Here is a 121,896-nt window from a genome sequence, read left to right on the forward strand (position 1 = left end):
GTGCCTCCAGAAATTATGAATGCTCCAACGGTGGAAGTTTTTAAGAAGAGATTGGCCAACCGTTTGTCTGGAATGAAACAGAGTACCCTGCCTGAGCCAGGAGGTTGGATTACAAGACACCCAACAGGTCCCCTTCCAACTCTTTATTATTCTAGGTTGTAACTTCAGCCACCAAGACAAAGGCAGCTGCTCTTCCTTTGCTGCGATAACGTTTGTGCCAGTTGAGGAAGCCTTGGCAAACATTGCCTTTAATCCAAATTGTCTTTCTGCTCACAGCCTAGTCTAAATATTCTAATCACTGTCATTTCCTTCGGGGGAGGAAAAAATCTCGAGAGGGGAGACACCTCAAATCTTAACAACTTCATCTCGGGAGCATCGCCTGTTTGTCATTCAGTTATTCTACATCTCATTTCTCGTGGGCTGCAGCGTCCCATCTCTGCAAAATGTTAATCATCAAACAAATAAATAGAGAGCACCAGCAAGTGAGCTACATCAGGAACATTGATTTCATATAATGCACCATTTATTTTCAATTATCGTGGCGCTTTCTGCTCCTTCTCCTGTGCTTTCTCTCTGCCTTTCCTCGCCTTTCCTTCCCAATGTCCTTGCCAGCTTGGTGCCAGAAACTTTGCACAATTATACAACCAACTTCGGCTGCAGAAGCTCTCTAGGGATAACGGGCATCTTCTGTGATGACCCAAAGGGGCATGGTACAAAGAAAGACAGTCAGATAAACAATTAGAGTCCCTTTATTATCTCCAACTTTGCCCCCAATGTCCAGGTTACCTTCGGGCTGGAGAAAAAACTCTCCCAGGAACAGCCTTTGACTGCAGAAAATTCAGTCCAAAACAGGGTAAACACAAACTGTAACTTAAAGTCCAAACAAGCCAAACCGAAGTAATTAGTTTGGCAAGGCAGGAGCAAGAATTTCAGACTTGAAAGCACAGCAAAACTCACACAGTTGGGAAGACACCAGGAACACAGATAAGCCACGACAACACAAGATAAAGTCACGTTTGCTCCCAATAGCCTGCTGCACGCAGCTTGCCTTTTTTATAAATGGTTCCCAGCTGTGGTTAATGAAGGGAATCAGGGCCCTTTCCTCCCCCGTAAGCCATGCAACCCACATTTTCAGGTTCCCTGAAAATAAGACCTAATGCATTTTTGGAGAAAAAAATTAATATAAGACCCGGTGTTATTTTCAGGGAAACATGTTAGGTAGACAGACAGACAGGCGGGCGGGCAGGCAGGCAGGCAGGCAGGCAGATAGTGCAACCATTGTAAATACAAGCCAGTTTGCCAAGCACTCAAATTTTGATCATGTCACTGCGAGCACACTGCAAAACAGACCTAAGTGCAATGACCAAGCCCTAAGTCATTTTTCTCGGTGCTGCTGTAATTTTGAACAGTCACTAAACAAATGGCTGTAAGTCGAGGACTCGATGTACACGATAAGGGCATTTCCAATATTTCTAGAATGAAGAAGCCAACTTGAAAAGAGAGCCAGGCAGGGAACCACTGCTGGCGTTTATCAGTTCTTTTGCAAACCTCCGGGTTGTGAGTCTCTGGCACTTAATTGTGTCCTTGCAGATCTCATTTTGCACACGGGTGCAACACCCTGGATTTTGGGGGCAGTAAAGCTCTTTTTGTGCCTACCGTGATAAGGCCAGAAATTATGATTTGCTGGGCTTTGTCAGCATCTTTAAGGCTCTCTGTGTCCCTGCCTTCATCCATCTTCCATGCCTGTGATTGTCCTGCAATACGTTAGTCAATGTCATGGGCAGGAATTCTTTTTTCACTTTGCAAGGTGGAATTGGCTAAAAAAACAACAACAACCAGCTGCTTTCCTGTTGGCTTTTGCCTAGCAGTTTGCTTATCTATCCATCATCTGTCTGTCTGTCTGTCTGTCTGTCTATCTATCTATCTATCTATCTATCTATCTATCTATCTATCTATCTATCTTGTCTGTCTAGCATTTCTCTACCTCTCTCGGCTTCTATCTATCTATCTATCTATCTATCTATCTATCTATCTATCTATCTATCTATCTATCTATCTATCTATCTATCTATCTTGTCTGTCTAGCATTTCTCTACCTCTCTCGGCTTCTATCTATCTATCTATCTATCTATCTATCTATCTATCTATCTATCTATCTATCTATCTATCTATCTTGTCTGTCTAGCATTTCTCTACCTCTCTCGGCTTCTATCTATCTATCTATCTATCTATCTATCTATCTATCTATCTATCTATCTATCTATCTATCTATCTTGTCTGTCTAGCATTTCTCTACCTCTCTCGGCTTCTATCTATCTATCTATCTATCTATCTATCTATCTATCTATCTATCTATCTATCTATCTATCTATCTATCTATCTATCTTGTCTGTCTAGCATTTCTCTACCTCTCTCGGCTTCTATCTATCTATCTATCTATCTATCTATCTATCTATCTATCTATCTATCTATCTATCTATCTATCTTGTCTGTCTAGCATTTCTCTACCTCTCTCGGCTTCTATCTATCTATCTATCTACCTATCTATCTATCTTAGTTTTTAAAATTATTGTTTTGTATTCCATGCCTCTTACGATGGTCTATAACTGTAACAATAAAGATTGAACTGACAGACGTTTTGTTGTTTCTAAAGAACTGGTATGAAGAGCTTTTGTGCTGTTGTTTTTTGAAATCACCTGTGTCATTATCTTGAGTTTACAAGACCTGAAAAACGGGCACAGATGGCAAACGGTTTGGGGCAGCCCCAGCAGAAGAAGTTCACAAGCCTCTCAGAAGCAAGTAGGTTTTGTCATAACTAATTATTTCTTCTTAATTGTCAGGGAAAACCTGGACTAATGAAACACAGCTGCACAGTAACGTTTAGTTTTGCAAAGAAAAAAAAAAACTTCAGAACTGAATGTATCGCCCTTTTCTTTCATAAACCACAGGCCATTAATTATCTAAATACAGGCCCCTCCAAGCTGGCTGAATGAAGATTAATTAGTTTTTGAAATAATCATTATGTTGATGCTGGGGGTAAAAATGTGGGCTGGACTTTGGAATAATGGCTAAAAATTAGCCCCCTTGTTATTATTATTATTATTTGCAGAAGTCCGGATGAAATTTGTCTCTGTTGCATTGGCAGAGAAAGGCCATTAATCAGCCAGGCAGATGGTCCTTCCTGAAGTCAGAAACGTAGGGGAGAGCATGACAAAATTTTACTCTTGAAAAAAAGCAGTGGATTCTTCAACTTGGACACGGTCCAGATTTGGTGCCTGAAAGTCTGTACAGCGTATTTATTAAGCCTGAGATGCAGACGTCAAATTTTAGAAGGGACACAGGAAGTCTCTGAACTTAAGAGTGGAACTGAAGGAGGGATGATAGAATTGAAGGGCTAGAAGGGACCTTGGAGGTCTTCTAGTCCAACCCCCCAACCAGTGGTTGCCAACCAGCCGGGGACCACTGTTGGTCTGAGAGAAAATTTTGGTGGTCCGCAGAGAAATGTCACCCCCCCAAAAAACAATTAATCCAGGCTGCGCGGGACCGCAAGGCTGCGCCATCCACATGGCCCGTGGGAACACAAGGCTTGCATTGAGAATAACACAAGGGGAGGGGGAAAAGGGAGGGGGGGACTTGTCCTACTCGTCCCACGCGCCTGGCCTGGCCATCGGGCTGCTTCTTTCCGCTTCTTTCTTCTTCTGCTTTTGGCTGCACGCAAGGAAAGCAGCAAAAGTCTTTCTTTCTCTTCCCCAAACTCCGCCAGAAATGAGTCTTTGGGACCCTGCATGGCCTCCTGCTCCATTCACAGTCTCTTGGTGATTGGCCTAAGGTCACCCAGATGGCTTTCACATCTAAGGCGGGACTAGAACTCACAGTCTCCTAGTGACTGGCCCAAAGTCACCCAGCTGGCTTTCATGGATAAGGTGGGACTAGAACTCACCGTCTCCTGGTGGTTGACCCAAAGTCTCCCAGTTGGCTTTCACGCCTGAGGTGGAACTAGAATTCACCATCTCCTGGTGATTGACCCATTAACACCCCATTGGCTTTCATGCTTTAAGATGGGACTAGAACTCTTGGGTTTTAGGCCAGCCCTTTAACCACTGCACAAAACTGGCTCTGTGTTGGAACAGTCCAGAAGATAAAAACAGGGCAACTGTTGCCTTTAGGAAACAAGCTAGAATATTAATCGTGTAATGTTCCGCTCTCAAAGAGATCCTGCTAAGCTCTTTTATCCCTATTTCCGTTCCTGCAAAGTATCACGTTGCCTTTTGGTAACTCTGAATTTTTGGTTTAATGATCTTATAAGCATTGCAGGTCAGCCTCCTTCCTGCTTCAAATTCTAGTAAATCAGCTGTGTGATTCCTGAAAAAAAAAAAGTTTTTGATGGCTCCATTGCCATTTTTGTCTTTTCTCATTCAGATTAGCAGAGAGCCTTCGGGGTGGGGGTGGGGAATTGCATTCTGCTTTTATTAAACACAAAACTCCTCAACAGAGCCCAGCTGGGTGTAAAACGGTGATAAGGGAATCAAGTCTTCCAGTATATCTATATCTTATTAAACTCAGCTCGATAGGGAGATCCTATCTCGGTGTGAGATATCAGCCAACTTGGTTTCTGTAAACCGTAACTTGAATCAAAGTCAGTTTAGCAGGAAAGGAAATAATGAGATCTTCTTGCAGTTAACTACACTGCCTACAGAAAGAGAGATCTAAAAAGTTGCTATAGCGTAGAATTTTTGCCTGGTTTGACCAAAATTTTGTTTACTATCTGAATTGAGTCCCAGAAAATGTCAAGGTAGACCATTTGACAAAAAAAGTTTTAAAACTCCATTGTCAATCAAAGTCGCAGACCACAGGTTAAAATGTGTTTCAACCAGTGTTACATGCCAACCCAACGGGTATTGTTAGCTTAGTTGCACTGCATGATTCCCAAGTAAATTAGTTGAGGTGAAATTAACTTGCCCCGATTAACGTATTGTGCAAAAGACCAGGACTTGGGACTCAGTTGCTTCTCGGGCATCCCTCTGCAATTCTTTAAAGCATCTGTATCTTATTTTTACGGAGTCGGGAAACTGCTCACCATAGCAACCGGATAATCCTGGGCCAAGAAAATGGCTGCTTTAAAGAGTTGCATCCTTGTGTCTCAAATTACCTTTAGACGAACGGAATCCAAACGACAGCCCGCAATCACAAAATAACTAAATAATAAATAAAAATTTATTACTATTCTTCTAATCTTTCCTATTTCCTAATCTTCTTATGACTATAACCTTGTTGCTTATATCTTACGATGTATATCGTTTTGTTTAGCATCTTAGTACGGTTGACGTCGATTGCTTATTTAGTATCCTATGACTATCACTAAATGTGGTATCTTGTGATTTATGACGAATGTATTTTTACCATGTGTTTATGATCATGATTTTTCACTGGTTATCTTGTAGGCACAGTGAGAGCTTATGCAACCAGAGACAAATTCCTTGCGTGTCCAATAAACACTTGGCCGATAAAAAGAATTCTATTCTGCACGAAAAGCCTCAAAAATGATGATGGAACAGAAATAGAAGAAGAATCCAGAATAAAGTACATGGCATAAACATTATTCCTGGGTAGGGAAATTTTGCTGTTAATTTCCTCATGTATCCAATAAACTGTAAATCGCTGTAAATATTACATATACGTACAGGTAGTTTTTGATGTACCACCTTTCACTGAACAAGTGTTCAATGTTACAGTGGCATGGAAAAATGTGACGTATGACCAGTCCTCACCCTTATGACTATGGCAGCATCCCCACAGTTACATGATCAAAATTCAGGTGCTTGATATTTATGACAATTGCAGACCACGTGAGCCACCATTTGCAACCCTACCAGCTGGTTTCCAAACTAGCAAAATCAACAGGGAATCTGGCTCCATTGACCGACTGTGTGATTTCCTTAACAATTGCAGTGATTTGCTTAATAACCATAGGTCAAAAAAAAGTCCAAAAAGAAAAAAAAATCTGGCACAATTCACGTAACGATCGCCCTGCTTTGCAACTGCAGGCGTAAAGTGGAGGGCGGCTTGTTAACGGAGGTGCCAAATCTCCTTTATTAAAAGTTATTCAATGTAAATGTATTAAATCTTTATTAAAATTTTGATTTTAATCAGGAAGAATTTGCTTCAGAAACGCCTTCCAAAGAGGGAGGGATTTCAATGGAAACAGCCAAAAAACAGTGCCTCTAATTTCATTTACAGGCTGCCTCGATCAAAGTTCTGCCTTTCAGATCAACTGGCTTCCCTTCAGCGGCTGCATCCTTGTTGGAAGCTAATTGAATTCCATTCGGTTACATGAAATCAACTTTTCATTTTTCCCCTCGGTTTGACCCACTTCTTCCTTTTAATCCAATCTGCCTCCTGGCGTGCCCCTGCAAGTAAAAAACAAGCGGGAATCGTACCTATCCCCTCGCCGCTAACCAGCCTCTTAAACAAGCTAGCATTTATCCTAATGGTAGGATGCGCTAGCACGCCTTCCTTTTAAGTTGCAGGGGATGAAAATCGACAGGCGTGCCCTGTTGGTTTTAATTCTTTCTTCCTGCCATCCCATTTGCTACAAGGTGAGATGGACTGGACACGCCCTCTCCTTTTAAGCTTTCTGAAATTTACGGCCTTTGCTGAGCTCACCCAGCATTTACAGAGGTCAGCCATCAACTGAGGTGCAGGTTTTGTTTGAATAAAGTTTAATTTTCATGCACTGGATTTCAGGAAGCTTAAAAAGAAGGTTGCTAGTCAATCCCAAGTTGTACAGTAATAAAATGGGAGCAAGAAAAGAATTGAAATAATGGTGGAATTGCCATACTGTACATGCTGGATTTCATCCACTGAAATAGATACTTAGATAGATAGATAGATAGATAGATAGATAGATAGATAGATAGATAGATAGATAGAGTGAGTGAGTGAGTGAGTGAGTGAGTGAGTGAGTGAGTGAGTGAGAGAGAGAGAGAGAGAGAGAGAGAGAGAGAGAGAGAGAGAGGAGGGAGAGATAATTGGAGATATGGAGAGATGTAAGGAGGTATGTATGTGTGTATGGATGGATGGATGGATGGATGGATGGATGGATGGATAGATGGATGGATGGATGGGTGGATGGATGGATGGATGGATGGAAGAGATAGAGATAGATAGATAGATAGATAGATAGATAGATAGATAGATAGACAGACAGACAGATGGATGAAAGATATAGACAGATGGATAGATAGATGGATAGATGGATGGATAGATAGATAGATGGATGGATGGATGGTAGGTAGATATAGATAGATGGATAGATAATAGAGAAATGGAGAGAGATGAACAGAGATAGAAGATAGATATGAGAGAGACAGACAGATGGAGATATAGATGTACATAAAGATATGTGGGTAATATTATATGGGAGTAATATATTAAGATAAAACCATAATAAAACCACCATAAAACGGAGCCATAGAATTGCAATGGATAGATGATACAATCTGATATAATTCGGTGGATGAAATTCAGCATCTATGACAATCCCACTATTATTTTAACTCTTCCCTCCATTTCATTATGCTAGTTTGGGATGGACAAGCCACCAACCTTTTAAGCTCCCTGAAATTCAGCGTATGACGACTCCACCATTATTTTTATCATTTTCCTTCTGCCTTCCCATTAAATTAGATCTCAGGTGTATCTTTTAGGAGCCCTGTAGCAAGGTTATGATTGAAAGGTTAAGACAATGTTGGCCTTCCCCATCATCCTGATGTTCACTTCAAGGGTAGGAAGAGACTCATGCTGGACCCGTGGTGCTAAGTGTTCCTTACCCAATTTGTACTCAATTCCAAGCCACGGTTTCTGGGGGGGGCGTAACCATCAATCAATGACAATTAAATTAACGGCAAAAAACCATCCTCTTTTAGCAATGGCACCTTCGTCCTTGACAGACTGAAGCTCCCCCAGAAAATAATACCTGGTATCAGTAAAGGGTAAATGTGCAATTAATCCTGTAATTGCTGTCACTATGATCAAACATTTATTCTGCAAATAAGGAGATAATTAAGACATGACATGGAGTGCCAGGGAGCTCAAGATTTCAGTCTTGGAGACTTTCTCTTTTTAGAGAATAAATATTTGCTGAATCCAGGGCTCCATTTGCCAACACACGATCGATCTATCTATCTATCTATCTATCTATCTATCTATCTATCTATCTATCTATCTATCTATCATTATCTATCATAACTATCAATCAATCAATACATCTATCATCCAGCTATCTACATTATATCTATTTATCTAATCTAGCTATCTACAATCTATCATCTAGCTATCAACATTATATCTACTTATCTATCCTCTAGCTATCTACACTATATCTATATCTATCCTCTAGCTATCTACATTATATCTATTTATCTATCATCTAGTTATCTACATTATATCTATTTATCTAATCTAGCTATCTACAATCTATCACCTAGCTATCTACATTATATCTACTTATCTATCATCTAGCTATCTACAATCTATCACCTAGCTATCTACATTATATCTATTTATCTAATCTAGCTATCTACAATCTATCACCTAGCTATCTACAATCTATCATCTAGCTATCTACATTATATCTATTTATCATCTAGCTATCTACGCTATATCTAGCTATCATCTAGCTATCTATAATCTATTTCTCTATCTCTATCATCTCTCCATCCATCCATCTTCTATCATTAACTAATAATTAAATATCATTAAAATTGGCTTGTTGCAGTTTTCCAAGTGTGAAACCACATTTGGAATACAGGAGGTCCTTAACTTATCACCACAATTGAGTCCACCATTTGTGTTGTTAAGCGAGAGGTTTAAGTGAGTTTCACCTCATTTTATGACCTTTCTTGCCAGTCGTTAAGTGAATCACAGCAGTTGACAAGTGAGCAAGCCGGTTGCGAAGTGAATCCAGCTTCCCCATGGACTTGGCTGGCCAGGTCGCAAACGGGGATTGTGTGACCTTGGGACCCAGCAACAGTCGTATGAACCAGCTGCCAATCGTCTGAATTTCAATCACACAAATACCGGGATTCTGAGCTGCACTCATCATGTGACTGTTGTGGTTCACGGGCAGCCTGCGGAGATGGCAGAAGTGGATAGTGGGGAAGAACAAGGACCAGTCTGGGAGTCTGGGAAGGATTCGGACGAGGGTCCTGTGTTGGGGCCAGAGCCATCTGGGAGTTATGTGCTGACTCCGGAGCCTCCAGACTCTGACATCAGTGAGGAAGAGGAATAACGGGAGCCTGTTCCCAGTGTGCACCTGCTCAGAGCTGCCAGAAGGCAAGAACAGTTAAGACAAAAGGGGACAGTCGGGAATAAGGCTTGGAGGTGATTGGCCCTCCCATAAGACATAAAGTAAGTGCAAAGCTAGGAAAACCTTTGCAGGAAGCAAGGTCATTCATTCTGATCAGTTTGGATTCTGAAAGCTCCGTGGTGAATTTGCTCTGTTTGGTTTTAAAAGACTCATTGGGACTTTAGTCGTTGGCAGCACTTCAGATAAAGGTGCGTTCTTATCAGCATTCTTCCCAAGAACTTTGGCAGGCGTTCCTGGGACTATTTATAACTGGTTGAAACTCATTCTGGGCTGTGAATGACAATAATTCACAGCCATAGAACTAAAAGAAAAGGGCTTTGGATTTTACGTGTTTGTTGGTGTCTTAGGAAGCCTTGGTCATAACAGCAATGACGACACCTGCTAGGTTATCTCTTTACCTGACTCAGCATATTGTGTGAACACACACGACCTCCATTTCTCCTTCATGCACCTCTGGAAGCAAAGGCCCTCCGAGTAAATTTGCACAAAATGGAGGCCTTTCCCATTACGTATGTAAAGCATGATTCTTTCCCCTGCGTGCATCTACCCCGTTATACTGATGAGGTTACGCTAAAGCAACCTTTTAATTAGAGATTAACTTGAACAGATTAACCTCTGATTAGATCTAATGAGCCAGGTTGGCTTGTAAGACTTAACTCTTGGGGGTGGGGGAGGATCAGCCAGGGGATGGGAAAGGAGGGAAAAAAGGATCCCAAAACATTTTTTTACAAGGGTGAGCAACCCTGCCTTGAGTTTATGGTCTTTAAAAAAAAAAAGAACTTGAAGCAAAAGGGGAGGAGCAGGAGGCAGAAAAAGGAAACACAGGCATTTTATCGATAACTGCTTGGGCGAAATCGCTTTGTTCATTGCTTTTCAAAGGCGGCAACTCCAGGTGTGTGGAATTTACAGGCAGCGTAAGCAATGAGACGCATGAGTGACACGTGGTGGCCCTAGTGGTGGAACACTCGCTTCACAATCAGGAGGCTGTGGGTTCGATCCTGGGGAAAGGCAGATATTTCTCTCCGGGCACAATGAGAATATATCTAACTGGGGAAAACCCTGCCTTGGTGACAGGAAGGGCATCTGGCCAGTAAAGACTCTGCTCTATTGAGTTACCCGACTCCATCCTGCAAGGGATTACAGGGTCATTAGATGACAACGGAGGCAAGGAGAAGCGTGAGTTGAAACCCAGAGATCTTTAAAAGCTGCCAGATCTGGAGTTTAGTTGCTCTCTCAGAAAAGGTGATAGAATCAACCTGGTTCTCTTCATCCTGATTTTGCAGCCCAGCTGCAAAGGGAGGTGGGGTGTGGGAAGAGGTCTATTGGCTGGTTGCTTTTCAGATGTGTTGAGCTCAGTGCCTACTATCCTCCATCAAGGTCTACTCTGCTGGTGAATTCACACACCTGGAAGACAACAGTTGGGGAAAGGAGGGCAAGGAATGGCTTATATATACATCCTCGGAAATGTGGACAATAGCGTCTTGAGACTTCCCAACAAGTCAACTGGGCTACACCGTGGAGTGCATCCAGGCTGGAAAAAGCCAGCTTGGGATGCTCTTTTAAGAAGCCAATCCTTGGAAAAACAATTCTTGATGCTGAGTAGGGCACGCAGTATTTTTGCACAAGGCTCACTATAGGTTTACTTGAGAGCCAGTAAGATGCTGCTTTAGAAACCAGGAGATGGTGAGTTCTAGTCCTTGGGTGTGAAAGCTGGCTGGGTGACTTTGGAGCAATCACCACGAGATGGTGAGTTCTAGTCCTGTCCTGGGCGTGAAAGCTGTCTTGGGAACTGTGGGCCAATCACCAGATGACTTCTAGTCTAGCTGACTGGGTGACTTTGGACCAATCCCTAGGAGACTGTGAGTTCTATCTTAGGCATGAAAGCCAGCTGGGCAACTGGGCCAATCAACAAGAGACCGTGAGTTCTAGTCCTACCTAAGGCAAGAAAGCCACTGGTTGACTTTGGCCAATCGCCAGGAGACTGTGAGTTCTATCTTAGGCATGAAAGCCAGCTGGGCAACTGGGCCAATCAACAAGAGACCGTCAGTTCTAGACCTGCCTGAGGCATGAAAACCAACTGGGTGACTTTGGCCTATCACCAGGAGACTGGGAGTTCTAGTCCTGAGTTCTTAGGCATGAAAATCAGCCGATGGACTTTGGGCCCATTGCCAGGATCTCTGCGAAGAGTCAGATAATCCACCCAACCCTGAGGATACAGCCTGCTACGGCTATGACCCTTTCTCACTGCATTTCTGGAATGTGTAATCTTGGCGTATACGCCCATGGGGTGCATAATCTTGGTTTAACTGTGATGGATGACTCCGTATTTTATTTTTGAACCCAATTTCTCGATTCGTTCCACCCTTCACCATCTGTGGAGCGATCTGGAATAAGTAAGAGACCTTCGCTCTTCAGAGAAGGTCGATGGCGGGAGCCAGAAAGTGAAGCCACACAACCTGGGCAGCGTTGGTGAAGCCAGGAGAAAGAAAGCCAACGCGACACACACAACACCGGAGAGATTAAAAAATATTTGGGGAGCAACATGTCATAAAAATGGTACAATGCTGGGAAACGCAGCCTGGGCTTTCAGTCTGGATCCGAGCTCTACTCTCTTAGTATTTACATTTGGGGAAGGTGTGGGGGGAGAAAGGGAGAAAGTCAAAGAAGGAATCAACTTGCATGCACAAAGCCAACGATGCGACCGAAGTTTTTTTTTCCTGGCTTTGGAGAAGGCCAGACTGAAGGAGGTGAAGGTACTCCCACAAACGTGGTACCTTTGCTGACACGGTCAGCTTCACAAACACCCTCCTCAGCCTTCCTGGTGGTCTCAGTGCTGCTTTGAGCAGGGAAGGGGGATCAGCGGAGGGGGAACCCCGAAAGAAGAGAAATCCGCCCCCCCCCCCGTGTGTCCATTTTTGCCTGCAAAACCAAGAATGGAAAAAAATAAAATCACACCAAGCTCTGAACCTAGCTTGGGCCGCAAATCAAGAAAAACCGCGAAAACTCCTTTCCGTATAAATAACGCGAAATCCAGGGCGGGTTCTGAGAGTTTCCAAACCACTTCCTGGGCATGTTCAAACGCCGTCCCTTTTTATTAACGCGTCCCAACGCTGTCGCTTTCTCCTCCGGTGAACGTTTGGCCTCGCTGGAGGAGGGTTTGGCGGAGCTTCCTCCAGGCCGCCCGGGTCGTCGGCCTTCCGCCACCGAAACACCATTTAAAACAGGTTGAAATAACGGGAAGACGAAAAAAAAAAAACCTGGCAGTCTCCCGCTTGAGAAAGCGGAACCGTCGGTCCGGGTGGCGGGGCGTTCCGCGAGAGAAACACGGGTGGGTGGGGGGGGGAAACGCAGCTGGTTGTAGACAACACTTCCAAAGGAAGGGAAGGGTGATGGTTTTTTGTTTCTGGCCTGATCACACCTACGGGGCACAAGCACACATCTCGCAGACGGCCGGTTGTCCTTAATACGAGGGTTTGCCGGGGTGGGGTGAGAGGAAGACGACAGTCAAGCCGCGGATCGCCGTCGGATGACAAAAGCGCCCCGCTGGAGCTGCCCAAGGTAGATCCTCATTTTTGTGCTGTCGCTGGTTTTCCTCACCCAGATCTGTCAAGGGTTGGGACACACAGAGAGAGAAATGGTGACGCTGGAGAGAATTGTTTCTGTTATGGAGCAGTTTTAGAACTGGTGTTGGATACCACGTTATAGAACCTGGAAGGCCACGTGGATTCTACCTGCAATTCCACCCACCTTGGTTAAACTACAACAGTAGGATTGGAAGGGACCTCGAAGGTCTTTTAGTCCAACCCCCCTGCTCAGGTAGGAGACCCTATAGCAGCCGTGGTGGCGCCGTGGTTAGAGGCTACTTCTGCTGCCTGCAATTTGGCAGTTCGATTCTCACCAGGCTCAAGATTAACCCAGCCTTCCGCCCTTCCGAGGATGGTAAAATGAGGACCCAGATCGTTGGGGGCAACAGGCTGACTCTGTAAACCACTTAAGAGAGGGCTGCAAAGGAGTATGTAAGTCTAAATGCTAGTGCAACTGCAGGCTAACTCTGCCCACTGCCAGCAGTTCGATTTTCATTGGCTCAAGGTTGGCTCATCCTTCCATCCTTCCAAGGTGGTTAAAATGAGGACCCAGATTGTTGGGGGCAAGAGGCTGAATATGTAAACTGCTTAGAGAGGGCTATAAAGCACTGAGAAGTGGTATATAAGTCTACTCTGGACAAAGGGCAGTCCAGTCTCTTCTTGAAAATCTCTGCTGATGAGGCAAGCTGTCCCACTGTTTGTTCTCACTGTCAGAAAATTTCTCCCTAGTTCCAGGTTGGATCTTTCTTTAATGATCTTTCACCTATTACTTCTTGACCTGCCCTCAGGTAGTTTGGAGAAGAAGTCAATCCCCTCTTGTCTATGACAGCCCCCCGAGTACCGGAAGACTGCTGTCACTCATTAAGTTGCAGTTCAGAAGATGTGTTGTTCAACACAAGAATCTAGTCAACTAAAGTTCAGCACTAAACTGGCGCTAGATAAGAATCAGCAGAATTCAAGAGTAATTTAGACTTGGACCATTTGTGGCAACAAAAGGATTCCAAGCTAATGACATGCTTAACTCCGCCCTCCATCTCTGCCTGCTCTTCTACAGAAGCAGGAAAGATGATAGCTTTCAACTGAAAAGCCCATCCATTATCCAGCTAGAAACCAACCATGCTCCACTTTAGCAACCCATCTAAGGGCAAGAAAGAGTCAAAGGAGCGCACGGATTTAAAAGCATTGGAGCAGTAAGGGTCTCTGTTTCTGAGCCACCGCCAGAAAAGCTAGACGAGAGTTCTGATTAAGTTTCAAAAGGAGCGTGGTGGTTAAGATCAGAAGTGTTAATCCGAAGAAATAATTGCTCAATGAAAATCTCCCTTCCTGCTCTGAAGGATCCTTCCCTGATGCTCTTCAGCGGATGGTTGCCATGCAACGGAAGCAAGAACAAGACAGTTTATCACACGCCAAAGTTATGGGGAAGGCTGCAACTCTGGAGCCCCTGGACCAAAAGGAGACATTGTCTTACCTCGTTGGCTCCCACCGAGCTGATCACGCAGCTGATTTTAGTGTTCTCTTTCGACTCCAGATAAATAGCCTGGCTCTTGTGATACCTGGAAAAAAGAAAATGTGTACTGATTTATCGTAGGGCACGTTCATATCAGATTTCAGTTTTTAAAAAAGGGGGGGACATGGGGGTACAATACAAAACATAGAATACAAAACCTAAAATCTTAACAGGAGGATTGGTTTTTGAACTACACACTTATACATACACTGAATCAAATTTAATTCGAACTGAGTTGCGCTCGCTGTGTGAATACATCTGCTAGGTACCTCTTGACCTGACTCGGCATATTGTGTGAACACGTGGCCTCCGTTTCTCCTTCAATTGCATATCTGTGTCCCCTTTTTTCCCCAGCGCCTTTGTAACTTTGAATGGTCACTAAACTGTTGTAAATCAAGGACTACCTGAACTCCAGCCATGCACATTTAGAAGAAATTCGACCGGAAATAAAGCGACAATTGCTTGGCGGTTATCCTTAGCATGCAACCCAGAACTCTCAATGGGAATTCTAAATTCCTGTAACCTTTCTTTATGATCAGTTTCTTACTTCGATGCGAAAGCCTCTTCTCGTTTCCCTTGTTTTATTCACAGCCATCTTGGCTTTTGGAAAAGGAGAAATCTACCTCTCTACTTCCTTCCTTCATGTTCTACGACCCGTGGATCTCCATTGTGGCCCGCCAGTGGCCAGCCGAGTTGGCAGCAGGCTCAGGCAATGAGGAGCTTGGGGAGGAACATGTGCCAGTCCTGGAGTCTGGAGTCTGGGGAAGGCACTGGCGAGGGCTCTGCGTCGGAGGCAGAGATGGGGCCGACAGTTATCAGCTGCCTTCAGAGTTGGAGATCAGTGGGGCAGAAGAACAGCTGGAGCCTGTTCCCAGTGTGCGCATGCACAGAGCTGCCAGGAGAAGGGAACAATTAAGGAACAAGGGTCGACTTGGGAGTAAGGGCACAGGTGGACGGTGAATGGCCCCTCCCATAGGGAATAAAGAGGAGCGAAAGGGGAGTGCGGTTTTGCAGGAGACAATAAGTTCAATTCATGAGGATGAAGATGTGTTCCTGACACCTTGCCAAGTAATTTCTGCTACAGCGTGGTGTTTGGAAGCTATCGGCCTGGCAACTCTCCAAGCCTGATAAAGGTCTATAGTTGTGAAAGACTGTTGGCTGGGACTTTGCTGGAGAGGAATTCACTTTAACCTAAATATAAGGCGTTTTCTCGGGACAAGGAGTCGGCTTCATGATTTTGAGAACCCTGGGTCATAACACTCCCTCCCTGCTGTTCCACTCTTTTTGCTATGTACAGTGTGAGTGTGTGTGTGTGTGTGTGTGTGTGGTGCAGATATATAGTTATGTATGTATTTAGCATGTGTGTTATATATGTGTTTGGGTAGTTATACACTTCTCTCGAGAGCAGGCAACAGAACTTCATTTCTAATGCAGGCCGGTGTGCTCGCAGTAAAATGACAATAAAATTATCTTCTTCCAAGGCATCATTTTTGAACCAGATCTTCTTTTCCCCAGTGGGGAAGAGAGATTAAGCGTTTCAGGTAGAGATTAAGCATCCCCTAATCACAAGCCTAAATTGTTTGACATGCGCTTCCTGTTTACGCTGCTCCACTTGGGTATCTAGGTAAAGCACAGAGAATCTCTCCCCGTTCCTGATTGCTCTTAATAGCTCAGCCTCCTGCCCAACCACGTTCAAAAGGCTGCTTCCATTGTGGTTTGTGTAAATTTCCTCTCCGCTGCTTGTATTACTGTATTGATTGGAAACTTCACCTGCCTGCAAGAAACATAGAACAACCTGCAACCGTACGCCCGAGGGAAGAGGGGAGGTAATGAGAGAGAGAGAGAGAGAGAGAGAGAGAGAGAGAGAGAGAGGAGAGGGGGGAGAGAGAGGAGGGGTGGGGCTGTTTTACACTTCTCCCAATTTCTGGCATTTAAAGTGAAGTATCATTGCTTTTTACCCTGCCTGTCAATTATAATGGAAATGACCATGGGATTTATTAGAGCAAGGGAAAACCTTTTATGCTTTCTGATATGATCTAAAATGTTAGGCACGGGTTTTGAATGTATGAGTGTGTCAAATCCAACAGCTTTGATTTCTGGGATAACTTCTGGGATTTCTCTTATTTACGATAACAACCAACTGTGCTTAGCAATGGAAATTCTCTTCCCAATTATGGCTTAACGCAGTTGAGGACTCCCTACGTAGATAGTAGTGTTGTCTTTTCGCTGCCGCACGCAATTGTCCTAAGCAAGCACTGTCTATCACACCTGACTCCATAAATGAGGGTTTATTTCCACTAAAAACCAGGTTTCACTCAACTCTTTACACAGATTCTCGGTTCCACCCTGAAAACCATTATTTTTATAAGTATAAACACCATTAAGGCACTTTAAATATTCCACTCCTAGCCACGATTGTTTGTTCTTTTGAGATAATGATCCTTTTACATGTTGCCTATCAAGAAAAGTAGGGGAAAGAAATGCATTTTTGCAGCAGCCGGCAGATTCATGTTTAAAAGACATATGATAGCTGGGGAATTTTAATTTGCATGTCAAAATTGTCCACCTACACATGGGAGCTATTTTAAAAGTATCGACTTTTTTGCCGAACTATTGCAATTAATTTAAAAAAAAAATACAATACACATTTATCACAGTAAAAGGCGATGGCTACCTTGAGCATAGCAAAAGCTGTAAAAGGAGAACGAAAACAACCAGAAACGTTCTGAAATTAAACAAAACGTTTAGCCTAAATATAACAAATATTCTATTACATGCAGAAAAGCCCGAGCCAGTGAATACCAATGCCAGAAGGGAGTGGAATTTGTGGAGAAGAGAAGAAAGAAGGAGGGAGAGAAGGAAGGAAGGAAAGTAGGTAGATAGGTAGTTAGGGAAGACACCTTAGTGTTCAATGAGGTTGGTGGCTTTCTTGCAGATGTTTCATTACCCAAACTAGGTAACATCATCAATGCTAGAAGGGAGTGGGGTTTGTGGCGGGGAGGAAGAGGAGGAGGAGAATGACTGTGGGGTCCTTGGTGCTCTCTGAGCTTGGTTGTTTTTTTGCAGACTAGATACCATCAATGGTGCCAGCCCAGTAGCACTAATGAGGTTACCTACTTTGGGTAACCGGTCATTAAACAAGGGCTGTAGAGAGGATCTTTTTAAAGATATGGCAGATATGGAAAAGGAGAAAAAGGCATTTTTTTTTCCAGAGACAATTTCTGATGGTCTCCTGCCACCTAGTGGTATAAAACGTTCATAACACGACCTTGATTTCCATTTCCTCCCGAGTTTGGCTCTATGGGGAGACTTTGGAACTACGATTCCCAGAATCCCCTTGCCAGGCCGACCTAGACAGTATAGTCCCCCTGAGCGCGAACAGCCATTACTTCCCTCCAAACTTAGCTTCTGACCAGAGCAAAAACGTTGTTCTTAAACCTTGCTCTTAAAAAAAGCCCCTCATTCCACACACGCCCCTTACCATCGTTTATCGTAATAAAGCTTTCCGTCTTCTATCCGTGCCTCGAATCGTTGAGCGGGGGATTCTGCTGGCGTCGTCGGAAGATGCTCGGGCGAGGAAGGAGATGCTGGGAGAGAAAAGAGGAACAGGCGATAAGCATCGGTTTAAAAGCCTATGGAGGTTGTCGGTCATCCACGACATGGTTGTGCCAAAGATGTTTTCAGGAGGCAGCTGGACTTTGTTTTTTTTTTTTTCTTTGAAAGACGTTTCGCTTCTCCTCCAAGGAGCTTCTTCGGCTCTGGCTGGACGGTGAGGAACGGAAGGATTTATGCTCCTTGCAGACCGCTGGTCATTTGCATCCTTTGAGAGGGTCGTTGAGGCCACTTGGGGGGGTGTTATCTCTGTCCTCAGGATCACCTGAGTAGTGCAAAGGGTTCCCGTAGTCTGCAATTTTCCCCCCTGGAAATCCATTCCTACTCCCACACTGTTCAAAGGGTGTTCATCCCAAATTGTATAGCTATAGATGTGGACGCAGATAAACCCCCAAGTGCTTCAACAGCCCTCCAAAAGGATGCAAACGACCAGTTGTCCGCAAGGAGTATAAATCCTTTCTTTCCCCACCATAACAGTCTGAGCTGAAGAAGCTTCTTGGATGAGAATTCCATCTGTCTGGTAAACTCACAAGACTAGTTTTTCTCGCTATGTACATTTATACCCGCAAACTAGACTGTGTTGTTTCTCTGTGTCATCTATGTGGGTATGGGCCTATTTTTACTTACTTATTTATTGATATTTTTGTCACGCTTTTGTACTGTATATTGGAGGGGGTGACCCTTTGAGAGCTGGCATGCAGTGAAATTTCATTTTAAAGTACGCCAATTGGTATACATTTAAAGAGACAATAAAGTTATTCTAATATACCAAAGGGGCAGCGGACGGATGTAGAATCTGGGATTTTCCGTATGGCAAGAAGGACACGAAGCGTCTTCCCTCTGTTCCAAGTCGTAATAAATTAAATTAAAGCAATGCCCATGGTCATATTACTCACCTGGTCTTTTGGGCGATTTAAGCTGGAAAAGAAAAGGAAAACTGTTGAAGCTATAGTCGCAAAAATACAACCAAGAAATCTGAGAAATTCATTTTTAGCTGTTTTCAGTTGTACGAAGAGGGACCAGCTGAGGTTGCAATCTAGATGTGCTGGATTCCAAACCCCATCATTTCCTTGGGTGGCGTGGCTACCGGCCACATCACCTGGGAAGGGAAAATATTCCTAGAACCCCACTTTCTAGAGATCCCCAAAACTATTAAATATTTGCAGCTGAGGTGGTTAGACAGAAAACTAAGGGGTTGTTGTTTTTTTTCTCCTGCTTATTCTCCTAGCCGCACTTACCTTATTGAGAGTCCTCAAATCTTCCATGATCTGCTCATCCGTTAGGAGATAATTGAGCTGAGGTAATCCACATTAAGGGTCATCCAAAACAGTCATGGAACTGCTTAGGGCAGGGGTCGGCCACCTTAAACACTCAAAGAGCCACAAAGGTCCTAACCAGAAGCCCCTCCCCCAATTCAATTCTGGAGCCAAACAGACCCCATGGCAGTTTCCCCCACCATAGAGTCTCCTCCTAGCGCGGCGTCTTTTTTCCTCTACCTGTCCAGAACCTAAAGCCAATTGTGGAGCCGACCAGCAACAGGGAGCCCAGAAGAGGGATGGAAAGAGCCACATGCGGCTCCAGAGCCGCAGGTTGCCAACCGCTGCCTTAAACTATTACCCAGCCTGCTTCAATTCCTTTTGCAACCTCTGGGATTTTGACAGCCACCAGCCTCCACAGAGCTCTTCCTACAGAACCCAACTGTACCCCCAGAGCTGGGGTGGGCCTTCGCTAGCAGCGGTGGCTCTTCCATCCCAAGGACCGGCCCATAGATTTCCACTGCTCTCCTCTCCTCTCCCTTCTGCCTTCCAGAAACGCAGGTTGCTGATCCCTGGCTTAGGGCCTTGCCAAAACAACCCAATGGTGCCCTCTCATTTTCCCATGTCATACTGAGAGGTGGGCTGGAGTTTGGTTTTAGCCAATGTTGATTGAATATGAATGAACATCCCGATTTTTGGGAAAAGAGGGGAAGGAGGTGGGATCTTTAACACTAGGAGGTCAGTTTCCCTGATATCGAGGCCATCTAAAAAAAATCAGTTGGTGCTGGAAAAATAGCTTGGAAAGTACTTAAACGGGTGATCAGGTAATAAATAAAGCAGGGGCGATCAATCTTGGCAACTTTTAAGACTGGTTTCCCTTTCAGTTGCGACTTTGAACCGCTGCTAAATGAATCGTCGTTAAGTCAAGGACTACCTATGCCGGCCAGCCTTGGCTTTCAGGGCAAGGTTTCATGGTAGAAAGGATATCTGGAGCCGGTTTCCTCCTTTTGTCAGGAATGGGCACTGGATCGTTTGGCCTCCTCCGCAACTTCCTGGTCATAATCGGTTTCACTTCCATGGAATCTGAAGAGAGCAACAAACCAATTGAATTATGAGATCCACAAATTTCTTTAAAGGCTCAGGGGGGAAAAAACAAACCCACCTGAGTACTGAGGCATCATCATCATCTGATTTTACAAAAAACCACCCTACTTGGAACAGCTTATGTCCTCCGACACTACCTGAACAGCTCCTAGATCCTTGGTTAGGACTCGAGCTGTTGAGCTACCAACCAGCCCCAAAGGCTGTGAATCTCACTAAAGATTTACTACTACTACTACTAATAATAATAATAATTATAATAATGCAAAACTACTGTGGGACTTCCGAATACAGACTGACAAAGTTTTGAAACACAACACCCCGGATATCACAATTGTGGGAAAGAAAAAAGTGTGGATCGTCGACATTGCCATACCTGGTGACGGCAGAATCGACGAGAAACAACTTGAAAAAGTCACCAGATATCAGGACTTGAGAATCGAACTGTAGAGACTCTGGCATAAACCAGTGCATGTGGTTCCAGTGGTACTGGGCACACTGGGTGCTCTGCCTAAAGACTTAGGCAAGCACTTAAAAACAATTGGCACTGACAAGATCACCATTGCTCAGCTGCAGAAGGCCACCTTACTGGGATCTGTGTGCATAATCCGCCAATACATCACACAGTCCTAAACGCTTGGGAAGTGTTTGGCTAGTGATTTGTGATACGAAACCCACCATAGTTATCTTGTTCGCTGTGTACACTATCGTTTTTTGTGTGTCAAACAACAACAAAAACTATTTCTTTACTCCCCACTCCACCCCCCCACCGATATATTTTTCACATCTATAGAATGTAGAGTCCAACTCTGTTATTCAATTTCACTCAATCTCCAAACCAGGCGGACTTTCTGTTGTGGCCTGTCAACTGCCGGCCTCTCCTTCAGCCGAATAAGAGGCGGCGGCGGCAGCGTGAGAGTCAAGGACAGCATCAGGGCAACCTGAGAGCTCTGAGGGGAAGAAGAGGGAAGGGAGCTGGCAGAGAGAGAGAGAGAGAGAGAGACCGAGTCTGGGCCGTCCATCAGCTCTCAGATGGAGAGTCAACAGCCCCCAGGTCTGGAGGTGGCTGATGAGGAAGAGGGGGAGCTGGGATCAGTGCCTGATGCGCAGAAGGCAGAGGAGAGGAGAGCAGTGGAAATCTATAGGCCGGTCCTTGGGACAGAAGAGCCACTGCTGCTAGAGAAGCCCCACCCTAGCTCTGGGGATAAAAGGCAGGGGGCAGGGATTAATAGTTGTGGCAGACAACTATTCCTCTCCCTGATGGACAGATTTATTAGCCTGCGTGATAAACATTTTACCGGGGCTGCCAAAATTCCTAATAAAGGAAACTTTTGAGTTCACGTCAGAGGTTTTGTCATGTTTGGGTCAGAACACATTCGTAAACATTGCATTGAATCTACGTATTGAGCCAAATGCATCCAAAGCGATTTGTCTCAACGGTTTGGAAAAGGTTCTGGTCTCTGCTTCACCTCCTGTCAGTTCCATGGTGAGCTTCTCACTCTCAATCATCTTCTTCTTCTCTTCCAATTCAGCAATCAAGCTCTCCTTCAGCTCGATTTTTTTATCTTCAAACTCCTTCACTGCTGCTTTTTTCTCTTTGATGTAGTTTCGTTCCACCTGCTCTGTCTAATCCACACCCAAAAGAAAAGGAGAGCACTTTTAAGGTTAAGGTGAAACGTAGGTTGCTGTTGCGTGAGTGAATTCATTAAGCGGCTGCCTGACTCCCATCTTGGGTGGGGTTCTAATAAATTGGGTCCAAAATAATGATCGCAGAGTCCCAGGGGTGCAGCAAAAGGAAGGTGAATGTGGATTGATGGATGGAAGAGAATGGCCAGTCTAAAGGGAAATATATAAACATGGTCTGTTATTCGTTTGCCAAATAAAAACGCAGAAGGAATGGAGTTAACTGGGGCAACCTGAAGTGTCAGGTTTTCAGTAAGCTTTTATAAAATTTCTATGGCAATGTAACTGGTGGATTTCTTAAGACAACGATTATTTCTTGGAGACAGTAACAGTAGCAAGAAACTAACCTGAGGCTTGCTAATTACAAGTACCTCTGCTTATATCACCTAGATGTTATGTATGACTTGAATCATTTCCCCCTCCGCTTTCTGAAATGCACCACTGCAATTTTTTTGTATGTAGGATGGGAAAATAATGTCCCATTATTTTCTGGAAGGAATTCCTCCAGTGCCTACTGTTAAATAAATGCAGCAAGCAAGCCTCAATTATTGGTTTTAGGGATTAGATTTTACAGGTCCCGCCACTTGGTACAAAAAGGGAGTCCTTGCAGATTTTACTCTGCTGGCCGTTGGCGACGATAGTGAGCAGTGCAATGGGACAACTTGCCGCGGCCGAGGTGGGACTAGAACTCTCAGTCTCCAGGTGATTGGCCCAAAGTCACCCACCCAGCTTTCATGCCTAATGTGGGGACTAGAATTCATGGTCTCCTGGTGATTGGGCCAAAGTCACCAGCTGTCTTTCGTGGCTAAGTCAGGACTAGAACTCATCATCTCCTGGTGATTGGCCTGGTGCCTTAATCACTAGACAAATTGGTCTATTTTTATGTGTACCTGATGGACAAAACTACCAGCCACTCACCCCACCGAAAGTACTTGAGTGTATACTAAATCATATTTTTTTTGTACAAGATTCATTAAAATCAGTTAACAGCAACTCTGTTTAAATTTCAGTGAATTTATTCCAAATCTGTCTAGCCTGGAATCCAATGCAGCAAACATAAATAATCCTGAAGTCCTAACGTAAAATAGTTTTTGTGAGATATACTTACTTCCAACTGAAGAAAAAGCTCTGGAAGGAAACAGACATGACAATTATTAGAAGGAAAATACAACCGTGTTTAATTTTAGTAGAATACTGGAGTTGTTCTGGGATAGGTTTGTGGATGACAAAAGAGGATATTGTCTTTAACGCTAATATGGCAAGTGGGCTTTGAATATACTTCTTTCTGAACAAAATCCCTCAAAAGTACACAATTCACCCACACACAAATGCATGCACGCACGTTTATTCATCATTTATATTGCATTTATACAATTTTGATTTATATTTATGTAGCTTGTCCATCTCAACAAAAGTCCCTTGGGGCAGCGCACAACAAAGCAGGTAAAATGTAAAACACCATAGATTGATATAAATGCATTAAAAACAGACATATAAAATCACATTAAAAACTAAAGATTAAAAAAAAATTGAATATGTTGTTACAGCAATCCAAGCATTATGGCGTCTGTCTGGTAAAGCATTATTTATTAAATTTATATACTGCCCACCTTGCCGCTTGAGGAGATTCAAAACAAGAATGATGGAAGTTACATGGAATTTCGGGCATTTATTTTCCAGTATATAGATAGGACCTAATTGTGAGAGCGAATTGTGAGAACTAACACGGCGCTCACAACAGGCTGTTTCTTGATTTTATAAATGAACCTGACGATTAGTGATAGCTCCAGCTAATTCCAAAAGGAAACACTGAATAACTAGCTCTAATAGCATAGCGATGGAAATGTTGGGCTCAATTGTAGTGTCAGAGCGGATACCTCACTTTGTAAGGTAAGAATTCTGCCCAGGTAATTTTACACATTAGGACGAATTTGTCACCTCAGTGCAACCGGCTCACCTGCATTGCGAATCCTCTCTTTGTATTGCTGATCCAGCTTCTTCATTCTTTTCTGATATTCTTGTAAGGTACCTATGGAATAAGAAGTCAAAGTTAAATCGTTGCAGAATCAACTGTTTGGGACCAACAAACCTTCTTGTTAGCATAGTTTCTTTTCCCCTGCAGGTTTTGCAAGAGACCAGATCCAACAACTCAACATTCCAGTGTAGGCAAACTCACAAAACTGAATGGTATCGTAGTTGGCAATTTAGAAGCTTTACCTTCCTGTAGTTGCTGCAGCTGCCTTTTTAGTGATGCCAATTTATCCTGGTACATCCTGCAAAGAGAACAGGTTTTAATGTCGTAAGCTGCCCAGAGTTACTTGGCAGTGGGATAGGGGACATTTTTTTTTAATAATAATAATAATAGATGAGAAAGAACTGGAGAAGATAACAAAATATAAAGAATAGCAAATAGAAATAGAATGACTGTGGCAAAAGAAAAGGCAAAAAGGTGGTACCCATAGTGCAATCCCAAAGCAACTGAAACATTGTTATTATCACTTTTTTTCTGTGAACACACTGGCACACATTAAAAAATGAAATTCTGATGCTCTCGAAAGAAAAATAGATACATAACCACACACACATATATGTACATCTATATCTACATACCTATCTATCCATCTACCAGTCTGTCTATCCATCTATCCATCTTGTATAATTATTGTACTTTATTCCAATCTCAGTTTAAATTGTACATTTATTCCAGTTTCATTTTAATTGTATTTTATTCCATTTTAAACGGTTTTTATCGGATTTTAGTAATAATTTGTGTTTGGAAATCTGCACTTTGATATGGCCCATGTAGTCAATAAAGTAATATATGTACCTTGAATATGTGTGTGCATGTGCATGGTTATATATTTATACATATATTTATACATACACACACACACACACATATACATAAGTATATTAAAGTCTATTTTGAATATAGAGTAGAAAATGAGTCTTGAGAGCTAAGAAGGCCGATACTAGACAGTACCAAGGTGTCACAATACTCACTGTTCCTTCATTTCTACGTAATCTTCCTCATCGTGTTTTGCCAGATCAGTTTCACTGGCATCTTCCGTATCTAAGCAAAAGGATCAGCATCATGTCAGAAAAAAAGTCAAATAAAAATATTTTTTTGTTCAAGCCAGTTTCTCCAGGGTGACCCTGCAGGGCAAAAGCTGCTTAAAACTGGCCTTTTAAAACCCGGTGGCTCTAGAGATGCTGGGCCTCTGCAGGGGTGACTTTTAAAAGTGGCAGGGATGGGTATTGTGGTCCACCACCCAGAGTCTCCATGGTAGGGAGAGAGTAATGGGCATTGTGGTCCAGAAGCAGCAACTGCCGCGTTTGGTGCTGTGGTTGGATACCAGAAATCCACGGCAGGAAAAAGGAGGGTATTGTAGCCCAGCCACTTTAGACAACGTATATGGGAAGAGTAATAGGTGTAGATCAGAGGTCTTCAAACTTGACAGCTTTTAAGACTTGTGGACTTCAACTCCCAGAATCCCCACTCCTCCAGTCATGTTAGCTCAGGAATTCTGGGAGTTGAAGCTCACAAGTCTTAAACTTGCCAAGTTTGGAGATCCTTGATCTATTCTATCTATCTATTCTATTTCTCTATTTCTCTCTATCTATTCTACCTCTCTTTATCTATTCCCTTTACCTATTCTATCTTTTTCTCTCTCCCCCTCTATTCTTTAGTCTCTTGATTCTACCTATCTATTCTTTCTTTCTATCTATCTATCTATCTATCCTATCTTTCTCTCTCTCTCTCTCTCTCTCTCTCTCTCTCTCCCTCTTATCTATTCTATCTATCTCTTTCTCTCTCTCTATTCTACCTCTCTTTCTCAATCTATTTATTCCAGGAGTCTTCAAACTTGACAGCTTTAAGACTTGTGGACTTCAGCTCCCAGAATTCCTCCTCCAGTCATGTCAGCCCAGGAATTCTGGGAGTTGAAGCCCACAAGTCTTAAACTTGCCAAGTTTGAAGACCCCTGGTATAGATAGTCCTCAACTTACAACAGTTCATTTAATAACCATTTGACGTTATAATGGCACTGAAAAAAGGGACTTATGAACTTTTTTCACGCTTATGCCCGTTGCAGCATCTCCACGTTCGCATGATTTACATCCCTATGCTTCGTAACTGACTCGTATTTATGATGGTTGCAGCGTCACACGACTCTCCTTTTGCGACCTGCCGACAAGCCACGTCCATGGGGAAGCCAGATGATGGGTGTTGTAGTCCAGCACCTGCACTCCCTTGAGCTAGGGGGCACAGCGATGGGTGCTGTGGTTGGGCCCCTGTAAACATACTACAGCCAGCAATGGGTGCTGTAGTCCAGCCACCAGAGATGGGAAGTGATGGGAGTTGCAGTTCATCCCATGCTTTTTCCACTGATGGCGGAGCATGATGGGCCCTGGGGTCCAGCACTTGCCTCCTCCCTCCAAAGCGATGGTTAGTGTGGTTCAACGACCCCCCAGAGAGAGAATTATGGGTGCTGGAGTTCACTCCATATATTCTCCGTTGTCGGCACAGCATGATGGGCGTTGGGGTCAGGCCCCAGCCAAAGGGATGGGTATGGTAATCCAGCCCCCTCCCCACCCCTCCATAGGAAGCGACGGTCTAGCTAGCTCCTCCCGTCCCCCATAGTGGGCGGGGAGTGATGGGTGTTGGAGTCCGGCCCTCCATCTGCCCCCCCCCCGCCTCCGCCCCCCAGACAAGACCGGCCGGGCTCACCCTCGTCGGAGTCCCGAGCGCGTCCGCTGCGCTCGCCGTCCTCCTCCTCGGCGGGGCTCTCCAGCTCCTCCTCCTCATAGCTCTCGGCGGCGGCGGCGGCGGCGGCTGCAGCGACAGCAGCGGCGGCGGCCCCCGGGGGCAGCGTGGAAGCCGGCGGCGGAGGCGGCGGCGGCGGCAGCGGAGGCCCCGGGGGCAGCGCGGGGGAAACCAGCGCGGCGGCGCTCATGGCCCGCGAAGCCGGACGAGGGTCGTCCTCCCGCCCCTCAGCGCCGCTCCCTCCTCAGGCGGGCGGCCAGAGAAGCGCGCTCCTTCCTCCGCGCAGGCGCGCCAGCTGCTTCCGGGACCGCGGGGCGTTCCTCCACCTTGTCTGGCCCGTCGCTCTTTCTGTAGACGCCTGGGCGGGGCCTCGCCTTCCTCCGGGTCCCTCCCTCCCCCCTCCCTCCCCCCCTCTTTCTTTCTTTCTTTCTTTTAATTATGGAATAGAATTAAAAGAATAGGACATCATTAAAGTAGAATTAAAATAGAATAGAATTAAAGTAGAATGGAATAGAATAATAGAATAGAATTAAAGTAGAATGCAATGCAATGCAATAGAATAGAATATAGAGTAAATATAGAATAGAATATAGAATAGAACTAAAAGAATAAAATAGAATTGAAGTAGAATAAAATTAAAGTAGAATGGAATAGAATAGAATATAGAGTAGAGTAAATAGAGAATAGAATAGAATTAAAGTAGAATAGAATTAAAGTAGAATGCAATTGAAGTAGAATAAAATCAAAGTAGAATGGAATGGAATAGAATTAAAAGAATAGAATAGAATCAAAGTAGAATTAAAATAGAATAGAATTAAAGTAGAATGGAATGCAATGCATTGCACTAGAATATAGAGTAAATATAGAATAGAATATAGAATAGAACTAAAAGAATAAAATAGAATTGAAGTAGAATAAAATTAAAGTAGAATGGAATAGAATAGAATATAGAGTAGAGTAAATAGAGAATAGAATAGAATTAAAGTAGAATAGAATTAAAGTAGAATAAAATTGAAGTAGAATAAAATTAAAGTAGAATGGAATGGAATAGAATTAAAAGAATAGAATAGAATTAAAGTAGAATTAAAATAGAATAGAATTAAAGTAGAATGGAATGCAATGCATTGCACTAGAATATAGAGTAAATATAGAATAGAATGTAGAATAGAATTAAAAGAATAGAATAGAATTAAAGTAGAATAAAACTAAAGTAGAATGGAATGGAATGGAATTGAATAGAATAGAATTAAAATAGAATAAAATTAAAGTAGAATAGAATTAAAGTAGAATTAAAGTAGAATGCAACACAATGCAATAGAATAGAATATAGAATAGAATTAAAAGAATAGAATTAAAGTAAAATAGAATTAAGATAGGATAGGATTAGAATACAATAGAATACAATTAAAATAGAACTAAAGTAGAATAGAATAAAATTAAAATAGAATAGAATAGGGATAAAATAGAAATAGAGTAGAAATGATAGAAATAAAAGAGAAATAAAATAATAGAAATATAATTCTTTATTGGCCAAGCGGGATGGGGCACACACCAGAAGTTTGTCTTTAGCAGTAGCTGCACCCTGGTAGGTGGCGTTTTCCAGCCCCCAACCGGTAGAATTCGAACTCAGGGCTTTTGGCCCCAGGCAACCTTTCCTGGATCCTTTTTATTTTATTTTTTTTTGCCCCGCAGCAATCGCGCGGCACCTTCGCGCAAGGTGTATAAACCACCCTCCCACAAGGCCCCCCTCCCGACGCGTGGGCGGAGCCGGCCCCCCCTCTCTTTCCAAAGCGCCTCTGATTGGCTCGCTCTTCGTGGAGGGTGGGGAAAGCCCGAGAGAGGGAGGAGCTGCTTAACTAGAATGACGGGGGGGAACAGGCTGAAAGAATCGAGCGCCGATCTGTCGCTTCGGCCAAGGCTTTCCCCTTCGGAGGAGGTTCGGCCAGACCCGGGGAGTCGAGAGCCACGCTCATCGATCGCCATCGGCCGCGCCTGACGGAGCGAGCGAGCAAGCGAGCAAGCGGCGGCTGCTGCCTCTCAGGCGGAGCGGAGGTCGCTCGGAGTGCGGACACCGCGGGCTTATCCTACCCGGGTCTGACCGGCCGCCGGCTAGGAACTTTTCCAAGCCCCGGACGGGTAAGGAAGCACTTTTGAAGCGGGGGGCGGGAAAAGGAGGGGGTCGCCTCGCAAGGAGGAGCGGGGGGAAAGCACCCGCCAATTGTGGAGAGGGGGCTTTTATTTGCTTATTTTTTCCCTCTTCCCCACCCCTTAAGAAAGGAAGTGAAAAGGTGGCGCTGGGGAGGAGGGAGGGGGAAAAAGAGAGGGGGAACGCCAGAGGTCATCTAGTCGGCCTCCCTGCTCGAGGGCGGCGGGGGGCGCGGAGGAGTGGGCGCCGCCGTCGCCGAGCAGAGCCTGGCTGTTCAAAGAGTTCCAGTGCGGGGAGGGAGGGGAAGAAAGAGAAGAGTGGGGGGAGGGGAGAGAGGGAGGGGCATCTTGGGAAGGAGAAGGGGGTCTGGGGAGGAGGAGGAGGGGCGGTCTGGGGTGGGCAAGAGAGCGGTGGGGGAGCATTATTGGGAGGAGGTGGGGAGGGTCTGGAGAGGGCAAGAGGGGGGAGAGAGGATTGGGGAGGGGGCTATATTGGGAGGGTGGGGGAGGGCAAGAGGTCGGATGAGTGGCGGAGGTTGGGGTTATATTGGGAGGGGGCGGAGGAGGACAGGTGGGGAGAGGGGTGGGTGGGGGTCTGTATTGGGAGGATGGGGAAAGCAAGAGAGGGAGGGGGGCTATATTGGGAGGGGAAGTGGGGGAAAGAAGGATTTGGAGGCTGCAAAGAGCCCTCCATGGTTTGGAGGGGGGACCTGGAGTGGATGGTTGGGGTGGGGGGTTGCTTTAAGGAAGACAAAAGACTGGTGGACCTTAACCCCTGAAATGCTGGGGAAGGCAGCCAAGGGGGGGGGAACTGTAAGTAGAATTTGGGGGGCAGAGAAGGGGAGGGCTGGGAGGAGCAACCTTTGCAGCTGCTGGTTTGGCCCCCCACCCAAACTCTTCTGAAATAACAACTCTCCCTTTTTATGTCCTTGTCTTTGTGATTGATGTGAGTCACTGGAGGCTGGGAGTTCTAGTCTCTAAGTTTAGGCATGCAAGCCTGCTAGGTGAGTTTGGGCCGATCCCCAGGAGATTGGGAGTTCTAGACATAAGAGTCAACCGGGGGGCTTTGGGCCAGCCCCTGTCTCTCAACCTAGCCAGGGTTGTGGTTGCACGAGAAAAAGAGGAGGAAGAAGGAACATTATGTCTGTTCTCCACCTTGGGTTATTTATAAAAATAATAAAGGCAGGATAAAAAAATTATAATTGGTAAATCAAATGTAAAAAAAATGGACTCCTGCTGTAATGAACTGTGTTGACCATGAGATCAAGGATATCGTGTGTGTGTAGAGAAAAAGATTATAGAGAAAAGTTGAAGGACTATCCTGAGATGGACAGAGTTGGTCTTGAGATAAGGACAAATTGTACTTCCCAGCGCCGTGTAGTCTCCCAGTATAAAATAGCAGAGTTGGAAGGGACCTTGAAGGTCTTCTAGTCCAACCCCCTGCTTAGGCGGGAAACCCTATATCATTTCAGACAAAATGGCTGTCCAATCTCTCCTTAAAAACTTCCAGTGTTGGAGAAGCCACAACTCACTGGTTAATTTTTCTCACAATTTCCAAATCCTTTTTTCTCACAATTTCCAAATCCTTTTTTCTCACAATTTCCAAATCCTTTTTTTCCTCCCTAAATTCCACCTTGAACTAGAGATTAACTTTAAGCCAGAGGCTAAGCCTGAGAACTCCTTACTTTGAAAGCAATTTGTCTATGGAGATTCTCCGTCATCCAGATCATGGTTGTCCCAAATGTGTTTTTTTTTTCCTCCCAAGAAGCGACTGGACTTTCTTGGTTTTTCTTTGAAGACATTTCGCTTCTCATCCAAGAAGCTTCTTCAGCTCTGACTGGATGATCATTCCCCACCATCCAGTCAGAGCCGAAGAAGCTTCTTGGATGAGAAGTGAAAGGTCTTCAGAGAAAAAAACAGAAAGTCCAGTTGCCTCTTGAAAAAGAAAGTACCTTTGGCTTTGAAAACAATTCCACTTAAAGTCAACCTAGGCCCGTGATGGCAAACCTATGGCTGGCTGAGCAGTCAGAAGAGGACCCAGGCCCATCCCCTATCCATCCTAGGGCACACAGAGTGGAAAGGATAAGGGAGAGATGTGGTCTCCTCGGGAGGAGAGGGCCTTGATCCTCTTCATGGGCTGCAGCTGTGACAGCTGAATAAGAGTTTGGACCTGTGTACTGGCAAACGCTGGAAACAAAGCTTGTTTTATTTGGGCCTGAAGTTATCTTGGTTGGCGTCCTTCCAACAGACTGCGCCTTGTTATCTCCTTGAATTTGGCAAATACTTATCTTTTTCCATTGTGGAAATTTCATCATTGTAGTTTGTTTGGTTTTTTTATTTCACCTCTATCTGCTCATTAAATTCGGACTGTATTGCTTTCTTTTGAAGACTATTTTTGAGTACGTTTTATCCCCAACTGAGTATTGTTGAACAGTGGGGCCAAGTTGGAGGCATTGAAGGACATTTATTTACGTTTTGGATTTTGTTACGTTTGTGTTACACCCTGGGTCATCACAGACTGCTTCTAAAATCTACAACATCTGGAAGAAGGAATACTCCTTTGTGTGTGTGTGTGTGTGTGAGAGAGAGAGACACCGATTTAATTATAAGGTGCCTAGTCAAGGAGAGGTTTCCTTATGATGACTATTAATTAATTTTGCAAGTGCAGCCAAAGGAAAAAGAAAGGAAAAGATAAAAGGAGATGTAATAAGCATTGTAGCCTTAGCTGTGACTTTTCAAAATAACCCCGAGATAAATCCGCCTTCTAAAATGTCTTCAAAACGATTGTGAAGTTTTTCGTCAACATGAAAACTGCCTTCATGTATAGCCATTTATTTGTCTTTACATTTCGCCATGGAATATACTGGTGAGCAAGATGTAATATGGCTAGTGAGTCCCCAAAATGCCCTTGAGTTTTCTAAAAAAAACTGTATACAGATAGTCCTCGACTTACAACGGTTCCTTTAGTGACCATTTGAAGTTAGAACAGTGTTGAAAAATCAATGACCATTTTTTTCACATTTATGACCATTGCAGCACCCACCGCGATCACATGACTAAAATTCAGACGTTCAGCAAACTGATTAATAGTTATGACCGTTGCATGATTCCCTTTTGCGACCTTAAGCAACGTCAATCGGAAAGCCGGGTTCACTCAACAACCCTGTGCCCAAATTAACAATTGCAGGGATTCCCTTAACAACTGTAGTTAACGTGGAACAAAATTCACCTAGCAAACGTTGCGCTTAACACCGGGAAATTTTGGGCACTCGGTCACCGTCATAAGTCCAGGGACTTTCTGCACTCTCGGTGCAACCATTCCTATTTGGAATCTTGAGGGGAGATTTTTTTCTTCTTTCTTTCAGATAATCCTAGTTTGTGTTCAATTTTCCCCTAAATCTCCATGTCGGCCAGCAGCTAGCTAGGAGTTTGGTTGATGCTAGGCGACATGCCCTAAAATAGCATGGCAGAGAAATCTTGAGCTGGAATTGCAAAATGGGTGAATTTAGCATCCTTTGGAAAGCGGGGAGGGAAAAAAAAATAAAATCAGACTTGATAGAACAGGATTGGATTGAGAATTTTGGACCAAGTCAAAGATATTTCTTAAAAGCTCTGGTCTGTGTTACCGGATTACTTAAATGCTTTCAGATCTTTAAATAAGCCTTTGACTAATAGTGCAAAATTGCTAAGTTATATAACTGGAAACAAAACCTGAGTCTTGAATCATTAATTTTTTTTCAGAGTTGTGTAACACGTCAATCTTGAATATGTTCTCCTATCTATCCCCACCTTCACCAAGCTTTACATATCTATCACCTTTCTAATCTTCCCATCAGGGACTTTTGCAATAAAAAACAAACACACTTTCATATCACTTTAAATTGCCTGGAGTCTCCCTGGAATGTTTTGTTGGCTATTTATTCAGAAAACTGGTCGAAGATGTGATATGTGTGTGTGTGTGTATGTATGTATGTATGTAATGTGATGTAATGTAATATATATATATATATACATATACTTATATATTTGCATTGCATTGGATTATGCATTGAATTGCATTATGCATTGAACTGCATTATGCATGGCCTTATATATATTATATTATTATATATGTGTATATACATATATATATATATATATATGTAAAGAGGGGGTGAATATTTATAGCATTGTTCATTTTGAAATGTGCTACAGAAAGGCTAGAAACAAAATTAGCATCCAAAATTAGTCTTCTTGCATTGCAAAGGGAAAGCACAGATGGCCGTCAACATACAACCACAGTGGGAGACAAACTTTATGTCACTAAGGGAGAAATTTGTTGAGGGAGTTTTGCTCTGTTTTTCAACTTTTTTCGCTGCGTTTGTTAAAACGGAATCACTGCAAGTTGTTAAATTAGTCCCCCAGTTGTTAAGGAAATTTGGTTTCCAGGTTGACTTGCTTGTCGGAATGTCGCAAACCTTCTGTGACTCTGTGATCATCATAACTGTGAGTCAGTTGTCACGCAGCTGGATGTAACTCATGCGACCGTGGCGGATGCTGCCACGGTCATAAGTGTGAAAAATGGACATAAATCACTATTTTTCAGTACAGTTGTAACTTCGAACTGTTGTAAGTCCAGGACCACCTGTCTGATTTGATAACTGTTTATATATTGGGTTAAAAAAAAACACCTATAATTCAATATTTGTAATTTTTTCTGCCCTAGATTTAAAGCGGGGGTCTTCAGCTTTAAGACTTGTGGACTTCAACTCCCAGAATTCCTCCTCCAGTCATGTTAGTTCAGGAATTCTGGGAGTTGAAGTCCACAAGTCTTAAACTTGCCAAGTTTGAAGACAATGGATTTAACGGCTCCTGAAATCACGTTCTGTCTTCCTACTCCATTCCAGGAAGTGGTTCCAATACTTTTCATTTAAAACATTTATTTTTTCTTCTCCGAAAGCTTTGTCCCCCAAAGCATTTCTGCATTCTGTTATCTCCAGCAAGGGAAACATACCAGATGGTTATGTTACAAACCAAATCCTTGAGATTTTAAAGGAGACTTACCCGTAGGTCACTGGAGTAATAAATTCACATTTTTTTTTCCTCTCCTGCCTGATTTCCTCAGTGGTCGTTGTTGTTTTCCTTTGAATGAAACCCAAAAATAATAATGAGGAAGCTGCAATAATGTTGAATTGGAATAGGGAACCAACCAATGCTTGATATTCTCTGCACCAGCTACTTCCTGATGGTGAAGGAGAAGGAGGTGCATTATGCATTTGTGCATGGTAAAAAAAATATGCGTGGGGGCTTATTCATTTTTGTCCATGTCAGAGAAAAGGTTGCAGTGGTTCAAGAAATATTGGGAGGCTTCTTCCTCCTTCCACAGAAGGAAGCATTATTATTAGCATTTGAGTGAGTTGACGATGCTCACCCTAACTTAATTTTGGTTGCTGCTGAATCTCGCCTGGTGTGGAGGAAGTAGCAGAACTAGGATGACTGGCAAATAACCCCTGAGGGCACTGATGATGATGATGATGATGATGATGATGATGATGATGTCCAGATAGTGGACGTGGCAGTACAGTGCATAGTCCTTGATTTTCGACCATGGTTGAGCCCAAAATTTCTGTCGCTAAGTGAGACCTTTGTGAATGGAGTAGGAATAGGAAAGGGAATAGAAAAGAATTTTAAAAAATAGAAATAGAAATTAGAATAGAAATAGAGTAGAAGAATAGAATAGAATTTTATAATAGAATAGAAGTAGAAGATAGACTAGAGCAGAATAGAGAATAGAATAGAATTAAAAAAATAGAAATAAAAATTAGACTAGAAATGGGGTAGAATAGAATTGAATTGAAAAATAGAATAGAAATTGGAATAGAATAGAGGGCAGAATAAAGTAGAGAATAGAACAGAATTAAAATAGAAATTAGAATTGAAAGAGAGTAGAAGAATAGAAACGAAATAAAAAAATAGAAATAAAAGTTAGAATAGAAATAGAATAGAATTAAAAAATTAAATAGAAATTAGAATAGAAATAGAGTAGAAGAATAGAATAGAATTAAAAAATGGAATAGAAATAGAAGTTAGAATAGAACTTAGAATAGAATAGAATAGAAATATGAAAGAACGGAATGGAGAGGAGAGGAAAGAAGAGAGAAGAGAAGAAAAGAGAATAGAACAGAATAGAATAGAATACCGTGAAATCAGGTGCAACCTGCTTAACAATCCTCTGGCTTAGCAGTGGAAATTCCGACGCCAATTGTCGTAAATCAAGGACTGCCTATGCTCCACTTATAATGGTACGAAAATGTCAGATGCAATCTAAAAAGCTTACAAAACCCCTTTCGGCAAAGCTAGAACAAAATGCTTTCAACCTGGGAATATTTATTTTTACGCAAGCTGTTTGTTTTAAGGACATACTTTGTGGCTGAAAAACTTCAGAAACTATTTGAAAGGTGGCGCCTCTGTATTCTTTCCTGCAGTTTGTTTTCTTTCTAGGGTTACATTGTCCTCTTCTGGTTTTTCCTCTTCTTTTAAACTCCTCTCCCCAGACATGGTCTTGTAATTAACTGGGCATCTTCAGAGTGAAGATTTAGATTGGTGGTTGACAGCCAGAAGCTGGATGGGGATGATGGGCCCTTGAACCAGGGACACTGCAAAGGGATCCTAAATGCACGCTACTTCCGCAGTGCCCCAAATTTTCATCGCATGACCCATGGGGGAACGCTGGCGACCGTCATAACTGTGAAAAGCCACCCATATCCTGGGGCCCCTTTTGTGTTACTTTTGTGGACTCGTTAGCTCCCGCGTTGACAGGCAAAGCTCATTTTGTTCCTTTGGATTGTGTGACAAGCACTCTGAACCACCTTGTCTTACATAGTTTCTCCTCTCCTGCCTAGGTCGGTCCTCTTAAAACCCGTTTAGTCGAATTAGGGAAATCTCCAGATCGGCTTTTCCAATTTCTCACCAAGTAAATAATCAGATTTAATGAGAGAGAACAAGGGAGCCTTGATCTGCTTTGCTTCGAGTGAAGCCATGAAGTTTTTCTTTGTCCATTCGATGAACAGTTGAGGGAGGTCCTCCACTTACGACCATAAATGAGCCCAAACCATCCGAGGTGGGTAAAATGAGGACCCAGATTGTTGGGGGCAAGAGGTTGACTCTGTAAACTGCTCAGAGAGGGCTGTAAAAGCCCTGTGAAGTGGTATATAAGTCTAAGGGCTATTGCTATTGCTTTGCCCTTCTTCCTTCCTTCCTTCCTTCCTTCCTTCCTTCCTTCCTTCCTTCCTTCCTTCCTTCCTTCCTTCCTGTGCAGTAGTTAGAAAGCAGTATTGACCAGCTCAAGATTGACTCAACCTTCTGACCCTCCGCAGTCGGTAAAACGAGGAGAGGATTGTTTGGGGCAAAGAGGCTGACTCTGTAGACCGCTTAGAGAAGGACGTAAAACACCCTGAAGCGGCATATAAGTCTAAGGGCTATTGCTCTTGCTAAGCCGGACAGTTGCTAAATGGGTTTTGCTGCATTTTACAACCTAGCTTGCCACAATCCTTAAAGTGAACCCCTGCAGTTCTTAAGTCATGCAATCAAAATTCAGAGGCCTGGCAACGGACCCGTATTTACGACGGTCACTGGGTCACGTGACTCCCTTTTGTGACCACCGGAGAAGCGAAGGCAACGGGGAAAACCAAATTAACCTAACCACCATGTGACTGAGTTAACAACGACAAGAGAAGATCCTACGGCAAGGAGGGCGATAAAAACAGGGGAAAAATTCACTTCACAGCTGTCTCACTTAGCCGCAGAAACGTTGGGCCCAGCTCTGGCCGTAAATGGAGGACTCCCTGCCCCAAATGTAATTTTGTGAATTCATTTCATCCTGGCTCATTTTTTCACAAGCCCCCTTTTTCTTTTGACCGAAAAAAAAATCAGAGATAAAAATCTCGGCTCGTGCATGTATCTTGAATCCATCTCCCTTTTTAAATAAGCAATGTCTTCACACGGGGATCAAACGATTACACACCCAGGTCTGCACCCCCCGCTAGGAGAGCTGTGTCATGACTTTCATTTCCCGGAGGAAGGGTGGGATAGAAGTTTGACTTAAAAAACATAACCACTTCCTCCAGCTGATTCTGAAAGCGGAAATAAAATTAAGATACAGTCCTGTGGGCTGGCAATCGTACCTCTCCAATTGCCTAGTTTTTTTTTTTTTTCTTCCTTCCAAGAATGTTCCACGCTCTAATATTTCTCTTTATTCCCCGTATAATCCTGCCGCCTTTCATAATTGCTGCTTTTGTTCTTTGTTCTTTGCTAGAAAAGTTGGTTCATCCCTGCAGTCATTCCTGGGTTGACGATGACGTAATCAACCTAAATTTTATCCCAAAGGGGCTTTTTTTTTGTTTTTTTCTCCTGTGGAAGGCGTTTCGCTTCTCATCCAAGGAGCATTTTTCAGCTCAGATAGGATGGTGGGGAATAGAAGGCTTTGTATTCCTTGTAGACATCTGGTTATTTGCATCCTTTTTAGAGAGCCGTTGAGTTTTTATCTGTGTCCTCAGAGTCACCTGAGTGGTGCAAACGGTTTCTGGAGTCTGCAATTTTTTTTCCCTCTGGAAATCCAGAGGAATGTCCATATAAGGCTTTATAGAGTGGTATTAGTACCTCCCTTGATCTCGATTGTATCCCTCTGTTAATGCAATTTAGGATTGCATTGGCTTTTTTGGCTGCTGCTGCACATTGCTGGCTCCTGTTTAGCTGGTTGTCCACTAAGACTCCAAGATCCCTCTCCCAGTTCCTGCTATTGAGCCTGGTTTCACCCAGTCTATATGTGTCCTTTTGGTTTTTCTTGCCTAAGTGTAGGACTTTCCTTTCCTCTGCATTGAATTTCACTTTGTCCTCGATTTGCAAGCCCCTGTTTAGCGACAGCTCAAAGTTCAGAAGGGACTTGCAACTAGTCTTCATGCTTACGACCGCCGCAGCATCCCCACGGGATCAACATTCAGAAAACCTGACACATATTTATGACGGTCAAAGTGTCCCGGGGGAGGGGGGGAGGTGTCAAACAATCCCCTTTTGCGGCCTTCGGACCGGCCGAGTCCGATGAGTCACTTAAGAACCGGTTTACTCATTAAGCAACCGCAGTGGCTGGCTGAACAAACCCGGCGAGAAAAGTCGTAACTGTGGTCGGTCCTAAGTTGAGTACTCCTCCTCCCCTTCTTCTTCCTCCTCCTATTCTTCTTCTTCCTCTTCTCCTTCTGCCTCTCCTCCTCACTTCCCCCTCCTCCTCTTCTTCATATTCTTCCTCTTCCTCCTCTTTTTCTTCCTCTTCTTCCTCCTCCTCTTTCTCTCCTCCTCCTCCTCCTCTTCATCTTCTTCTTCCTCCTATTCTTCCTCTTCCTCCTGTTTTTCCTTTTCTTCTTCTTCTTCTTCCTCTCCTCCTCCTCCTCTTCATATTCTTCCTCCTCCTCCTTTTCTTCCTCCGCCTCCTCTTCCTCTCCTCCTCCTCCTCCTCTTCTTCATCTTCTTCTTCCTCCTCCTTTTTCCTCTTCCTCCTGTTCTTCCTCTTCCTCTCTTTCTTCAACCTCTCCTCCTCCTCTTCATCTTCCTCCTCTTCTTCCTCCTCCTCCTCCTCTTCCTCTTTTTCTTCTTCCTCTCCTCCTCCTCTTCATATTCTTCCTCCTCCTCCTTTTCTTCCTCCGCCTCCTCTTCCTCTCCTCCTCCTCTTCATCTTCCTCCTCTTCTTCCTCTCCTCCTCCTCCTGTTGTTATTGTTATCATTATATTATTGCTCCCATAAATGTTTCTTTGGGGAGGGGGCTTAATCAATGGAGAACCTGAAACTTCTCGGGCAGCTTCGGCGGGGCGAAGACCCACCTGTCCACTCTTCGCGGGGGCGGGTGGGTGGGTGGGTGGGAGAGCTAGATTTTGGAAGCTGTCCTATATTAGCAGAAGGGGAGTGCGGGGGGTTTGCATCCCTGCAGAAAGCAAAGCAGGCCGGAAGGTAAAAACGAATGCATGAGTCACATTCTGAGCAATCCATTCTCTCCCTCTCTCTCCCCCCACTCCTCCTTTTAAATTTAGCTTTTGGATGGAAAGCCAGCGGCTTGGGGGGACAAAGGCGGTCTGGGAGGGGGAAAAAAAGGGTGTGGGGGGGGCGGTTTGGAAAGAGAGAAAAAAGGAAGCGTTTCTGCCCAGCTACATACAGGGGGAATTGCCACCGGCTGGTTATTTTTAGCATCTGAAGTTATCTCACTGCAAGCTTGAGACACTCCTGTGGTTGCAGATGCTGGTGCATAAGGCTTGTGTGTGTGTTGTGGGGAGGGTTGTGTGTTTTTTTTGTGTTGTTTTTTTTTTTTGCTTTTTGGGTGGGGAGGGGGGGTGCTCGTCCCCCTCCTCTCTTGCCGGTTCTTCGAGCAGAGGCATCGCCAGCAGACTGACGGGTACGTTACTTTAGTTTTTTTTTAATTTTTGGGTGGCGGGTCGGGGGTGAGGGGGAGATTTGGGGAAGGGGCTTGAACTCTTGAATTCTCCTTCTTGGAGACCTCTCTTCTCTCCCCCACCACCCTCCTCTTTCCTTTCCCCCCCTTTCCCCCAGCAGCTTGTGCAGGATTTGAGGAAGGGGCTTGGCCTATTTCGTTGGTTTCTGACTGGCTGAGTCAATAAATATGTGGTGAGCGTAACTATTGGTTACTTCACGGGGTAAAACGAACATGCTTGTTGTTTACATTTTGCACCAGTAACACGTCGGATTTTATCCTTTCTTTTTTTTTCTTTCTTTCTTCCCCCTTTTCTTTTTCTCCCCCTTCCTCCTCCTTTTCCTCTTAACCTGCCACGATCCAGAATTTAGGTCGTGCTGGAGAATCTCGGATTTGAGAAATAGCCCAACCGAGCAAGTTTCGAACCCACCTCTTCCCACCCATCCAATTTTTTTTCTTTTCTTTTCTTTTCTTTTTTTTAAAGGGAGGCTTTCCAAGCATCGCCATTAATACTTGAAAACTTAGCATTTTAAGGGCGACTGCAGTTATTATTATTATTTTTAATCCCGGGATGACGGCTCGTCCTCTGTTTTGCTGGGGCTTTCTTATTTGGCGGGGGGGGGGGAAGAGGAGAACCTGCTAAAAGGCTCAGCTCTCCCCACCCTTTTCAATTTCTGCAAGTTATTTTATTATTAATTTTTTTTAAGAAAAAGCCAGGCCAGGAAGTCAAAAATTGTATCCTGGAAAATAAAAATAATAAAAAAAGCAGTGGCAACAAAAACCTTATTTTTTTAAAAAAAATATATATATTATTATTGTTGTCAGGAAAACTGCAGGGATGTGTCATTGTAGGCAGCAGGGGCTTGGTTTCATTTGAGAGAGATTGTTTTTTTTTTAACCTTCGCTTCTAAAAAATCTGCAAAGAGGCGTCTCTTTGGCCAAGCTCATTTAAGGAGTTGAAGATTGTAACCTTTTGGTGAGTGTGTTTGTGTGTGTGTGTGTGTGTGTGTGTGTGTGTGTGTGTGTGTGTTTTAACCGCTTACCTTCCTTGAGTTCTCTCCCTTGTGTAGAAGAAAACTTGGATATAATTCGCCTAAGTAAATAAGAGAGGAGGAGAATGCATCTAGAAAAGTTTGCATCGTTCTGAATTCTTGCATTAGGGTTTCTTTCATTCCCCACCCCTGCTACCACAAGAAGATATTACGGGTATCGAACAGATTTTACATACTTCCTAAGCGAGATGTTCAGCTTCTCTTTAGATAAAGTTTGTGTTTAGGCTAATTGGGAGACTGGAGATAGACATAATACGGAGTAACAGACTTGGAAGGGACCTTGGAGGTCTTCTAGTCCAACCCCCTGCTCATGCAGCAGGCCTTAAACCATCCCAGACAAATGGTTGTCAAGTCTCCTCTTAAAAACTACCAATGTTGGAGCATTCACAACTTCTGGTTGCAAGCCGTTCCCCTGGTTCATTGTTCTCACAGTCCGGAAATTCCTCCTTAGTTCTAGGTTGCTTCTCTCCTTGATTAGTTGCCACCCATTGCTTCTTGTGCTTCAGAGAATATAGACTCTCCTCCTCCTCCTCAAGTGTTGCTCTTGGCATTAAGTAGAACTTTTCAAAGTTTTTCAGCCTATTTGTCCTTGTTTTTATTATTATCCTGTACCGTCTGCCAGATGGTAATAGTTCAAAAAAAAAAAAAGGGTGCCCAAGATGAGATATATCTTTGAGGATGTTTTGAACTTTCTTAAGGCAACAGGAGCTCTAAAGCTCTTCCAGAGAGGGGAGAGGGCAACCAGTGATCCTCTGGACAATGACCTTAACCTTCTGGAGTGACATCCTATCTGCCCCTGTGCAATTGGCAAACCATACAGAGGTGCAGTAAGTTAAGATACTCTCTCTGGTGCAGCGGTAGAAGGACACCAGCAGTCTTCCATTCAGTTGTTGTTTCCTGAGAAGCCTCAGGTAGTCTAATCTCTGCTGGGCCCTTTTAACCAGGGCTGCAATGTGAGCACCCCAGGTCAGGTCCTCTTTCAGGGTAACACCCAGAAACTTTAAAAATAAAAAAAAGCACTTGGATGCCTGAGAATCTCCATAGACAACAAGGCCAAAGGGAGCCCAGGAGGGGTTGCATCTCAGAGTCCCTGCAGAGGAAGCTGTAAAAAGATGTTTGTAAGATTGCCAAGGAGATGCCTTGTAAGCAGGATATGTGTGGGCCACAATACATCCCACCCATCCACGCAAAGTGAAAACCAGTGAAATGAAGAGGATGAATGGATTGTTTGTCCTCCGGAAGCATTGGAGAGGCTAATTATGACAATGATCTGAAACAGATTGTTCCACTTTTTTTTTCCAGTGGAACAATCCACTGGGTAGTTGGATAACAGTGATTATTTTATCTGTTGTTATATTTTATTCATACATACCCTGCTGGAAGCCAGTCAGAGAAGGCTGCAACCTAGAACGAAGGAGACGTTTCCTGACAGCGAGAACCATTGCCTTCAGAAGTTGTAGGTCCTCCATCACTGGAGGTTTTTAAGAAGAGACTGGACAGCCCCTTGTCTGGAATGGTGTAGTGTCTCCTGGGTGAGCAGGGGGCTGGACTAGAGGACTTCCAAGGTCCCTTCCAGCTCTGTTACTCTGTACTTAAGGTACAGCACTGTCTCAGTTTGTGATAGGACTATTACTCACCCACTGTCATCCATGAAGTCAACTATTCCTGGACATGGGATTCAATTCACGCTTTATTTCCTTTCTGTTCTTCTCTGGTTTTGTTCTTCTCTGAAGTGCTGTAGTAGCCTCTAATCACCTTGATTGCTCTTCTTTGCATTCTTTCCAGAGTCTCAACATCTTTTATTGTTGTTTTATCCTTAAGAACAAAATAGACAAGTCTTCCTCAGGTTCCTGAAGAATTTGAGAAGGAAGGGGAAGACTCTCAGTTAGATGAAGAAGTGGAGGATAAAGAAATCCATTGGGAGTTGACCTAAGCTATGTTTAGCCTTTAGCCTTCAAAGGCATCTTAAGAGTCCGTAGATGATTACGAGAGCTCCTATAAAGTAGCAGCAAAGAGAGAGTGCTCCGTTTAATCGCCTTTGCTAGCCCTTCTAACGATAACCACAGGGCCTGCCATCTGTTCGGATCCATGGCGGTTCGTTTACAGAGGCGTGCCTAAATTGGTTTTGGCCAAATCCTGAACATTAGCTGGTATTGTGTAGCGCTTAATTTTTATGCAGTTGCTTTCCCCCACAAAGGCCAATAATCCTAAACTGGTTTTGTGGTCGGATGGCCCAGTTCCACTTAATCTTGAGAGGAAAACCCAGTGTTTGGATCCTTTCAAACAGCCCACGTCCGGGTTTCTCAACTTTAAAGGTGGGTGGACTTCCAACTTCCAGAATTCCCCAGCCACGAATCATCCATCTTTAAATTGCCACAGGTTGGGAGAGGAAGAAAGAGGCATTATTTGTATATTTGAGAACCTGATCTGCTCCTGGGTAATTTAACTATGTATTTAATTGGATGTCAGTACTTCTAAGACGAAGTTGTTGTTGTTGTTGTTTTTTAAAAAAATGGAGAACTTTTGGGGGGATTCATGGTGAACTAGATGTCGCTGGAAGAGTGCGGACCGCATTGTGGCAGAGATCAATGGCCAGACAGTGAATTCTAGCTGACAAAATCTCTCTTGGAAAAGGAGAGATTGTGAGATCGCCCATTCTGATACTCCGGACAGCTGCTTTTTATGAGGAGACTGCGGGAAATGAGGTTTTTGTGATCAGCTTGTGATTTGAGCAGCTGAGAGTTGAGGGATTTCAATCAAGTTCAGATCTGTAATATCGGCTATTTTATTTTGTTTTAGGTTTTTTTTTTATCCCCTCTTTGTTATTTACGGACATATCATTCGCCGATCCTGATTTCTTAATCACTTTCAGAAATTGCTTCTTAATGATTTTTTAACTACTAGGAAGCTTTGCAGTAGCATATTATAGAGCACTGGGTATCTCTCCATCAATCCTTAGTAAAATAAGTTTTAAATATAATTTAAATGCCTCAAAATATTACATATTTATATTTTTGGAAGAGAACAGCAAATGGTTGAGTAGAACGTTGGTTTTGGAAACTCCAACTAGGAGTCCAGATGAATTTGAAATAAGGTATTGAAAGTAATTTTAAGAATCCTTCCTATGGATAAATGCTGTTGTTTTGAAGTAATTGAATTAAAAACAACTTGCTACGATGGGACTTTGAAGGCTGGGTGCTAGAGGAACCCAAAAGAATGAAATATCACAATTAAAGGGGAAGAATACTTAAACTTGACTTATTAATACAGGATGGAGCAAAATATATTGACATTGGATGAACTGAAAAATATTTGTGAACAATGGAGCCAGACGATAATTTGAATAGTGTCTGCCATTATAAATAAACTGTGTTTGTATGACTGATTTAAAAGTGGATTTAAAAATGACAGGCTATAAGAATAATGTAGAAAAAGTTGTTATACTGGATATACAAATGAAACCTGCTGATGTCTTAATAATTAAAAGGGATATACAAATAACAAACCAGTTGAATGACCTGGACAATTTTCCTATACTGAATTTCAAAAGAGATTTGTTAAAATTTTAAATAATTTTGTGTGGGGCAAAGAAAAAAAGATAAAACAAATGAATTCATTGTTTGAAGGGACTAAAGATCAAGATTGTTAAAAGTAAAAGGAAGGAATTTAAAGTTAGATTATTTGATCAAGGTTAACATAGATACGTTATTATCCCTGGTAACCCTTAATGGACTTTGCGAATCAGAAGTGAATGACATGGTTTTAAGGATTTATTTATAGATAAAGGATGAAGTATGGGGAAAAATATTGTTCCTTGTATTTTAAGAGGAGATAAGTTACTGAAATTGTTTACATCTGTGATGAAGGAGAAAGTAGTTTACGTACTTTTCATTTTCTGTATTCTTTCTTTTCTATATATTTTTTTTTTGAATTTGTAATTTTTTGAACTTTGCAAACCACACAATGCTGGCACTTACAATGTTCGAATTTTTATGAACCACAACTCTGCAGCTAGTTCACTCCTTTGCTTGGAGTTCCATAAGAGATTTCTTTTTTTTAATCATTTTTAAACTGTGCGTTGTACGATGCTATCTGTCGATAGAATCACTTGTTATCGAAGGATTTCCTGAGACTCGAATAAGGGTGCCTTCCTGGTGAAAAAAAAAAAGGGGTTGTGAAAGCTTATTTTAACATTTCTTCTGTTTTTATACCATCTACACCTGCAGCCTTACAATTCTTCAATTGAGGTTTCACTTAGGTTTCCTTTTCATCCGCTTTTTCTTGGACGTTGAAACCTGTAAGCATTTGCTTCAGTTTCCATTTTTTAGTATATTATTGTCTTGTCCGTACAAATCTCTAAAATCCTTCTTTGGTCTTCCTCATTTGATTTTACCCCTTTTATTTCTAATTCACTTCGTTCTATTGGCAGCTTCTTGTTTAGCCCTCTATCCAGTTTCAAAACTTGTTTTGATGATCAAACCCACCCCACCTTCATTTTCTCTGCCTCTTAATCAGTGATAACCACTTTGCAATTCTCTTTTCTTTATTATTTCTTAATAATATTTCTTAATAATAAAGAAAAGAGATATTTCTTAATAACAGAGTTGGAAGGGACCTTGGAGGTCTTCTAGTCCAACCCCCAGCTTAGGCAGGAAAATCCCGTGCCATTTCTGTCTAGCTTTCGTGCCTTTCTGGCATATTTTTTTTCCTCCTCCTCGTGCCAAGTTGTAAAATAAATCCCGCCCCCCAAATTTTAGCTTTGTAATTTTGAAGTCCCTTGTTGTCCCCTTCTTAGGCGGAGAAGCGACAAACAATATGTTAACTATCTTAAATCCACACATCAGTGAAGGAGAACCCAAATCACAGGAGCGAACGTTCGTTGGCGTTTTCTCTTTAGTGATAGATCGGTTAAGGAATTAATTGTCGCGCTTGTTGTTTCGAAACAGTGATAGCAACTGTTACATTTTGAAACGGGCCCAACTCTGTCTGCCGTTACTGCACTTATGCATATGCTATCAAGATTAAGTCTGCTGACATTGTCATAATATTTTGGATATACACTTCCACATATTCATTTTCCAGCTGGTTCTCCGTCATCGGCTCTCTGCCTATAAGTAAAAACAGTATCGAAATTGAAGGCAGGCGTTTGATTCCCTCTCTCGTGATTTTAACCTTATCCCCCCCTCCTCTTTCTTCCCTCCCCCTCCCCCACCCCCCCTCCCCAAAGCCAGGTTGTCCTGTTCATTTCCTGCAAGATACTCGTAGCTAATGACCTAAGCATCAGAGCTCACCGTAACAGCATTGCCAAAAAGGCATTAAGTGTTGTAAATCTAATCTTAGGAAACTTCTCCTCTGGAAATATTGAATTGCTAACTAGGGCATTCAAAACCTTTGCTAGACCAATACCCGAATACAGCTCATCGGTCTGGAATCCACACTGCATATCAGACATTAATACAATTGAGCGAGTCCAGAAGTATTTCACGAGAAGAGTACTTACACTCCTCCGCTCACAGTAGAATACCCTATGTCGCCAGACTTGAAATTTGGGGCTTGGACAATCTTGAAATACGCCGCCTACTGTTGGACTTAAGCGTAGTACACGAAATTATCCGCTACAGTGGCTACTTCAGCTTCAACTGAAACAATACAAGAGCACACAATAGATACAAACTTAATGTTAACCGCTCCAAACTTGATTGCAGAAAGTACGACTTCAGCAACAGAGTGGTTAATGCCTCGAATGCACTACCTGACTCTGTTGTTACATCCTCAAACCCCCACTCCTTTAACCTCAAACTATCCACTATTGACCTCACCCCATTCCTAAGAGATCTGTAAGGGGCTGCATGTGCACCATTGAACCTATTGTACCTATTGTCCCTGTCCTATTGTCCCCATTTATTCGTACCTATTTCCTGTACTCTTACTCATGTTTATACTTATACCTATTATCTTGTAAGCGATTGACAAATCAAATCAAATCAATCAATCAATAAAAATGCTGTGGATAGCATCAGCTGGCTGGGGAATTCTGGGAGTTGAAGTCCACACGTCTTAAAGGGACGAAGGTTGAGAAGGCCACCACACCTTTTCAAGTTGTTACGGTTAAGGAACTTAAAACATGCCGGCCTGGGGATTCTGGGAGTTGAAGTTCACATGTCTTAAAGGGATGAAGGTTTAGAGGTACACCCCTTTCCAAGTTACTACGGTTGAAAAACAAAAAGCCTGCCAACTGGGGGATTCTGGGAGTTGAAGTCCAGCCATCTTAAAGTCACCAAGGTTGACAAAACATTCAGGGTAAGACTGAGCAAATTCTTTGTAAGTAAAGTCGCTCTTTGTTGCTGATTTGGTTTGCAGAGGTTTTTTTTTTCTTTCTGCCCTTGTTAATCCATCTGGAAGTTGGAATATCTTGTTGGAGGGCTCAAGAAAACTGTTCATGCAGATATGCGCATATGTTTGGGGAGAGGTTTACCAGAACAGCACAGTAATGGAAGGAGTCATCATATCAGAACAACTTCACACTGCTGACAATACTGTATAACTACCACACCCTCAAGGCTGAGCTGGAGCCAAAAAAATAATAATTGCTGGCTCTGGAAGAAGATGCATGAATAGATGGCCTGTTAACAATTCTTTCCTTTCCAGTTTGCATTCCTCTCTGCTTTGCTTAAGATTCCCCAAAGCATTTGTTCCAATCTCGGTGGATTTGGGAATAAAGTTTTAAAAGCAGGAATGTTGTAAGCTTGGTACGCACTTTCTTTGTTACTGTAGTAGCCATGGTGGTTGATGATTCAGGGTTTAATCTCACATATGAAGGCACATAAAGGTGTCCCGGGAAGTTGCATGTTCAAATCTGGGTCAATCATCAGAGCTTTCAAATTCGTGCTGGAGCCCATTCTCAGGTAGCTTCTCTCCACAAGAATGTATGCTTTGGGCATACATATTCATAGTATTTATATGGTGCCTTATTAGGTGTGGCTTCTTGGTTGATTGAGATGTTGATGGCCGGCTATTAAGCTGTTGGCTGTTGTTTCCTTGTGCTGCCAGGTTCTCAGCTCCTGATAGGCTGGTGGAAAATCAGCCTTCCTGTTGACTGCCAAGGGGCTTCAATCATTTCCCTGGATGTTTTTGTACCTGCTTGGCCAACAATCATAGTAGCTGCAAAACTGAATGGATTGCGACATGAGGCTGCCAATGAGTTTGGCTCTCCTCCTTGTGTTCTTGCAATCTGGTTAGCTTCCTCCTCATCTGTCTTGCATAGTCACAGGGGCCATCCATGCAGGGGATCCGGTAGATTACCTTGGAAGCGTCTCCCACCTCCAAGCGATTTTTGCAATGCATGACAAATCCCTCTGATCCCAGGGACCGAGCCAGATTGGATCCATGGTTGGATCTGTTATATTCAACCCAGCCCATTGGTTCATTCACTCAATTGATCCAAGTTTGCCTATCGCACCTGGTTTTTCACCATCTCCCTCTTCTTTCTTCTGTGGATTCAACCCAAAAGGATTGAGAACTTGCTGAAACTTTCAGAAACCAGGCAGGTTTCTGTATTCTTAAATGTGAAGAATCCACACTGTTCGCTCAGTTCGCTCACCCCTTCCTGGGTTGAAGGGCCGTTGTGTTTGTGACCATCCCAACTGGATGAATCTGCTTCCCTTTGTTCTTTTATTGGCAAGTCGTTTCCCCCCCCCCACTTGGATGATATGTGGCGTTCTGTCCATGAATAATCAGCAAGTAGCAAGAACACAAGGAGTTACAGATGCAAACCTCTGGCGGTGAGAACATCTCCACTGGGCATATCATAAATCACCGAATGGGAAGGGACCATTTGGGCTGCTGGGTCCAGGCATCTGCTCAATATAAGAAACTGAATGAAAACCTCCCTGAGAGATGTCTGCCCAGATTGTGCTCGGTCGCACCCAGAGAAAGAAAGTTCGTGACCTCCAACCGTGCTGTTCCCACTGTTGAGAAACCTCAAGGACAATCTTGCCTTAGGCATGCTGAACATCAGTCAATCCTACACTGTCCGTCCGCCTAGGTAGAAATCAGCTCCAGAGGAACCTAACCTAACTATCAGATATCAGCCTAAAGCTATCAACCAAACTATCAAGTATCAACCTAAAACTTTCAACCAAATTGTCGAGAATCGATCTAAAACTATTAACTGAAATATCAAATATCAACCTAAAGCTATCCTCCGAACTATCAAGAATCAACCTAAAACTATCAAACTATCAAGCATCAACTAAAATTGTCAACCAAACTATCTAGAATCAACCTAAAACTGTCAACCGATCAAGAATCAACCTAAAACTGTCAACCAATCAAGAATCAACCTAAAACTGTCAACCGATCAAGAATCAACCTAAAACTCTCAACCGATCAAGAATCAACCTAAAACTCTCAACCGATCAAGAATCAACCTAAAACTCTCAACCGATCAAGAATCAACCTAGATCCAACCCAGACCAAAGGAGAAATTTCCTAACAGTGAGAACAACTAATCCGTGGAACAACTTCCTTCCAGAAGTTGTGGGTGCTCCATCACTAGAGATTTTTAGAGATTGGACAGCCATTTGTCTGAAATGGTATAGTCTCCTGCTTGAGCAGGGGGTTGGATTAGAAGACCTCTAAGGCCCCTTCTGACTCTGCTCTTCTTGGACCTCTTCGCATCCCACAAGAACTGATTTTAAACTCTAGAACAGGGGCCTCCAAACTTGACAACTTTAAGACTTGTGGGCTTCAGCTCCCAGAATTCCCCAGCCAACATGTCTAGCTAAGGAATTCTGGGCGTTGAAGTCCACAAGTCTTAAAAGCTGCCAAATTTGAAGACCCCTGCTCTAGAACTTCAGAACATCTTTGGCCTTTAGAAGTTCCCTCACCCAGAAGACATGAACTAGGCAAATGTAATAAACCTGCCCACCAAGCGGTATCTTTCTAACAGGTAAACGGTCTCTGAATTTACTTGAAAATACCAAATGTAGGTATCTTTTGATAGAAGATGCTTGAGTTCTTCTTGAGTTACATAAAGGACGGATGAACTAATTGGTGTTCATCTTCTGAAGTTTTTGTTTCCCGTATGCCTGTCCATCAACCTAAGGGTGCTGCTAAGACCAACCTTACTGAGTCATATATTTCTCTCATTAACAAAACCAACCACTGGGATCTTAGGCAGGGCCTAAGTATCTGGTGGAGAAGATCAGGAGATGTCTACAGATGGGTGGAACAATACACTGGAGTCTTTTGCCAGCCTCTTCAACCCCTGGCTTGCATTTCCAAATAATGGGGCATGTTTCCTGGCCTACTCCATAAATTCTCTCTGTTTCTCTTCCAGGCCGTTTCCAAGCGGGTGGGTGAGGTTGCCTGTGACATTTCTGAAGACATCTGAGAGGCTTCAGAGTCTTCATGTTGGCGGTTTTTCCCCCAAGTCAAATTTTTCATCCTTTCTCTTCGTAGAGCAGATTGGTTGAGCAAGACATTTACAATCATGAGATAGGAGGCTTACCCGAGAGTAAGCCAACACTTGTTTTTTTTTTTTTGACAGCAAGTAGGTGTAAGACTTGCTAATGATTGTTTCTCTGTATAATAGTCTCTCACCTCCGTGGAGTTACGCAAACTCTCCGTATTCCTGGATTGGACAGGAAGGTGCCTCGATTTTGTGTTGAAGTATTCACCTTCACAGAGGATAAAACAGGCTTTCTAGAAGTCTACGGGGATTCTCAGTCAACCAGGTCATGGCTTGTCCCAAAAGTGCTTTTTTTCAAGAAGCAACTGGACTTTCTGGTTTTGTTTTTTATGACATTTCCCTTCTCATCTAAGGGGCTTCCTCTGCTCTGACTGGATGGTGGGGAATGGAAAGGAATGGAATAGAATTAGGGATAGGGATAGAACAGAACAGAACAGAACAGAACAAAATAGAGAATAGAATAGAACAGAATAGAATATAGAATAGAATAAGGGATAGGATAGGATAGGATAGGATAGGATAGGATAGGATAGGATAGGATAGGATAGAATTCTTTACTGGCCAAGTGTGATTGGACACACAAGAAATTTGTCTTTGATGCAAATGCTCTCAGTGTACATAAAAGAAAAGATACGTTCGTCAAGAATCATAAGGTACAACATTTAATGATAGTCATGGGGTACAATAAGCAATCAAGTCATACTAGGAAACAGTCAATATAAATCGTAAGGATACAAGCAACAAGGTTATAGTCATACAATCACAAATGGGAAGAGATGGGTGATAAGAAGAGAAGATTAACAGTAATAGTATGCAGACTTTGTAAGTAGTTGGACAGTGTTGAGAGAATTATTTGTTTAGCGGAGTGATGGCATTCGAGAAAAAACGGTCCTTGCGCCTAGTTGTTCTAGTGTGCCGTGTTCTATAGCGTAGTTTTGAGGGAAGGAATTGAAACAGTTTATGTCCAGGATGTGAGTGGTCTGTAGATATTTTCACTCATGCAGTATACGGGTCCTACAGCCTCATGTTACATAACTAAGCTCCCTTTCATGCCGAATAAACTGAATTATTGATGTTGTCTTAAAGAGAAAACTATCTTTAGATAGATTTTTACTCCCCAAAGCATTTTATTAAAATAAATGTGATTTTAAAAAAACCCAATTTAAATTTTTTTTAAAAAATCCATTTTTTTTTAAAAAAAATCAATTTTTATCCACCCTGGCTATCTCTACACCCCTCCCTCCCTAGCTCCGTCGCACCAGGCTGTGTCAGCCCCAAAGCCACGAGAAGAGAAACCTCCCTAGAAGAAAAACTACCAAAAGGAAAATGGCCTCAGTTCGGCCAACTTCAGGGTTGACGGTAAGGTCTGTGCCATGCTTCAGCCTGCCTTCAAACTCCCTGTGGATGAGTAAGATGGAAGAACGTAAGTCTGACTCATGCGTTTGGATAGATGTCCACCACCACCACCACCCAGCAAATCTGAAGTCAGGGGGCAGGGGAGGGAAGAAACTGGAGAAGAGGCAAGTGACGTGGTGGGTGCATCATGGTTTGCGTGGCTTCCGCAACGAGCCCCAACGGTGTGGGCAGCCCTTCTGGGCATTCATCCTTAGTCATATCGTTGGATGCTTTGCACACTCATCTGGCTACAAACTCTGTCTAAGAGCACATTTTGGGAAAGAGAAAAACACGGACGAAGATTTCAAAACACAATCGCAGTCTACAGGAACCAAGAAAAAGAGGCAAGAAGCAACGGGCAGAAACTAATCAAGGAGAGAAGCAAGCTAGAACCAAGGAGAAATTTCCTTCCCGTGAGAACAATTAGCCAGTGGAACGGCTTGCCACCAGAAGCTGTAAATGCTCCAACACTGGGAGTTTTGAAGAAGAGATTTATTCATTTATTATTTTATTCATTTATTATTTTATTCATTTATTATTTTATTCATTTATTATTTTATTTATTTATTTTGTCAAGCGATTGTAAGATAACAGGTATAAGTATAAACATAGTTATGAGTACCTGAAATGGATGCATATAAGAAGAATAAAAAAGGACAAGGACATTGGTACGCTTACGCACGCACCCTACAGGCCTCTTAGGAAAGGGGTGAGGTCAATAGTAGACAATCTAAGGTTAAAGTTTTTGGGGTTTGGGGAAGAAACCCCAGATTCAGGTGGAGGATTCCAGACATTGACCACTCTGTTGCTGAAGTCGTATTTCCTGCCATCAAGTTTGGTGCGGTTAACCTTGAGTTTGTATCTATTGTTTGCTCTTGTGTTGTTATGGTTGAAGCTGAAGTATTCATTGACCGGTAGGACATTGCAATGTATGATTTTATATGCTCTGCTTAGATCGGACCAAAGGCAGCGTAGTTTGTCCATTTGATTGAAATGATATAAGGGTTTCCTGCCTAAGCAGGGGGTTGGACTAGAAGACCTCCAAGGTCCCTTCCAACTTCGTTATTCTGTAAAGAGGGTGGGGGGGGGTCAATCTATTCTCTAAAGCACCTGAAGGCAGGACAAGAAGCAACCTATGGAAACTAATCAAGGAGAGAAGCAACCTAGAACTAAGGAGGAATTTCCTAACTATCGTGAGAACAGTTCATCAGTGGAATGACTTGCCTTCAGAAGTTGTGATTGCTCCATCGCTGGAGGTTTTTAAGAAAAGACTACATAGCCACCTGTCTGAAATGGTAGAGGGTCAACTGCTTGAGCAAGGGTTGGACTACAAGACCTCCAAAATCCCTTCCAACTCTGCTATTCTCCCCACTTCTCTGCTCGTACCTGTCCCCTTAAAAGCAAAGAGGAAAAAGAAAGGGTAGTTCCATAAATTGTTCAAAAGAGATATCGTACCGTGTGTGGTTGCTCATTTTAACTATGGCTGCTTTGCCCTTCTCCTGCAGGTCAGAAAAATCAGCGGACAGAAAGCCAACAGAAACTCCAGAAGAAAAATCCAGATGTTTCGCCGAAATGCGTTTTGAGCCATAGACGACGGTGAATGCCATAATTGTCCAGGTAAGGTGAAGAATTTGAGCATAAGTCTTTGTGGCTTCTTGCAGGGAGTCCTTGATGTTCCAACCACAACTGAGCCCCAAATTTCTGTCCCTACGTGAGCCTTCGAAACAAACCCTACGTTCATTCCCATCCTGGCTTAATCCCTTCTGGGATTTTTGCTTGTTAACGACATTTGAGATACAGGCAGTTCCCGACTTTTGAGCACGATGGAACCCCAGATTTCTGTTGCTAAGCAAGACAGGTGCTCGATGAATTTTGCCCCATTTTACGGCCTTTTTTTTTGCCAATGTTGTTAAGCGAACTGCTGCAGTTGTTTTAGTTAGTAAGCACGGTTTCTTAAGTGAATGTGGCTTCCTCTTTGACTTTGCTGGTCAGAAGGTCACAAAAGAGATCGTGTGACTCCGGGACACTGCAACCAACATAACTATAAATCTGTCATGCCCCTGTCGGAGTCTGAATCCGAGGAGGAGGAAGACGAACAGCTGACAGGGAGTGGGAGTGTGGCTCCGTTGGCTGTGGAGGAAACTGGGGAAGGGCAAAGTCTGGCTGGGCAGAGGTAGAACAAGGGAGAGGGAGTTCAAAGGAAGACCCAGGCCCACCCCCTCTTCATCCTAGGGCACACAGGGAGGAACGGAGAAGGGAGCAATGTGAGTTGTGTGGCTTATGGGGGAGGAAAGGGCCCTGATTCCCTTCATTAGCTACAGTTTTTGTTGACCACGTTTTGGACTTGATTCTCTGCAGGCTGTTCCTGGGAGAGTTTTTCTCCAGCCAGAAGGTAACCTGGACATTGAGGGGCAAAGTTGGAGCTAATAAAGGGACTCCTACTGATTATCTGACTGTGTGGCCTTTGTGCTACGCCCTGGATCATCACTGGATGCCGTAACGGTCGTAGGTCCCAACACCAGTCCTAAGTCATTTTTTTTTCCAGTGCTGTTGTAACTTCAAACAGTCACTAAGCGAATAGATCACTGTTGTAAGTCCAGGACTACCTTTCGTCTGGAAGCATTTTATAGCCTTTTCTTCCCTCATGTTTTCCAAAATACAACCTGATTTTTCCCCCCCTCCCTCAGATTTCTCTGCTTCAAATGCATATCATCTGTCAAAATGAGTCACTCCCGCTGGGACGGGTGAGGTCATTTAATTCTTTATTTGGACCTTCCAAATCCCGGCATCTTGCTAGAGCTAAGGGTCCCCAGGCGAATCACAGATGTGTGTAGGTCATGCGAGGATTTTTTTTTTCCTCTTAAAAATATATTTTTACTGAGGTAATGTTTAACAAGATAAAAAAAAACAATACAGGGACTTTAACAACAGTTCGCTTACTGACCATTCGAAATTAACAAAGCCACTGCGGAAAAAGGGGGACGTTTTGGCCACTGATTCGCGTTTACGACGGTCGCTGTGGTCCCAGGGTTGTGTGTGATTTCCCTTTTGCCACCTTCTGACAAGCAAAAACCCGTGGGGAATCCCAGGATCACTTAATGACCGCGTGACTCACTTAACACCTGCAATGATTCGCTTAACAACGGTGGCAGGAAAGGTTGTAAAATGGGACAAAACTGTCTCGCTTAGCCAACGGAAATTTGGGGCTCAGTTGTGGTCGTAACTCAAGGACTACCTGATAAATATTTTTTTAAAAAAAAAATCATGTAAATGGGTCTTTTTTAAAGGGATTTGGAGGGGAGCGAGGAATGAGCATATTATATTTAATTGAGGAGCAATCCCATCTGATAACCTTTGATCTTAAAAGGAAAGATAAGGAATATAAAGTTAGCTTATTTGATGAAGGTTAAAATATAGATGTTATTGCTGGTAACTCTCAATGGACTTTTATCCATTATGACCAAATAACTAGGCTTTAAAATTGTATTGTTGGAGAAGAATTGAGATAATCTACCTTTTCTGATCCTCAAACTTATAATTCACAAGTTCATTTCTCTCTCTCTCTCTCTCTCTCTCTGTGTGTGTCTCTCTCTCTGTCTCTGTGTCTCTCCCTCTCCCCCTCCCTCCCTCCCTCCCTCCTCTCTCTCTCTCTCTCTCTCTCTCTCTCTCTCTCTTTTTTAGGTTTCCAGGCTCTGATAAATGAAATTGTCGATCTTTCTCTAATCAAGTTATTTTTGTGTGTGTCATCCCTGCCAGTTCTGATATCTTCATTCTTCCATTGTGAGTATTTCAGAATCTTTCCATTTTGGGGCACATCCCACATAGAACAACAGAGTTGAAAGGGACCTCGGAGGTCTAATAGTCCAACCCCCTGCTAAGGCAGGAAACCGGACCCCACTTCAGACAAATGGTTGTCCAATCTCCCTATAATAGTCTCAGAACCGTAATGCTATATTAAAAACAATCTTCCATGACTCTTTCCTAATTGACTGTCCATTAATGGTTTAATAATATTTTAATTATTATTTTTTTTACTTCTTTTATAAGCTGCCCAGAGATACCTTGTAGGGAAGATAGCGACATAAAAATTAGAAAGGTGAAGAATCCCTGCAGTTGTTAAGTCAGTCAAACGGTTGTTTGGAGATCCCGTGACCCCCTAGGATGCAGCAACTGTCATAAATGTGAAAAATGGTCCTAAGTCCCTTTTTTTTGTTCCAGTGCCATTGTAACTTCGCATGGTCACTATCATCATCTTTTAATAACCCCATATAGTCCCTTGCGGGGTGAAGTCTGGGAGACTGAATGGAACTGAGTATTTACTGGCCAGATGCCCTTCCTGTTGCCAACGTGGAGTTCTATGTCAGCAGATACAATCTCAACATGGCCAGAAAGAGAAAATTTTGGGTTAACCGCTTTGGGTTTGTTTGTTTTTTTCACCCTAGAAGGCTCTGAAGCCGTTGAAAACCCCACCGTCAATGAAGGAAGAAACCGCCTTGGATTTTGAAGTGTGGGCGAGGTCCTGATTCTGTCCCAACATGCGGAAAGGGGCACCCAAGGATCCGGATATCGCCGAGCTCTTCTACAAAGATGATCCTCAGGAGCTGTTTGTGGGCTTACATGAAATCGGGCATGGAAGCTTTGGAGCGGTTTATTTCGTAAGTAGCTTGAGTTCTCCGTTCTCTCTCCCTTCCCCTGAAAAAAATTGCAGACTACAGGAAACATTTGCACTACTCAGGTGGCCCCGAGGACACAGGTAAAACCTCCAAGTGGCCTCAACGACCCTCTCAAAGGATGCAAAGGACCAGCTGTCTGCGAGGAGTATAAATCCTTCCTTTCCTCACCATCCAGTCAGAGCTGAAGAAGCTTCTGGGACGAGAAGCGAAACGTCTTTAAAAGAAAGAAACAAGAAAGCCCAGTTCCCTCCTGAACAAAAAAGCACCTTTGGAAGAAACGAGAACCTTTATTAAATTTTATTTCTCTCCCCCTCCCTTCTTCTTCCGTTGCCAGGCCACCAATGCCCGGACCAACGAAGTGGTGGCGATCAAGAAAATGTCTTACAGCGGAAAACAAACCAACGAGGTAAGAAGAGCACACGTGACGTCTCAACCTGCGGCAATACCGCTATGCTCAAAGGTGGATAGTGTTATTCGCTGCCAACTATTGAAAAAGGAAACCATTAAAATTAAAAAATAAAATAAAATAAAAGACCGGTCCAGCATGGGTTGGTGAGCCACCTATGTTACAATTGTGGTCGTCAGTCGAGGAGTACCTGTACTCAAGGCAGCGTGTGGTTTTGATGTATTTTACTTTATTTATGTATAGATTTACCGAGTTCGATCTAGGTAGAGGCAGTTTGTTTTTCCTCTCTGGGCACAAGGTGAATCTATCTGCTGAACAAAACTCTGTACTGGCAATAGGAAGGGCATCCGGCCAGTAAACAGTCAGCTCCATTCGGTTGCCTAGACTCCACCCCGCAAGCGATTATGGGGGGGGAGGGGGTCATTAAAAGAAGATGATGATGATGATGACCTATTGTGTGGATCGCTACCCGTTTGTATGCTTTTTTATACGAATTGCAATGTGCCACGTGTATTCGTATTTCTTACTTAACAACATAAATTTTGAGCTCAATTGTGGTCGTAAATTGAGGAGTACCTGTACTCAAGCCTGTGTGTGGGTTATTTATTTATTTATTTATTTATTTATTTATTTATTACTTTACTTTATTTATCGATTTGCGTGCCATCTTTCTCTCCAAGGGGACTTCCGTTTTATTTTCTCTTCTCATCCGTGCTGCAAAGCATTGCATAATTTCTTACAATGCAACTCTTAGCCTTGAATAAGTTGCCCTTTGGTCTTTTATATCTTAAAGAGATAAGGAATAATTAACATTCCTTCCTAATCTTTCCGAAGCCCAGGAAACGGTCCCAAGCCGTTCCTTGTCATAAAAACTCCTCCTGAACCGAAATGCAGAAAGCCAAGGCCTTTGACCCCGCCCTTTTCCAGTTGGTCACCTTTTGAATTTTCTGGATCAAGCGAAGAATCTCGGCGTTCAACTTCCTTTCCTTGCTTCTACTCCCCCCCCTTTTTTTAAATTAACAGAAATGGCAGGATATCATCAAAGAAGTCCGATTTCTGCAACAGCTGAAGCATCCCAACACTATAGAATATAAAGGCTGCTATTTGAAAGAACATACTGCCTGGGTGAGTTGCATCAACACGAGTTTTTTTTTTTTTTAACTGATTACAGATTAACAGAGTTTACAAGGGGACCTTGTAGGTCATCTAGTCCAACCCCCCTGCTCCCCCCCCCGCTTTTTTTTTAGGAGACGTTTTGAGCAAAGATGGTTCCTTAGAAGGGATCGAAGCATAATGCTAAATCTTTCGTTCTTTGGAGAAAAGGGGGGGAAAATAGCTTTACCGGTATGGAGACATAATTCCGGTTCTGAATTTGTCGTTTTAAGCTGCAGCCCTTATGATATACCCAGACTAGAATTAGAATTAGAATTGAATAAGTAGAATAGAATAGAATATAGAATATAGAATATAGTGGAGTGGAGTGGAATGGAACGGAATAGAATAGAATAGAAGAATTCGAAGGGATCTTGGAGGTCTTCTAGACCAACCCCCTGCCTAGGCAGGAAACCCTACGCCACTTCAGACAAATGGTACCACTTCAGACAGATGATATGTTAAGGGCTGTGCCTTTGCATTGCATCGCAGACTAGGATAGAATAATAACAAGAGTCGGAAGGGCACCTGGAGGTCATCTCGTCCACCCCACCTCACGAGACGGAGAGTCTCTATGATTTCAGACCAATGGTGGTCCAACCTCTCCTTGAAAGCCTCCAGGGGTGGAGCAGCCACACCTTTCCATAAGTTGCCTCGCAAGCTTGATCATGGCGTGGACCCCTTAAGAAGAAGACGATTTGCAAATGATGCTGGGAAGTGTAGTTTGAGGCAGTTTCACAGTCTTCCTCCTCTTCTTCCTCCTCCACCCCCTCCTCCTGCTCCCCACAAGCCCCACTCCCTTCTAGCACTGATGATGTTACCTACTTGGGTCATGAAAGGTCTGCAACAAAACCACCAAGTTCAGAGTACACCAAGGACCCCATAGTCCTAGTCATCCTCCTCCTCCTCCTCCTCCTCCTCCTCCTCCTCCTCCTCCTCCTCCTCCTCCTCCTCCTCCTCCTCCTCCTCCTCCTCTCTGCAAACCCTACTCCCTTCTACCCTTCTAGCACTGATGATGTGACCCAGTCTGCAAGACAACAACCCAACCCAGAGACCTCCAAGGACTCCCAAACCGTTCCTTAACGGCTGCATTTCTTTCCATCTTTTCACAGCTGGTCATGGAATATTGCCTGGGATCTGCTTCAGATCTGTTGGAAGGTAAGTCTTTGGATCTCCTGCCCTGTCTTTTGGACCACATGGGAATTACATTTTTTTTTAAAGGAAATTTTTTTTTTTAGGGTATTACATTTTGCAACAGCATTTCTTAGGCCGTCCATCACCGTTCCCTAACAGCGACCACCAAATCTTTTCCTCTTCCGTCGCTGGGACGGTTTCTGTCCTATGCGCCGAACATCCATTCAGCCGGACTGTCCTAGCTTTGGAAATTTCCAGGCTGTCATTTTGCCTCTGAATTAACTGCCTCGGGGGGGTCTGATTTCCATCTTTCTGTGCTTCGTTTGGATGATGGCTCGGAATGACGAGAGAGAGAGAGAGTCTTTTCTAACCGCCCGTTGCCAATTTCCATCCTCCTGGGTCCGTCCGTGTTTTATTTTTCCCGTCGTTGGCAACAAAGCTGACGGACTCGGCCAAGAGGCTCTCTCTCCTCCAAGATGGTTCCCATGCACGATATCTTATATTTTAAAAGCTGAAAACAAAGGTCTGTCTTTCTTCGGTGGCACTAGGACAGATTCTCTGCTGTCGTTTCCCACGCTCTTATTCCCCGGGTAGAACCAGAAGAATGAGATATGGAGGGGAGGGGTGTCTCTTTGGTCAGGAGGGGCCGGAAAAAAAAACTTTTTCCAGTCTATGTTTTAAGGGCTGGTTAGTTACAGATCTAAACTCTCTCTCTGTGTGTGTGTGTGTGTGTGTGTGTGTGTGTGTGTGTGTGTGTGTATGCATATGTGTGTGTTTGTACGTACATGTGTATATGTGTGTGTTTATTTTATTTTTTTATTTTATGTATTTTATATTTTATTTTATTTATATTTTATTTTATGTACATTTTATTTTATTTTATTTTATTATTATTTCATAATTTTACTATTTTTATAAATAACCCAAGGCAGCAAGCATTTCTAATATTCCTCCCCTCCTCCTATTTCCCCCACAACAACAACCTCGTGAAGTGGCTTGGGCTGAGAAAGAGGGAGTGGCCCAATGTCACCCAGCAGATTCTCATGCTTAAGGAAGGACTAGAACTCCCAGTCTCCTGGGGATTGACCCAAAGTCACCCAGCAGGCTTTCATGGCTAAGGCGGGACTAGAACTCCCTGTCTCCTGGTGATTGGCCCAAAGAAACACAGTCAGCTTTCACACCTAAGAAAGAACTAGAACTCACAGTCTCCTGGTGATTGGCCCAAATCACACAGACAGCTTTCATGCCTAAGGACAAACTAGAACTCACTGTCTCCTGGTAATTGTCCCAAAGCCACCCAGCTAACTTTCATGCCTATAGTGGAACTAGAACTCACAGTCTCCTAGTGATTGGCCCACATTCACCCAGCCAGCTTTCATGCCTACGAAAGAACTAGAACTCACTGTCTCCTAGTGATTGGTTCAAAGCCACCCAGCTGGCTTTCATGCCTAAGGCGGGACTAGAACTCACTCTCACCTGGTGATTGGCCAAAAACCACCCATCTGGCTTTCATGCCTAAGGAAGGACTAGAACTCACGGTCTCCCAGTTTCGAGCCCGGTTACTTACCGGTCTCTAGACCAGTTTGAGACGGATCCTTCATTAGCCCCACTTCTAAACTTTCTATACCAAGGGTCTTCAAGCTTGGCAAGTTTAAGACTTGTGGACTTCAACTCCCAGAATTCTTGAAGCTAACGTGACTGGAGGAGGCATTTGAAGTCTACAAGCCGTCAAGCTTGAAGACCCCCGTTCTATACCATTAAAAGGAGCTAATCTGCCTTTATTCAACCTTCTCCACACATCTTCAAAGTTCCTCCAGGTGAGACTAAAATCTGGTTTTGCTTCCAATCCAGTACATAAGAAGCCTCTTCAGGAAGTAGAGATCGCTGCCATTACCGACGGTGCCTTGCATGGACTGGCATATCTTCATTCACATTATAAAATTCACAGGTGAGAGCCAAGGTTCCTTCTCTAGTTTATCATTGTGCCTCCCCCCCACTTTTTGGGGGGGAACATTCGGGCTTCCCAAACGCACGAAGCCGACTCCTTGTCCCAAGAAAACCCTTTTTATTTAGCTTACAGTGAATTCCTCTCCAGCAAAGTCCCAGCCGACGGTCTTTCAAGAGATTTCACAACTACAGACCCTTATCAGGCTTGGAGAGAGGCCAGACCGGTATCCTCCAAACGCCACTCTGTAGCAGACAATACTCGGCAAGAAGTCAGGAACAGATCTTCGCCCTAATGAACTGAACTTATTGTCTCCTGCAAAACCCTACTTCCCTTTCGCTCCTCTTTATTTCCTATGGGAGGGGCCATTCCCCGTCCACCTGAGCCTTTACTTTACTCGTGATTATGGGGATGCCGGAAAGGTTTTAACTGTAAAAGAAAAATGGTCTTAAGTCACTTTTTTTTTCAGTGCCGTTGTAACTTTGAACAGTTGCTAACCAAACTGTTGTATGTTGAGAACTACCTGTAGAAAATAACCCTCCTTTTTTTTTTCCCCTGCAGGGATATTAAAGCCGGAAATATTCTCCTAACGGAACCAGGCCAAGTGAAACTAGCAGACTTCGGCTCTGCTTCTATAGCCTCTCCTGCCAATTCTTTCGTGGGAACACCTTACTGGTAAGTGAAACCGATGTGTATTTTTCCTGCAGCCTTTCGAAAGGTGCTGACCCGAAGGGGGGGAAACTAAAGCATCTGTTTTGCTTTTAAATACAATCCCGGCCTTCAAAACAAAAATAAAAAAATTCTGCATTTCCCACCTTCCATGGATATGGACTCCGACTCCCAGAATTCTTCAGTCATCGTGGCTGTTCCTGAGAACTCTGGGAGCTGACGTTCACAGGTCTGCAGATGGCCATGCTTGGAAAACTTGGTCCCAACGTGGCAACGGTAAGACTTGTGGACTTCAACTCCCAGAATTCCACTTTTAAGAGTTGTGGATTTCAGCTCCCAGAATTCCACTTTTAAGAGTTGTGGATTTCAACTTCCAGAATTCCACTTTTTAAAGAGTTGCGGACTTCAACTCCCAGAATTCCATTTTTTACAGAGTTGCGGACTTCAACTCCCAGAATTCAACTTTAAAAATTGTCGACTTCAACTCCCAGAGTTCAACTTTCAGACCTGCGGACTTCAACTCCCAGAATTCCCCAGCCAGCCAGCTGTGGAATTCTGGGAGTTGAAGTCCGCAAGTCTTAAAGTTGCCAACCAGTTCTAAATCAAGAATCCGTATGCAAACATGGCATGTTCTACCCTCCTGGCACAATGGGCGCTGAAAATTGGAACACGAGAAGCCATTTGCAATGATTTTTTTTTAAATCTCCCCACCCTCTGAAAAAAAACAGGCTGATCAACTAAAACCAATCTACGATGCAAATAAGTGCCCGTTTTTGTGGCACCAGGCAGGCATGGTGGAAAAAGAGCAATTATTTCAGAGAATAAATATTCGGAAACAAGCCTGGGAGTCTGGCAAATACTGGTAGTATAAATACTCCAGGGGTATCAAACTTGATTTCATTGAGGGCCGCATCAGGGTTGTGTTTGAACCTCAGGGAGCCGGATGGACATGGCTGGATGGGGTGGGTATGGCCCTCTACCCGCGAAACAGAGCCCACAGGCCCCTGTTTTCAGCTGGGACAACCTCCTGCAGTCTTCTGCTAGGGAAAATGGAGCTTAAGGGAGGCATCTACAACTCCCCGAACTCAGTTTTCACTGGCAGAGGCACCATGGATCGGTCCTTCCCTGTTTCCATGGCAGCCCCCGTGGGCCAAATCTAAGCACTCTGCAGGCTCCAGGGCAGTGGTGGGATTCTACCAGTTCGCACCTATTCGCTAGAACCGGTTGTTCACATTCTCAGCAGTTGGGAGAACCGGTTGTTAGAAGAAATTCCTGGCCTAATCCTGTAAGGAAGGCAGGAAGGAAACATTCTGGTGTTGCTTACAGAAACTGCCTCTCCGTTAACCCTTATTACATTCTTGGCAGGACTAGACTTCCTGTCTCAGGAACTTCTCTGGAGTATTTTTTCCCCTCCTTTGCTGGTACTTTGCTTGTGTGGAGGGACCATTCAAAGTTACAATGGCACTGAAAAAAGTGACTTATGACTGTTTTTCACACTTACGACTGTTGCAGCATCCCCACAGTCACGAGAGGCCAGGCAAGGAGAAGCATTCCTCGATGTGAGTGATGTTGAGCTGGCCACACCCAGCCAGTCACATGACCACCAAGCCATGCCCACCAACTAAGCCACGCCCACAGAACCGGTTGTTAAAAAACTTGAATCCGAGCCCTGCTCCAGGGCCTTGAGTTTGACATCTCTGCTCTACTCCAAGCGTCTCCCAACTTGACAAACCTTTAAGCCTTGTGAACTTCCAACGCCGAAAATTGGAAGAATTGAATTGGCTAGCTGGGGAATTCTGGGGGTTGAAGTCCAGAAGTGACCAAGTTTGGAGTCCCGCTTACTCAACTCGTATCATTTTTATAATCGGAATACTTCGGAGGGCTTGCTCCCCTTGTCAACATCTAGCCCAGTTGCCTGTCAATAGGTCCCACCCAAGCCTCTTCAGTCCCTATGTTCTTGTATACATTCTTGTTTGTGTCATTTTGGTGTGAGCTTCCAATGCATGGCACCTTCTAGAAGCCCACTGATTGGTTGATTGGGTTATCAGTGTATTTGTGGATTTGGTTTATATAGCTCTCCCCATCTCAGATGCACATAGGTTAGTTGGTTGGTTGGTTTCTTTATTTGATTTATAGACAGGTATAGTCCTTGACTTACGGCCACAGTCGAGCCAAGAATTTCCTTTGTTTTGCAAAAGGATTGTTTTAAGTTGGATTTTGCCCCTAAATTTTGTGACCTTTCTTGCCAGGGTGAATCCCTGTAGCTGTTAAACTGTTGTGGTCGCCAGCAGCCTGTGCAGATGGCAGCGGAATCTGACAGTGGGGAAGAATGGGGACCAGTCTGGGAGTCTGGAGAGGACTCGGATGAGGGTCCTGTATCCAATGCAGAGATGGGGCCAGGACCATCTGGGAGTGGGCTGCTGACTCTGGAGCCTCCGGAGTCTGGCACCAGCGAGGCAGAGGACCCAGGGGAGCCTGTTCCCAGTGTGCGTATGCACAGAGCTGCCAGAAGGCGAGAGCAGCTGAAACAAAAGGGGCAACTCGGGAATAAGGCTGGGAGGCCCCTCCCCTAAGGGATAAAAGTCAGGCCAAGATGATGAAACCTTTGCAGGAAGCAAAGTTGTTTGATCGGTTCAGAGTCATCCTTAAAGCTCTTTGTACTTCAGTTGGTTTTCTTTCTAGTTCATTTGACACTTCTGTTATTGGCAGCACTTCACAGAAAAGAAAGGTGGGTGCTTATCTCAGGGGACTGTTTGAGATTAATTCCGGCTGGGAATTAATGAAAACAATTCCAAGCGTTGCAATAAAATAAGACTTGTTTTTAAAATTAGCGTGTGCATAATTACGGTCTAGGAAGCCTTGGTCAGCACATACCTGTAGTAAGCTTTACAGCTAAAAACAGACAACTTGACCCTGCTCCAGTCAGTTCTTCAACCACAACTACGGTTGTAAGTTGTGGACTGCCTGTATACAGGTTTAGGAGCTGTCCAAATCCTGATCTCAAAAGTACTTCAGGAAAGTCCCAAAGGGGCTTTTTCAAAAGGCAACTGGACTTTTGTTTTTCACCCTGACAACCGTTGCAGCACTCCCCGTAATCACCTGACCGAATCTGGACTCTTGGCAACTGGCATGTCCTGATGACAGTTCCACTGTTCCGGGGGTCATGTGGTCATGGCAGAGAAGTCCCAATACTTATGAAGATGGTCATTGTCATGCCCCTGTCAGAGTCGGAAATATGGCTCCGTTGGCTGTGGAAGAAACTGGGGAAGAGCAAACTCCGGCTGGGCAGAGCAGGAGAGAGGTAGAACAAGGGAGAGGGAGTTCGGAGGAAGACCCAGGCCCACCCCCTCTTCATCCTAGGGCATGCAGGGAGGAAAGGAGAAGGGAGCAACGTGAGTTGCATGGCTTATGGGGAAGGAAAGGGCCCTGATTCCCTTCACTAGCCACACCTGGGAAGAGAGTTTAAAGGAGATGCATGCTGAGTGCAGCGTCTGCTGGGAACAAACATGAATTTATCTTGTATTGTTGTGGCTTATCTGTGTTCCTGGTGCCTCCTCGACAGTGTGAGTTTTGCCGTGCTTTCAAGTCTGAAATTCTTGCTCCTGCCTTGCCAAACTAATTTGGCTTGTTTGGACTTTAAGTTACAGTTTGTGTGTACCTTGTTTTGGACTGAATTCTCTGCAGCCAAAGGCTGTTCCTTGGGAGAGTTTTTCCCCAGCCCAGAAGGTAACCAGGACATCGGGGGGCAAAGTTGGAACTAATAAAAGGGACTCCTCCTGATTATCTGACTGTGTTGCTTTTGTGCCACGCCCCTTTGGGTCGTCACAATCTTTCTGTAAGTCAAGGGCCATTTGTGTGGTTTTTCCACATGTCTTGAATGGCAGGCCGCGGTCTTTCTGTAAGTCAAGGACTACCTGTCGGAGATTAGGCTCAGGTGAGAAGGACCCAGCCAATTGCATCTGAGCGGTTGGTCTCTTCCCCTCTTCCAAGTCGAAACGTGCTTGTAGTGTGGGGGTTTCCCTCCTGTGTTTGCCTTCTCCCCACACGCCCCCCGCCTTCCTCACCCCTCCCCCGCAAACCCCCTTTCCCTTCTGTGCTCCAGATCCCCCTTATTTCTTTCATAGCTGCAACCTCAGGCTGAACCTCTCCGAGAAAACACTGTTGGTGTGTCAGTGGGAAAGCTCACCGTATCTGGTGAGAGCGGTTGCCTTACCAGCCTTTTCAGCCCCTGCTTGGCTGAATCCAGGTACAGTGCCAATGAGCTTGGTGCCGGCTGCCTGTTTTCCAGCATGTTGCACTGAGATGGATCATGAAAAAAAAAAACAGTTTTTAATTTTGCATTCTCCATACATCCATAATCATCTCCCCTCCTCCCAACCCCCACCCCCTTCACCCCTCAGAAAAGATTCTTAGCTTAAGGAAGCGACTAAGACGATGATGGTGATGACTGTTATTATTTTATTGTTATTATTATTTAAAAAAAAAAAACCTCCCCAGCATGGCTTAATTCTGTTCCATGCTGATTTTATTCTTTTTGAGTTGGTCAGGGGGACTTTGAAGAGGGGAGCGGGGATGCATCTGTTGCCGTGCTGTGCCTTACCCCACCCGCCTTTTATTTTTCCTTCTTTCTTTCTTTCTTTCTTTCTTTCTTTCTTTCTTTCTTTCTTTCTTTCTTTCTTTTTCTTTCTTTCTTTCTTTCTTTCTTTCTTTCTTTCTTTCTTTCTTTCCTTCCTTCCTTCCTTCCTTCCTTCCTTCTTTCTTTCTTTCCTTCCTTCCTTCTTTCTTTCTTTCTTTCTTTCTTTCTTTCTTTCTTTCTTTCTTTCTTTTTCTTTCTTTGTTTTCTTTCTTTCCTTTTTTCTTTCTCTTTCTTTCTGTCTTTCTTTTTTTCTTTCTTTTTCTTTCTTTCTTTCTTTCTTTCCTTCTTTTTCTTTCTTTTCTTTCTTTTTTCTTTCTCTTTCTTTCTTTCCTTCCTTCCTTCCTTCCTTCCTTCCTTCCTTCCTTCCTTCCTTCCTTTCTTCCTTCCTTCTTTCCTTCCTTCTTTCTTTCTTTCCTTCCTTCCTTCCTTCTTTCTTCTTTCTTTCTTTCTTTCTTTCTTTCTTTCTTTCTTTCTTTCTTTCTTTCTTTTTCTTTCTTTGTTTTCTTTCTTTCCTTCTTTCCTTTTTCCTTTCTCTTTCTTTCTGTCTTTCTTTCTTTCTTTCTTTCTTTCTTTCTTTCTTTCTTTCTTTCTTTCTTTCTTTCTTTCTTTCTTTCTTTCTTTCTTTCTTTCCTGGCATCCCATAATTTTCACTCTTGGCATTCATGTACGGTAGGATGGCTCCAGAAGTAATCCTGGCTATGGACGATGGGCAGTACGACGGGAAAGTCGACGTTTGGTCGCTTGGAATTACTTGCATCGAGTTAGGTAAGTCAATTGACGTCGATGCACTTGTTGGATTTAATGCAACAACTCTGGCTGATTCCGGTTGTGGTTTTTTTAATCGGAAGTGATCTTCTGTTGGGTTCAAGTTTTGCGCTGGAAGGATTCTTGCAGAAACCACCTTGGAACCGTGGTGCACAATTGTGGCGTCCCCTTTTTTTAATGCTCAAAGTCGCCGGAACTTGTTGGCTTTCATTCGGGCAAGCAATCTTCTGTAAAAACGTATCCCCTTAAATCAAACGAAATCACAGTATCCATCTCCTGGGTTCTAGCTTTTATGTAACGTGGGACCTTGGTACTCAACGTCACAGGTGGTCCCTGACATACAACAGTTCAATTAGCGACCTTTCAAAGTTACAAGGGCACTGAAATCAAGGAACGTAAGACCATATTTTACAGTTGCGATCTTTGCTACATCCCTATTATCATCATTTTAAACATTTACATTTACATCATTTTAAACATTTACATGTCTCATTCTTATCTTTATGAACATTGGTGTAGGGTCTCCTGCTTGGACTAGATGACCTACAAGGAAGGTCCTTTCCAACTCTGTTAATCTGTAATGTTTCCACGGTTTGTAAGATGGCCAGAGTCACCCAGTGAGTCCATCGTATCTCGCCTTCTCTCTATTGTTATTTTTTTTTCTCCGTTTTTCCTTACAGCGGAGCGGAAGCCACCTCTCTTCAATATGAACGCGATGAGTGCCTTATATCACATTGCCCAGAACGATTCCCCCACGCTACAGTCCAATGAGTGGTAAGAGTTGTGTGTGTGTGTGTGTGCGTTTCTGTCTGCTTTGGTTACCGGAAGAAGTGTGTATGTTAGGTTTGCAGCAAACGTCCCACTCTGAGAGAGACGGGTAGTTGAGTAATATGAAATACCCACAAAAGTAAAATTAGAGCATCGTGAGTCCCAGAAGCACCAAACAAAGACCAATCCAGTTGTTGGGTTGCATGTTGTCAGGCATGAAGAGTCAGGATTTTGTATTAAGTTTCAGTTAAGCTGATTGACTGTTCATGCTTATGGACCTGGAATTAAGGAGGAACTTCCTAACGGTGAGGGCAATTAACCAGTGGAATAGCTTGCCACCAGAAATCATGGGCGCTCCATCACTAGAGGTTTTTAAGAAGAGACTGGACAGACCCTTGTCTGAAATGGGATAGTTTCTCCTGCTTGAGCAGGGGGCTGGACTAGAAGACCTCCAGAGTCCCTTCCAGCTTGCTTATGACCAGGAAGTAGCTGTGATGTGGTTGGTTTAACCTTGGCTTCAATGAAGTAAAAGGTCATGAAATACATGGGGATCAGCCTTTGATAACTTTCTGATTCTCAGATACTGGTAGAAGAGAATATTTACATCTCAGGGTTGAACTGTGGCCTCCTTGATGCTCTCTGAGCTTAGTGGTTTTCTTGCAGACGTTCCATTACCCAACTATGTAACACTATCAGTGCTAAAAGGCAGTGGGGTTTGTGGAGTGGAAAAGGAGGAGAAGGGGAGGAAAGAGGAGGAGTTTTGTGCTGTCTGAGCTTACCGGTTTTCTTGTAGACGTTTCATTACCCAAGGAGGTGACATCGTCAGTGCTAGGCAGTGAAGTTTGTGGAGTGGAGGAAAAGAGGAGGAGGAGGAGGAAGAGGAAGAGGAGGATTGGGGATTCCTTCAGGCTCTCAGCTTGGTTATTTTCTGGCAAACATTTCATTACCCATTTAGGTAATGTCATCAGGAGAGGAGGAGGAGGAGGAGAGGGAGGAGTACTGTGAGGTTCTTGGTGCTCTCTAAGCTGGGTTGTTTTTATTACCCAACAAGATAACATTGTCAGTGCTAGAAGGGAGTGCGGTTTGCAGAGAAGAGGAGGAGGAGGAGGAGGAGAACAGATAGTCCTCAACTTAGGACCACATATATTTAGAATATTTGCATCTCAGGGTTGAACTGTGGGGTCCTTGGTGCTCTCCGAGCTTGGTGGTCTTCTCACAGACATTTCATTACCCAACTGGAGAACAGCATCAATGCTAGCCATTCTCGGCTGCCGCACGTTGATTTCCTATCCCTTCTCCCACCTGAGCAGGTTCTGACCTCCGTTCTGTTCCCATATTCAGGACAGACTCTTTTAGAAGATTTGTTGATTACTGCTTGCAGAAACTACCTCAGGAACGTCCATCGTCGTCAGAACTTTTGAGGGTAACGTTTCACCTCTCTGCTTTGGGAAATCTGCCTCATGGGGAAGCAGCTGACTCCCCTTCTCGTTTTCCTTCAGGGCCTTTCTTCCTTGTCTGGATCCACCCGCTAGGAAGTTCTCTTCAGATGTATCAGACGTAAAACCCAAGTGGTCTATTTTTTTAACACGGCTCCCTCTTTTTCGCTCTTTCCCCTCCCAAGGATTCTGGGGAAGTGAAAGAGGATGCCATCAGTAGATGAGTAGGTTGAAAGCAGCAGGAATAAAAGCAAGGACAGAATGAGTGGAATATGTTGAAGACCAAGAAGCAGATGTCCTGTGAAGTCTACTTCCTTGTTTGGTGAAGGAAAGTAGACTGGTCATCAGTCCAACAATAGCTCGCCTTGAGTCCAATCTGGGTTGGTCACTAGGAGCTCATCCTCGGGGAACTTCTCTCTCCCCAGAAAGGGATTTCTGGTGAAAGAGAAGGTCCCCAAGGATGGGCTTCAGCATGAGTTCGAAAGCTCGGAAGGCCAAACCTCTGGTCCCGGCAACTGGCCCAGATTGGATCCTGCAACGTTATCCCGGGACATGTATACCTGCCTTCATTCATGAATGTTGAGTCTATATAAATAAGAGCATAACACATCAACAACAGTCAACAATACAGTCTTGAGTCTGTATGCCATATCCCATCACCAACAGTCAACAATACTTGGTTATGGGTCCATATGAATAAGGGCATATCCCATCATAGTCAACAATATATAGTCTTGAGTCTCTAAGGGCATATCCCATCGCCAACAGTCAACAATACATGGTTATGGGTCCATATGAATAAGGGCATATCCCATCATAGTCAACAATATATAGTCTTGAGTCTCTAAGGGCATATCCCATCACCAACAGTCAACAATACATGGTTATGGGTCCATATGAATAAGGGCATATCCCATCATAGTCAACAATATATAGTCTTGAGTCTCTAAGGGCATATCCCATCACCAACAGTCAACAATACATGGTTATGGGTCCATATGAATAAGGGCATATCCCATCATCAATAGTCAACAATATATAGTCTTGAGTCTCTAAGGGCATATCCCATCACCAACAGTCAACAATACATGGTTATGAGTCCATATGAATAAGGGCATATCCCATCACCAACAGTCAACAATACATGGCAATAGTGGGATTCAAATTTTTTTAATAAATTTTACTAAATTTGGGCGTGGCTTGGTGGCCATACCTGGGGAAGGATACTGCAAAATCCCATTCCCTCCCCACCCCACCAACCTGCTTTCCAGCTCCATTCTCCTGCGCAGGGCAACCAAAGAAGACCCAGCCGTTCATCTGGGACTCAGGAGGCAGAGAATGGATGGGGTTGGCGGGGCCAGTCAGAGGCACTATTGGCTGGTTCTCCAGAACTGGTCCAAACTGGCTGAATAGCACCTCTGGTTATGAGTCCATATGAATAAGGGCATATCCCATCACCAACAGTCAAGTCCAAATCAACATAAATAATAGTCCCATAAATAATAGTCAACAATACATTGCCTACAGTGCAAGTCCATATGCATAAAGGCATGTCCCATCAATGACGGTCAACGCTATATAAGTGAGTCGGCATGAACAAGAGCATATCCCGTCAACAACATGACATCAGTCAACTTGGAACTTACTTTTCATGTTAAAAAAAAAACCCACCCCTTTAAAAGGACCAAATTTTCATTGGAGTGCTAAATAACATGATAATTCAGCGTTCCTGAATTATGATGAGGATGATGAGGATGATAAAATGGTGCCTACTTTGGGGGAATCTTCATTAATATTTCCTGCCATAATGGAGAGAGCAGAGATCTGCTTCCGCTGTGCAAGAGGTTGGCCGGGTGGAGGTAGGGGGGTTGTCTTGTCTTTTGCGTCTTTTGTCTTCTCATCCAGAATGCTTCTGTCATCCTTCTAAAACCCAGCATGACTTTGTACGATGCGAGCGTCCGTCCCGGGTCCTCCTAGACTTGATTCAAAGAACCAAGGATGCAGTCCGAGAGTTGGATAACCTTCAGTCTCGGAAAATGAACAAAATCCTTTTCCAGGAGGTCTACAATGGCCCTCTGAACGAGTCTCAGGAAGACGAGGAGGTATTCAAATTTATCTATACCGCCGATGGTGATAATAATAATCACATTAATGGTCAAAGTAACGTGTCTTCCTGCTTCACAGGGTCCCTGCCGAGTCCCTTTTCCTGGGTTCCCAGCACAACATGAGGAATGTGCTTGGGAACAAGACTGTCTTACCTCTGACTTCTGGGGGCGTTGATGCTCTTGAGACAGTCCTCAAGACAGATGGCAACAGAACATCTGAAGCAAATTAACTTTGGTCTCAGTTTTGGGTCACGGCTATGGAAACCAGGCCTCAGTTAGATCCAAAACATTGACTGTGTTTTCCCGAAAATAAGACACTGTCTTATAATTTTTGCCACCAAAGAAAGGCACCAGGTCTTATTTTCAGGGGACGTCATCCACTAACTAACCTCACTTGCGCACATGGCCCCCGGTCTCCTTTTCCCTGTCAGAAGCCTTCAGGAACTTCTTCTGCAGCTGGCAAGGCTTTTCTGAAGGCCTCTGCAGCCTTCAGGATCGTTCCAGAGCTTTGTTATCAGCTCCAGAGGCCTTCAGGAAAGTCTTGCCAGCCTTGCTGGCTGCAGAAGAAATGGGCCGGTAAGGCAGGTGTGTCGGGGTGTGCAAGGCCTGGCTACAACTATCCAAAGGTAAGTAGTAGGGCAGTTCTACCATCCTCACCCCCACCCTAGCTTAATTTGTACTCGTGCACTCTGGAGTGGGCGGGACCTTATTTAGGGCTTATTTTGGGGGTAGGGCTTATATTGGGTACACATGAAAAAAAATCAAGCTAGGACTTACTTTCAGGGTAGGTTGTATTTTTTGGGAAAACGGAGTAGATCCCAAAACAGCTAGATCCCCAAACAGGGCCCGATAATTGCCATTTTGTTCCCGGACTAAAGAAAGTGGCTCAAGATATTTTCCTTCAGGACCATCCCCAACAGAGATGATATCCAGCCCAACCAGAAAAAAATTACTACTCCTTCTCCCCTGGCTGAATTAAGACGAGATGAACCAATGGTCACTTCATTCCAGCTTCAAATGGGGATTAGACTAGTCCGTGACCCATCCACCCGTCAAGCAGGGGAGGACATCAGCATGGAGGACACCTTGTGAATGTCTTCCTCACTGGATCTTTTTTATTTACGCAGGGGGTGGCTTTTTTTCCGCATATAAAAAAGGGCTAGTGAGTGAACGTCAACGGATGGTGCTGTTTAGAACTAAAGAAAGCATCAGGACAACTGACCAGTAGTCTTATACAGCCCTCTCTAAGCAGTTTATAGAATCAGCCTCTTGCGCCCAACACTCTGAGTTCTCATTTTACTGACCTTGGAAGGATGGAAGGCTGAGTCAACCTTGAGCCGGTCAGGATCAAACTCCTGACAGTGGGCAGAGTTAGCCTGCAATACTGTTTTCTAACTACTGCATAGGAAGGGAAAGGGGGAGTGAAGGAAGGGAAGGGAAGGGAAGGGAAGGGAAGGGAAGGGAAGGAAGGAAGGAAGGAAGGAAGGAAGGAAGGAAGGAAGGAAGGAAGGAAGGAAGGAAGGAAGGAAGGAAAAGCAATAGGAATAGCCCTTAGACTTATCTACTGCTTCACAGTGCTTTCCAGCCCTCTCTAAGAAGTTTACAGAGTCGGCCTCTTGCCCCCAACAATCTGGGTCCTCATTTTTACCAACTTCGGAAGGCTGAGTCAACCTTGAGCCGGTCAGGATCGAACTGCTGGCATTTGGCAGAGTCAGCCTGCAATCCTGCATTCTCACCACTGCGCCACCATGACTCTTTAGACTAGAAGCTGGAATCTCAGGGGTTTAAAAAGGCACAAGGGCTGTCGAGAAAGCCTGGTGACCGAGACCCTTCCTCGCAGGCGTTTTAACCACCCAGCGTGCCCATCAGCTGGCGAGGGTAGAGATAAGAGCTTGGAGACGCTTCACTGGGTTGTGATTTGGGTGTGAATTCACCCTCACCCTCATTGTACTTCCAGAGCAAACCTTCCTAACCAAAGTGCTGCTTCGTCCCCGCCAGATAATCATTGCATGCAGCATGCCAACCTGAGGGCAGGTGGTCCTCATCTTATGACTGTTCGTTTAGCGGCCACTTAAGGTTACAAATGGCCCTGAAGGAAGCCATTCGGGGCCTGGTCCTCGCACTTAACAACTGTGTCACAGCATTCTCCGGGGCACCCTGTGACAAGCCCAGTCAATATTGGGAGCCCGGTTCGCTTAACCCACCGTCTCGCTTTGCTTAGCGATGGAAATTCCAGTCGCTCTTATCCCCCGTTGTGGTCATAAGTCAAGGACTACCTGTCCTTGAGTGCATGTCGAAAACCTTCATTTGCTTCTTGTCAGTGGGGCTGCTGGAATGACAAGGCAGGGCAGATAGCAATTTATTACTTTTATTATTATTATTATTATTATTATTATTATTATTATTATTATTATTTTAACCATCATCTCTTGCTGTCTGGGATGCAGTAACTATTTCCGATGTGCCATTAGTTTAGTTTACTTTATTGTCATTGCACATGCTACAACGAAATTAAATGCCATCTTCAGTGTACTATACCATTCTGACCCACACCATTTTCCAACAAATCAAACACAATCCGAAAAGAGCCAAAACCTTGTAATGCTTTTACAAAATAATTAGCTGTGATAAGCACAAGGCTTGCTAAACTGGACAAAAGATAACAGACAAGAAATAGTTTACAAGAGTCTTCAGATACCATCCGGAATGTCCACAAGGCCGAGTTTCAAAACGTCTTTGCCTTCTGCGAAGTATGTTTGTTTCACAGCTGGCTTTTATCTTCTTGAAGGAGGGACCTTACTCCCAAGTCGCCCGTGCTGTTGCAGCTGCTCTTTCCTGCGAGCAAACCTGAGTGCACGTGCACTTGGCACAGGCTCCTCGGGAATCTCCTCATCACTGCTGCCAGCCCCCACAATCCCTGAAGGCAGCAGTCCACTCCCCGATGGTCCTGGCCCCTCATTGGAGTCATCGCTCTCCTCAGCCATCCACATCTGTCGCCGGCTAACCGTAACATATACAGTAGAATTCAGTAGAGTTCCTGCCCTGGGATAGAAGCTGTTTTTCAGCCTAAAAACAGAAATGAGAATAGGAGTTTCCGTGAGCGATTCTCGCCTTCCGTACCTGGTGCCTAAAAGATGGGATTTTTGAGGACACTTCGCCCCAAAACTAGTAAAGCCACCCAAGTTTGTCTCAGTGGGCAAGACAGGCAAAGATCAACTGGTTTGCAAAATGTCAAGTAACAGGCATTAGGGAGAAGCTGTTTGGCCTCTGTCACCCCCCCACAAGGACCATTTTGGGGGGTTGTTGGAAGGGAAGAAGGAAGCTGAGAAGAGAGAATATTCGTAGCTCAAGGTTGAACTGTGGGGGTCCTTGGTACTCTCTGAGTGTGAGCCAAGTAGGTAACATTACCAGTGCTAGAAGGGAGCGGGGTTTGTGGAGAGGAGGAGGACTGTGGGGTTCTTGGGGCTTGGTGATTTTCTTGCAGACGTTTCATGACCCGTTTAGGTAACATCATCAGTGCTGGAAGGGAGAGGAGGAGGAGGGGGAGGAGTACTGCGGGGTCCTTGGGGCTCTCTGTGCTTGATGGTTTTGTTGCAGGCATTTCATTACAACTCCCTCCCAACACTGATGATGTCACCTAGTTGGGTAATGAAACGTCTGCAGGAAAACCACCAAGAGAGCACCAAGGATCACAGTCCCTCCTCCTCCTCCTCCTCCTCCTCCTCCTCCTCCTCCTCCTCCTCCTCCTTCTTCTTCCCTTTCCCCTTTCCCTTCACTTTCCTCCTCCTCCTCCTCCTCCCCTTTCCCCTTCCTCTTCGCTTTCCTCTTCCTCCTCCTCCTCTTCTTCCTCCTCTTCCTCCTCCTTCTTCCCTTTCCCCTTTCACTTTCCTCCTCTTCCTCCTCCTCTCCTTTCCCCTTCCTCTTCGCTTTCCTCCTCCTCCTCCTCCTCCTCCTCCTCTTCCTCCTCCTCCTCCTCTTCCTCCTCCACTGCCACTCCCACCACCACCTCCTCCTTTCCACAAACCCCACTTCCTTTTAGCCCTGACGATGTCCCGTAGTCGGGTAATGAAACTTCTGCAAGAAAAACAACCAAGTTCAGAGAGCACCAAGGACCCTTCAGTCCTCCTCCTCCTCCTCCTCCTCCTCTCCACAAACCCCTCTCCCTCATGCCCCTGATGAGGTTGCCTCGTTGGGTCATGAAACGTCCGTAAGAAACCCACTGAGCCCCGAGGACCCCGCCGAAGGAGGCAAGGCCCTAGAAGGAGGCGAGAACCCCTTTTTTTTGTGCGTGTGTGTCTACAGAACGGGTCCCTGTCCTAGTCCCTGTCCTCTCCCCCCCCTCGATTGGCGGTGGTTCCTTTCACCCCGGCCTTCAACCTGCTGCTCCTTATTTTATAGGACAGTGAGAATGGGACAAACCTGACCCGGAAGATAGACAGTCTGGGCAGCAATCATTCCATCCCCAGCATGTCTATCAGCACAGGCAGCCAGAGCAGCAGTGTCAACAGCATGGAGGAGAGCAGTTCTGAGCTGCTTCTGATGCGTGACCACGAGAGCGCCATTCATTCCACTTCTTCCTCTGTTGTCATTAAGAAGGTACGTCCGGCTGGTGCTTTGCCCTCACCCCACCCACCAAAAAAACCCCCTCCCTCCGGTCTCACCGCACTTCTGCTTTACCGCCCGTTTCCTTTGCAGACCTTGAAGGCACCGACGGTTCAGTCGGTGCAGCCTCGTTGGCAACAACGGGGTGTGGTGGCCTGGAGGTGGAGCTGTCGCCTTCGCAATCAGGAGGCTGTGAGTTCGATCCCAGGCTGAGGCAGATGTTTCTCTCACAATGAGGATATATTCTGCCCCCCCACAAAAAACCACCCTCTGTACTGGCAACAGGAAAGGCATCCAGCCAGTAAACGCTCCGCTCCAATTCGTTTGCCCAGACTTCACTCCGCAAAGGATTACAGGGTTGTTAAAAGATGATGGTGGCAACGGGAAACAAAACTTGTTAATCGGAGATGTTTCACTGTTCATCCGAGCAGCTTCCTCGGTCCAAATTAAAAAAGTCAGGTAATTTTAGATACCTTTGATCAGGGGTCCCCAACCTGGTCTATTTGGAACTGGGTGGGTTTCCTTAGAACTATCCTTCTGACCCAATGTGATTCCTCTGGGATGGTGTCAAGCACCAATGACAGACCTACATGGGTAGAATTCCAACTTAGCTACTTTATTGCTCTGTGCCTGTATTACAGGAATCTTCCCAGGCTGGCAGATTCGCCTGGGAAAAGCCAGAACTGGGCTGTGCAACAGGCAGGCCGTCGCAGGCGTGAAGCTCCCCTCGCAGGAGCTGTGTTCCAAACTCTTGTCCAGGCATACACGCTGGTCCGCCACTCACACGGCCTGATTCCCCTCTTCCCCCACCGCAGCCAGGCCGCCAAAGCCGCTTGCTCCCAATGCTCCAAAACCGGAGCGGTGAGAGCAGAGGCTGAACAGGACGAGCTTCGCCGACTCACCGAGGCTGTTTGTGCAGGACACCCGACCTGCATTGGAACATCGGGCAGTCTCGGTGAGTCTCATGGAGCGCGAGACCGGGCCCCCAAAGCCTCCTCTTCCTCCATGCCGAAAGCTTTTGCAAACGGACGAAAGGTTAGGGACTTCTGGCCTGGATGATGAGTGTTCTGACCTCAGCTTCCTTAGAAAGCATAAAACCCTATCTTAATCCTGGCAAAACCCTCTTTTTATTTCGACGGCTATGAATTACGTTCGTTCACAGCCTTCAAGACTTTTTTACAAACAGTCTTTCAGGGGAATGTTGATAAACACCCACCTTATTGCTCTTGGGATGCGGCCAGGGAACGAATTGCCAAGCGCAGGACAAGGCCAAACTTGACACAGATTCGAACAGAACTTTTCAAAGCATGAATCGACCAGACCAACTAGTTGCTTCCTGCAAAAGCTCATGTCCCGCTGGCTCCTCTTTTGTGTCCTATGGGAGGGGCCAATCATCTCCAAGGTGTGGCCTTACTCCTGAGTCGACTCTGCCTTCTCAATTGTTCTTGTCTTCTGGTAGCCCTGCTTCCAGAAGCTTCCCCGCCTCACTGCTGTCTGTGCCCAAAGGCAGCTGATGATTGCCAGCCTGCCCTGGCCCCAACCCTGCCTCCGATGCAGAGCCCTTCTCCGAGCCCTCCCCAGCCTCCTCACTACTATCCAACTCTGCTGCCAGCTCCATCAGCTGCCAGCGGGCCACAACAGATAGACATATTGCATTACATAATTGATATTTTTCTTAATTTCGACCGATGAAGTGGCTTGGATGAGCCATGAAACTTCTCAAGATTAAGAAATTTTTGCTCCCGTTTGCCGCGATTCAACCTTTTAGATACCTTTGGCCTGGATGATCCGAGTCCTCATGGACATATTAATCAGGGCAGGCAGTCCTCAACTTATAATCATTCACATTGTGACCGTTCAAAGTTGCGATAGCATTTTGGGGGGGCGGGGGGAAGGCAGAGACCGAGGAGTGGTCCTCGCACTTAACCATCATATCATCCACAGGATTGCGCGATCACCAATTGGGATCTTCCCGGCTGGCTTCCAAGAATCAAAGCCAAGGGGGAGAAACCTAAATTCAGTTAACAATTGCAGCTGCATTGATTCATTGAATAGCTGTGGCAGAGAGAGAGAGAGGCAGAGAGAGAGAGAGAGAGAGAGAGAGATTAGATTAGATTAGATAGATAGCTATAGAGAGAGAGAGAGAGAGAGATAGACAGAGAGAGAGAGAGAGAGGTAAAAAAAAATCAGGCCCAGCTCACCGAACAACCAACTCACTTAGCAATGGAAATTTGGATTCTGGTTATGATTGTAAGTTGAGGACTACCTTAAAGGTTTACCTGCTTGAAGAGCTTAGGGTCAGTGTCCATGCAGGATTAATCCACAGAACAGTTCTTGAGTAACGTTGGTGTCCAGTTAGCGAATCCAGAAAAAAGAACATTATTTTACCAAGAGCATATAAAACTTTACCGAATAAACCACATTGGCACAGAAGAAGCAAAACCAGCTCTGGGTTCCCCGCACGAAAGCAAACATAGTTAATTCTCTCCTTTTCCTCACTGGCCACCCACAGTCCGAAACTACCAACAATCACCCCTCTTCATTGTGTTATGGGAAACAGCCAGCCACGCCGGATCTATCTATCTATCTATCTATCTGTCTATCTATCTATCTATCTACCTACCTACCTACCTATCTACCTATCTATCTGCCACAGTTCTGCTTGGGGCGTCCTTGAGGTGCCAGCAGTGTCTCTTGGAAGCCGATGGATGCTTGAGTACCATTGGCCCTTCCTTGCATTCCCACATCTCCCTCCCTGTTGTTGTCAAGCTGCAAGCGAGGACGAAATGTAGGTGACCACGGGAATCGGTTTTGACAGTTGGGTTGGAAACAAAAATAAAGAAGTTAACGGCGAGTGGGAGCTTCTAAGATCCGCCTTTTAAGAGAGAATGCCTGCCAGCCTCTACCGTACCCTGCTTTCATTGTGTCCTTCAACCTTGCATGTGGGTACCCCCTGTCCTTTCCTGCAACGCCGCCTTGTCTCCCAAAGTTTGTCTCCCCCAAGGGCATGTCACGGTCCCTAAACTAACACCGTAACTTCAGTAACTCCCCTTCCGATCGAGATCTGCACGTGGATTCTTCTCTTGACCAAATAGCTGCTCACGGATCTCCCTGAGAAGGTACGTGGTTCAGGGCTCAAGTCAGTACCAGGTTCGGATCACGTTGGTGCCCCGAACCCAGGTGGCCTCCTTAGAACGATCCTTCTGACCCAGTGCGACTCCTGTGGGGTGGTGTCAAGCACCAACGACAGATCCACACGTGTAGAATTCAAAGTTGGCTACTTTATTGCTCCATGCCTGTTTTACAGGAATCTTCCCAGGCTGGCAGATTCGCCTGGGAAAAGCTCAAAGGCATTCAGACTTTGTCTCTACCTAATGAGTCGATGCTATTTCCCTGTTTGATCCCTCCTCTACTTGGTTGCTCTCTAGCGGGTGGACCCATTTAAACCTCTGTGTGTGTGTGTGTGTGTAATGAAACAAATCATCCCCCTTCCTCTTCTTTGCGTTTGAGAGAGTCCGAAGGCTGCCATCTTGAGCTACTGAGAATAATTTTCATTGTGGCAGTGTAGAAGCATGTTTTTTTAAAAAACAAATACAGCTAGTTCTCGACTTATGACCGCAATGGAACCGGAACCTCCGTCTCTTAAGTGAGACGGTCATAAGGGTGCCACGCTCGATTTTAACAACCTATTTTTTCCATACTTGATAAGCCAGCGACCATGGTTGTTAAGTGAGCCACTTTGATCGTTTAGACAAACCTGATTGACTTTGGAAAGATGGAAAGGTCGCAAATGGAGAACCCTGGGAAGATGCAACCATTGTAAGTACACACAGGTTACCAAGCTCCTGAACTTTGAAACACAGGGCTGGGGATGATACAAAGGCTGTGAGTCCGTGGTTCTGTTGTAAGTTGCTTTTTTTTTTCCCCCAGCATGTTCGTAACTTTGAACAGACGCTAAATAAAGTCATAAGTCAAGGACTACTTGTAAAGTTGAAAGGATGAGTTGGTTCAGCAGCTCACGGCAAAGAAGCATTGTGTGGGGGCAATGCTTCTTAACTTCAGGATTTTTATGTTGGGTGGACTTCAACTCCCAGAATCCTCCAGCCCGCGTTGCAAATGACGCCAATATCTAAGGGTAAAAGCATGAATAGTAAGGAATAAAATTAGTTCCAGGATTAAGTAAGTATCCAATGATACCTAGACAGCCAGAACTTCAACTTTACACATTCGTTGACACCCCTCCCCGCCAAAAAGTAAACCTATAGTAGCAATGTCTTATAATGTATTTTTGTGAATAACCATTTCGAATCTCTAGAAATGCGACGCACAAATGCCGAAATGCCTTTTTACGTGCCTTCAGATATTCTATTTTTAAAAAGAAAGAAAAAATCCCAGCCTTTCTGTAATTGTCTTAATTGAGTTTATTGTAACATCCATTTACACTGGCTATAGTAAGGTGTTTTTTTTTTTTAATCTGCTTAAAATTCTCCAGTGCCAGGGAGTTGGGGGGCCCTTCGGTAGGTGATACTTTTGTTATTCAAACCATGCAAAAAAATGATAGTTTTCTCTATTAATATCAAAGCAGATAGCACCCTCATCTTCCTCACTTATCCTAATCGGGACCTCATGCATGTAGCCTTTGCCAAAACGCTGACTAATATACCTTGTGCAGGATTACACAGTTTTATTACTGCAATAACAATATATTGCTTATCAGATAAAATTTATGCAGTAGTATGTTGCTGAATTAGATCCACCAAAGCCCCCAACGAGACTAATAAGTTTTTGTAGTGTAGCACTTCACATCTATATAATGCTAAAAAGTCCCTCCTGCCTGTTTGTCTGTTGGCGGCTTAAACGGTTGCGCCAAAGCACAAAAAAATTGGAACCGAGGCACCGCCAACGCACCCATGGGATCCACGACTCCCGTGGAATTGAACTCAATTTCATGGAGCTGCACTCCACCAGATGTATTCTCAAAGTTGTGGCCACTTGCAGCGTTGCCCGGGTCCGTCGTCACACAGTCACGGTTTCCGAAACTCCCGGCCGCCTTCCCTTAAGCAAAGTCATTGGGGAAGCCGGCAGGAAATCGAAAACCACTCCTCCTCTTACCGTATTTTTGCCCACCTGTGGTCTTTCTGTTTACCTGGTCGGATAAGGAGGTCTCTCTGAAAGGATGACCCAACGGGCCGTGGGTTGTCCAATTTGAGTTTAAAAGTACTTCGGAGGGTCTGCAGCATTTTGACAGGAATCCCATCTCTGTTCCACAGCAAACAAATTTCAAGGAACAGATCCCTGACCCCCAGCTGGACCGAAGCATATTTTGGCCATCAAAAGGGCTGCCCAGACCCAGTAGAGATAACAAACATCAAATATACATTGAGACCACAAGTAACCTATTTTGTGTCTCAAACGGCGTAATTATCCCGCTCGAAGTTAGCAACACGGTTGTTAAAGTGAATCTGGCTACCCCCCAGGGACGGAAGGTCACAAAAGGGGATCATGTGACCCCGGAACACTGCAACCGTCGTAAAGATGAGTCAGTTGCTAAGCGCCTTAATTTTGATCATGTGAACACGGGAATGTGGCAACTGCAGAATAGAATAAGAATAGGATAGGATAGGATAGGATAGAATAAGAAAGAATAGAATAGAATAAGAAAGAATAGAAAAGAATAATATAATAGAACAGAATAGGAAGTATAGAATAGACTAAATAGATGATTGATTTGATAAGAATAGAATAAGAAAGAATAGAATAGAATAAGAAAGAACAGAATAGAATAATATAATAGAACAGAATAGGAAGTATAGAATAGACTAAAGAGATGATTGATCTGATAAGAATAGAATAGAATAGAATTAGAATTAGAATAGAATAGAATTCTTTATTGGCCAAGTGTGACTGGACACACAAGGAATTTGTCTTTGGTGCAAATGCTCTTGGTGTACATAAAAGATCCATTCATCAAGAGTCAAGAATCATCAGGTACAACACTTAATAATAGTCATAGGATACAAATAAGCCATCAAATCATACTAGAAAACAGTCAATATAAATCGTAAGGATATAAGCACAAAGTTACAGTCATACAGTCACAAGTGGGAGGGGATGGGTGATAGAAACGATGAGAAGATTAATAGTAATAGTAGTGCAGACTTTGTAAATAGTTGGACAGTGTTGAGGGAATTATTTGTTTAGCAGTGTAATGTCATTTGGGGAAAAAACTCCTGTTGTGTCTAGTTGTTCTGGGGTGCAGGGCTCTATAGTGTCATTGTCAGGGAAGGAGTTGAAACAGTTTATGTCCGGGATATGAGGGGTCTGTAAATATTTTCACAGCCCTCTTTTTGACTCGTGCAGTATACACGTCCTCCATGAAAGGCAGGTTGGTAGTAATTGTTTTTTTCTGCAGTCCTAATTACTCTCTGGAGTCTGTGTCTGTCCTGTTGGGTTGTAGAACCAAACCAGACAGTATGTGAAAAGCAGTTATAAGTCACTTTTTTCCAGTGCCGTTGTAAAATGGAGATGGGACAGGTAGTGGTCCTTGACTTAAGACCGCAATTGGAACTTCCATCTCTAAGCCGCATGGCCCTTAAGTGAGACATGCCCAGTTTTGCTCACCAGATTGCGGGGATGTTGCAGTGGTTGTAAGCGCAAGGACCATTCTTGTGTCACTCTTTTCAGGACTTCTCTAACTTTGGTTCGAATGGTCTTAACTTGAGGACTACAGGTCATCCTCAACAACAGTTAATTTTTAGCGGCCATTCAAAGTTACAATGGCACTGAAAAAAAAAGTGACTTGGGACTGCTTTTTTCACGCTTACGACCGTTGCAGGCATCCTCATGGTTACGTAATCAAAATTTGGATGCTTGGCAACTGACTTGCATTTATGATGGTCGCAGAGTCCCGAGGTCACGCGATTCCCCTTTTGTGACCTTCTGACAAGCCAAGTCAATGGAGAAGCAGTTTCACTTAACAACCGTGCTACTAATTGAACAATTGCAGGGATTCCTTTAACAGTCATGGCAAGAAAGGTCGTAAAAATGGAGCAAAACTCACATAACCAAAGTTTCGCTTAGCAACACAAATCATCCTCATCTTTTAACGACCCCTAAATCCCTTGCATGGTGGAGTCTGAGCAACTGAATGGAGCTGGCAGAGTGGTTACTGGCCAGGTGCCTTTCCTGTCGTTGGCACGGAGTCTTGTTTGGCAGATATATTCTCAGTGTGCCCAGAGAGAGAAATATCTGCTCCTAACTAGGATCGAACTCCCAACCTCCTGATTTGTGAGGTGAGGACTCCACCACTTAGGCCACCGCACCGCTCCTCACTGAGCGACATAAATGTGGGGCTCAATTGTCGTAAGGCGAGAACCACCCATAGCTTATAAGTGGCAAATCATGGCTTAGAAAACCACCATGGCTTTAGCAACCATGCCATGCTAAGCCAGGCTTCCAAATCTTGGTGCAGAAGAGATACTAAAAACGGTGATCCCAAACAAATTTCCTGCAAGATCTGCTTTTAACGACGGGAGGTCAGAAAGCTTTGCCAAATCAAAGAGACACGGGGACTTCTCCAGTTACAGCCACCCGTTTAACGAAGTTAACGTACCCGTGGGAAACCAGGAACCCATGGACGGGTCCTTGCGCTTCCAGACTTTCGTTTCCCTTGCACTCGGGTAATCCACACTGGACGTGGCTCGCTTAAAGACCGCCTCGCTTAGGGATGGAAGTTCTGGTGCCCGTTGTGCTCATAAGTCGAGGACTACCTGCGTGTGGTGTTGTTTCGGGAGACCATTTTTAAAGAATTGTTAGGAAATCCCCTGCGTCTCGCCTATCACTCAATCGCCAGAGCTACGTAGCTAGAAATCTTGAAGGAAGCGTTGAGGATGCAGGTAGAATAATAACCCTAAGCCAGGTTTGTTTGTTTTTTTCCTCCCCTGCCTGGGTCAAAATTTGGCTACCTAGGAGAACCTGGTCAGTAGTCCACACCTTTATGTGTTGGTTGTGTGTACGGGAGCCCGTGTCCCGCAGTTGTTCGCTGTTGTGTTGCCTTTGAACAATGAATGTGCGTTTCCTGGCCACTTTGACACTTTAACCATCCGCGGGCAACTTCACTCTGCAGACCTGTCCCTTGCCAGGGTCTCTTGGTGGCAGCAGCACCGAAAACGGTGTCAGAGCCAATAACATTCCAGACCGTACCGTAGTGCCTCGTTTAGTGACTGCCTCGTTCCCCAGCCCAATGACGGTCTTTGCACCGATGATCTTCGCAGGTGTGTAGAACAGAGCCAACCTGCCGTCCGTCCGACAGCAGCAGCGTGGCAGGTTTTCAGCGAGCAGCTGCTTCGCTCAGCGACTCTGGGCCCCGCTTGTGGCCGTTAAACAAGGAAACCCCTCCCTCTGTGTTCTGCCCCTGGCGTGAAGGCCAGTGATGGTCCTTTATTTTTACTTTTTAATTTTGGGGTGTGGGTTCACCCTTGTCTGGGAAATGCATCCCAAAGCCAGTAGTTTTGCTGGCATCCATGCCTCGCTCGCTCGCTTGACCATAGATGACCATCACCACCCCCCACATACACGTAAGTGGGTTTTTTTACGCACGCTGTCCTGCCCATGTTCACGTCCAGCCCCGATCGCTGGCGGAAAGGCAGCAAATGTGTCCCCATTTTGCAGGTGACCCACTGAGGCTCGGGGTGGGAGGTAGCCAAACTCAGGGTCTTCCAAGCCCGTGCGTGCACCAGGAGGGGCAAGTCACACGTGTACGTGGGCCTTCCCGAATTGGGACCCACTCTGGGTCAGAAGCCCTCCGCCCCCCCCACCCCCCCCACCCCCAAAATCCCTGCATATATATCTTCCCTGCACCCCACTCCCTTTCAAATCCTCTCTATAGCTCCTTCGGCCCATTCTTCCTTCCTTCCCTTCCCCACGCCCCAAAGGTGCATGCACAAGCGAGCACAGCAGCTCCCCTTCCTGTTTCCCGCGCCCTGTCGGGAAGCTGTGGGTCAGGCTCACTTGTATTGGGGAGGGGGGGGGGGGAGAGGGAAGTGTGCTCTGTCTCTTTAAATGTGAAAGAAAAAAAAAAAAAAGCCCTTCTCATCCCTTCGCAAGGGCTATGGAGAGAAAATGCTAGAATCGTGCAGGATCATGACTAGAAAGCAGCATCTCTGACGGGCCACCGAAAATCTTTTCGGAGCACCCCGACACAGAAGCCAAAGCGGGGTGGCTGGGGGCTGCTTCTTCTTTTTCTCCTTTCTTTTTAAATTTTTTTTAGAGGGAGGAGATTTTTTTATTTCTCTCTCTCTCTCTCTCTCCCCCCCTTCTTTTTTTCTTCCCCTTTTTTTCCTCCTCCTCCTCCTCCTCCTCCTCCTCCTTTCTTTCCCCTCCCTCCTTCAGGCTGCAGCCATCCAGGCAGAAAATGCTTTTTCAGAGCATGATAGTCGAGTTCAGAGAGGTGTAAGGGGAGGAGGGAAAGAGAAAGAGAGAGAGAGAGAGAGAGAGAGGAAAGGAAGAGGGGGAAAAAAAAAACGGAGAGGGGGAGGAAAAAAAAAACCAAAAAAAAAAAAAAACCCCAGGCTGGACAAGGGAATGAGGCAAATCCTTACTCCTCTTTTCAAAGGCGGCAGCAGGGGTAGAAGCAGCATTTTTCCTAGCCATGGAAACCATTTTTTTAAAGCGATTATTTGGGCGCAGCGTTCTCAGCCAGCGCTTCTGAGGACTCCTCTCACAGCTCTGCAGTGCTCGGCGGCGGCGGTGCTTCGGATGTTCTTTTGGGCACCACCGATGTGATTTCTCGGAGGTTTAACCTCCCCTCTTTCCCCACCTGCAAAAAGAAAAGAGAGTGAGAGAGAGAGAGAGAGAGAGAGAGAAAGGAGAGGAAAAAAAAAAAGGAAAGGAGCGAAGAGGAGAGGAAGGGGAAAGAGAGAGAGAGGAGGAGGAGGAGAAGGAGGAGAGAAAAAAAAAGCAGAAAGAAAGAAAGGAGGGGAGAAAAAAAAGAAAAAAAAACCTGCCAGGGATTCCAAAGGCAGCATCCCACTTAGCAAATCAGCTGACAAGGAAGAAGGAAGGAAGGAAAAGAAGAAGAAGAAGAAGAAGGAGGAGGAGGAGGAGGAGGAAGAGAAGGAGGAGGCTTGCAATGTGTTTCCTGACTCGTTTTGTACCACCGCAATTGCTGTGGGGTCTATAAGAGCCTCCGAGCCAAACTATGCATTTCAAACAGCCGGGCTTATGTGAAAAGCAGGGCGAGCGCAAGGCTGTTGGCGAAGGAAAAGCACAAGCGGACTTTCTCCTCCTTTTTATCCATTTCTGCAGGATCATGTATTCATAAGGGATGAGGTGGGCCACGGGGAGCGCAGGCCTGAACTGCGGCCTACACATTCGGTCCAGAACCAGGCCCTCCACTACCGGAACAGAGAACCATTTGCCACAATCAAATCAGCATCATTGGTAAGCCGCTACCACACCCCTTGTCCTGTTGTCTCTCTCTCTCTCTCTCTCTCTCTCGTTCCCTCTCTCTCCCCCTTCCCCCATCACCCCATCTCCTCCTCCCCGATGTGACACTCCAGTCTAGGGAAGGGGGTCAAGCCATTCTCCCTCCCCCCCATCTCCAACTCCTTCCCTAAGACCCTCCGTTCCATGTCTCCCACCCATATATATATATTTTTTTAACGTGATTTCTTCTTTTTCTTCCTTTCTTTTTTTTTTTTCCCCTCCTCCTCCCGGGGGCAAGGGGAGGGGGGGCTGTTGGCATAGCAACCAGATATTGCAAAAAAAAATTAAAAAATGATGGGGAACCAGATGGGGGTCAGCAACGGGAATGGGGAGGAGGAGGAGGAGGAGGAGGAGGAAGGGGGGGGCGCGGTGGCGGCGTTTCGATGCCATGCGGATTATTATTTTTTCTTTCTTTCTCTCTCTCTCTCTCTCTTTTTGCAAATCCTCCTTCAGCAGCGCTGGGAGGTTTCTCTCTTGCAGTGGGAATTTTTTTTTGGTCATTTTTTATTTAATTTTTTTTCGTGGAAGGGGAGGGCGAAGGGAAGGGGCTTTGGGGAGAAGAGGGTCTCTGGCTAGGGGATGGGTGTAAAAAGAGGGGATTCGTGCATGCCTGTTGGTGAGGGTGGTTCTTGCACGCGCACACACGAGCATGTGTATGTGTGTGCTTGTCCATCTATCTATCCATCTATCTATCCATCTATCTATCCCCCCCTCCATCCATCCATCCATCCATCCATCTAATCTCTCTCTCTCTCTCTCTCTCCCTCTCTCCATCCGCCTCTAATTGGTTCTCTCCAAATCACATCCATTTTTGGGGAGCATTATCTGTCTGGGGTGGGGGTGGGGCAGCAAGGGGGGTGGGGCCGGCCAACTCCAAGTATTGATGATTATCATTTTAATTTGAACGAGCGGTGATGGATCTGAGTGATGGGAAGGAGCGAATGGGAGACAGCTGGCTCCGCTCCGCGCTCAGCCCGGATGGCTGGCTGGCGGAGCTGAAGCTGTTTGCATTTCATTCAATACTCCGGGCGGCGGCATCGTTCGTTCGTTCTCGTACCGTTTGCAAGCGAAAGGCATTCACCACCACCCCGTTCCCACCGGTCCCTGTTTTTTTTAATAAATAGAGAGAGAGAGAGAAAGGGTGGGAGAGGGACTAGCAAAGGGGCAAAGCCTCGTTTTGCAGGAGGGGTATGGGGTAGATGTATTTGTGTGTGTGTGTGCGTGTGTGTTTAAAGGGTGGAGGGTGTTTTCTGCTGAAAATGGGAGGATGGCGGAGGAGGAGGAGGAGGAGGAGGAGGAGGAGGGTGAGCTGGTAGCAACAGCGGGAGTGGAATTTGTACTCTAGCAAATGTGGTTGCTAGCGCTGCCTTTGTAGTAGCAAAAGGGGTGTGTACCGATGGAGTGGAAGGTCTGGGCTCTCCCCCATCCTTACCTCCCCTTCTCTCTCTCTCTCTCTCTCTCTCTCTCTCCCTCCCTCCCTCCCTCTCCCTCTCTCAAATGCGCACACGCGCCGCTCGCTCACACACACAGATAAGAGGAGGCAGATCCGGGGATAGGAATGCAAAAAAAAAAAACCCAACAACCCCGAAATCCCTTGGATCAGAAGGGTAGCGGCAACACTGATGCGTTGGGTTTCTTTCCTCTCTCTCTCTCTCTCTCTCTCTCTCTCTCTCTCTCTTTCCCCCCTCCTTCTTTCTCTCTCTCCCTCTCTTTTTCTCCTCCTCCTCCTCCATGCAAAACGCTAAGAAATCATTTAGTATTTTGGCCAAATCTCGGTATTAGAGGTCACATGGGCACAAGAGAGAGAGAGAGAGGGAGATTTACAAAGTGCCCAGCGCTTGGCCAGTTGCATTTCTTGCCTGCCATTATGACATCATCCAGAGCCAGCCCAGAAATTACAATGGTTAACCCTCCCAGGGTGTTTTTTCCACCCCCCCCCCCATTGCCTCGCATTCGAATGATGTTTTTTTCACCCCCTTCCTTCCTTCCTTCCTTCCTTCCTTCCTTCCTTCCTTCCTTCCTTCCTTCCTTCCTCTCCTCCTCCTCCTCTTCTCCTCCTCCTCCATTGCTATCTGCTGGAATCCTCTCCTCCCCCCACCCCTCCATAGCGCATCTGTCTCCCCACAAGCCCACCCCACCCTACCCTGGACCGTTGCCGCTGTTTCCCCAGCACATTATAAGCAGCAAAGGAACGGATGGGCAAGGCATGGAAAGTCCGCTACCCCGGGTGCTGAAAACCTGGGGAGTTTACGGCATTGCTCACGCGCCTTCCTGGCACGGAGCCCAGGATGGGTGTGTATGCGTGTGTGTGTGTGTGTCTGTGTGTGTGCGTGAGCGCGCGCGCGTGCGCCTTGCTCTCTGTGTGTAGAGGGTAGTGTGTTTTCCTCCATGACACGAGGGAAGTGCCAACTTGGCGATTGACCTGAATGCATGGCGAGGCTCTAGGCTTTCCTCCCACCGCCTGCTTTTCAAATGGGCTTTTCATCTCCCTTCTTTTTTTCTTATTTTTGTTTTTTAAATTTCTGAAAAAGAGAGAATCTAATAAACACCTCGATGGGGGTAGAACCTCTCTTTACTACGAGGCTGGCTGCCTTCCAGCAGAAGTTACTACAGTCAAAAACCTCCTCGGTGGTTCTTCGCGTTCTTGGTTGGGAATATTCGCTGGGCATCGTTGGAGGCAGCCACTCGTGCGTTAGGACAGGAGCATGGAACATTGGTGGGTCCCTCACCAACCATTCATGAGCTCAGGGGAACATCAGCCCTCTGATCTCAACCCCCGTCTCGTTTGGGTTGGGTGGAACGCTGCCCAACTCCAGACATGTGGTAGGTTGAGGGTCGCTGGCATTGGCAATGCCTTCTCTCTCCTCTCGTGGACCTATTTATCATTTATATCCCATGTTTTTTATATGTATATAATGATGGATAGATAGATAGATAGATAGATAGATAGATAGATAGATAGATAGATAGAATTTTTAATATTTTTACAAACGTTTCTTCCATTGGACAATGTGTCATCTTGATACAAATATCTTGTGCAATACAGTTAGTGTTTACACTCGTATTCAATATATAGTATTATTCTCTAATCTTATCTTATTGTAGTTATTTGTACCTAACATCACTATCTCTTTATCGTTCTTCTTAGCTTTTTTTTAATTTCTATTAAAAAATTATCTATTACCTTTCTTAACTAATCCATTAGTTACATCTAGCTTTCATATTTTTTTTTTCTGTAGCCATTGATAAAATAACTCCCCTACCTTATAATATTCAGTTTGCTCTCTTTCTTTAATCACGGGCCTTAATCTATTCGTTTCTGCACATTCTAGTATTTTCCTAATCATATTTTCTTCAGTTAGGAGCCTGTTCCCTTTTCCAATTTTGAGCAAATACAGTTCTCGCTGCAGTTATCACATGAATAACCAGATATACATTTTCTTTTCTGTAAGTTTATATCCCACGTTTTCAGCTGCCCCCTCCAAGGGCTGTTTAAATGGAGGCCTCTTCGCAGAGTCACCCTCTTTTCTGACAGCCTCAAAAAGGAGGATTTTTCAAATTTTGGCCAGATCCTAGAAACTATCTTGAGACCCTATTTGTGGTGGAACAGCAAGGACCACTGCCATGGAGCCTGGGAGGGGGAGTGTCACCATGACTCCTGTTGATGCTAGTATATGTGAATAAAATCAGATAGCTAGCCAGCTCTGGTTCTGTTTTACCTTTGTCATTCGCAACTCAATGAGGGTTTTCCCAAAAGAGGCCACTGGACTTTCTGGTTTTTTTCTTTGAAGACGTTTCACTTCTCATGCGAGAAGCTTCTTCAGATCTGAAGAAGAATTGAACTGAGAACTGAAGAAGCTTCTTGGATGAGAAGCAAAAAGTCTTCAAAGAAAAAAACCAGAAAGTCCAGTGGCCTCTTGAAAAAAAGCGCCTTTGGGACAACCTGGATGACTTGAGAATCTCCAGAGACATCGATGGTGGTTTATTTTATCATAAATCAGTTTATCAGCCACGGGTCACACCGTGCACTAAGCCAGAACTGGGCCATCCCACAGATGTGTGAATCTCACCTTCACTCCTCTGTCTCCAGTCAGCTTCCAAGAAGGCACATTTGACATGAGACTAGTGAGGGCCTTCTTCTCAAGAAATCCATCCAGTAATCCCTGCAGGAGGGATGCGGTGGCTCGGTGGCTAAGACGCTGAGCTTGTCTATCATCAAGGTCGGCAGTTCGGTGGTTCAAGTCCCTAGCACCGTGTCATGGAGTGAGCTCCCGTTCCTTGTCCCAGCTTCTGCCAAGCTAGCAGTTCAAAAAGCACGTAAAAAAAAAAATGCAAGTAGAAAAATAGGGACCCCTTTGGCGGGAAGGGAACAGCATTCTGTGCGCCTTCGGCGTTTAGTCCTGCCAGCCGCGTGACCACGGAGTCGTCTTCGGACAGCGCTGGCTCTTCGGCTTTGTAAATGAGATGAGCACCGCCCGCTAGAGCCAGAAACGACTAGCACACATGTGCGAGGGGAATCTTTACCTTTTTATCTAATCTCGCAGAGATAAACACGGTGGGTCCATTTTTCCAGACCTCCTGCCCAACTACTGGAAATTCCCTCCATCGCAGCTGTCCTTCAAAACACACCTGAGCGGCTTTGCCTGCTCCCCTAAGCCACAAAGCGTCATCTACAGACCACGGGTAGTTCTCGGCTTACAACGGTTCTTGTCAACTCATAAAATATTTCTGTGGTCATTTTAGAGTGTCCAGCAGGAAGGAAGAGGGGGATCAGTGGGCAGCTTGCATTCCATCAATGTTTTCAAAGATAGTTTCTAGCTGACGGAAGTTTTTGCCGCGCAAAATTCTAACTGGAGAGCACGATGGATGACTCTGGGCTATGGATGTGTCCCATTGGAGAATATGAATTAGGATACAGCCAGAGAGGTGGGGGGAAAACCAGGGTCAAGGGTGACAATGAATGATGTGTCTCAGAGTCAGCTACACCCAGGCAGGGCCGGACATGTTAACTCCCAATAAATCCTTTTGAAGTTTTGGAAGTTTGGATCGAGACTCGTGATTTAAATGGGGTAACTGCTGGAGCCCTGAGGTTCGTTTAATGACTGTTCAAGGTCACGCCTCCTCCTCCTCCCGCCCCCCCAAAATAAGCGACAGGACCGTTTTCCCCACTTACAGCCCCACGATCGTGCGATCAAAATTCAGGTGCTTGGCAATCTGTTGCTGTGTCCCTTTAGCGACCTTTGGGCAAGTCAGTGTGGGAAAACCGGGTTTATACAAACAGCTGGGTGTGCATAGTGTGCTAAGTGCAAAAAAAAAAAAAGAGAAAGAAATAAGACCCAGTGTGGTTTTAATGCAGGGTTAGAACGCGGCCATACTGTCATAGACATGGGGAGGATTGACCGTTGTAACTTCACACCGCTCACTGAATGAACGGTTGTAAGTCGAGTGCCACCTGTATGCGTTGAAGGAAATCGTGAATGCTCAACTGGTTCACTGATTGAGGCTAGAAACCAGGAGATGACGAGTTCTAGTCTCGCCTTAGGCATGAAGGCGTCTGGGTGACCTTGAGCCAGTCCCTTTTCTCAGCCCTAGAACGGCAGCAATGGCAAACCACTTCTGAAAAACTTTGCCAAAGAAAACTGCAGAAACTTATCCAGGCACTCTCCAAAAATCGGAGACCATTGAAGACATAAAAAAGAGGGGGAAGGAATAGTAGATTTTAACAGGTCAGGAATTCCAAATCTTGTCGCTTTATATCTCCAGAAATCCCACATCTTCCAAACACCCGACAATTCTACAACACGGCACCTCGCTGTTTAGATATAACAGAATAACAAGGGTTGGAAGGGACCTTGGAGGTCTTCTAGTCCAACCCCCTGCTTAGGCAGGAAACCCTACACCACTTCAGACAAATGGTTATCCAAACTCTTCTTAAAAAGTTCCAGTGTTGGAGCATTTACAATTTCTGGTTGCAAGTTGTTCCACTGATGAATTGCTCTCACTGTCAGGAAATTCCTCCTTAGTTCTAGGTTGCTTCTCTCCTTGGTTGGTTTCCATCCATTGCCATATGTTTTTATCCTGAGGATCGAAGAACCCTAAAATAAGGTGAAATCTAACCCCGATAGTGTTCCGCAGCAATTAAAAGTTTTGTAACCTTCCTGTGGTTAGCTGTTTGCTGAAGGCATCATCTGGGCAGCTTCTCCTGGGAGCTAACTGAAAACAGGCTGTCCGACCTGGGCCAGTTCAAACTCTTGAGGGCTCCGTTAGCTGCTGAGAATTCATCCTTTTGGCTGCCATCTCTCCAGATTTCACCACTGCTAGTTCAGGGCAAGGGTCTTCAAACTTGGCAAGTTTAAGACTTGTGGACTTCAACTCCCAGAATTCCTGAATTAACATGAGTGGAGGAGGACTTCTGGGAGTTGAAGTCCACAAGTCTTAAAGTTCTCAAGTTTGAAGAGCCCTGGAATAGATAGATAGAGAAAGAGTGGTAGGATCGATAGAGAGAAAGAGTGAGATAGAGTAGATAGAGGGAAGAGAGAGAAAGATAGGATAGATAGATAGAATAGATAGAGAAAGAGAGGTAGAATAGATAGAGAGAAAGAGAGAGATAGAATAGATAGATAGAGTAGATCAAGGGCCTTCAAACTTGGCAAGTTTAAGACTTGTGGACTTCAACTCCCAGAATTCCTGAATTAACCTGAGTGGAGGAGGACTTCTGGGAGTTGAAGTCCACAAGTCTTAAAGCTGTCAAGTTTGAAGACCCCTGGAATAGATAGATAGAGAAAGAGATAGTGTTGTTTGCAATGCAAGCCTTGTGTTCCCACGGGCCATGTGGGCGACACAGCCTTGTATTCCTGCACAGCCTGGATTAATTGCTTTGGGGGATGCTTTGGGGGTGACATTTCTCTGCAGACCACCAACATTTTCTCCCGGACCACCAGTGGTCCCCAGCCCACTGGTTGGTGACCACTGCTCCATTTTATCTGGGTAGTTGATCGTGGTTGGGTAAGATTTAAGCCAGAAAGCAAACTAGTTCAGCCTTTTAAAAGAGTAGAGTTGACCAATTGACCTCTTCAGGACCTCTGGATAACAAAGAGTTTAGTGCTTACTCTGTTTAAGTCCGTTTGGTACTTTTTGCAAGATGTTCAGGACAAGGTGAACTCCAAGGTCCCTTCTGTCGTCGTAACTCGGATGTACAAATATTGATGGTCTCAACCAGCAGCTGGTGTGGCCCCCAGAATTATAAAAAGGCACTTGCCTTCATCTCTGGGCTGACAATTTTGAGCTTTTTATGGCAAATTTATTTTGTTTACTAGCCTTGAATTTTTCCAGTTTGGTTTTGAGGGTATCACTTGCTTCCTTGAGGTGGTAGTTCCTGGAAACATCTTTTGGGAAATCCAGCTGTCCAGCTTGCTTGTTTTTTTTTAAGAGTGGGGCATCACATGTTCTCACATAAGCCACCTCCATCCATCCATCTTTGGATGGCAATAGAGGTACCCCTCAACTTATGACCACTATTAGGACCCCAAATCTCTGTTGCTAAGCGAGAAATCGGCTAAGGGAGAAATTCGCCCCAGGTGACGACTTTCCTCGCCACGATTGTGTACGTGAATCCCTGCTGTTGTTAAACGAGCAGCTCGGTTGTTAAGTGGATCAGCCTCACACACCTCCCCTCAGCTTTGCTCATCAGAAGGGCGCAAAAGGGGGATCGCGTGACCACGGGACGTGGCAACCGTCATAAATTTGAGTCAGTTGTCAAGCATCCAAATGTAAAATCCCATGGCCGTGGGGATGCTGGAATGGTCGTGTGAAAAACAGTCATAAGTCCCTTTCCCTCTCCCAAATGGTCACTAAGGACTGCCTGTATTTCAGGGTCAGTCTAGCTTGCCTTCTGGATAGCATGCCCCATAGAAGTCCATGTAACCCCCATGGAATAGGATGTCCCTCTGACAACTTGGACGTTTTACTAAGCCAAAGGTTCGGATGAGCTTAGGACTTTGATTTGTTTCAAGGAATTGTCTTTTCCAGGTGTGCATGGTTTGATTCGATCAGATGAGATTAATAGAGTTGCAAGGGACCTTGTAAGGGCAACTAGTCCAACCCCTCCGCCCAAGCAGGAGACCCTAGGGCATTTCTGAAAGATGGCTGGTCCAGTCTTTTCTTGAAAGCTTCCAGGGATGAAGCTCCCACAATAGCACTTGGACTTCTATACCACTTCACAGTGTTTCACAGCCCCTCTCGGTTTACAGAGTCAGCCTCTTGCCCACAACCGTCTGGGTCCTCGTTTTACCGACCTCAGGAGGATGGAAGGCCGAGTCAGTCTTGAGCCAGCCATATGGTTCTTTATGGGAAGAAAAATCTTGATGATCTCCTGATGGATGACTGGTGTTCCATGTGAAGCATGCTATAATAGTAGTAAAAGAATAAAATGCAGCCAACATTCAACGAAGGACCCAACTGTGAGTTGTGTAGATGGTGGGAGGGAGAGACAGTTTGGTCCAGTGATGAAGGCAACAGACTAGAAAGCTGAAGATGGTGAGTTCTAGTCCCACCTTAGGCTTGAAAGCCAGCTGGGTACCTTTGGACCAATCACCAGGAGATTGAGAGTTCTAGTTCTGCTTTTGCCATGAAAGCCAGCTGAGCGACTTTGAACCAATCACCAGGAGACTATGAGTTCTAGTCCCACCTTAGCACAAAAGACAGCTGGGTGATTTTGGGCCAATCACCAGGAGATGGTGAGTTGTAGTTCCGCTTTTGCCAGGAATCCAGCCGGGTGATTTTGGGCCAATCACCAGGAGACTATGAGTTCTAGTTCTGCTTTTGCCATGAAAGCCAGCTGAGCGACTTTGAACCAATCACCAGGAGACTGTGAGTTCTAGTCCCACCTTAGCACAAAAGACAGCTGGGTGATTTTGGGCCAATCACCAGGAGATGGTGAGTTGTAGTTCCGCTTTTGCCAGGAAAACCAGCCAGGTGATTTTGGGCCAATCACCAGGAGATGGTGAGTTCTAGTCCCACCTTAGGCATGAAAGCTGTCTGGGTGACTTTGGGCTAATCCCCGGGGGACTGTGAGTTCTAGTCCACCTTGCACATCTCAAAAGGATGGTCATCGAACTGCCATCTTGCTGGCAGAGAAATCATGGACCACGTGCAGCGGTTCGATTTTCAGTTGTCCTTCTAAACATCTCCTTATTTTTGCACCAGGATATTTCCTGGCGAATGTCTCACACTTTCCCAAACGGGTCAAACCTTTTATCACCGGATAAAACATAGGTGTTATGAATAATTCAGTCGCACCTGGGTGAAATGGCAAGCACCCGCGTGCTCTCTTTCCTAGAAACGCACGTCTTTAAACTTTTCCATGGGGGGAAATTTCTATCCACTCGTTCGCCTTTTTTCTCTCTCGCTCTCATTTCTGCCTACACTCTTGAATAGAAGCATCAGATAACGAAGAAGCCGAGATTCCTTAGTATTGGTGTGTGTGTGTGTGTGTGTGTGTGTGTGTGTGTGTGTATGTGTGTGTCTTACTCAGGCAATGTCACTCAACCATAGTGCTGTTCAGACAAATCAGTTAAAACCAGGAGAAAAGTCAGATTAAAATTAGCAATGGGCTGAGTCGCCGAACTTTCACTCTCAATATTTAAAAGCGCACATCGATTAGACAGATGACCCCCAAATTTCATCGATTGTCTCTTGGGTGGAGGATTGGTGGGACTTCTGAGTCCACCTTGAAAGTTTACGGATGTTGCTAAGTCTGAGAAGAAGGTGGCAGCTTTAGGGCACCCGGCAACCATCTTATCATAAATTAAATATTTTCTTCCTTCCTTTCTTTCAGTGATAATCTATTTACTAGAGATGGCAACAGCACAAATTAGTTTGGTGTAGGAAGGACACACAATACTTTTGAAAACCCATATACAACTATATATATATATATATATATAAGTCCCTATGGATTTTACTCTGTAGTTGCTGACTCAGATACCAGATAATCAGACTTGCAAGGGACCTTGTAAGGTCATCTAGTCCAACCCCCTGCCCAAGCAGGAGACCCTGCATCATTTCTGACAAATGGCAGTCCAATCTTTTCTCTAAAGCTTCCAGTGATGAAGCTCCCACAACTTCCGAAGGCAACTTCTGTTCCGTTGGTTGATTGCTCTCCCTGTCAGAAAATTTCTCCTTATTTCCAGGTTGAATCTCTCCTTGATCAATTTCCATCCATTATTCCTTGTCTGGCCTTCAGATGCTTTGGAAAATAGCTTGACCCCCTTCCTCCCCTCTGTGGCAGCCCCTCAAATATTGGAAGTCTGCTATCATGTCTCCCCTGATCCTTCTCTTCCCTAGACTAGCCAAGCCCAATTCTTGCAACTGTTCATCATGTATTTCAGCCTCCAGTCCCCTAATCATTTTGGTTGCTTTTCTCTGCACTTTTTCTAGAGTCTCAACATCTTTTTGTATAAGTGTGGTGACCAAACTGGTCTCCAGAAGGCGCTGCTCATATCTGTTTCAAGGGTATTGAGCCAGTGCTGTCTGAAGATACTTCTGCAGAGAATCCCGTTTAAGTGGTACCTATTTATCTACTCGCATTTGCATGCTTTCAAACTGCTGGGTTAGCAGCAGCTGAGCTGAGGATGGAAGCTCACCCTGTTGTGTAACACTCGGGTCTTGAACTTGGCTGCCGGCTTTCTAACCGACAAGCCCAGCGTCTTAACCACTGAGCCCCATTTTACGACCTTTCTTGCCCCGGTTGTTAAGTGGATTGCTCCAGTTGTTAAATGAGTACACACGGTTGTTAAGTGAATCTGGCTTCTCCCCATTGACTTGGCTCGTCGGAAGGTCACAAAAGGATATCACGTGACCCCCCTAGGACTCTGTGACTGTCGTATATATGAGTCAGTTGCCAAAGCTCTGGGTGTAAACCACATGACCATTGGGGATGCTGAAACGGTCATGTGTGAAAAAGAGTCATAAGTCCATTTTTTCAGTGCTGGTGTAACTTCAAATGTACATTGAGGACTGTCTAGACAGCAGTGCTATTTGCTGTAAATATGTCAATCTTCACGTTTGGATGGATGGATGGATGGATGGATGGATGGATGGATGATGGATGGATGGACGGACAGACAGAGTGGATAGATAGACAGACAGACAGAATCGATGAATAGGTAATGGGTGGATAGATGATGTATGGGTGGATAGATAGATAGATAGATAGATAGATAGATAGATAGATAGATAGATAATGAATAGATAGAGTGGGTGGATAGATGATGGATGGATAGAGAGATGATAGATAGACAGACAGACAGACAGACAGACAGATAGATAGATGATGGATAGATAGGCTGGATAGATGATGGAAGATAGATAGATAGATAGATAGATAGATAGATAGATAGATAGATAGATAGATAGATAGATAGACAGACAGACAGATAGACAGATAGATGATGGATAGATAGGCTGGATAGATGATGGATGGATAGATAGATGATGGATGGATGGATGGATAGATAGATAGATAGATAGATAGATAGATAGATAGATAGATAGATAGGTAGGTGATAGTGGGTGGAAAAATGATGGATGGATAGATGATAGATAGATAGATAGATAGATAGATAGATAGATAGATAGATAGATAGATAGATAGATAGATAGATAGATGATGGATAGATAGGCTGGATAGATGATGGATGGATAGATAGATAGATAGATAGATAGATAGATAGATAGATAAGTGGGTGGAAAGATGATGTATGGATAGATGATAGATAGATAGATAGATAGATAGATAGATAGATAGATAGATAGATAGATGATGGATAGATAGGCTGGATAGATGATGGATGGATAGATGATGGATGGATAGATAGATAGATAGATAGATAGATAGATAGATGAGTGGGTGGAAAGATGATGTATGGATAGATGATAGATAGATAGATAGATAGATAGATAGATAGATAGATAGATAGATAGATAGATAGATAGATAGATGGTTAGATAGAGTATATGGATAGATGATGGATGGATGGATGAACGGACGGACAAATAGAGTGGATGGATAGAGTGGATAGACAGAGTTGATGAATAGATAGAGTGGATGGATAGACGGACAGACAGACAGACAAATCTATCACTGTCCATCTTGAATACTTCTGCAGGGCAGCTCTTCCACTGATTAATCATTCAGGAACGTCCTCCCTTCCCACCTCATTCAGCACCCAGGCAATATCTTCCAAGCAACCATCTTTGCACACATCCTCGTGTAAAGAGTAACCTCCGCGGCCTACAGTGGGATTCACTTCTTAAGTAAATTTCCATGGGTTGAGCTTTGCATCTCCCTGCAAAGTACAGGTGGGGTAGCCTTTCCAATGCTGCGTTGGCTGTGAGTTGGGTGGTTCCCCAACAGTCGTCCCCCCACAACACACACACGCACAGATATACCTCCTTCCTCTCTGTCCCACACGCCTTCCCCTTCCTCTTAGCCGCAGTGTCAAAAGGATTTCCTGGAAGGAATGAGATTTTTCTTTCCCGCTTCCTGTCTCGTCCCCCTGCTTGAGGTCGCGGCTCTCCCGTCGCGCGAAACCAGCCAATTTGAAGCGAAGCTGCTTCGTGGGATGTAGGAAACCTCATTGGGGTTTTTCCCCCCCACCCTCCTCTTCCTTCCCAGCATTCCCGAACCAGATTGTCAGTTTCTCGCTGTTATTAGCAGCAGGGGTGATCTACTGGAACAGCAGCCGCGCGGTTCGCCGTGGTGCTGGCCAGCTGACCAGCAAGGCAACCAAGCCGAGTTTCCCCCATGGATCTGAAGCCTCTTCTGGTTGTTGTCCAGGGCTACAAAGAGCCCACGATGGACTTGGTTGCCCATCTTTGGCCTGGAGATGGATGCAACATCTAGGGCAGGGGTCGGCAACCGTGAACTCTCCAAAAGCCACAAAGGTCCTAACCGAGCTGCCCACTGGAAGTTTGAATCTTGGCCCTAAGTAGTTTTGGGGGGGACTCTGTCATAACTTTGGACAGTCACTAATGACTGGTCATTAATTGAGGACTACCTTCCATGTTAGGTTTGGAATTCGGTCTGATTTTCTTTCTTTCTTTCTTTCTTTCTTTCTTTCTTTCTTTCTTTCTTTCTTTCTTTCTCTCTCTCTCTCTCTCTCTCTCTCTCTCCCTCTCTCTCTCTCCTTCCCTCCCTCCTTCCTTCCTTCCCTCCTTTCTCTCTCTCTCTCTCCCCCTTTCTCTTTCCCTCTCTCCCTCTGCCTCCCACACCAATCTATGGTCAGTTGGCCATGGTGAGGTTGCCCTGGTGAGGTGGTTACAGCAAGTTGGCTGTGGCAAGTTGTCCTGTGGTGAGTTGGCCGCAGTGAGTTGGCCATGGCGAGTTGGCGCATGGTGAGTTGGCCGCAGCAAGTTGGTGGTGATGAGTTGTCCCACCGTAAGTTGACCATGGAGAAGTAGCCCTGGTGAGATGTCCGCAGCTAGTTAGCCATGGCGAGTTGTCCTGTGGTGAGTTGGCCGCAGTGAGTTGGCCATGGAGAGTTGACCATGGCAAGTTGTCCCACGGTGGGTTGACCATGGTGAGTTGGCCACAGGAAGTTGGCCATGGTGAGTTGGCCGCAGGAAGTTGGCCATGGTGAATTGGTCATGGAGAGTTGACCATGGTGGGTTGTCCCACGATGGGTTGTCCATAGCAAGTTGGCCGTAGTGAGTTGACCATGGAGAGTTGACCACGGCAAGTTGTCCCATGGAGAGTTGACCATGATGAGTTGGCTACAGAAAGTTGGCTGTGGCGAGTTGGCTGCGGGAAGTTGGCCGTGGAGAGTTGACCATGGAGAGTTGTCCCATGATGAGTTGGCCATGGCAAGTTGGCCGCCGCAAGTTGGTGGTGATGAGTTGTCCCATGATGAGTTGACCATAGCAAGTTGGCCATGGTGAGGTGGCTGCAGCAAGCTGGCTGCAGCCAGTTGTCCCACGGTGAGTCGGCGGTGGAGAGTTAGCTGCGGCGAGTTGGCTGTAGAGCCCAGGGCATCAGCTTTGGTGGCCTTTCTCCTCCGGGCAGGCACTAACTCTTCTTCTTCCCTCCCCTTGGCCGACCTCAGGTTACAAGGCAGATCCATGAGCATGAGCAGGAGAACGAGTTGCGGGAACAGATGTCAGGATATAAACGGATGCGGCGCCAGCACCAGAAGCAGCTGATCGCCCTGGAGAACAAGCTGAAGGCTGAAATGGACGAACACCGCCTCAAGCTACAGAAAGAGGTGGAGACCCATGCCAACAACTCGTCCATTGAACTGGAGAAGCTAGCCAAGAAACAGGTGGCCGTCATAGAGAAGGAGGTGAGCCAGGTTCTCCGGCGGGATGGGCCGCCTTAGCGGCTGAGGGATTCAGAGGGCCACCCAGTTCCATAACACCTTGAAACCCCTGGGGGCAGGGATGCAGGTGGTTTGACACATCACCTCTCTCCAGTTTCATCTCCCCGGCCTACCTGAGAAGGAAGGCAGGGTGTGATGACCCGGGGAGTTGCACAAAAATAACAAAGTCACCAAAATAGATAAATTCCCTTTAATGCCTCCAACTTGGCTCACAATGTCTAATTATCCTCGGCGGGAGATCAAACTCTTCCGAAAACAGTCTACAAAGGGAAGAAATGCAGTCCGAACCCAAAATACAGATAAAGTAGAATTTTTTTAAAAAAAAAAAAACCCACAAACTACACTGAAGTAATTAACATGACAGGCCAGGATAATAACTTGCAGACTTCCCAAAGATAATGAGGCACACACAGTTGGGAGGACGGCAAAACCCAGATAAGCCTCGACAAAGATTATGCACGCTTTGCTTCCAGCAACTTTGCCACGTGTAGTTTGCCCTTTTAAACATTCTTCCCAGCGGCAGCCCATGAAGGGGATCAGGGCCCTTTCCTCCCCCGTAAACCACGTTGATCCCTTCTCCGTTCCTCCCTGCGTGCCCTAGGATGAAAAGCGGGTGGGCCTGGGTCTTCCTCTGAATGCCCAGCCAGCCTGCGCCCTTCCCCAGTTTCCTCCACAGCCACCAGAGCCACACTCCCACCCGCTGTCAGCTGTTCCACCTCTCCCTCGGAATCAGATTCCAACTGGGGCATGACGCAGGGTCTTCCCAAACGAACAGAATCACAGAATTGGAAGTTGAAAACTTGCAGCCAGAAGTTTCAAACAATGCAAGGGTGGAAACCAGTGCAAAAAACCCCAAAACCGGTAAATCCAGTTTGGTAAGTTGCAAATGCTTGGCTAGAAAACAGAATGGCAGAGTTGGAAGGGACCTTGGGGGTCGTCTATTCCACCCCATCCTGCTCACGCAGGGGACCCTGTTACCATTTCAGACAAGTGATTTGTCCAATCTCTTCTTAAAATGCTTCAGGGATGGAGCACCCACAACTTCCGGCGTTCCCCTGGTGAATTTTTCTCACAGTCACAGATGTTGGAAGGGACCTTGGAGGTCTTCTAGTCCAACCCCCTGCTTAGGCAAGAAACCCTATAGCATTTCAGACAAAGGGTTGTCCAGTCTCTTCTTAAAAGCCTCCAGTGACAGAGCACCACAATTTCTGGAGGCAAACAGTTCCACAGGTTGATTGTTTTCACAGTCAGGAAAGTTCTCCTTAGTTTTAGGTTAGACATCTCCTTGATTAACAGAATAACAGAGCTGGAAGGAACCTTGGAGGTCCTCTAGTCCAACCCCTTGCTCAAGCAGGAGACCTTTTTCAGACACAAATGGCCGTCCAGTCTCTTCTTAAAAGCCTCCAGTGATGGAAGCAGCCACAACCTCTGGAGGCAGTTCTAGGTTGCTTTTCTCCTTGGTTAGTTTCTACCTTGTTGCTTCTTGTCCTGCCCTTCTAGTGCTTTGGATGATAGGTTGACCCTTTCTTCTTTGGGCCAGCCCCTCAAATACTGGGACACTGCTATCATGTCCCCACCCTAGCCTTTCTTTTCATTAAACTATCCCTGTCCATTTCCTGCACTCATTCTTCATATGCTTCCTTGGTATACAAGTATTTCCTTCACTATCACGGGAAACACACATCTGGTCGGACCCAGAAATAGGGCCTTCTTTGTGATGGCTCCCTCCCCCCCAAAAGACGGGTGTTTTTTTTTATTTAAATGGGGTGTTTATAAATTGCAGGTTTTAAAACATTGCGTAAGCGTTCCAAGTAATGCACCCCTAGAAATTAGACCTCCGAGGCAGGCAAGTTTCCTCAAAGAACAGTTTTATTGGATACATCCTCTTGGCACCAACTGGTGAAAACCGACTCTAAAAGTCCCCACGGCTTTCACCTCATTAAAGAGTAAACGATTTTCCCCTTTCGCCCCAAGTCACTGGTTGCTTGTCGTATCCAGGTGCTGGCCGGTTGCTTGGTTACTTCCTTCCTCCTCTGGCCAGCCACCTGTGAGCATGTCCTTGGTTCCGACAGGAAAACTTTATTGTTTCGGTTACAAAACCCCATCTAACTATTTCCCTCCTTCCCTCTGTTGTATGGCAACCCCAAAGCCTCCAAGATGGCCTCAGTTAAGGCTCACTTCTGGCTTGACACGTTGTATACCATCATTACACGTCACTCGAGCGCCTATATAAAACAGAAAGATGGAAAGACTCTAGGTGGATGACAGCCATAAAAACGAAACAGCAGAACAGGGGAAAAAACGAACAAACCCGGAAGACTGCTATCATGACACCCCTTCTCCTTCTTTTCTCTAGACCAGCTGTACCCAAATTCCTGCAACCTTTTCTCCTATGTTTTAGCCTTCCATCCCCTAAATCAGTGGTCCCCAACCTTTTTTGTGCCGCGGCCCGGTACCGGCATCACAAAATCATCCGCGGCCCGGTACCGGCATCAGCACGCATGGTAAGACGAGCCGAGCGACCGGCCAGCCAGCTGTCCCCCGCTTCTCCCCGCCACCTTCAACTCCTCCTCTGTACCTGTGTCGATGGGCTTCGCGACGGCTTCGGGACGGTCGCTCGGCTCGCCTTGCCATGCGTGCTGAAAGAATCCTTGCGCCTTAGTTTTGTTCGAAGCCGCCCCCCGCTCGATGAAACTAAGGCGCGAGGATTCTTTCAGCACCCAAACGCCGCTTTCTACCCGGAAAAGCTCACCGGAAGCACTTTTTCATCAAAACAAGAGGGTGGCACCCAGCGAACCGGCGGCCCGGTAGAAATTGTTCCACGGACCGGTACCAGTCCAGGGACCGGTGGTTGGTGACCCCTGCCCTAAATGAGAGTCTTTGTGAAAACGTGGGTCGGTTTGAAATGTTAAAAAGCCTTTCTTTTTCTTCTTTTTCCTTCTTCACAGGCAAAGACAGCGGCAGCGGACGAGAAGAAGTTCCAGCAACAGATTTTGGCTCAGCAAAAGAGGGATCTGACCAATTTCTTAGAAAGTCAGAAGAAGCAATACAAGATTTGCAAAGAAAAGATTAAAGAGGCAAGGAGACGCTCTCCAGATCTGGGGAAGGTGAAGGAGCCAAATAAACTTGGGGAGGAGGTCGGGGGGCTCTCATCTCATCCCATTAACTACCTCCAGAATGACATGCCATCATGGGGAAGGGGAGGGGGAGGAGGGAGGAGAAAGGGAGGGGAATGGGTAGAGGAGGGGGGCGAGAAAGGGAAGTGGAAAAGGAGAAGAAGAGGGTGAAGGGGAAAAGGAGGGGAGAAAGGGGAGGAGGAGGAGGAGGGAGAAAGGGAAGGAGAAGGGAAAGAAGGAAAGTGGAAGGGGAAAAGGAGAAGAGGAGGAAGAGGAAGGAGGGGAGAAAGGGAAGAGGAAGGGAGGGGAGAAGGGGAGGAGGAGGAGGGAAAAAGGGAAGGAGGAGGGAAAGAAGGAAAGGGGAAGGGGAAGAGGAGGGGAGAAAGGGAAGGGGAAAAGGAGAAGAGGAGGAAGAGGAAGGAGGGGGAAGGGGAAGAGGAGGAGGGAGAAAGGGAAATTGAAAAGGAGAAGAGGAGGGGGAAGGAGAAAAGGAGGAGGGGGAAAGGGAAGAGGAGGGGAGAAGGGGAAGAGAAAGGAAAGTGGAAAAGGAGGAGGAGAAGGACTATGGGGTCCTTGGTGCCTTCTGAGCTTGGTTGTTTCCTTGCAGACGTTTCATTACCTAGCCAAGTAACATCATCAGGGTTAGAAGGGAGTGGGGTTTCAGCCCACTTAGACCCTCCTAGAGGGGGAGATTAGAGGAGGACCATGGCGCTTCCCCAAAGAGAAGTTGGACGCAGTGCCTGTTTTCTTTCTGCTGTACCCCGTTGCCTTTTGCTCAACGCCTTCCCCGCCCCCCTTTGGTCTCCTGGCCTCCCTGTAGGAGATGAACGAGGACCACAGCACACCCAAGAAGGAGAAGCAGGAAAGGATCTCCAAACACAAAGAAAACCTGCAGCACACACAGGCTGAAGAAGAGGCGCATCTTCTCAGCCAGCAGAGACTCTACTACGACAAAAACTGCCGTTTCTTCAAGCGGAAAACGATGATCCGAAGGCATGAGTTGGAGCAGCAGAATATTCGTGAGGTCTCTGCTTTTAGCCTTTGCCTCCCCCCCCTTCCCCCCACGTCCCCCAAAACTACATGCAAGAGGGCAATACTGAGCAAATCCAAATAGATAGGGTCAGCATCCCCCCCCACCCCCCAAAATAAATCCTCTTTAGAAGGTTCTACACCAGAGATCTCCAACTTTGGCCCCTTTAAGACTTGGGGACTTCAACTCCCGGAGTCCCCCAGCCAACATGACGCTCCAAAGTATAAGATGCACCTAGATTTTGAGGAGGAAAAGAAGGGGGGGGGGATCTGCCTCTGCCTCCCAGTCATTTGCCTCCTTGCGCCAAACAGCCAGCTTCAGCACAGCCTGATTAGCACAAGCAGCTGATTGTTGGTTAAATCGGCCTCCCAACAATCAGCTGTTGCCAGGCTGCAGGGATGGCCATTGCCTATTGTTGCCTCCATGCGCTCCCTTTTCAGCCTCTGCATCCCATTTTCAGCCTCCACGCCACCACCACCCCCTGTTTTCCACCCGTTCCACGGACGGAAAATGGGACATGCGGAAGCCGAAATGTCCCATTGGGGGTGCGCAGAGGCAGCAATAAGCAATGGCAATCCCTACAGCCTAAAAACAGCTGATTGTCAGGAGGCCGATCCAATGGACAATCAACTACTTGTGCTAATCAGGCTGTGCGGAAGATGGCTGTTTGGTCCAAGGAGGCAAATGCCCCTTCTCTTCCTCCCTAAAAACTAGGTGCGTCTTATACTTCAGAGCATCTTATACTCCGAAAAATACGCTAAATCAAAGTTCCCAAGAGGGAGGGAAATGGAGGAAGGCTTTGGAGCAAAACCAGGAACCTCAAGGTCCTTCCCAAAAATGGTTTTTCGTCACGTTCTCCTAAATATTTCAACTCTGTACTTTCTGTTTTAAGTGATTTGTGATAGGTTGAGATGTGGAGCACGGATGTCATTTTTTTTGGTGGAAAGAGCTGAAAGTTTAACGCCTACCGATAAAGGAGAATAGCTGTAGCTCAGGGTTGACAGGAGGGGAACCTTGGCGCTCTCTGAGCTTGGTGGTTTCCTTGCAGACGTTTCATGACCCAACTTGGTAACGTCATCAGTTCTGGAAGGGAGTGGGGTTTGCAGAGATGAAGAGGAGGAGGAAGAGAAGGACCGTGGTGTGTGTCCTCGTTGTCTCTTGTTTCTTGCAGACGTTTCATTAGAAAACTTGGTGACATCGTCAGTGCTAGAAGGATGTGGGGTTTGCAGAGAAGAGGAGGAAGAGGAGGAGGAGAAGAAGCAGATAGTCCTCAATTTAGGACCACATATATTTAGAATATTTGCATCTTAGGGTTGAACTGTGGGTTCCTCGGTGCTCTCTGAGCTTGATGGTTTTCTTGCAGACATTTCACTACCCAACTAGGTAATGTCCTCAGTGCTAGAAGGGAGCGGGGTTTGCAGAATGCAAAAGAAGAAGAAAGGGAAGAGGAGGAGGACTATAGGGTCCTTGGCGCTCTCTTGAGCTTGCTTGTTTTCTTGCAGACGTTTCATTACCTAACTAGGTAGCATCATCAGTACTGGAAGGAGTGGGATATTATCTTCAGTACTGGAAGGGAGGAGCAGGAGGAATAGACTGAGGGGTCTTTCCTTGATGCTTTCTGAGCCTGTCTGTTTCCTTGAAGATGTTTTATTACCAAACTCAACAGTAGACTGACAATGTAACCTAGTTTGTTAACGAAGCATCTTCAAGGAAGCCACCATGTTCTGAGAGCATCGAAGACCCCTGGTTGTCACGCACATTTGCTCGTGTGCCATCTGCTGGACCTTTTTGAGAAATACACCCTAAGACCCCCAAAGGTTTTGGCTTCGATGCTCAGATTCATGTCTGCAGGATGTTTGGTTTGTCTCGGCAAGACTGCGGCAGGAAACTTGGCCACCAGGATGCAGAAAAGTTCTGGAATTCTTTTTGGGAGATGAAGCCAAGGTGTCTTATTTTAGGAAGGTCTACTTCAAGATTTTTCAACCTTGAGGTAGGTATCCCAAAGGTGCTTTTTAAAAAGGCAACTAGACTTTCTTGGTTTTTTTTTCCCTTGAAGAAGTTTCGCTTTTCATCCAAGAAGCTTCTTCAGTTCTTGGATAAGAAGTGAAACATCTTCAAGAAAAAAACAAAGAAAGTCTAGTTGCCTTTTTAAAAAGCACCTCTGGGACAGCCATGATCTCTATAGACATCTAAGGTGAGTGGACTTCCAACTACTAGAATTATCAGCATGGCCAGCTGTGGAATTCTGGGAATTGAAGTTCACACCTCTTAGAGTTGCTACGGTTGAGAAGCACTGGTCTAGTTTAATGGGAAGAGACAGTTTGGTCTACTGATTAAGAGGGCTGGACTAGGACTGCGGAAATGTGAGGTCCAGATGTCTTTCAGACATGAGGCCAACTTGCTGACCTGGGGCCAATCCTTGTCTTTCAGCCCTGGGAAGAAGAAGGCTGGAGGCAAGCCATTGTTAAAAAAAATATAGCCAACAAAACTTCTGGAATTTGTCCAAGTAGACACCAGGAGTCAAGACTGACCGGAAGGCACCCCCAAAAAATCTTTTAATGAGGGAGAAAAAGGTCTATTTGCTGCACTGTCTCAGGAGAACCTCCAAAACCTTTGACTGCAGATCTTGGGAGTCATATAGTACATGAGGAAGGACAAGCGCCTTGACCCCATGGGTTTGCAAGTCCTCTCTCTGGCTGTGCTTGGAGAGAATTGTGGGAAATTGTGGGAGAGGTCAAATGTGCCATTAGTCTTGGCTCCCTGTGCACCCACAAGAGATCTACGTCCAGCTCACCTTGAATTCTGCTGACTTTTATCTACCGCCAGTTTGCTTTGACCGTTAGGAGTTCTGATTCTTGTTGAAACCTGGCATAAAATAAACCTGTTGTTGGAGATGACCAGGCGGAGCCCGAGGGAGGAGTCAAACAGGCCATCAGCTTGGAATCCCTTCGTGCCCGCAAGTGATCAAAGTCCAGCCCTCCTTGAATTCCATTGACACATGTTCTATTTGAACATTAGTAGCTCAGATTCTTGTAGAGTACAAGAGCTGGCAGCAAACCTTCATATTCATTTTAAACCACCTGGGCTTCCTGATTTTCCCAAGCTTGACAACAATGATCTATTGTTTTTGCTTTGAGTGAAGGGCAAGCTCTCTGTCTGTCTCCTTAGGAAGTGTCAGTTGTCAGGGCTCCAATATCCAGCCGCATTTAAATCATGAGTCTCTAGCCGCATCACTCAGAGTTTAAAGCTTTATTAGGAGTGACCATGTCAGTGTTCAGTGCAGCCCACACTAAACACATCATTCATTTCACCCTTGACACTGGTCTTCCCCCACCTCCTGGATGGATATTCTCCAATGGGACACATCCATAGCCAAAAGTCCTCAATCAGGCTCTCCAGTAATAATCTTGTGCGCCAGAAGCTTCGGCCGCCTAGAAATTGATCTATGAAGTATTTAAGGAATGCTCTACTTCCTTCACTCCCTTTCTGCTGGCAACTCTAAAAAAACAGAGAAATATTTTTGAGTTGACATCAACCTTGAGAGGTAGTCCAGTCAGGAAGCACACCGAGAGATATTAGCTCGTTGTTGTAAGGTTACCTTAACAGGACTTTGTAAGGCCATTTTTCTACAGTTGCCTTTACAGTCAATAAGCTAAAGAGGGTCTCTTTGGAGACATTTGCTACACCCCATTTTCCGCCCTGGGCTTAGCAGCCTCTTATCCCTCCATTCCCCTGGCTGTGGGTCTTCCCTCTGTCCCCCAAGGTCGTTCTCACAGACCACGCGAAGAAGGGTTATCCTCACCTCTGTTCCTTGCTCCCCCCTGGATGCAGGAGTTGAACAAGAAGAGAACCCAGAAAGAGATGGAACATGCCATGCTAATACGGCACGACGAGTCGACGCGGGAGTTAGAATACCGGCAGCTGCACTTGCTGCAGAAGCTGCGTATGGACTTGATCCGGCTGCAGCACCAGACGGAACTTGAAAACCAGCTGGAGTATAACAAACGGCGGGAACGAGAGCTGCACAGGAAGCACGTCATGGAGTTGCGGCAACAGCCCAAGAATTTGAAGGTAGTCGAGGGGAATGAGGGTGGGAGCCCAGCCCAGGAAGACTCAGGTGACCCTTCTGGAGCCTGAAGTTAGGAAACTGCCAGTTAAGGTGGAAGGAGGCATCAAGTGGGGACCTAGCTTGGAATCGGTTGCGTAGCTGCAAGTGGCCAATTAGCTTGACTTCACCTAAGATCCAGGAAGCCTTATCTGGTCGTTCCCTGAGGGGGAAGGCAAGCAGTCTGGGGAAATTCTTCTAACATAGGCATAGATAATAATTCTTCTAATATTCACCAGTGGGGACTGGACAGCCACTTGTTTTAATGGTATAGGGTCTTCTGCTCGAGCAGGGGACGGGACTAGAGGACCTCCCAAGGGCCCTTCCAACTCTGTTACTCTCCTGTCTGCTATTGGGCTATTCCTTTCCTCCCCTTCCCTTCCTCTTTCCCCTTTCCTTTCTCTTCCCCTTTCCTTTCCTTTCTCTTCCCCTTTTCTTTCCTTTCTCTTCCCCTTTTCTTTCATTTCTCTTCTCCTTTCCTTTCCTTTCCCTTCCTCTTTCCACTTTCCTTCCTCTTCCCCTTTCCTCTTTCTCTTCCCCTTTCCTTTCCTTTCCCTTCCTCTTTCCCCTTTCCTTTCTCTTCCCCTTTCCTCTTTTTCTTCCCCTTTCCTTTCCCCTTTCCTTTCTCTTCTCCTTTCCTTTCCTTTCTCTTCCCCTTTTCTTTCCTTTCTGTTCCCTTTCCTCTTTTTCTTCCCCTTTCCTTTCCCCTTTCCTTTCTCTTCTCCTTTCCTTTCCTTTCTCTTCCCCTTTTCTTTCCTTTCTCTTCCCCTTTCCTTTCCCCTTCTCTTTCTCTTCCCCTTTCCTTTCCTTTCCCCTCCCCTCCCCTCCTCTCCTTATCACTAGATGTTTTTAAAAAGAGGTTGGACAGCCACTTGTCTAAAATGGCAGAGGGTCCCCTGCAAGGTCCCTTCCAACTTTCTTACTCAGTTCATTCTAACATTATTACGGCTACACGTAGCCGACTATTAAGGCTGTGATCCATCGGGCCTTAATTTTTTTCCTCCGTCCTGAAAAATGCTCCCTGCCGTTTAAATTGAAACCCACGTTCAGCACGCAGCGGGAGCCTTTAAAAACGGCTCCTTTGTCGGTTTTGCTTCTCCTCGCTCCTCCTCCTCCGCAGGCCATGGAAATGCAGATCAAGAAGCAGTTCCAAGACACGTGCAAAGTGCAAACCAAGCAGTACAAAGCGCTCAAGAATCACCAGCTGGAAGTGACTCCAAAGAGTGAGCACAAAACTATTTTGAAAAGCCTGAAGGATGAGCAGACGCGGAAGTTGGCCATCCTGGCGGAACAGTATGAGCAGAGCATCAATGAGATGATGGCGTCGCAAGCGGTAAGAGAGAGGGGGTGGGGTGCGGTGGGGGTGGGGTCTCCAGTCCCTGGGGAAGGAGGGCTCCCCGCCCTAGAAAAGGAGTAAAATAAAAGACGGGTTGGAATAATTGAATTGTTTTTAATTCCACCTTTATTAGCGTTTATAAGTCACGCAAGATAGTGGACATACTTAATATGTTCTTCCTCCTATTTTCCCCACCACAACGACCCTGTGAGGTGGGCTGGGCAGAAAGAGAGGGACTGGCCCAAAGTCACCCAGAGAGCTTTCGTGTCTAAGGTGGCACTAGAACTCACTGTCACCTAGTGATTGGCCCAAAGTCACCCAGCCAACTTTCGTATCTAAGATGGTACTAGAACTCACTGTCACCTAGAGATTGGCCCAAAGTCACCCAGAGAGCTTTCGTGTCTAAGGTGGTACTAGAACTCACTGTCACCTAGTGATTGGCCCAAAGTCACCCAGAGAGCTTTCGTGTCTAAGGTGGTACTAGAACTCACTGTCACCTAGTGATTGGCCCAAAGTCACCCAGCCAGCTTTCGTGTCTAAGGTGGCACTAGAACTCACTGTCACCTAGTGATTGGCCCAAAGTCACCCAGCCAGCTTTCATGTCTAAGGTGGTACTAAAACTCACTGTCACCTAGTGATTGGCCCAAAGTCACCCAGCCAGCTTTCATGTCTAAGGTGGCACTAGAACTCACTGTCACCTAGTGATTACCCCAAAGTCACTCAGAAAGCTTTCATGCCTAAGGTGGGACTAGAAATCTCTATCACCTGGTGATTGACCCAAATTCACCCAGCTAGGTTTCATGCCTAAGGAGGGATTAAAATTTATAATCTCTTGGTGATCGGCCTAAAGTCACCCAGTCAGCTCTTGTGCCTAAGGTGGAACTATAACTCACCATCTCCTGGCGATTGGCCCAAAGTCCCCCCCCCAGACGATTTTCATGCCTAAGGCAGAGCTAGAATTCACCTTCTCCTGGCGATCGGCCCAAAGTCACCCAGTCAGCTTTTGTGCCTCACGCGAGACTAGAACTTACTGTCTCCTGATCAGCTCCATGAACCATTAGACCAAACTGTATTAGACCTACAGAATATCTTGGGAATTGACTGGGACTCTAAGGTGGCCCCTCTGACCCAATTCCATATCTTTTAAATCCGTCATGATGGAAACCTCTGAAGATCTGAAAATTTTGAGGCTGATTTTTTATTTTTATTTTTAAAAAGATGCCTTTTCTGCAGGTGGAGACCACGAAAGCATAGTTGCCAACCCTGGTCCTTCCCACAAGATAGGAAGACAGTTCTGATACAAGCGTATATCAGTTGGTGATTTGCCCCAACTGACAATGAGCGTCCTTAAAGTGGTGCAGTGGCCTAGAGGTGGAGTTCTTGCCTCACAGTCCGGAGGCTGTGAGTTCAATCCCAGATAAAGACAGATATTTCTCTCTTGGGGCACCATGAGAATATATCTGCCGAACAAAACTCCAGATCAGTGACAGGAAGGGTATCCGGCCAAGAAACCCTCTGCTAGCTCTCAATTCAGTTGCCCAGACTCCATCCTGCAAGGGGATGATGGGGTCGTTAAAAGATGATGATTTGTAGCTCAGGGTTGACCTGAGGGCTCCCTCAGGTCAACCCTGAGTGCTCTCTGAGCTTGGTTGTTTCCTTGCAGAGATTTCATGACCCAAACTAGGTAACATCATCAGTGCGCCTGCAAGAAAAGAAGCAAACTCAGAGAGCCCCAAGAAACCCCTCAAATAGCAAAATTCTTTCTTCCAAATATACAAGCCTAGCGGTAGTGGACCTCCGTCAAAGCTCAAGATGTCTCAAGACGACAGGAAAGGCATCTGGCCCGTAAATACTCTGCTCCGTTCAGTTTCCCAGACTCCATCATCCCGCCGGGGGATTACAGGGGTCGTAAAAAGGAGGTGACCAACGAGCGTCCTTCCCTTGACGCTCTTGATGTGCTTCCTTGCAGCTGCGGCTAGACGAGGCTCAGGAAGCAGAATGCCAAGCCTTGAGGCTGCAACTGCAGCAAGAGATGGAGCTGCTCAACGCCTACCAGAGCAAAATCAAGATGCAGACAGAAGCACAGCACGAACGGGAGCTCCAGAAGTTGGAGCAGAGGGTCTCCTTGCGCAGAGCACATCTGGAGCAAAAGGTATGGAAGACAGGAGCCATTGAGTTTTGCAGCTAACTCAGATTGTTGGACGAGCAGACAAAAAACAGCCGGGGAAGTGAGTGAAGCCCGGGAAATGGTTCTCTGCTCAGTCAGCAGAAGACTGGTTTATGATCAAATAAACCACCATTTAGTTTAGTTTTAGTTTCTGGGCTCACGTGCCAGCACCCATAAGGCAATGCCCACGTGCCCCCATCCCCCTGCACATGCATGTGTGATCCACCCCAACGCGGCCACCCCACCGCCGCCGTCGCCCCCTTAACTGTGCTACCCCTCCCAGCTGATCCTTCTGTTCAGTTCAGCTCTCCCACTCCAGGAACCAGTGATTGGTGATGGTAGTGGGAGGCATTTTCTCAGAACCTCCACATCAGTGGTGATATGCTACTGGTTTGGCCCAGTTCAGCCGAAACAGGTAGCAAAAATTGCTAGCGGTTTGCCCAAACTGATAGTAAAAAAAAGCCTCCGACAATCAGCTGAGAGGAGGGAAAAAGCCTCCGACAATCAGCTGAGAGGAAGGAAAAAAGCCTCCGACAATCAGCTTAGAGGAGGGGAAAAAGCCTCAACGATCAGCTGAGAGGAGGGAAAAAAGCCTCCGACGATCAGCTGAGAGGAGGAAAAAGCCTCTGACGATCAGCTGAGAGGAGGGGGAAAAACCCTCCCACAATCAGCTGAGAGGAGGGAAAAAAGCCTCCGATGATCAGCTGAGAGGAGGGGAAAAAGCCTCCGATGATCAGCTGAGAGGAGGGAAGAAAGCCTCCGATGATCAGCTGAGAGGAGGGAAAAACCCTCCCACGATCAGCTGAGAGGAGGGAAAAAGCTTCCGATGATCAGCTGAGAGGAGGGAAGAAAGCCTCCGATGATCAGCTGAGAGGAGGGGAAAAACCCTCCCACGATCAGCTGAGAGGAGGGAAAAAAGCCTCCGATGATCAGCTGAGAGGAGGGAAAAAAGCCTCTGACGATCAGCTGAGAGGAGGGGAAAAGCCTCTGACGATCAGCTGAGAGGAGGGGAAAAACCCTCCCACGATCAGCTGAGAGGAGGGAAAAAGCCTCCGATGATCAGCTGAGAGGAGGGAAGAAAGCCTCCGATGATCAGCTGAGAGGAGGGGAAAACCCTCCCACGATCAGCTGAGAGGAGGGGAAAAACCCTCCCACAATCAGCTGAGAGGAGGGAAAAAAGCCTCCGATGATCAGCTGAGAGGAGGGAAAAAAGCCTCCGACGATCAGCTGAGAGGAGGGGAAAAACCCTCCCACGATCAGCTGAGAGGAGGGAAAAAAGCCTCCGACGATCAGCTGAAAGGAGAAAGAAGAGAAAAACGCGGTATTGGCCCTCTCACCAGCCCCTGCGCTTTTCTCTTCTTTATCCTCTCCACCGATTGGCACTCCAGGCCTCAGCTGGCGTGGGGAAAGCTGTACACGCACGATCATTGAACCTGTATTGGGACAGATAGGATCCCACTGCTGCTCCACACCCCGTCTCACTTCCTCTTCCTCCTCCCCCACCCCTCTTCTCCCCCCTTTTCCCAGATTGAAGAGGAGTTGGCTGCCTTGCAGAAGGAACGTAGCGAGAAGATCAAGGTTTTGTTGGAAAGACAAGAACGAGAGATTGAAACTTTTGACATGGAGAGCTTACGGATGGGCTTCGGAAACTTGGTGACATTAGAATTTCCTAAGGAAGACTACAGATGAGATTAAATTCCTTTGGCCATTTTCCTCCCCACCCACCCACCTACCCACCCGCCCCCCCAAAAATAAACCGAAACCACCAAGCAAAAATGAAAACCAAGGAGGAAAAGAAAAGAGAAAAATGGAATCTCAAACCAACATTCCCACCGCCCCGCGCCCGGTCCCCAAGTTAATGGCCGTGCTCTCTCTCTTTCTGTCTCTTACTGACGTCCCGTCGGACTTAGTGCCTGTATAATTTTAATCCATCAGGGCCTCCCACCTTCCCACCGAGGATCTCGTTTGGAGCAGGACCATGCTTGGCTGTCTCTGGAAACTCATAACGCCTCACAATATCAAATGTCTCCAAGCCATTTTGGTTTTCTTCTTCTTCTTTTTTTTCCTTTTTTTTTTAAATTTTAATTTTTTTTTTTTTCCGATTTAACCTTTTTGGCGCAAACTTTTGGAAACCGTTCCAATGAATCCAACCAACCAACCAACCAACGATCAACCACGTCAACCCACAAAAAGGGAAGTTCAGGTTTTGCTTTCGGGCACAATCAATTCCTGGATGGCCACCAACCAATGGGAAATAAACGCACACGCGCACACAAGCCAAACAAGAAAGAAACCAACAAAAATTTCAGAAGGAACCCAGGGAAAAACAAAAAAACAAAACGAAAAAAAACCACTCCAAATAAAAAAGCATTTCTCTTCTTCTATTTTTTTTTTTTTAATTTCCGGAAAAACAAATTTTAAAAAGAAACAAACAGAAAGTGTTCTGCTTTTTTCCCCCCCGGAGAGGAAGGGGAGAGGAAAAATAAATAAATGAAAATAACATACCCGGAGATCTCGCAGCCTTACCGTAATTAGCTGCTCCATTATTATTATTTTTTATTTTATTTTTTTCAGTTTTCAAATTTTGTTACCGTTTGCTTTTTTTATTTCAGCTCATTTTCCTTTTCAGTCTTGATTTCAACAGGAATAAAAGAAAATTCCGTGGAAAATAAATAAAACCGTTTTAAGGAAGAGATCAAGAAATTTGATACCTTTTGCAGAAATAATAATAATAATAATAATAATAATAATGACGAATTCTGAATTGTGGTGTACATATCAATGGTCGACATTTCTTCGTGGGTGGGGAGGAAGGGGGGGGGGTGGAAAGAGGAGAGCGTGAAATTTCTTTTTTCTTTTTTTCTTTTTTTAATTTTAATTTTTAATTTTTTTATCTTTTTATTTTGGAAAGGGCAAGGCCGGGCCAGCGGGGTGGGTGCGGGGGTACAGTTTGGCCTTGGCTTTTTTGGCACATTTCTTGATTGTATCATAATCATTTTCTGCTGTCGCAGAGGATGTGAATACACTTAAAATAAATAAATAAATAAATAAATAAATAATAATGATAATAATAATAATAATAAAATTTAAAAAAAAAAAAAAGAAGGAGGAGGCCAGAGGATTCCCAGAGCACAAAATTGGGCCTTCTCAAAATTGTGTATTTTGTGTATAGAAGGAAATTTAAGGAGAAATTTACTTATTTTCATATTGTATTTTAACTGTTTCTCTGATCAGAAGTTTTTTTACTACCTACTTTCCCGTCCCTCAGTCCCATTCCAAGCCATGTCGACCCCCCTCTCCCCCCACCCTCCCTGGCCTCAACCTCCCCCCCCCCCCATCCCTTCCTCTTTTTCCAAGTCAATCTTTGGAGTTGAACACTGTCTATCAAAATCACATTACCTTGACCCCGCCTTCCCCTCCCCCCGTCTCTCTCTTGCTCTCTTCCGGGTCCTTGACCTTTGCCCCCTGCTGCCCCCCGAGACCCTCCCCTTTCTTTCCCACCCCGATAATCTTGGTCATAAATATTGCATTATTCACTCTTTCAAACTGTGTATTTTCTTACAATAAAAACGGTTTTAAAAAGGTCTTTTCTTTGGCATGCCTTTCCAAGAGTAAACCCCGGCAAACGCACAGAGGGAATTATTGTATTATTTTTTGCGTGGGGGGGAGAGCCTGAAACCCAAACGGCCTCCCTTGGAAATGGACGTTGGCGAATAAAAAAAGGGGTTGCCCTTGAAATTTGCGGTCTCTTTAGGTTAGGAGTTGGGTGGTGGTGGGGAGGTTGCAGCCCCTTCCAGCTCTTTTCTTCTGTCCTTGGTAGCCGGGGAGAGCCTTTGGGGCCACCTCTCGCCATCCCCACACTCCAGCTCTTAGCCCTGTGGTGGAAGATTGTTAGGGCTTCCTACTTGGCTTTCATCCCACAGCTACAGAGGGGGAGTCTTAAAAGACAACTGGCCGCAAGAAAACTCACTGCGAGACAAAAGAGTTATACTTAATACCAAAGAGGACTCGTTAAAGAAAGGATGCCGAAACAGGGAAGAAATGGAATAGGAATGACAAAAGTTAAAATGGTTCAAAAAAATTTTTTTACAGCGAATTGTTGCATTGTCCCGCAGCGAGTTCGCCATGCCAAGTTGCCCCATGCCAGCAGAGAGACGGAGCTTGGCCACGTCTACAATGTCTCTCCTTTGCTTGGGGCTCTTGAAGTACCCTCGGAGGGCAACACCCATACAGAAGGTAGCAGGCAGGGCCGTGATCCCGAAATCCTGGTGTGCTCCTAATGTTAAGCCGTCATGGGCAGATTCAGACACAATAATTCCCATCAAGCCAAGAATAAGCCAACAATGTTATGCAAGACTCGGGAACCCCGTCTTCTCTCCTGGCTAGGAAAGAAGGGGTGGGGGCTGGGAAGACCCCCAGAAAGGGTTGTCAGGGTGACAAGGTGGCCATTTCAAAACAACAAATGAAAACAATGCCGGTTAAAATCAAGCTTAATCTACCCGGATGAATCATTTCTCCATTCATTTCATAATTCCATCTGTCACATTGGCCCTGGAGCTTATTCACCACCGTGAAGGTCCAGGCACAGCTGTGTGTTGGATTTGTGGCTTCATTGGTGCCATATTTAAGGACCTTTTGTGGGGGGCTCCAGAACATTTTTGAATGTCTTTGACTAAGACGGGTGCAAGTTGTTTTAAGTGTATTGTGCTTTTTCTCCATGGATGATCGTTTCCGGAGGTTTTAAAGAAAAGATAGGACAGGCGTTTTCTCCGGCATGGTCTAGGATCTGCTTGAGCAAGGGTTTGGACTACAAGACTTTCAAGGTCCCTTCCAACTCTGGGCTCAAAAGGACCATAATTTTATAGCAAGACCTGGTTACGGCTACTATGTCCATGAATCGTCCCCTTGTCCAGAAAACTCTAATCCCAGTTCGATCTGGGCATGCTTCTGTTGTTGATTTATCCACCACTGGTAAAATGTAGTTGTGACGTTTCCAAATAAGTTTGCGAGGAGACTTGGAAGAACCCAAGGTTGAAACCCAACCAGTTGTGAGTCCAACTCTCCTTACGACTTCTGCCTTGGTTCTTCTAAATCCAAAGAGAGCGTTCTGGTGAATTAATAAAAGTGGAATTAAAAGAGGCCGAAAAATTGCCAGGTGATTTGTTTTGGAAGTCAGCAAAGAAGGATGGAGAGAGTCAAATATTCAAGACAGATGGGATTTTGGGGGGGGTAGAGATCTGTGTGGGAAAAACTGGTCATGTCAAAAGGGCGAAATTGAAATGAATGCTGTAAATGTTCATTCTGGGAGGGGGACGATGAGAAGGGGGAATCACCAGTGGTGCGGAAATATCAAAAAATGGTAAGGCCAGAGGTATAAAAGGCTGTAATGAACACAGATGGATGTGATTTGCTTCCAGAATGGTGTTGAGATGCGTTTTCATGTCTGTGCGTAAAGGCTCCAATCTGTGATTGACAAACAGTCAACGGGCTGAATGCAAAACCTGTTGGGAAATGTGAAGAGTTCGTTTCTTGTGCCTGGGAAAATATTTTGTCAAAATCCTGGTCAAATGAATCAAATTCCGACGGCATTGGGCTGACAGCATGCAACTCAATCCTTGCTCTTCAGTTGTTAAGGGTAAAGGTGTTGTGGGTTGTTGCTTCTGAGAAATACACAAGAATGCGATTCAGCTTGAATGAGGAATGTTTGGGCAAATGCGGAGTTTAAGAAGGTGGTTCAGTCCGATTAGAATAGCAGGTAAAGGATGAAAGGACACAAATGATAGGCTTGTTACACGATTCATGGAGATGTGTTATATTATGATGATATTGATGTTGATGATGAAGAAGAGGAGGAGGAAAAAGGAGGAGGAGAAGAGGAGGAGGAGGAAGAAGAAGGAGGAGGAGGAGGAAGAAAGAGGAGGAGAAGGAGGAGAAGGAGAAGGAGATATCCACTCAATCATGTCCGACTCTTATTCTGTGAGCCAGGTCTCTACAAACTTTCTTTGAGTTGTTGGCCAGTGTCATTTTTAACGGCTGATGTCAACTTTGATGGTCCATGTTCTTTGGCAGCCTACTTTGCTTTTACCATTAACTCTTCCAAACAAAATTGCTTTGTCCAGTGAATTCCCCTGATGATATTTCACTCTCTGCTTACGTCCGACTTTAAGGCAAACAGTGCTCTCCCCGTTTCATGGCCAAGGGAGCCAGTGTTGTCCGAAGACATTTTCCACGGTCATGTAGCCAACACAGCTATATGTCAAAGGGGCATGGAATGCCGTTACCTTCCCACCAAAGTGGTACCTATTCATCTACTTGCAGTTGCATGCTTTTGAATTGCTAGGAGCTGAAGCAAGGAACAAGGAACTCAATCTGTCATGAGGTACCCGGGTCTCAAACCCAGACTGTCTGTTTTCCAGTTGACCAGCTCAGCTTCTTTACTCACTGGCCCACCGCAACCCCTTGCATATATATAATAAAAATAATTATATATATAAAGGATGCAAGAACAGAAACAACGCATTTACTAAATGATTCAAGAAGATGAGATTTTCTTGATCGCTTAGGGCTGTAAAGCACTGTGAAGCGGTATATAAGTGCTATTGCTGTTGCTGTTTACATATATATCTAGGATCTGCATCAGGAATGTTTCTGATGTTATAAATGTGCTGGTTGATGACATGGATGCTCATGTACCTTTGTATGCATGTGGTGCCACACTGATGCCAATGTTTTGCAATGAATGTCAGCTAGATTGCACACTGGATCTGAAAACTAATGTATCAAGGCTTAAGATAGCTGCGCTTGACAGGAAAATGAAGTGAGCAAAGCTCAGTGAAGACTAGGACAGTTACCAGATGTGGTCATGTTTATGACTGTTAGCACTCTTCTGCCCCTGACAGGATGCTTGGGGTTTCTGGGAGTTGTAGCTCAACAAGTGAAAAAGCTTTCCAATTTTACAGATCTACAAAAACACACCCTTTGGCTGAAAATCCTTCGAATGACCTGGCTTCAATTCAGGCCCTCCCCACGGTACAAGAGAAACAGAACAAGGAAGTGGAGTAATAGCCACACTAAGTAATGCCAACGGAATTTATGGGCAAGAGCTTTGCGAGTGACCCATTAAATCCTCCACCTTCAATCTCTCTCTTAACAGCTGCTCAAGTTTGGTTGCATCGTGGCCAACACCTCATAGATGGCATTGTTGGGGAAAGGGCCTACTGTTCCGCTTCAACCAATCAGAGAATCTGGAACCACCCCTTCATTTGAATACTGACCACTATATAAGGGCAAGGCTCAGAGCTGGCCATCATTCCCAGGTGAGTCAGCTTAAGTTGGGCTGATGTCAACATCACAAGCCATGGCTGTTGTCAAAAGAGAGAGGAAGAGCGATGTTCTGAGAAGGACCCGGCCCAACAAACCAGCCAAGGTTGTTACCAAACGTGGCAAGATCCATGCCAAACCCAAGAGGAACATGTGTATTATAAGATTTCCCAGAAGCAGCTACTTAACCTCCTGCCCTCTGGTGTCCTGGTATTTCAACAGGAAGATGCGGGATGATATCCTTGCCTTGCACAAGAATAGACATTCCTTGATCCCTTGCATAGCTGACACTCACCAGAAGTTCTCTCTCAGGCTTGACCGGCAACAAAAGCCCCAACCCTTCGTCCGAGGGGCTTTGAGAGCCACACTCCGGGAAGTGGCCAGAAAGAAACGAGCCAAATGGGTGATGGAATCGACCAGGAAGAGGAGAAGATACTCCGACCATGAGATCTTCTACAAGTTGGCCAATAGACCCTCCCTATCAGAAGATGCCGACGGGTCTTCTGCTGATGGAGAGGTGGGCGACTTAGCTCCCCATGTTCCTGGAATACCCCAACCAACTGCCAATGAATTGCAAGAAGCTTTCAGCTAAATGATTGGCCCTCAACTTCTTCTCGGCATGGCAAGCAAGCTTCAAGAAGAGCCGAGATAGAAGAACAGAAAACCAAGAAGCTACTAACCACCACAAAAGATCCAGTAATTTTGGGGAGTCCCACCTGAACTCACGTTTCAATCCTGTGCCCATTTTTTTTTTGGATGAAATTAGTATTTATCAATGCTTAAAAGGGGAGGGAAGCATCATTTGAACCATCAGTGAAATCTTGCCACCTGGAGAAAGACGACCGAGTAGCACCACAAGAACAAGATGATGCAGATCTCCCATCATATCAAAGCGACAGTGAAATAATAACTCTTGTCCTGTCAAACTCCCCGTTCCTCAAGGATATCCTATCTCAATATCCCAATAAAAGTAGGATCTTTTGCAATGCAACGTGCTGTCTTGTGAATTCTTTTCCCGAAGAAAATGTTAAAATTTAACATTTTAGGATCAATAGGATGAATTTAGGTGGGCCCAAGTTGAGGTGGAGGGATTCAGTGGCTAAGACGCTGAGCTTGTCGATCAGAAAGGTCAGCAGTTTGATGGTTCGAATCCCTAGCACCGCGTAACGGAGTGAGCTCCCGTTCCTTGTTCCTAACTTAACAGCTGCAAGGATTCGCTTAACGACTGTAGCAAGGAAGGTCTTAAAATGGGCCAAAGTCTCTTAACAAATGTCTCAATTAGCAACAGAAATTTGGGGGCTCAATTGTTGGAATTCGAAGACTACCTGTATCCAAGTCATGAATGACCCAGAGGGGTTGCGAGATGAACCCCACCCCAATCCCACCTACCCCCAAAAAAACCCAATCTTCTAATGACTTGCTCTTAGTTTGAGTGACATGAGACTAGTAAGAGCCTTCTTCTCAAGAAATCCATCTAGTGATCACTGCAGAAGGGACGTGGTGGCTCAGTGGCTAAGACGCTGAGCTTGCTGATCAGAAAGGTTGGCAGGTCGGCGGTTCAAATCCCTAGCACCGCGTAACAGTGTGAGCTCCTGTCCCTTGTCCCAGCTTCTGCCAACCTAGCAGTTCAAACGCATGTAAAAATGCAAGGAGAAAAATAGGGACCACTTTGGTGGGAAGGTCACAGCGTTCCGTGCGCCTTCGGCATTTTTTAGTTATGCTAAACTAAAATGGGGGGTTGGCGGGGCCAGTCAGAGGCGGTACTTGCCGGTTCTCTGAACTACTCGAAACTTCCGCTACCGGTTCTGTTGAACCGGTCCGAACCGGCTGAATACCACCTCTGTTTCAGTGTTGTTGTAACTTTGGCCACTAAATGAACATGTTGTAGGTAAAGGACTATCTGTGCTGAGCAGATTTTTCAAGACAAAATGACCTGATTGCCTTCACACCTATTCGGATCTTGCAAACGAAAACTTGCACTGAGATTTGCAAAGTTTCAACAGAATTATTAAAACTCTCCCTGAACTCAACGTAGGGGGAAGAGCCTCTACACACAAACACGCCCGCCCCACTGCCCCTGAGTATCCCACGATGCAATGTCTATGTTGTAAAAGATCCAGTTTTATTTATATTTTCCCCAAAACAAAAAAAACATTCCTTGAGTGGTTCAGGACAGGAGACCACCGCTGGCAACAACCATCTCCTTGCAGTCAGGACCGAGGGAGTTGGTTTCTCCTTGAGTTGTGTTCTTGCTTCTTCTTTGTCTTCCAGCTATAGATACA

At 45.3% G+C, this 121,896-nt stretch overlaps 2 protein-coding genes across 9 annotated transcripts; one reads left to right on the forward strand and one right to left on the reverse strand.

Moving 5' to 3' along the window:
* Positions 1-11,879: 11,879 nt before the first annotated feature.
* SUDS3 (SIN3A corepressor complex component SDS3) lies at positions 11,880-27,178 on the reverse strand. Its single transcript, XM_026718680.2, has 12 exons — positions 26,840-27,178; positions 25,114-25,183; positions 24,328-24,383; positions 24,068-24,139; positions 23,219-23,238; positions 21,897-22,053; positions 20,314-20,409; positions 19,309-19,370; positions 18,967-18,988; positions 17,940-18,045; positions 14,420-14,504; positions 11,880-12,970 (listed from the first exon to the last, which is right to left on the reverse strand). Exons 1-12 carry the CDS (start codon positions 27,063-27,065, stop codon positions 12,872-12,874), a joined length of 1,071 nt encoding a protein of 356 aa, XP_026574465.1. The 5' UTR covers positions 27,066-27,178; the 3' UTR covers positions 11,880-12,871.
* A 1,687-nt stretch (positions 27,179-28,865) lies between these two features.
* Positions 28,866-114,553, forward strand: TAOK3 (TAO kinase 3). Of its 8 annotated transcripts, none has more exons than XM_087913217.1 (22): positions 28,866-29,011; positions 52,895-53,006; positions 55,071-55,169; positions 55,832-56,044; positions 56,397-56,468; positions 57,492-57,593; positions 58,733-58,778; positions 60,606-60,702; positions 61,261-61,374; positions 66,678-66,769; positions 67,450-67,543; positions 68,879-68,960; positions 70,908-71,075; positions 75,477-75,674; positions 85,986-86,120; positions 100,268-100,504; positions 103,489-103,647; positions 104,477-104,680; positions 108,518-108,757; positions 109,912-110,124; positions 112,097-112,279; positions 113,822-114,553. In XM_087913217.1, exons 4-22 carry the CDS (start codon positions 55,925-55,927, stop codon positions 113,981-113,983), a joined length of 2,718 nt encoding a protein of 905 aa, XP_087769343.1. In that variant the 5' UTR covers positions 28,866-29,011; positions 52,895-53,006; positions 55,071-55,169; positions 55,832-55,924; the 3' UTR covers positions 113,984-114,553. The 8 variants fall into 8 exon arrangements, with proteins under 8 accessions (XP_087769343.1, XP_087769344.1, XP_087769345.1 ...); XM_087913218.1 differs by having other exon boundaries at positions 55,835-56,044; XM_087913219.1 differs by having other exon boundaries at positions 55,079-55,169.
* Positions 114,554-121,896: the final 7,343 nt, after the last annotated feature.

The sequence above is a fragment of the Pseudonaja textilis genome, chromosome 15 (assembly GCF_049901715.1).
Source record: "Pseudonaja textilis isolate UNSWEBS1 chromosome 15, rPseTex1.2, whole genome shotgun sequence".
NCBI classification, from domain to species: domain Eukaryota; kingdom Metazoa; phylum Chordata; class Lepidosauria; order Squamata; family Elapidae; genus Pseudonaja; species Pseudonaja textilis.

What these genes read in the sequence shown, in the direction of transcription:
- SUDS3 (XM_026718680.2), bottom strand. Translation starts at nt 27,065, where the DNA reads ATGAGCGCCGCCGCGCTGGTTTCCCCCGCGCTGCCCCCGGGGCCTCCG. An exon ending in GCTGCAGCAACTACAGGAAG is followed by an intron (nt 24,140 to 24,327) that starts GTAAAGCTTCTA and finishes CTTATTCCATAG; the next exon opens with GTACCTTACAAGAATATCAG. An exon ending in CACCATGGAACTGACAGGAG is followed by an intron (nt 20,410 to 21,896) that starts GTGAAGCAGAGA and finishes TGCTCTCTTCAG; the next exon opens with ATTCCATGGAAGTGAAACCG.
- TAOK3 (XM_087913217.1), top strand. Translation starts at nt 55,925, where the DNA reads ATGCGGAAAGGGGCACCCAAGGATCCGGATATCGCCGAGCTCTTCTAC. An exon ending in TTCGTGGGAACACCTTACTG is followed by an intron (nt 61,375 to 66,677) that starts GTAAGTGAAACC and finishes CATGTACGGTAG; the next exon opens with GATGGCTCCAGAAGTAATCC. An exon ending in GCTCTCCAGATCTGGGGAAG is followed by an intron (nt 103,648 to 104,476) that starts GTGAAGGAGCCA and finishes GCCTCCCTGTAG; the next exon opens with GAGATGAACGAGGACCACAG.